Source organism: Ahaetulla prasina, chromosome 4, assembly GCF_028640845.1.
Source record: "Ahaetulla prasina isolate Xishuangbanna chromosome 4, ASM2864084v1, whole genome shotgun sequence".
NCBI lineage: Eukaryota > Metazoa > Chordata > Lepidosauria > Squamata > Colubridae > Ahaetulla > Ahaetulla prasina.
In genome coordinates this window covers 28,792,514-28,936,692 of record NC_080542.1, presented here as the reverse complement: position 1 = coordinate 28,936,692, position 144,179 = coordinate 28,792,514, and the positions used below count along the sequence as shown (strand labels likewise).

The 144,179-nt window shown below is 37.9% G+C and overlaps 5 protein-coding genes across 5 annotated transcripts; all 5 read left to right on the top strand.

The window, feature by feature from the left end:
• Window positions 1–41,000: 41,000 nt before the first annotated feature.
• Window positions 41,001–57,527, top strand: LOC131198103 (vomeronasal type-2 receptor 26-like). The gene is made up of 6 exons (XM_058182611.1): window positions 41,001–41,237; window positions 43,269–44,123; window positions 44,561–44,788; window positions 51,122–51,248; window positions 53,264–54,161; window positions 57,491–57,527. Exons 1-6 carry the CDS (start codon window positions 41,001–41,003, stop codon window positions 57,525–57,527), a joined length of 2,382 nt encoding a protein of 793 aa, XP_058038594.1.
• A 37-nt stretch (window positions 57,528–57,564) lies between these two features.
• Window positions 57,565–75,367, top strand: LOC131198102 (vomeronasal type-2 receptor 26-like). Its single transcript, XM_058182610.1, has 6 exons — window positions 57,565–57,662; window positions 66,973–67,264; window positions 68,221–69,056; window positions 69,839–70,097; window positions 71,909–72,035; window positions 74,466–75,367. Exons 1-6 carry the CDS (start codon window positions 57,565–57,567, stop codon window positions 75,365–75,367), a joined length of 2,514 nt encoding a protein of 837 aa, XP_058038593.1.
• A 4,870-nt stretch (window positions 75,368–80,237) lies between these two features.
• Window positions 80,238–112,195, top strand: LOC131198100 (vomeronasal type-2 receptor 26-like). The gene is made up of 7 exons (XM_058182609.1): window positions 80,238–80,407; window positions 82,713–83,004; window positions 93,992–94,180; window positions 96,948–97,808; window positions 98,254–98,481; window positions 110,286–110,412; window positions 111,294–112,195. Exons 1-7 carry the CDS (start codon window positions 80,238–80,240, stop codon window positions 112,193–112,195), a joined length of 2,769 nt encoding a protein of 922 aa, XP_058038592.1.
• Window positions 112,196–113,179: 984 nt separating this feature from the next.
• On the top strand, window positions 113,180–126,957 carry LOC131198099 (vomeronasal type-2 receptor 26-like). Its single transcript, XM_058182608.1, has 7 exons — window positions 113,180–113,198; window positions 116,812–117,133; window positions 118,353–118,644; window positions 120,695–121,555; window positions 121,974–122,201; window positions 123,499–123,625; window positions 126,059–126,957. The coding sequence occupies exons 1-7, from the start codon at window positions 113,180–113,182 to the stop codon at window positions 126,955–126,957; spliced, it is 2,748 nt and encodes a 915-aa protein (XP_058038591.1).
• A 3,541-nt stretch (window positions 126,958–130,498) lies between these two features.
• Window positions 130,499–142,956, top strand: LOC131198098 (vomeronasal type-2 receptor 26-like). The gene is made up of 8 exons (XM_058182607.1): window positions 130,499–130,516; window positions 132,488–132,606; window positions 132,886–133,035; window positions 134,033–134,324; window positions 136,955–137,815; window positions 139,023–139,250; window positions 139,726–139,852; window positions 142,055–142,956. Exons 1-8 carry the CDS (start codon window positions 130,499–130,501, stop codon window positions 142,954–142,956), a joined length of 2,697 nt encoding a protein of 898 aa, XP_058038590.1.
• Window positions 142,957–144,179: the final 1,223 nt, after the last annotated feature.

The window sequence follows — 144,179 nt, the reverse complement described above, 5'->3', positions numbered from 1 at the left end:
CTATCTAACAAAATGAAATTCAACAGTGAAAAAGTAAGGTTTTACATTTAGGCAAAAACCCCCAAAAAACACAGGTACCGTATATGTGGTACCTTGCTCAATAGTAGTAACTGTGAGATGGATCTTGGAGTCCTATTGGACAACCATTTAGATATGAGCCAGCAGTGTGCAGCAGCTGCTAAAAAAGCCAACACAGTTTTGGGCTGCATAAACAGAGGGATAGAATCAAGATCACGTGAAGTATTAATACCACTTTATAATGCCTTGGGGAGCCACACTTGGAATATTGCATTCAGTACTGGTCATCACGATGTAAAAAAGATGTTGAGACTCTAGAAAGAGTGCAGAGAAGAGCAACAAAGATGATTAGGGGACTGGAGGCTAAAACACATGAAGAACGGTTGCAGGAACTCGGTATGCCTAGTTTAATAAAAAGAAGGACTAGGGGAGACATGATAGCAGTGTTCCAATATCCCAGGGGTTGCCACCAAGAAAAGGGAGTCAAACTATTCTCCAAAGCACCTGAGGGTAGAACAAGAAGCAATGGGTGGAAACTAATCAAGGAGAGAAGCAACTTAGAACTAAGGAGAAATTTCCTGACACTTAGAACAATCAATAAGTGGAACAACTTGCCTCCAGAAGTTGTGAATGCTCCAACACTGGAAATTCTTAAGAAAATGTTGGATAACCATTTGTCTGAAATGGTGTAGGGTTTCCTTCCTGGGCAGGGGGTTGGACTAGAAGACCTCCAAGGTCCCTTCCAATTCTGTTGTTGTTGTTGTTGTTATTAATTCACACTGAGCTGCATATTTTCAGCTGTCTCTGTATTGTACATTGTGATTTTAGACAGTGGAAATTTTTCAGTCACTACTCAAAATCAATGTGAAGGATTGAATATGAGTATGGAATACTTTGGATTTAGCTTTTGTGTGTGTGTATGTGCACAATTTGTAACCATACCACTGATTTGATCGCATTTTTACATTACAAGCTATTCTGGGAATTTAATTAAGGAATAGCAAAAAAGTGAAATCTCTTTGAATAAATATTGACTCTTGATGTCTTCATAGAGACATCTGGGCAGGGATATTGTTTTAATTTAGTATGTGGATTACAAATATTGAACTGATTTGCCATTTTTGTTTTCTAAACTTGCCAAACTAAGCTATAGCCCTGGGATTTCCTGGTGTCCAACAAACATCCAGATTTTTCAAGATCAGTCAAAGTGGGCTGGGTAATGTATAAATCTTTAAACAGATAGGTTTGAGCCACTACAATCAAAATAAAACTGTTACAGAAGTTAGATATAGCAGAGATAAATTGTGACAACATGGTCATGAAAGGGGCTTTCCATGCACTTTTTACAAAAACTGAACCAATGACCAAGATCACAGAGATTTGTGCCTTTGCTTTTGTTAGTAAGATTCCGTATATTATTCTCTGTTCTCTCTGATAGAAACAATGTACTGTAGTTATCACTTACCCTTCTGAAGTGAGAGACACTCCACAAACTTGCTTTTAGTCCAGTGACAGGCTTTCAATAAGAACAACTTAACAACTGAGTTGGGAAATTATTGAGAACATATAGATCCTAATCAGCATTACTATGTGCTGGAAATAACTTGACTTAGTTCCCACTTAGCCCAGTTGCTTTGTTTCTTTAGCAATACATTTAAGCAAACATAGAATGTACATAAAGGTTAGCATTTTTCTTATGAAAAGAAACTAAGCAAAGAGGTGTGACTCATGCAGAAATGAACAGGCAGATTCCTAACACAGAGAATCCTATTTCTGTAACAATAGTGATTGAATGTTCCAATTCTAATGTGATGAGGAAAGAGGAAGAATTATCTTCCGTTCCTGCCCTATTGTTGCTTCATGCTTATGCTTATGTATGCTGTTATGACAAACAAACAAACAAACAAATAAATAAATAAAATAAATTTCTACACCAAACAGAGAGAATACATAAGAAAAGCCAGAGACAATAGTTGTGTAAGCTTATCAAGAAGCCTCATTCATTCCAAGCTCACAGGAAACTCGGGATAATTTAATATTCCATTTTGCATATTTTAGATATTTCCTCTGCCAGATGTGTCTCAGGGACAACTACCACATCACACCCCTCAAAAACAAAAAGCAAAAAACCCCACACACCTAAAGGCGCTTTGTTGTTTTTTTTCTTGAGAGCTGCATATGCTGAAAGAGAAGCAATGACACCACATATCCTTTTGACTAGGCAGCTGATGACCCAGAGATATGACAGTCTTGGAGAATGTGCACCTAGAAAAGTTAAACAACCTTTCTGAGAGATGCTTCAATCTGATTCCTGCATGGGGTAGGGAATTAAGCTAGATGATCTCTGGGATCCTTCCATCTCTAAGCCTATGCATTCTTGAATTACAAAAAGAATGACAATTTTTTTATCTCTGTTGAAACTATTATCTATCTATCTATCTATCTATCTATCTATCTATCTATCTATCTATCTATCTATCTATCATCTATCTATCTATCTATCTATCTATCTATCTATCTATCTATCTATCTATCTATCTATCGTCTATCTCCTGAACCACTAAAAACAGTCCATAATCAAAATGTTGTTAAAATAATTCTAGGGGATTTATTTGATTAGGGAGACATAATAGCAGTGTTCCAATATCTCAGGGGCTGCCACAAAGAAGGAGTCAAGCTATTCGCCAAAGCACCTGAAGGCACGACAAGAAGCAATAGGTGGAAACTAATCAAGGAGAGAAGCAACTTAGAACTAAGGAGAAATTTCCTGACACTTAGAACAATCAATAAGTGGAACAACTTGCCTTCAGAAGTTGTGAATGCTCCAACACTGGAAATTTTTAAGCAAATGTTGGATAGCCATTTGTCTGAAATGGTGTAGGGTTTCCTTCCTGGGCAGGGGGTTGGACTAGAAGACCTCCAAGGTCCCTTCCAACTCTTTTATTATGTTATGTTATGTTAATTCAAGAAATAAGATAGATGAATTAGGCTAAAGTGCATCAAAAAATTAGAAGTCCAAAGGAAAGTTTACCTATAAGTAAAGTGATACTGAGGTCAGTTCATTAAGAGGAAAAATGGAAAACTGGGGGTGGGAGCAAACAAATAATAGTTTGACACCACTAGGTCTTCCCTGGAGTACAAAGAAAATATACAGGACTGATATTTCAAGATTGAAACCATCTGGTTGGATTTTGGAAGGATGAGGTAATGTGGTTCTCAAAATACAGCTGGTTAATATTTGTAAATGATCTTCACAGAAACATTAGAACTGGACCTGGTGTTGAGAAAGGACACTGAAGCACAAGTGTCCTTTATGGAGAGGCTAGAAGTTATTTGAAAACTATCAAGACATATCTGTATAAGAAGGCACCTTAAGTGTGCAAAAACATTGAGCCATCTAGCATATGGGCTAGAGTTAGCTATTTTGGGTGTGAGACAGATATATTTCAACCATTCAAACAAAAAGATGGCATAGCCCTAAACTGTTTGCTTGAAAAGAATCTAATCTACTCATAAGGAATAGCCCTTTCCGTGTAGTTCTGCTGTGCTATGAGTACAACAGATTCCATAAGTTTTTATTTTCAGTCAGTCACTAAGGTTAAACAATCTTATGGAAGAATTCAATTTTCCTAGTTCTGTTCTCCAGTCTGACAAATTCTAAACATATTCAACTGGAGAGTTGATCTTACTAAATCAGCAAGATTTTGCAAGATCTCTTTACAATCAAGAATCAGTGGTAGAAAAGGTCTCAGATATTTAGATGAGAAGTCCCAACTCATTAAAAATATCTCAGTAAGAAAACATAAGCACAACTGATTAATCTGCATAATTTTATAACTCATGAGAGAATGATATCCCTTTCATGTTGTTTAAATGTTAGCAAAGACTTATTTAGCCAAGTTTGCCGATTCCTGTGATGATCAACCAGAAGACTTTGCAAAGTTGGGAATGCAAGTTGGGAAAACAATACAGTAGCTTTCTCCCTTGGCTATTCTCCAGTAATGCAATAGCCTTACTTTGGTGCTAACCTATTGCAACCGTTTGAATATAACTAAAATAAGAAATAGGCTTTTCCTATGTATGCACAAAAGTACTTTCAGATTTAATGGACACTTCTTTCCAAAAATGGCCTGTTAAAGGAAAAAAGGTCAGCTAGATCTGTTAAATAAAAGGAAAAAGATCAGCTTAATCAGTTCTAGTCACTGATAATTGATAATAAAGATTGTATTTGCTTTGAGCATGTTACTATTGTAAGAGGATATAATAAAGATCACAAGAAACTTCATGTAACTATTGAGTCAACAGGACAACATGTTGGATTTAATAAAAGTTAACAAGCATTCACAACTTAGCAGTAGGATTTGAGCCTTTTAAAATTTTGAATTAAAAGTTTTTTGAATTAAACTATTTGTAAGAATTTGCTAATAAATTGGCAGCTCCTTATGAATTCAAATGGGAAAAGAAGTCTTATTGCAGGAAGAGAAAATTTTATTCATTTCTGTCTAAAGAGAAGCCTGAGATAAAGTTGAGGGGTGGGGAGTAATTTTCTATTAAGGCCTTTAGGAGAGGGGAAGATGAACTGCATAAAAAAAGCTTTTTCAATTCTTTGATAAAGAATTTATCAAAGTTTGTACTAAAAAATGTATAAAAATGTATAAAAATTAATGTGTAATTTTTATTCAAATTGTAGCTGTTGTTAATTATTATTATTTAGTTTATTCATTAAAAATGAAACTCAGTCAACTGAACATTCAAAAAGGCATCACAAATACAATTGACTGGTGCTAATGGTTGATACGGGTTGCTGCCATTATCCTAGGTATCAACCAAGACCTTCTTAAGATGTACGATGTTCCAAGTAGCGCAGTTTTTTTCAGTTCTGCTGGTGTTATTGCAGGAAGCTGCAATTTGTTGATGTGTCTTATAAAATTTTTGGACATGGTACCAAGTGCCCCGATAAAAATGGGTATCTCTGTTACATGTTTCATCCATAGCTGTGTAGTTCCGATGGCCAGGTCATGATATTTCATGATATTTTCCAGTTCTTTTTCTTCGACTCTGGCATGTCCTGGTACCATGATGTCAATAAATTGTACGTTTCGGTTTTCCACAACTGTGATATCTGGCATGTTGTGTTCCAAGTGAAGATCCCTCTGTATTTTAAAGTCCCACAAGATCTTCACCTTCTCATTTTCTATAACTTTTTCCACTTTATGTTCCCATAACTTTTTGGATGCAGGCAAGTCATATTTTTTACATAACAACCAGTGGATTAATTTAGCAACTCGGTTGTATCTAGATTTGTAATCACTTGGTGCAATTTTGCTGCATTCACATATTAAATGTGAAACTTTTTCGACTTTGTTGTTGCAAAGTCTGCAGTTTGGATTGTTGGTGGATTTTTGTATCTTTGTTTTCATGGCATTAGTTTGTAGTGCTTGTTCTTGAGCAGCGAGTATTAAACCTTCTATTTCTTTCTTGATGGTTCCCATCTTAAGCCATGCCCATGTCACGTTGTCATCACATTTTCCTTCAATGTTTTTCAAGTGCTGTCCGTGCAAAGCTTTGGATTTCCATCTATTTAATCTGTCATCCAGCTGTTTTTCCTTATATTTTTCCTTTGTTTCTGTTGTTTTTAAAATGCTCTCTATTTTCACAGCCTGCAGCAATTGTTTTGTACTTTGATTCACATAATCATTCAAACTTCATTTTTCCTCTTCTACAGTTTGATGGATTTGCAATAGTCCTCTGCCCCCGATTTTTCTTGGCAGGTACAACCTGTCAATGTCACTTTGTGGATATAAAGTGTGGTACATACTCAAAAGTTTCCGCCTTTTTCAGTCCAAGTTTTCTAGTTCAGCCAAAGTCCAGTTGATAATTCCAGCTGAGTAGTGTATCACTGGAATTGCCCATGTATTAATGCCTTTAATTATGTTTCCAGCGTTCAGCTTTGATTTTAATATTTTGTGGACCCTCCTGATGTATTCCTTTTGCATTGACTCTTTGACTTTTCCATTCAAGATGTTATCTGCTTCCAATATGCCTAGGTATTTATAACCCTCATCCTTTGCTAATGCTTTTACTATGTTTCCATTTCCCAGTTCTATTCCTTCTATTTTTTCCATTTTTCTTTGCTGCATGGATAATATAGCACATTTTTCAAGTCCAAAATTCATTTTGATGTCGCTGCTGAACAGTTGAACTGTGTTGAGTATTGATTTAAATTCAGTGGGGCTTTTCACATACATTTTTAAGTCATCCATGTATAGTATATGATTTATCTTTTTATTATTATTATTATTATTATTATTATTATTATTATTATTATTATTATTATTATTATTATTATTATTTTGATTCGGAGTATCTCTTGAGTCATTCAAAGGTATCACACAGCATTAGCTTGCTGTAGATAACCCTCTTGAAAAATTATTATGTCACATTGTGTTGCGTTTTGTTTGTTTTTGTGCCTTCCAGTCTGTCTTGATTCCTGCCAACTGCCTGGACAAGTCCCTGCAGTTTTCTTGGCAAGATTTCAGAAGTGGTTTGCTATTGCCTAGCATTGGAAAATAGTGACTGACCCAAAATCACCTAACTGGCTTTGTGCCTAAATTGGGACTGGAATGCCCTCCTGATCTCCTGGTTTCTAGACTAATGATTTAACCACTACATCAAACTGGTTCTTGTTATGTTAGTGTCATGTTTTATAATTATTTACTTTCTTTCACTATGTGCTAGCTGGTATTGGCTTTGAGGATGACTAGCCACTCCATTTTTGTGGGTATTTTACTACTAACTATTCCAAGCCCTTTCCAGTGAGCTTGATCAGATAACATAGCTGAAATAAGTTAAGGCAAACTTTGTGATTTATGTCTGATTTAATACACTCCAGTTTCCATATAATAGAATATAATAAACCAATGTACAATGCAATAACCTGATTTTGTTGCAGTTTCCCTATGTTAAGGTTTGGATTTTAAATTATGTTTCATGAAAACCTTCTCTCCTTAAACTTACTTTTGCTTTCAGACAGAATTCATATCTAGCCCATGCAGCAAATAATGGATAGAATTATCATTGTGTAGAACTGCGGAAGGTCTTAAGGTTAAGTATCTCACACAAATGCATTGTAAAATCACAGGAATTTCTGATCTAAATTTGCAATTCCTTGGTTTAGCTTCATCCTCATGTATTATCAATAGACTGATGCTGACCAATCCCAGTTCTGAGCATATTCTTCTAAGGAGGTTACCATATGAAGTACTGCTTTGTTGGTGTCTCCAAAGTATTGAAAAAGATAATTAATTTTCTTTGGTTTTTGCAAAGAGATGCAAACATGCTGCTCACAGCAAAACAATATGCCCCCCTCCCAAAAGAAAACTAAAATAGCAAAACTATGCTTTGGGGAGTATAGGGGGCCAGGGGAAGTAAAACCTAATGAACACATGATAATTCATTCCAGAATAGACATATAAAGTATGTTATAATTAGAGTAATAAAATATACATTATGGGAAAAAAAGATATCTAGACCTTAATCACTCATCACTGCTATTAGAATTGCAGATTCATTACCACTCTATTCCTCACCACCACATTAGCACTTTTACTTTGGAACTAGTGACAATTTGTGCTCAAACTGATCGTTTTAATTTTTTTTAGTTTTAGTTGAATAGGAATGATTTGCTTGTTTAGTCCGATAATATTAACAATCAGGAAAAGAAAAAAAAAATGGTAGGCTTCCTTACCCATTAATGCCAACAGAAGTAGGAGCAAGTGAGTTTCACTAAAAGCCTCAAGGCCATGCTGTCTGGCTGCCAACCTTCCATGATGGGCTCTGCTTGTACCAGGAAATAATCAAGCAAGAAGAATCCAAACCCTCCAGAAAGATTGGGAAAGGCTGTCGTACCCAATAAAAGGGAATGGAAACCAACTGGTTTGTATAACTGACAAAAGAAACTGTGCCAGGTGGTGCTCTAGAATGTTAACCAACAAGTTCAAGTGATTTTAGTAACTTCACATTTCTTCTAGAATCTCTCCTGATGTAGCCAATTTTCTAGGTTGTCATGAAAATGCAATAAACAACTAAGATCTTATTTTTTCATGCTTAATTTTCTGTCTTCCTGATTTTTTTCACCATCTGTTTTACGTTCACTTTATGATTCTGTATTGCATTTGGGAGTGGTAATCAGAGCTGAACTCAGCTCCTGGAAATAAATTGACAAGGTAATATAGTGTACCAAATTTCAGTGTTTTCAATATTTAACAGCTTTATGATACCCCTGATAAAAATAGAAAAGGAAACTATTGTCTTTTGCCTTAAATCATGAATTCGTAATTTCAAATTAAGAGGAGACATCTATATAGATCTCCAAAAGAAAACAGTAAAGATAGCAAAGTGATAAAGCTATAGTTGTTACTATAGCAATTGCTTGTAAAGTCTCTGTTATGCTTAGTTTGATTCCGTATCTATGTAGTTCTCTTGATAATTCTATAGAAAGAGATGGACAAGTGCCTTTTTCTGGATTTTTTTTTTACTTCCTTAAATTTTAAGGAGTCTTAAATTTGCTAGTGATTTTGCACCCATTTAGATATAGAGATTGAGAGCCAGTTTGGTTAAGGTGTCAGGTTAGAAGCTGGGACTGCGTAAGTTCTGGTCCTGCCTAAGATACAAAGGCAACTGGATGACCTTAGAATAGTCACTTTCTCTCAGTTCTAGAAGGGAGCCATTTCTGGGAAAAAAACTTGCTATGGAAACTGCATGGACTTGTCCAGCCAGTCTGAGAGAATCAGATACAATTGAATAGAAGAAAAAAAGGGACAGAGATTAGCTAACTGTTGCCACCTGCCGTGACTTCCAAATGCATATAAAAGTTAGCCACTCTGCTCAAATTTTATGTTTCCATGTACATTTCTCTGGTGTTTTGTCTATACATTATGGAATACTTTACAACAGAAGTGTCAAACTCGATTTCATTGAAGGCCGCATCAGTGTTGTGTTTTACCTCAGGGAGAGCTGGGGAGGGTGTGGCTGTGGGAGGGAGTGATCAACTTGACATCACTTGCATCAGCGGCCCAAGCGCTCTGCCAGTGAAAACGGGCTCCTGAGCTCTGTTTTCACTGGCAGAAGCACCGTGGGCTGGTCCTTCACTATTTCCAGGGAGGCCCCACCGGCCAGATCTAACCAACCCATGGGCTGAATCCAGCCTTTGGGCCTTGAATTTGACACCCCTGCTCTACAATATGCTTCATATTATTCAGTCCAGAATACTGAGCTCTGTTAGTAAAAAGACATAATCCATTGCTGCAATGATAATGCATGTATGATCTGGAATCTCATCCTATTTTGTTTCTGCTATTGGAACAGTGGTTCTTGCTAGTAGATAAAGATACAAATTTATTAGCTATTACAAAATTCTAGCTGCAGATTGTTCTTTTTAGTCTTGTCTATATATGCTGATTATTAAGCTGTTTGCCACAAATTGCTCATTAAAGAATGTTTAATTATCTTAATTTTAACAATTAAACACACACCATATACATAGATATACAGGTAAAGGCACATGTTACCTTGAGTTCATATACTGAATTTAACATAGTTGCAAATAATATCAGAAAGTCTGTCAAGATATTCTATTCCAGATGCATTCAGCTTTATATGAACTGTCAAAATGGAAGGGAAAAAAGGATACAGTCTTGAAGCAGGTTTTTTTTAAAGCACTGCAATTTTATGCTTTGTAAGCATCTTAGACTGCCTTCCTAGAGCCCTGATGGACTTGGATTATCTGAGGATTTAAACTGTGGCCCTTTTTATTGATTGATTGAATTATGGTATTTATTGATTATGTACCATCAAGTTGGTTTTGATTCCTAGCAATCTTTTTCCTTATAAATCCTTCCCATTTTTCTATTGTTTAGGAAGATTTTGTTTTGTTTTTCTCTTTAATGGAGTTCTGTTCTGGTGCCAAAATTCACACACTAATTTTTTTTGTCTTAGTTGGCCTACTAAAGTTCTTGTCTAATATATTTCCTCATCCACACCTCCCCCAGAGCAAGCCAAATTAGCTATTATATCACTAGCATGGCAATTCCCCTTTCCAGCATATTTCTAGCTAAAAGAACAATCACTCCTTTGTCTTTTGAAACTATGTGGGAAAGAAATTTAGCATGCAAGAAAACATTCAGAGAAGCTAAATAGAAGTTTTGGGTTCAGTTCCTGGTATATCTCATCTCATCTCATCTCATCTCATCTCATCTCATCTCATCTCATCTCATCTCATCTCATCTCATCCCATCCCATCCCATCCCATCCCATCCCATCCCATCCCATCCCATCCCATCCCATCTCTCTTCTCTTCTCTTCTCTTCTCTTCTCTTCTCTTCTCTTCTCTTCTCTTCTCTTCTCTTCTCTTCTCTTCTCTTCTCTTCTCTTCTCTCTCCATCCCTCCTGCCCCAACTTTTAAAATAAAGAATTTGCAGATAACAATGAATACTTCTGCCAGAAATTTTAGACTATTATTTCCAGTTAAGATAGACAACACTAGATGGCAAATAAACTAATCTGGATTAATTCCTGTATGTAGACCATGAACACAAAGTATTCTTCTTTCAGAACAGGATTTTATTACAATCATCACCTTGTTTTCATCTATGAACATTGAAAAGTAACTTTTACCTTTTAATTTAAAAAATACTTAAATACTTAAAAAATGGAAATCAGTAATAGAAATTAGAAGCTGGAAAAAGGCTGAAAACCCAAGGACCTGGATAGGTACCTATCCTTCCATCCCCCCCCCCCCCCATTATCCAGGCACAACTGATGAAACTTCTTGGATGAGAAGCAAAACTACTTCTTCTTCTTCTTCTTCTTCTTCTTCTTCTCCTCCTCCTCCTCCTCCTCCTCCTCCTCCTCCTCCTCCTCCTCCTCTTCCTCCTCCTCCTCCTCCTCCTTCTTCTTCTCCAAAAAACAGTCCAGTTGCCTTTTGAAGAAAAAAAAATCACCTTTGAGATTACTGGATTACTGAGAATCTCCATAGACTGGGAATTCTACTCCTCCATAGACTGGGATTTCTAGTCCTGCCTTGAACATGAAAGCTGACTGGATGACCTTGAGCCTATTACTCTTTCTTATCCCAACACATCTCACAGAATTGTTATTGTGGGAAGAGGAAGTATTATGTATATTCTTGAGTTACTTACGAAGTAATAGAGATGGATAATAAAAATTAAAATTAAAAAAATATCTGTTTTGTTATTTTGAGAAAAAACTGCAACTGTTTGAATACAAAATGGGGAGAGCAATAAAAATGGAAGTATGGGAACAGATGTCATTTACATATATCTTCTGTTGATAGGGTTGCTTCCAGAAAAACTATAGATATATGCAAATTCTTTACTAACAAGTACCTATATGGAGCATACTTTGAAAACGACCAATTCAGAATATTGGTATGAAACATGAACCTATGTGAAATGTCTCTTCTCTAAAACATACTAGCTGATTCAGTCACTATAGATCCAATCCTCCCGTGTCTTTTGTTTTGTATATAAGTAATCCTTGATTTACAATGGTTCATTTCGTGAACTGTTACAACGGCACTGGAAAAAGTGACTTATGACCATTTTTTCACACTTACGATCATTGCAGCATCCCCGTGGTCATCTGATGAAAACTCAGATGCTTGGCAATTGATTCATATTTATGACAGTTGCAGTGACCTGGAATCATATGATCAGTTTTTGCAACCTTCTGACATGTAAAGCTAATGGGGAAGCCAGATTCACTTAATAGCTGTGTTACTAACTTAACAACTGCAATGATTCACTTAATAACTGTGGCAAGAAAGGTTGTAAAATGGAGCAAAATTCACATAACAAAAGTCTTGCTTAGCAACAAAATTCTGGGCTCAGTTGAAGTCAAAGACTACCTGCATGCTATATTATGGTATATCTACAGTATACTTTCAGATGCTTTAGAGATGTGAGCAAAAGTATCTATGAGTTTCACTTTCATTTCCTAAGATGTTATCTCCTGATTTCTTTATTTTAGCCTTCCTTTCTATGGGCATTGGGAGTCCAGCCGATGGACAGGCTGCTGAGCACATTTATGCATTTAACATAACATAACATAACATAACATCAGAGTTGGAAGGGACCTTGGAGGCCTTCTAGTCCAACCCCCTGCCCAGGCAGGAAACCCTATACCATCTCAGTCAGATGGTTATCCAACATTTTCTTAAAAATTTCCAGTGTTGGAGCATTCACAACTTCTGAAGGCAAGTCGTTCCACTTATTAATTGTTCTAACTGTCAGGAAATTTCTCCTTAGTTCTAAGTTGCTTCTTTCTTTGACCAGTTTCCACCCATTGCTTCTTGTTCTACCCTCAGGTGCTTTGGTGAACAGCCTGACTCCCTCTTCTTTGTGGCAGCCCCTAAGATATTGGAACACAGCTATCATTTGTTTATTTATTTGCTGAAATTTCAATGCTGTTCAGTTTTCATAAGCTTTTAGCAACTTATACCCCTCACCCCTAAAATTGGGTAAAAACCAGGGGTGAAATTGGGTAAAAACCAGGGGTGAAATCTAAAAATTCTCCCTACCAGCTGTGGGTGTGGTTTAATTGGTGGGCATAGCTTGTTGGTCAGGTGATTGGGTGGACATGGCCAATAACAATAAATAATAACAATAATAAACAAAGTACACAAAACAATAAGAGGTACCAAAAACCAACTTTCACACTTTACACACACAAAACACAACACAACTGATTCACACACACACACACATTTTATGTGTTTGTGTAGTTAGAGTGAAACACTACAAAAACACACCAAATCTCAGAAAGCTGCACAAATATTTTATTTTATTATTTTATTTTATTTTATTTATATTTTTAGATAAAAGCAGCTAAATTTAAAACTTTCTTAACTTTAAATTGCTATGTCTAAAAAAATTAAAACTCCTTAAAAAAACCTTAATTAACTATTTTTAAAAGCTCCCCCGCCCCCCAAAAAATACCCCAGTTACTTACCCAATTCAGGGACAAGGCAGGCAGATTGAGTTGTCAGCTGATGCAACTGATTGCAACAGCCGAAGCAAGGAGAGCCTGAAAGAAGCAGCAAGCTGCCAAGTAGGCAAGTGGGCGATTGAGTGGGCATGGGCAGGGGGTGGACAGGGATTTTTGCTACCAGTTCTCTAAACTACCCGCTCGCATTGCTACTGGATCACCCAATCTGGACTGAACTGGGAGCATTTCACCCCTGGTAAAAACAAACCAACAAAAACCAAATCATGTCCTAACTAAGATACCAAAAGTGGGCCACTCAAGAGGTTGCTGGGAAGGGCAAACCAATTGCTTTATTGTCCTACCTAGTCAGCCTGTTTTCCCATTGCTAAGAGCAAGAGGGAGAATAACCAACTTGAACTGAATCCCTGAAGAGGATGGCAAAATCATCTTGCCCCCACCTGCATCCTTAAGATAAGTTATGTAGATTTACACATCCTGTAACAAGAGTGATCTGAGGTCAGATTGCTGGGAAGAAGGTTGAAGGATTATGTAAGGAATGGGAAACAAACAAGAATGCCAGAAGCTAAAGCTGTGGAGATTGATGTCTGAAAATAGATTGGTAAAATATCCACTAGATATGCACCCTCCTCAAAAATATATCCTTTCCTGAAGCTCTTTCCTCTGTAGGTTTCTCTGAATTGTAGGAAAAATAAAGTTATAGGAGCCGCAATGGCACAGTGGTTAGAATCTAGTATTTAAAGCTAACTCTGCCCATAGCCAGTTAAATTCAGGTCATGTCGAAGGCGGCGGAGTTCTAAATTTTTTAAACCCAGGATTTCTATACATGCTATTTGTGTGTGTGTGTGTGTGTGTGTGTGTGTGTGTGTGTGTACGCTATATATAGATGCTATTTGCTCTATGATTTTAAGAAATACATTTAAAGACGTAATGTCGTAAGTTTATTTTTAAAAAGGATTTCAATCTTACTTGCTTAGGAGTTCCAAATTTGAATAATGCAGGGTTATGTTCAGTGTATGGGGGAAGAACAGAGATCAATAGGAAATATTATCCCAGTCATACAACTAGTTTTATTTTTCAGGTTCTGCATCCCAAACTTGTTCAAACAGGAAATCTGAAGTCTCTTGTAAAGACATGCCTTAATAATAATAATAGAGTTGGAAGGGACCTTGGAGGTGAAAATATTTGCAGATCCCTCGCATCCTGGACATAAACTGTTTCAACTCCTACCCTCAAAACGACGCTATAGAGCACTGCACATCAGAACAACTAGACACAAGAACAGTTTTTTCCCGAAGGCCATCACTCTGCTAAACAAATAATTCCCTCAACACTGTCAGACTATTTACTGAATCTGCACTACTATTAATCGTTTCATAGTTCCCATCACCAATCTCTTTCCACTTATGACTGTATGACTATAACTTGTTGCTGGCAATCCTTATGATTTATATTGCTATATTGATCATCAATTGTGTTGTAAATGTTGTACCTTGATGAACGTATCTTTTCTTTTATGTACACTGAGAGCATATGCACCAAGACAAATTCCTTGTGTGTCCAATCACACTTGGCCAATAAAATTCAATTCTATTCTATTCTATTCTATTCTATTCTATTCTATTCTATTCTATTCTATTCTATTCTATTCTATTCTATTCTAGTCCAACCCCCTTCCTAGGAAGAAAACCCTATACCTTTTCAGACAGATGGTTATCCAACATTTTCTTAAAAATTGCCAGTGTTGGAGCATTCACAACTTCTGCAGGCAAGTTGTTTCACTGATTAATTGTTCTAACTGTCAGGAAATTTCTCCTTAGTTCTAAGTTGCTTCTCTCCTTGATTAGTTTCCATCCATTGCTTCTTGTTCTACCCTCAGGTGCTTTGGAGAATAGTTTGACTCCCTCTTCTTGGTGGCAACCCCTGAGATATTGGAACACTGCTATCATGTCTCCCCTAGTCGTCCTTTTCATTAAACTAGGCATACCGAGTTCTGCAACCGTTCTTCATGTGTTTTAGCCTCCAGTCCCCTAATCATCTTTGTTGCTCTTCTCAGCACTCTTTCTAGAGTCTCAACATCTTTTTTACATCGTGACGAATGCAATATTCTGAATGCAATATTCCAAGTGTGGCCTTACCAAGGTATTATAAAGTGGTATTAACACTTCACGAGATCTTGATTCTATCCCTCTATTTATGCAGCCCAGAACTGTGTTGGCTTTTTTGGCAGCTGCTGCACACTGCTGGCTCATATCTAGATGGTTGTCCACTAGGACTCCAAGATCCCTCTCACAGTTACTACTATTGAGCAAGGTACCACATATACGATACCTGTGCATTTTGGTTTTTTGGCCTAAATGTAGAACCTTACTTTTTTCACTGTTAAATTTCATTTTGTTAGATAGCACCCAATGTTCAAGTCTGTCAAGATCTTTCTGTATCTTGAGCCTATCTTCTGGAGTGTTGGCTATTCCTACCAGCTTGTCATCTGCAAATTTGATGAGTTCCCCATCTATCCCCTCATCCAAGTCATTGAGGAAGATGTTGAAGAGTACTGGTCCTAAAACAGAGCCTTGGGGTACTCCACTGCATACTTCCCTCCATGTGGATGTAGTTCCATTAAGGACTACATCAGGGGTGAAATGCTCCCAGATCAGACCGGCTTGCGCAATCTGGTAGCGATGGCGGTTGCTGGTTCGAAGGACCGGTAGCAAAAATCCCTAGCCCCGCCCCCCGCCTCTGCTGAGCTGCACCATCTGCAGAGGTTTTTTTTTTTACTTTTAAAAGCCGGTTTTGCTTCAGCCGAAACATGCCTTTAAAAGTAAAAAAAAGCCTTTGAGGATCCCGCCCCTCAGCTGAGATCAGCAGAGACTTTAAACTTAAAAAAAATATTGAAGTTTCCTCTGACGATCTCACCTGAGTTCCTCATCAGCAGAACCTTACTTGTACTCTTACTTGTAGAAAACATGTTTTCTACAAGTAAGAGTAGAGATTCTAAGGCACTTACCTGATTACTGGTGAACGCATGGCTCCTTTTCCAGCCCGAAAGCAGTTTCACTTTCAGCCAGACAGAATCAATTGCTTAGCTAATCTATTTCCTTGGTGATCAACTGGCTGGCTTTGCTGGCTGAGGAATTTTGGGATTTGAAGTCCACAATAAAATAAAATAAAATAAAATAATAAAATAAAATATTTCTGCAGCTTTCTGAGATTTGGTGTGTTTCTGTAGTGTTTCTCAGAAAGCTGTATGTGGCATTGTGTGTGTGTGTGTGTGTGTGTGTGAGTTGTGTGTGTGTAAAGTGTGAAAGTTGGTTTTTGAGCTTTTTGTGGCTGTGTGAAGTGTGAAGTGCAGCTGATTTTACATTGTGTGTGAGTCAGTTGTGTTGTGTTGTGTTGTGTGTGTGTAAAGTGTGAAAGTTGATTTTTGGTACCTCTTATTGTTTTTTATACTTTGTTAATTATTTTTATTATTTATTGTTATTGGCCATGCCCACCCAGTTATCTGACCACCAAGCCATGCCCACAGAACCAGTAGGGAAAATTTTTAGATTTCACCCTTGGACTACATGTTGAGTGCGGTTGGTCAGCCTTCACTCTGTCTTTGTCCCTGTAGTCAATTTGAAAGAGAAGAGGTATTGTCTGTGGCATGATCAAAACAGTAATCTCAGGTTTTAAAACAAACAATTGTAATGGTATGTAGAAAAGATCTTGAGAGACAGATGAAGAGATGCTGCCTAAGGAATGATCAGATAAGAAACAACATAGCTGGCAGCTAGATAGTGGAAGGACAAGAGGCTCAGAAGTCACTCGCTCTAGTTTTTTGGGGAATATCAAGGAGATGGCCGGAGAAATTGATACTTGAAAATATTCATTTAGCTTCCCTGTATATTCCCTGTATATGCCTGAATCCTGTACTAAACATATCTTCATCCAAGACCTATCATGTTGAAGTTACAAAATTAAAAAGAATCACAAGGTTAATGTGTTATTATCGGTGAGGTTTCCTTGCTTATTCTTTTTTGTGGGGTCCATTGTTTTGATCACCAGATCATTCTTTTATAAATGTGTACTTAATGTTCTATTACTGAGGGCTATCAAATAATTCTATAACTGACATTCTGTCTCCAAACCCTTCTGATTCTAATGTAAAATAAAAATTATACAAAGTGTTTGAACCATTGATCCCTTAATTATTTCATATTTGATCTTGATCTCAGAGTGAAACAGATCAAAGAGAGAAAGCTACCATCTGCAATAAAATCTCACGATTGGATGACTTCAAATTACATTTTATCAGCTGTACATATTTTGTAGAAAAAGATATTGCTAGAAGGAAGACGATTGAAATCATCTTTCAACCATCAACATCAACCATCCACAATGGAAAGCAAAAACAAAAATTAAACTTTTTATTATTACATTAATAACACATAATTGCTTCATTTTAAATAATAGCAAAGGGCACTCTCCTTTAAACTCATTCCTTTTTTCTATTCATTAGTTGTTCCTTGCTGTTAAGGTTGGGCTTGAACACAATAATATAATATTTGGGGGAAAAGATGCAGCCGAGCAAAGCAGCACTAGAGGTTAAGATGGAGAAAATCTCCACAGCCACCATGTACTTTCCTTTAGTGCTCAAATAAGTTGGAACAAAGGATATCCAAATGCTGCAGAAGACCAACATGCTGAAAGTAATGAACCTGGCTTCTTTGAAAGTATCAGGTAACTTCCTAGCCAAGAAAGCAACAATAAAACTAGTAAAGGCCAAGAAGCCCATATAAATTAGGACACAATAGAACATAATCTCAGATCCATGATTACACTGCAGAATGTTTTCTTCAACCATTGAATGCATGTCTAAATCTGGGAATGGGGGATACATTGCAAGCCACAACACACAAATGATTGTTTCAATAAGAGAGCAGGAAATGACCATGGAGTTGGCAAGTCTCTTTCCCACAAACTTTCTCAACCTGGAACCTGGTTTGGTGGCCAAGAAAGCCAGAACCACTGTGACAGTTTTTGCCAACACTGAAGAAACAGCCATGGAGAAGGAGATGCCAAAAGCAACTTGTCAGAAAAGTCATACCACCTTCTTGGGCTGACCAATAAATAAGAATGTAGAAAAGAAGCAGAGCAGGAGGGAGATGAGGAGAATGTAGGTGAGGTCTCAGTTATTGGCTATAATAATGGGAGTGTTGTGGTTTTTCATAAAGATTACAAGCACCATCATTGACACCAAAGAAAAGAAAAATGCAAAGAAAGCTAAACTGATCCCCAAAGGTTCTCTATAAGACAAAAATATGATAAGTTTAGGATTGCAAGTATCCTGATTTCTGTTTGGATAGCTTCCATCTTTCCAAGCATGGCATTCATTGCTATCTGAAAAAAAAATGAAGAGGCAGACAATGAGGTCTTCATCTCAGGAACCTTTCCAGAACATACCGTATATTTCAGCAATACACAGCTAAATACTGTATGCAGGGCAGGAGGTGGGGCATCTGTTATGTTCGCAGTTCTTACTCTGGTCCACTACCTAGGGGGCGTTGCACTTGTTTCTGATTGGTTATTCTGTTTGACAGCCCTATAAAAAAAGAGTGGCTTGCTTGAACTCAGTTGTTTCCAAAAGCTGAGCAGGCACCTTGCTAGCTGCCTCTTCGGCAACCATTTGTTAGCCAATAAATCCTTGTTAGCGTTAGCTTCCATCTCGCCTCTATTCTTGCGCCCCCTCATTCTCTGCAACAGAACAATTGGCGATGAAGCTGGGATGTGAATGAGGCAATGGAATGAACGAAGTCACTCAACAAGAGCTGTCAAGTCACCATTAACCAAGGCTGAAGTCACTAATAGGCACAGTATGAGTCACTAGAGCTGAACAGATGACGAGAAGTCGTGCCCAGCAAACAAAAACTTTTCCTCAGATGCATCTCTAGTTACCACAGTCTGACAGAATGGCAGCCCTAACTCAGTTTGTGACTTTTCATCAGGCTATCGAAACTTGGGATTCTTATTTAGCCCGATTCATGCAGGGCAGGAGGTGGGACATCCATCACATATAGTGTATATTCTTTATGCATTTACTAGAGGCTGAGCTTGTCGATCAAAAGGTCGACAATTCAGTGGTTCAAATCCTTAATGCAGCATAATAGGGTGAGCTCATGTTACTTGTCCCAACTTCTGCCAACCTAGCAGTTCGAAAGCACATAAAAAATGCAAGTAGAAAAATAGGGACCTCCTTTGGTGGGAAGGTAACAGCGTTTGGCTTTGAAACAGAGATGAGCACCACTCCCTAGAATCGGGAATGACTAGCACATATGTGCGAGGGGAACCCTTTACCCATTAATTATTCATATTTGTATATATAAAGTAGTTATATAGATATAGTCTTAATAATAATAATAATAATAATAATAATAATAATAATAATAATAATAATAATAATAATAATAATAATAATGTAGCTCATCAGAGAGATTTAACTGAAGAGTCAGTCTAAATCTATTCTCAAAACCTCATTCAATATGGTGACAATATGTGATTCAAATTTCATGCCAGATTGAATGTTGCCTAGATTAACAAGAGTCACACTGGATAAGATGTTTTCTGAGCATTCACTGAATAATATATATATATAGGAAGAAGAAAAGAAAAACAATAGGACAGGAACGGTAGGCACGTTTGTGCGCTTATGCACACCCCTTATGGTCCTCTTAGGAATGGGGTGAGGTCAATAGTAGAAAGTTTTTGGTTAAAGCTTTTAGGATTATGAGAAGAGACCACAGAGTCAGGTAAAGTATTCCAAGCACTGATGATTCTGTTACAGAAGTCATATTTTCTGCAATCTAGATTAAAGCGGTTGACATTTAGTTTAAATCTATTAGTTGCTCTAGTATTATTGCAATTAAAGCTGAAGTAGTATTTGACAGGAAGGACATTACAATAAATGATTCTGTGAGTTAAACTTAGGTCTTGTTGGAGGCGACGGAGTTCCAAGCTTTCTAAGCCTAGGATTTCAAGTCTGGTGGGGTAAGGTATTTTGTTGTTTTCAGAGGAGTGGAGAACTCTTCTTGTAAAACATTTCTGGATATGTTCAATTGTATTGATGTCAGAGATGTGGTGAGGGTTCCAAACAGGCGAGCTGTATTCTAGAATTGGTCTAGCAAATGTTTTATATGCTCTGGTTAGTAGTGTGGTGTTTTTGGAAAAGAAGCTACGCAAGATTAGGTTTACAACTCTTAGAGCTTTTTTTGCTATGTAGTTGCAGTGGGCTTAGGCACTTAGATCATTTGACATGAAAACTCCAAGGTCTTTAACGGATCATGTGCTACAGGGCTCAGTTTCTTCTGTAAAACAACCAGGACATGGAGCTAACATGAAGCATGGAAGCTACTGGAAGACAATCAAAAGAATCCTTTCCATTTCTACCAATCAAAACCACTGAAGTGAAGATTTTAAAATGAAATTATTATTATTATTATTATTATTATTATTATTATTATTATTATTATTATTATTATTATTATTATTATTATTATTATTAATTCAATTTTTATACCGCCCTTCTCCCGAAGGACTCAGGGCGGTGTACAGCCAGGTAAAACAAACAATGTAATATACAATTAAAATACGAATTAAAAAACTTATTACATAATTGGCCTAAAACTTTGGAACATGAAAACTAAAACCCACTAAAAATTACTAGTAAAAAATTTAAGACCAATAAAATTTAAAACCAATAAAATTTAAGCCAGCCCCGCATGAATAAATAAGTGTGTTTTTAATTTGCGGTGGAAGGTCCGAAGGTCAGGTATTTGGCGTAAGCCCAGGGGAAGGAATGTATCAGCTTTGGAAAGAAAGATATTTGGATTTAGAATTAATGAACAGATACTGAGAATCTAAGGTGTGCAATTTTGAAATAAAGGTTCCATTGCTGAATTGAAGCAATTGAAAAACAAAATTCAGGTTTATTTAGAACTGTCCTTAAGATTAGATTGCCACCATTTTCCTCGCTGAATCTAAGCAGCACATTTCTTACCTTCCTTCTCTGAAATCTTCCCCTCAGGGCAAGGGACACAATCATAGCAGCAAAAAGATTCCCCTTCCTTCACCTTCTTGCTGGAACCACGACGACAACTGTCACTGCATGTTGAAAGAGGCGGAGTCTAATTTATAAATGAGAAAAAAAAAACAATGGCAATCTTGAGTGTTTGGCTTTGATATATCTTTTGAGATATTTTTTGTTAATGTTCTCAACTGCAAGCACTTTAATAGGTGCTAGTATTTTTATTTATTGAAAAATTATGAAGTGCATTTAGGAAGTGCAATGATCAATTAATTGATCAAGACTGATATACAGTAAATAGAATAAAAATAAAGTTTTACAACACAGTTTTAAAGTTATATGCTTGTATGTACAGGAAGTGAGGAAGAAACTTGAAGAGCTTTATTTTACTTGAACTATTATATTTATTTATTTATTTATTGGATTTATATACCAGCCTTCTCCCGAAGGACTCAGGGCAGTTTACAGCCAGAATAAAAACACAATAGCACAAAAATTAAAAAGATTTTAAAAATCTGATTCAATTAAATTATAATTACTATTTGTTCACAACAATGTGAATTCACAGTTACAATTCTTTAGGTGGTGTTGGCCTTAAAATGCTTGCTTTATGTCATCAACTTGAAGAATGTTTAGGCATTTGTAGTAATTTCCACTTATGATTTTTTTTGGCAACTCAGTCATGTCTAGCTTTGTAATCAGTATTACAACAACAACAACAACAACAACAACAACAACAACAACAACAACTATTATTATTATTATTATTATTATTATTATTATTATTATTATTATTATTATTATTATTATTATTATTATTATTATTATGGTTTGTTGCATAGTCAACCAGATGTTCAGATTGGATATAGCATTTTTGTCCATCTATCAAGTTCTTCCCAAGGATTAGGAAAGGAAGATGTGGATATTTCATGGTATTACAGATATTGTCACAGAATGTAAGCTATTCCAAGTAAAGTTATCTTTTACAACTGACTAATGTAATTTTGTTAATGCCGATGGTGTTGAAGAGATAGTCCAGGTGTTTTGAGAGTGCACCAAGATGTCTATCATGATTGGTACTATCATTGCTTTCTTTTGCTATGATCATGTGCAGGTCTCTTTATTTTATTGTTTTTTAGGGTTATTAGCATATTGTCAAAGTTCCAGAAAACCCTTCCTGCAGAAAAGACTCCAAAGCCAACATCTTTCAAAGTTCTTTTACTAGCATAGGTAAACTGGCACAGTTGGATGAAAACCGAAACTGGGGATTCTGGTTCATCCCTCAGTAATACAAACCCCTCTGCCGGTCACACACTCCAATCCTCAACCATCGCATGTCGAAGCATCACTCCATCCATTCCTTCTCCAGATGCGAACCCAGCCTGACCTTGACCGGCAGGAAAAATGTTGTTATGTCTAATTATTGAATTAAGGAGGTACATCGACACCAACCTAGCCAGAGGGTTCATCGAGCCAGCAAAATCACCACTGGCCGCACTCATGCTGTTTAAAGAGAAAAAAGATGGATCTCTAAGATTATGCATTGACTTTAGAAACCTTAACTGCCTTTGCGTACCCCATTACCACTAATAAAAGACTTATTAAACCACCTAGCAAAAGGCTACGGGAGAGCAACCTCTGCGAAGGAAGGGATGAATTGGCAGTAAAAGTTCGCAAATCCCAGGAAACATTGAAGCTGTTTATGCATGCGTGAGGGTTGCCTGTCCAATACTGCCTTTACTTTTCCTGGGTCCATTTCAATCCCCTGGTTTGACACCCAGTAGCCCAGGTAGTCCAAGGATTCCTTGTGGAATTCACATTTTGACAGCTTCACGTATAGTTTGGTGGCTAGGAATTTTTTCAGGACTTGTCTAACTAACTTGATATGGTCTTCCATATTCTCGCTGTATATAAGAATGTTGTCCAAGTAGACAAGAACCCCATTATATAAGTGTTTATGCAGAGTTTCATTGATCAGTGCATGAAGACTACTGGGGCCCCCTGGAGCCCAAAAGGCATGACCTGGAACTGGAAACTGCTCAGGGGGCAGTTGAAAGCAGTTTTCCATTCATCACCATCACAAATGTGGACCCGGTAATAGGCCTCTCTTAAATCCAATTTGGTGAAAACCTTGCCTTTTGCTAGGTGGTTTAATAAGTCTTTCATTAGTGGTAATGGTTAGGTGTTTTGTTCACAAAGGCAGTTAAGGTTTCTAAAGTCAATGCATAATCTTAGAGATCCATCTTTTTTCTCTTTAAACAGCATGAGTGCGGCCAGTGGTGATTTTGCTGGCTCGATGAACCCTCTGGCTAGGTTGGTGTCGATGTACCTCCTTAATTCAATAATTTCAGCGGGTGTCATTGAGTACATACTGGGTTTTGGTAGTTTCGCCCCAGGTTGTAACTCAGTGGCAGTCAGTGGGCCAACTGGAGGGGGGAGGTTACATTCCTTTTCATTGAAGGCCTCTGCCAAATCTGCATATGCTTTGGGAACCTGGAGGTGAATCTGATCCAGTGGCTGCTGGCTCCCCCTGGTGGTTTTCATGGATCAGTTGTTTCTCGGGAGGGGGGATAGGGGCTAAGGGACCGACATTCAATATGATTTTTCTGAACCCATCTTCCCACTTGATTGTGGGGGCCCATTTGTCCAGCCAGGCTAGGCCTAGTATAATGGATTCTGACATTTTTGAAATTACTATGAATCTTATAAGTTCATGATGTTTTCCAATTTCTAGGCCAATCAGCTCTGTAGTTTGGGTGGCTGGGACTCTACCAATGACTGTTCCATCGACTTGGTGGAATTTTATTGGGAGTTTTAAGGCTAGTGTTTTGATACCTAGCTGATTCACAACTGACTCCCCAAGGGCCGGTTTAGCTCAGGCTGGTAAGGCCTGTTATTAAGAACACAAAGCCTGCAATTACTGCAGGTTCGAGCCCGGCCCAAGGTTGACTCAGCCTTCCATCCTTTATAAGGTAGGTAAAATGAGGACCCAGATTGTTGGGGGGGCAATAAGTTGACTTTGTAAAAAAAATATACAAATAGAATGAGACTATTGCCTTATACACTGTAAGCCGCCCTGAGTCTTCGGAGAAGGGCGGGGTATAAATGTAAACAAACAAACAAACATTAGACATCTGGTACAGCTGGTATCTATAATGGCTTGCACCTCTTTCCTTCCCCCACTTAGTGGAATTATTAAGTTCACTTTGATAGTGAAGGGAGGAATGGGTGCACTCACCATTGGGTCATCTTCTCTGGCAGGGTTGTCAGGAAGTGATGGAGGTACTGATGGAGGTGCCTCAGTTTCTTCAGTGGGGAGGGGAACGTCCATGGCTTGTCTTGCAAATCGACTGGTGTCTGAGTTTCTTCTTGGAGGTTTGCTTCCTCAGGCAGCAGTTGCTGGATGCTGTAGTGGGATGAGTGTTGGAGCCAGGCAGGCCGAAGCACGGTCTCCTAATTTGCCGCAGCAGTAGCATTTTATAACTGTCAGTGATTGATGGGTTGAGAGTGTTTTTGAGAGGGGAGGTCTGGCCAATGGTCTTCGGGGAGGTTTTTTGGCCGAGGGATGTATGGCGGGGGTTGATTTCTCTGTCCAGAGCTATGGACATGTCGTACCAGTCCTGTATTTGTTCAGGCACGCCCCTATAGACTTTTCTGACTTCTTGATTGATTGTCTCTTTGAAATAGTGGAGGAGAGTGAGGTTTGGCCAATGGCTGAGATTTCCTGCTACTCGTCTAAAGTCCCATACAAAGTCTTTTAAGGTCTGTTATCTTGTTTCATTGTTTTTATGGTGGCTTCACTGTCTGCTATATGATCCTCGTCTTCAAATCTGGTTCTGAGCAGTGTAACAAACCCTGCAATGTCATTCAATTCTGGAAATAGGTTCATTGTGGAGTTGGGCAATCCATTCAGAGGCCTCTCCTTCTTTCATCCGATCAGAGATGGCTGTTATTAAGTCCCTTTCCTATTGGTATTGATTTCCAAATTGATCTATGTGAGTCTAGATTTTGCTGAGGAAATAAGTTAGTTTGTGTGGTGTACCATAAAAAGTTGCTCTGAAGCAAGGCGGGGTTGGGAGGGGGGAGGGGGGGTGGCTGGGCTGCCTGCAGTTGGGGAGGAATTTGAGGGACAGCCACTGCAGGTTGCTGGAAAGGCCCCTGTTGAGGGGAAATGGCTGTCGAGACCAGAGTTTCTTGGTGAGTTGCAGAGGGGGGTGGAATTCCAGCTGGCTGCTGGATCAAACTGCCTTGTGCTGCTTGGCTAGATGGGTCATAAAAGGGCCAGGTAGCTCTATGGAAGAATGGGACAGAAGGAGCTGGCTGCCACTGGCACTGGATCCATCCTTGTCTTGGGTAGAATGCCCTGCCTGGGGGTATGGAAGCACCAGGGGGGAGCACGGGGCCTGGCCGGGGGAAGGGTTCCTTAAGGGGGGGTTGCCCTCCCCAAGCCATTTGCTTTGGATGCATTCTTGTCATGTAAATTCTCTGCTGTGCCTGGGAGGTGATTGGATTGTCTCTGGGCTCGTCGGAATGGGTTTGAGCTCCCCCAATTTCCCCCTCCTTCCAAGGGGGAAAGGTGAATCGCGGTGTGCCGCGGTGTGGCTCAGGCTGTAAGAAGCCTGTTATTAAAACACAGCTGCCTGCAATTACTGCAGGTTCTAGTCCCACCAGGTCCAAGGTTGACTCAGCCTTCCATCCTTTATAAGGTAGGTAAAATGAGGACCCAGATTGTTGGGGGGGGGCAATAAGTTGACTTTGTAAATATACAAATAGAATGAGACTATTGCCTTACACACTGTAAGCCGCCCTGAGTCTTCGGAGAAGGGCGGGATATAAATGTAAACAACAACAAAAAAAAACCTAGGCTGGGCTAAGTTCCATTTCTCTTGAGGGAGGGGGGAGGGGGTACATAGGTCCCCACTTTCAAACGTTCAAACCTTTCTGGGAGCCCAGTAAGGGATTGCAATCTTAGGGGGGTCAGCAGACTCCATTCCCTTGAATCGGCAGATCTCCCGGGTTTTCCATCTCTCCACTCTGGCTGGAAGGCTGGAAAGGTAGACTTCACTCAGCCGGGATGCCACGCTCTGGAGATCTCACCTCTGGTCCCCTTTCAGGAGTCGGGTCAGACTGGCAACTTCTCCAGGAATCAGATCCCTTGGGCCGCTCTCCTAGCTCTTGAGCAGTTTCTGCAGCCTTGAGGCCCCGCACCACCTCTTCAGATGGGAGAATCTGGTATTGATAAATTCCTGGGACTCTGGGCTCACTGCCTCTTCCAGGATTTCTTCTTTTTTTTCCCATTTTCGCTCGGTCTTTGTACCACCAAAGGGTTTTGGTGGATGCTGGCACCCAGCATCCCTAACAGCCCAGAGGCGGTGCTGCTATGCTAAAAAGCAGTTTCAGTTTAATGTCAAAGTTCCAGAAAACCCCTCCTGCAGAAAAGCCAACATCTTTCAAAGTTCTTTTACTAGCATAGGTAAAGGTAAACTGGCATAGTTGGTTGAAAACTGAAATTGGGGATTCGAGTTCCTCCCTCAGTAATACAAACCCCAAGATATCCACCCTCATGACCCCTCTGCCAGTCACACATTCCAATCCTCAACCGTCCCATGTTGAAGCATCATTCCAGCCACTCCTTCTCATGATGCGAACCCAGACTGACCTTGACTGGCAGGAAAAATGTTATGTCTAATCATCCCTTGCACTACCACCCTCCTCCCCTCCTTTCCCACAGAGGTGTATGTGGCAGCGTGTGGAAGCCTTCGGCCTAGTATGGCTTCCAAAGCTGATATATATGATTAAAGATTTCATGTCTGGTGAAGAAACAGAAGCTTTCCAAAATTCTTTGACTTTGAATCTTACCTGGTTAAACCAGCTGTGCCATGTTATGGTATCATCATTAATAGTGAAACTTTGATTTATGGGAACTCCAGAATCTACCTTTCCAATTTTCACTTGATCAAAGGATTGGTTTGGAAAAACAATCCAGTTCATTACATCCAGACCAGCTAGTACTTCTCCATTAGAATCAAGAGAAATCATATCCTCAGCACTGTTATTAAATGAAAGACTTTTCAAGAAGTAATGCAACTAGAACAAAAATGGAAAGGCAGAGTTTTAAAAAGATATAGTTGTATGTTTGTGGAAAATGTCTAGTAGGCCAAGGAGGAATATGGAACCTATAACTCAACTGAAATAAAATTTTCTGTTGACAGGTACAGGAATGAAATATGGTTTACAACCACCTTTAGAATATGTTAGCTCTTGCTATTTACAAGAGCATTGTAAATTAACTGATTACCTGAGGATATTCTTGCCATTTACCTGCCAGCCAATTTGATTGGGAAGGTTCAAAGGGCCTCCATCTATTGTTTTTCTATGTCTAAATTTAGATGTCAACATGGCATGTAAAGCATAGGCCACTGCATACACAGAATTATAGATGCTGTAACTGTGACCAATCATGCTCGTTTTAAAAACAATTTTAGGAAGTTTTTCGATATTCTCCCTCCCATTGCAGAAATCTCCAACCACCTTGTCCAGTAGTGACCTTTGAAATATACAGTTGAAAGCCTGCTGCCAGAAGTCTATTATAAATCCATCTGCTTTTGGATTAAGAGGATTTCTGCTTTCAAGAAAAGGTTTGAATCCTGGGGGGGTGTTGGTTTGAATTGTGAAGGATAGAGCACCATGGATTATTTGTGTATCCCAATCCTTTTGATGTACAGTTGATGCAAGTTCTGCTTGAGAATTCAATATCCATACTTTTCCTTTTGTTGCATCTCTATCATGTTCTTTGTTTGAAAGATATGGTAACCATCTTAGGAAAACCAAGGCATTGGACTCACCATAGATAATCATAACATTGCTTTTAGTTGTCATAATTTTATCATGTAATTTTGCACCATGTTTAAATACAGAAATCAATCCATTAACTGAGTGTAGCTAAGCAATTCTTTCTATGAATGTAAAGCAAATACAATGCTTAGAAAATAATGGAATGATCCTATCTAGAACTCGTTCTCCATTATCATTATCCATCACAGTAATGCCAATCCATGTCCAGTTGAAATGGAGGAGCAAAGATAGAATCCCATCACACTGAAGTCTTTCCATAGGGCTCATTTGGAAGAAGGAAAGACCTGGAGTTTTATAATTCATGACTGGAGCAGAGCCATAGATGAGCTGAAGCAGATTTAAGGGGAAAAAAGACAGACAGAGAAAAAGACAGGAGGGAGAAAAAAAAATCTTGAAGATCCAGAGAAGTTAGAAATGATGTTGTGCTCTAATACTTATACATAGTCTGAAGCTGATATACTATACCTGTGGAATCTTGTAAATATCCAAGAGATTTGCAATGACAATAGAGGTTTTGGAGTCTAGTCCCCCAATCACCGCTTTCATATTATTCCGGATGACACAAATGTAATTAGGAACAAAACTCTTCAGGTTGTAAAGCAGTAACATTGTGGCAAGGTAAGTCTTCTGTGCGTTGAAGTGACTGTCATAAATGTGGAAACCCAAGGTGACATTTGGTAAGAGATAAGGGTTTTCATTGATCTCTTTCACTGTAAATACCAAGGCCAGGATGTGTTGGTAATTCTTCAGCATTAAACTACAATAGAAAATACTCTGTGAAAATATGTATAGCTTCCCTGAAAGGAACTCAAAAGCACCAAAACAAACACAGTTCTTCCTTTTCCTTATAATTACATTTTTATATTCCTCATTTCTCCTTTATGATTATTGGTTTACTTATTCAGAAAGTTATATCAGTATAAAAATCTGTATTAATTCTCTTTTCTTTTCAGAAATTATCAATTAGAAAAGTTGCAGATTCCAAAACATAGATTTTTAATATTAGATAAATGTGATCCATTTCTTATTTCTTGAGTGTTTTGATGTTTCAACACACTTTCTTATGCCCCGTTGTTTTAATTCTGCAAACACCTCTACAATTCTTAATTTGTATTTAGTTTCTAAATACAATAAATCAAAAGTAGACATCAATATAATAAAGGACTAGTCTTATTCATAATTTTTATTAAATAATATATTATATATAAAACATAGATTTTAGGAGATAAAATGGTATCTCTGAAGAAATAAATATAAGTTTAAAAGAAAAGAATCTCTAAAGAAGAGAAGCAAGTTTTGACCCATCTAAAAATCTAGAAACGGGAATGCATGCGAATATTGTGTCTGAATATACTGAAATCCTTCAATCATATGCTGAATTGGAAAAGTTGATTCATAGACTGTATAGACACAATAGATTTTTATTAATTTCACTGTTCTCTTTCTTGATGATTTATTTACCTGGTAAATTTGCAAGCTTTACAATAATATATTGTTGTGCAAGGGGTTACCTTTACATCACTTTGGTCTTTCACAAAACATCTTCTATAATAAATTTCAGTAAACTTCTAGAGTTTACTGAAGTAAGTTTTCTATTTTCTTAATTTTTTATTTTCCCAAAGTATTTTTTTATTTAGTATTTTAAGAAATCAGCAAGCAGTTTCTAAGAAACAAACATGAATGTAGAACAAAATTAATTCTCAAAACAAAGAATCAAAACATGGTTTGTCTTAGATTCAAAGTTAACATCTTTCTACTTTTTCTTATCAATATGTTAAAAAAAGTCTATAAGTAATAGGCGCTCCTACGCTTCCACCCTCATTGCGTCGGCAGATAACCACCCGGCCGCCCTGTTTTGGGTGGCCCGCTCCCTCCTACATCAGGAGGTGCGGGATGACTCGTTGCAGGGTTGTGCCGAGGAGTTTAGTGGTTATCTATACGACAAAATCGTTCAGCTCCGGGACGGCTTGGACCGAAATTGGGATGATCCAGGTGGGAGGGCGGAGTCGCGTCTTGTGGAGGTTATTTGGGATGAGTTTGATCCTGTGACTCTCGAGGACGTGGACAGGTTGCTGGGGAGGCTGCATACTACGACATGTTTACTGGACCCGTGCCCTTCCTGGTTGGTACTGGCCTCCCGGGAAGTGACACGAGGCTGGCTCCAGGGGATTACTAACGCTTCTTTGCTGGAGGGAGTTTTCCCTGCTGCCTTGAAGGAGGCAGTGGTGAGACCCCTCCTCAAGAAGCCTTCCCTGGACCCAGCTATTTTAGGTAATTACCGTCCGGTCTCCAACCTTCACTTCACTGCGAAGGTTGTACAGAGTGATGTGGCACGCCAGCTACCCCAGTACCTGGATGAAGCCGTCTATCTAGACCCGTGCCAGTCCCGGTTTCCGACCCGGATACAGCACGGAGACAGCTTTGGTCGCGTTGGTGGATGATCTCTGGAGGGCCAGAGACAGGGGTTATTCCTCTGCCCTGGTCCTATTAGACCTCTCAGCGGCTTTCGATACCATCGACCATGGTATCCTGCTGCGCCGGTTGGAGGGGTTGGGAGTGGGAGGCACCGTTTATCGGTGGTTCTCCTCCTATCTCTCCGACCGGTCGCAGACGGTGTTGACAGGGGGGCAGAGGTCGACCGCGAGACACCTCACTTGTGGGGTGCAGGAGGGGTCGATTCTCTCGCCCCTCCTGTTCAACATCTATATGAAGCCGTTGGGTGAGATCATCAGTGGCTTTGGGGTGAGATATCAACTGTACGCTGATGATACTCAGCTGTACTTTTCCACCCCGGGCCACCCCAATGAAGCTGTCGAAGTGTTGTCCCGGTGTTTGGAAGCCATACGGGTCTGGATGGGGAGGAACAGGCTCAAGCTCAATCCCTCCAAGACGGAGTGGCTGTGGATGCCGGCACCCCGATACAGTCAGCTGCAGCTGCAGCTGACTGTTGGGGGCGAGTTATTGGCCCCAAAGGAGGGAGTGTGCAACTTGGGTGTTCTCCTGGATGCACGGCTGTCGTTTGAAGATCATTTGGCGGCCGTCTCCAGGAGAGCCTTTCACCAGGTTCGCCTGGTTCGCCAGTTGCGCCCCTTCCTTGATCGGGATGCCCTATGCACAGTCACTCACGCCTGGATTATTGCAATGCTCTCTACATGGGGCTCCCCTTGAGATGCACTCGGAGGCTTCAGTTGGTCCAGAATGCAGCTGCGCGGGTGATGGAGGGAGTCACACGTAGCTCCCATGTGACACCTCTCCTGCGCAGACTCCACTGGCTTCCTGTTGCCTTTCGGGTGCATTTCAAGGTTCAGGTAACCACCTTTAAAACGCTCCATGGCTTGGGACCTGGATACTTACGGGACCGCCTTCTCTTACCTCATGCCTCCCACCGACCCGTACGCTCGCACAGAGAGGGCCTTCTCAGGGTGCCGTCCGCCAGACAATGTCGGCTGGCGGCCCCCAGAGGAAGATCCTTCTCTGTGGGGGCTCCCACTCTTTGGAATGAACTCCCCCCTGGTTTACGCCAAATACCTGACCTTCGGACTTTTCGCCGTGAACTGAAAACATATCTGTTTGTTCGTGCGGGGCTTTCTTAAATTGTAGTTTTAAATTCTAAATTTCTCTCTGGTTTTAATTGGGATTTTTTTAGATTCTTAATTATTTTAATTTCGCTTTTTAATTAAGCTTTTTAATTGTATTTTAACTGTATATTGTTTCTTTTTATTTTGGCTGTACACCGCCCTGAGTCCTTCGGGAGAAGGGCGGTTTATAAATCTAATAAAATAAATAAATAAATAAATAAATAGTACCTAAAAAACCTTAATTGTAAATAATCAGTTTAAGATTTAAAACTTTATTGTACAACAAATGCTTTAATGCATGTGTACTGAGTTTTTTATTTTTATTAACATTCACTAAAATTAATTTATTCTTTCCTTTAATGTTATATTTTCACTGAGTTTTAAATTTAAGAACCCTATTTATTGTTTTAAATGTAATTTAACAGTATGTGTGTAAGATGCCTCGAGTTACCTCTGTTGAGATGGATGACATGCAAGTTTAATAAATAAATATATAATAAAATAAATATTCATTCTATATGAAAAAAATAAAATACTTCTCTTAACTTTAATGTTCTAAAGTTCAATTAATACTTATATAGTACATTTTGTTAATTTTATTATCCACATTCAAATTTATCTAAATATGAATTAATAATTCTCAATCAATATTACAAATATTACTATATCAAAATAATATAATATACAGGCACTCCTCCACTTATGATCACAATTGAACCCAAAATTTCTGTTGTTAAGTGAAGCATTTGTTAAATGAGTTTTGCCCCATTTTATGACCTTTCTTGTCACACTTACCACAAATGTTAAGTGAATCACTGCAGTTGATAAGTTACTAACCTGATTGTTAAGTGAATCTGGTTACCCCATTGTCTTTGCTTGTCAAAAGTTTTCAAAAAATTATCACATAACTCTGAGATGCTGCAACCGTCATAAATATGAACCAGTTGCCAAGCATCTGAATTTTGATCACATGATAATGAGGATGCTACAAAGGTTGTAACTCTGAAAAATGGTCATAAGTCACTTTTTTTCAGTGTCATTGTAACTTTGTATGGTCATAAATTAACTGTTGTAAGTTGAGGACTACCTGTATTCAGATTTACAGCACACAATAAACACTTCAAGAAGGATTCAATACTTATGATTCCATGAGAATTTTCTATAATAAGCTAGTTAAACTTATTACATTGCTGGTTTAGGACTTCTAAATCTTCCCAGAAAATATATGAAAGTAAAAATTCTTACATAAGATCTTCAATCAATGGTGGTGGTGGCTCTTCCATGAAATTTAAACCATTGTTCAAGAAAGTTGCTAGAGTTGCTATGCCACCAATTATAACATCTCCTGATTCACAATATGTATGCTGTGGTTTATCAGGAGTATAAATTTTACATTTCATATTATAAGCATTGCATGGTTTAAAAGAGAATAGTGTTACCAACAAAAATATTACCAACTCCATTTTCAATGCAGGTCAAATCTTCCTTCTTCATGGAATTCTTATTCATTTGTCAGAAATTTAATTCACAGATTTTAATCATAATTAGACCACTTGTGATTTAAAGAAAATTCCTGCTCTTAGGAATGATCATTCAAAAAAAGAAAGACCTATTCCAGATCAAGCTAAAAAATCTAAATCTGTGTTTATTCTTTCTTCACTTCAAATAGATCCACGTATTTTCTCCTTCTTTTGTACTTGCAAACTGAAAATCCAAGGGAGACATTAATTACAAGTCTTGGGATAATTAAACAGTAAGCTATTGACCACTTCAATCCCCACAGTATGTGAGGGATTGTTGTTTTCAACTTTTAATGAACTCCAACTTTGAAAAAAAGAACTATATATTAGAAATATCCAACAGCAAAAGAAAATTAAAAAAAGATGATGGAAATAACTAGGCCATCTTTGCCCAGCATGGCATCTTCCGGGTATATAGACTCCAAGCTTGCAAAATTTCCAGTCATTTACAAATAATTGGAGAAAATTATGCTAAAATTACTTGTCTTGATGTGGTCAAATCCAATACTGCAATTTTTGGCTTCCATTAAAGATTGGGGGGAGGGTTTGTATCTTTATTTATTTATTATTTATTTATTTTTGTCACACAGTATATATAAGCATAAGCATGAAATAATTATACAATATATAAGCATATATATGAGTATGAGTATGTAATAACTATATTAATTGGATATAATGAAGGAAAACAATAGAACAGGAACGGTAGGCACGTTTGTGCTCTTATGCACGCCACTTACAGACCTCTTAGGAATGGGGTGAGGTCAATGGTAGATAGTTTTTAGTTGAAGCTTTTGGGATTTTGGGAAGAGACCACAGAGTCAGGCAGTATATTCCAAGCATTAACAACTCTGTTATTGAAGTTATATTTTCTGCAATCAAGATTGGAGCGGTTAACATTAAGCTTAAATCTACTGTGTGCTTGTGTATTGTTGCAATTGAAGCTGAAGTAGTCTTTGACAGGAAGGACATTATAATAGATGATTTTATGAGTTAAACTCAGGTCATGTTGAAGGCGGCGTAGTTCTAAATTTTCTAAACCCAGGATTTCAAGTCTGGTGGCATAAGGTATTTTGTTGTATTCGGAGGAGTGGAGTACTCTTCTTGTAAAATATTTCTGGACACGTTCAATTGTATTGATGTCAGAAATATGGTATGGGTTTCAAACAGTTGAGCGGTATTCAAGAATTGGTCTAGCAAATGTTTTATATGCTCTGGTTAGTAGTGTAGTGTTTTTGTAGAAGAAGCTACACAATTAGGTTTAAACTTGTAAGGCCTTTTTTGCGATATAGTTACAGAGGGCTTTGGCACTTAGATCTTTTGATATGAAAATTCCAAGATCTTTAACAGGGTGGGGATCATCAATAAGGTAATGTCCATTAAGCTTGTACTTAGTGTTTAGGTTCTTTTTTCCAATATGTAAAACTGAGCATTTGCTGGTTGAGATTTGGAGTTGCCAGGTTTTAGACCATTCAGATAAGAAGTCCAGATCTTTTTGGAGGATAGCTGTATTGTTGGTGGTGTTAAATAGGTTGACATCGTCAGCAAAGAGAACACAATTACTTGTAATATGGTCACAGAGACCATTAATGTATAATATGAAGAGTGTTGGTCCAAGAATGCTGCCTTGGGGAATGCCACTTTTAACAGGAACAGGGTTTGATAGCGCATTGCCAATTTTGACCACTTGTTGTCTGTTTGATAGAAAAGCTGTTATCCAGTTGTGGAGGGGTCCTGAGATGCTGTAGGATTTTAGTTTTAGGACAAGTTTATCATGTACTACTGAGTCGAAAGCTTTACAGAAGTCTGTGTAGATTGCATCTATTGCTTTGCCCTGATCAAGATTTGTAGTCCATATGTTTTCGCAGTGAAGAAGTTGTAAATTACATGATAATATTTTTCTGAAACCAAATTGTTTATTAGAGAGTAGGTTGTTTGTTTCTAGATGGAGGGTAATGGATTGGTTGATGATAGATTCCATTATTTTGCAGGTGACACAACAAAGAGAGATAGGTCTGTAATTTTCAACTAGGCTGGGGTCTCTTTTTTTGAAGATAGGGATGATCGTGGCAAGTGATCAAAGTTTGGGAAGGGAACAGGTCATGAAAGCTTTTTCAAAAATTATGCTTAGGGGTTCTGCTATATTAGTGGAAATCTTTTTTAAGAAGTATGCACATAGTCCACCTGGTCCAATAGATAGGGATGGTTTCAGTTTGCGAAGAGCTTTTTCAACATTATCTTCTGTGAAATCTATGTGTGTTAGGTCGTTGCACTCATTGTTGATACAATTGGGGAATGTCGGGTATAAGTCATTACTGTTAACAAAGACTGTGTCAAAGATCTTTCCACCATAAGCAGAATTTACCAATCCTCAAAGATATATAGAAAAGTTAACCTGTGATTATACCTGAGTGTGTTGGGCATTTCCTGTTTTCAGTCTTGTGCTTCAATTCTCTGATAAACAAGAATTTAAAAAGGGAGTTCAATCTATATGTCATCCATAAAGCCAAGAGGGAGGGGGAGGGGGGGAAAGGGGGAGGGAGCGGGAGGGAGAAGGAGAGGGAAAAAGAGAGAGATGTGGGGTCCTTGGTACTCTCTGGGCCTGCTTGTTTTTTTTTAGATGTTTCATTACCCTAATATCATCAGTGCTAGTAAGGAGTGCTGTTTGTTTATATTCTGGTGTCTTGTCAATCTGTGGGTTGTTTTTTTTTAGGATTTTAGAGATCTTTGTTTGGGCTGTTTACTGATGGCTTTTTGGCAGTTTTTTGCCTGGGGTATGTTTACTTGATTGTGTTAACTGATGTTAACCTTAGAGTTAACCTATCTGAGCTGTGTGCTGATTACTGGTGGAAAGGTGCTAGAGTCTTTTTCTCTATTTTGTAAATTGCATTGTAATTGTAAACCAAAATGGATGCGGTATTCCAGGTGTTGTCTTACTAAGGCTTTATAAAGCAACACTAATACTTCATGTGATTTTGATGCTATGCTCTGTTTATACAACATTTTTGGCTGCTGCCACATACTGCTGGGTCATGTTTAAGAGATCGCCCACTAGGACTCCAAGGTCCCTCTCACAGTTACTGTTTTTGAGTCAGGTTTTGCCTAATTTGTACTTGTACCTTTGGTTTTTCCTCCCTAAGTGTAAAAACTTACTTATCCACATTAAATTTCATTTTGTTGGATAAGGCCCATTGTTCAAGATTGTCAATATCTCTTTGGATCCTTAGCTTTTCTTCTGGGTGTTGGCTATTCCTGCCAGCTTAGTGTCATCTGCAAATTTGAAGTTCCCCTTCTATTCCCTCATTTAAATAAGTTATAAAGATATTGAAGAATATTGGGTCTAAGACAGAACCTTGTGGTACCACACTGCTTACTTCAGTTCATGTAGATGTAGTACCATTAAGTACTACTCATTGAGTATGGTTTTCCAGCCAGTTACAAATCCATCTGGTGATGATACTGTCTATCCCACATTTAACCTCTAGTGTTGGTTTGATGGAGTGCATCTTTCTTCCCAAATGTTATATAATTGTTTTAAGGCCAGACTTGAACAACAAGGAAAATTTAATGAAGAGAACAGAGGAATTATTGAGTCTATCATTTGCACCTCTATAACTGTCTGGTTCGGTTCTGCAACCCAACAAGAAAGACACAGACTTCAGAGGATAATTAGAACTGCAGAAAAAATAATTGCTACCAACCTGCCTTCCATTGAGGACCTATATACTGCACGAATCAAGAAGAGGGCCATGAAAATATTTACAGATCCTTCACATCCTGGACATAAACTGTTTCAACTCCTACCCTCAAAACAACGCTATAGAGCACTGCACACCAGAACAACTAGACACAAGAACAGTTTTTCCCCGAAGGCCATCACTCTGCTAAACAAATAATTCCCTCAACACTGTCAAACTATTTACTAAATCTGCACTATTAATCTTCTCATCGTTCCCATCACCAATCTCTTTCCACTTATGACTGTATGACTGTAACTTTGTTGCTGGTAATCCTTATGATTTATATTGATATATTGACCATCATTTGTGTTGTAAATGTTGGAATGTTGGTTGATGAAGGTATCTTTTCTTTTATGTACACTAAGAGCATATGCACCAAGACAAATTCCTTGTGTGTCCAATCACACTTGGCCAATAAAAAATTCTATTCTATTCTATTCTATTCTATTCTATTCTATTCTATTCTATTCTATTCTATTCTATTCTATTCTATTCTATTCTATCAAGTGTAGATTTATTACTCCGCTGAAGGTTATTCATTCTTATGAGCATCTAAAAGTTTAAAATTTTTGATTAATTCTTATTTCTGGTATTATAGTGTAGGAAGTTAGCACTCAATCCTCTCCTAGAAGAATGAAATATTTTGGAAGATATTGAATAGGGCAGAGTATTGTGTTTCCCTGGATGAGAAATGGGGAAACCTGTTTTAAAGACAAAGCAGCTTCCTGCCTCATCATATCTTTGTCAATGGGCCATTAAGGCCTCAGCCAGCTCACTCATTCCCCCCATCTTTGTCAATGGATCATCATCTGCAACACAATAGGACCCATCTAGCAACAGAAACTCACCACATGGCAAGGCTCAAGCAAGCTTGAGAGACAACCTACAAAGTTAGCTAAGACCCCTAGACCACCTAGGAGTTTGACAACCAATCAGGGTACATTTCTTATACAGGAACACCACGGTGGGGCCCCACAGAGAGTATAAACTCAGGTACTCAGCACATTGTCTTTCTCTTCTCCTTTTCTTCTCTTCTTTTCTTCTCCTTTCCTCTCTGGTTCTTCACCCAACACCTTGAAACATGTGATCATCTTTTCTACTCAGGAACGCAAGCCATTTGCTCCTGTTCAGGAATTCAAGCTATGTGATTCCTGTCTACCATTAAACCATCTTTCCAAGCAGTCTCCATGTTTCCAGTGTCTTTTTCCCACTTGGAACTGAACCCAGATGGACATTTCTTCCAACAATAGCTAAAGGGACATGTGCTGTCTTGACTAACAATGATCATCCTTAACTTATTTTAGCAATCATATATAGCAATTGAATAAGTTTAGACCATGACTTTCTCATACTATCTTTCGTGTCTTGCAGCAAAAAAGGGTAACCAATTTCCCTTGGACTGCAAGGTAATCAAACCAGTCAATCCTAGAGGAGATCAACCCTGACTGCTCTTTAGAAAGCCAAATCCGGAAGATGAAACTCAAATACTTTGGCCACCTAATGTGAAGGAAGGACTCACTGGAAAAGAGCCTAATGCTGGGAAAGATTGAGGGCAAAATAAGAACGGGATGACAGAGAACGAGGTGGCTGGATGGAATCACTGAAGCAGTAGGCATGAGCTTAAATGGACTTCAGGGGATGGTAGAGGATGGGAAGACCTGGAGGAATGTTGTCCATGAGGTCGCGATGGGTCAGACATGACTTTGCAATTAACAACAACAAATTATATGTTTGTGTAAAAGTGTATATCACAGCTCTCAGCAAAGCAGTTTTATAGCTGTCTGTGTTGATAAATTGGCTTGTTTTTGTTTTTTAATTAACTGATTATAATTATAAATAATTTATATGGTATTGTCATCAATCTACAATCCTGAAACAGTCAGTTCATGTGAGAGATAAAGAATAGTTGAAAGTAGAGCCTGATCTTTTAATCAAGATCTTTGTTCACCTCAAAGGACCCAATGATTCAAAAAAACATGCATTGTCCCCAGCAGTGAGTTTCAATTTTGTTCGCTACAGGTTCACTTGTGAGTGCGTGCGCACATTTTCAGAAACATTAGGTGGGTGGGTGGGTGGAGCCTCCCGCCACCACCGCTACCAGTTCACCCGACCCAGGGCAAACCAGTAGCAGCCACCATTGGACATCACTTCAAAATACTTTAATGCCCATTCCAATACTGACATGATGGTTTCTAAAAATGATCTTCTGAGGGGGTCATTGATAACTATCCAGAAGTTGCTTGCTTGTGCCTTTCAGATGCTGTAACTTTAATTTTAATATTAAATAGTCCTACCTTTTATAAATAATTTCATGTCTCACTTTTTTTAATAAAACCCATATGCTCCTTATTTTTATTACAGTATATGCAGAACTCAAAAGAAATTGACAGAAAAGACAGAAAAGAAATTGTTTGTATCAAACAAGTATCAAACAATGCTCTGTGTAATGACAAAGCTGGCCAGTATTGAAAGCAGCACAACATCTCATTCAAAGATGACCAGAACACTTGAATTTTGGGGAACAGGGACTTTGGGTCTGTATGAAAGCAGAGACCATCAGACCTATAGTTCATTCATATGATATATATGCTATGATACTGTCCTAAAATGAGAATCACATTCATGATCATGCAAGACAATAATGTTATAGTAACATCATCCTAGAACAACATGCTGTTCAACAGAACAACAAAATCCTGCATCCAACCTCTTTGGTGAGCACAAACTTGAGGGAGTATTGTCTTTGGAATTTTTTTTTTAAAAAAATCTCATTCATTTTTAGTGTTTTCTTTTCAAATGAGATAGAAACATTTTTTTTTATCAGTCAAAACATGTTTCCTTCAATTCTATTGGGATCCATAAAGTAATTGCATACATATCTAATTTTGAAAGAATGGTAATTAGTTTGTTTATGTTCAGATACAGAATTTCAGTGTCCAAAGACAAAACATGAATAATATTATAAATATTGCAACTTTTTTCATGTTAGGCAGAATAAAAACAACTACAATTATACAACATAGTTTGTGGAGGCTTCTTACTCTTTTCCAAGGTTTGCTTTATAATCACCTTTTGTTACTAGAATACTAATCTCACTGTATCATCAAAGAAGCAAGAAAAATTTAAATGTCAGGGAAAAATTTGACTTTCTCCAACAATGTTAGCTTTAATAATTGTCTCACTAGCATTATTTAATCTCCAACTTTCCAAGTCACATAATATCAAATGTAGAGTTCAAAGTCCTCATGATCCATATCATACGTACTATCAGTCAGGTGATGTCACTGTGGGTGGCATTGTCACTCTAGCTCTTTTTCTGCATGCTACTCTAGAGTTCAGCGAAGTCCCACCATCACCATTGCTTGAAGATCTTATGTAAGGATTTTATGCTTAGTACCACATGAACTATGTATGAACTGCTACTTGATCATAATTCAGTTAGTCTACTTTGTTTAAAATTGTATTGAACCATTGGAAATTTGTATAGTTTTCACTAGTTTCCCCAGTCAATTTTCCAATGTTTCATGATAAGTCTGGGCCAGAATATTAAGGGAAAAAATTCACTGAAATTTTTACTGTTCTATAAATGGCAAGGTTTAATAGTCTGCATCTTCTGTGAGAATTTTACACATTCTTCCTTGTGGTTTTCTGAATTTTCATTTATATATTATTGAGATAATTATAATAAAATGTGGCATTTGCTCATACTTTTAATGATATGAATAGCTGTTATTAATATATTTTACTAATATATTATATCATATCAAAGAAAAACATATTTCCAAAAATAAAGAAAAAATAAATGGATTAAATCATCCATATATTTTTTCTTTATTTTTGGAAATATGTTGTTCTTTGATATGATATAATATATTAATAAAATATATTAATAACAGCTATATTTCCACTAAAGTTGATGTTTTGCATAAATAAGTAGACATATATAAAATACTATTTTCTAAGTTTTAATATACAGTATTATATAGTATTAAGTAACTACTTTATGAAACTTTCACTGTATTAGTTTCATATACTTGCTAATAAAAATAAATACACTGAGATTTATAACATGAGATAAAATAGATACTTTTTTTCCTGTAAAATATATTTTAAAAATGTATATGACACTGAATTTATCTTATATTTCAGATTAGTTCCTAAATATTACCAAAATATTGTGGCTCTGGCATTTGCAATCCAGGAGATGAATAAAAACCCAGAGATCTTACCCAACATTACTCTTGGTTTCAACATCTATGACAGTTACTTCAATGCACAGAAAACATACCATGCCACAATGTTACTGATCTACAACATGAAGAACTTTTTTCCCAATTACATCTGTGGTATTCAGAATCATCTGACTTCAATAATTGGGGGACTAGATGCCAAAACTTCCATTGACATTGCAAATCTCTTGGATATCTATAAAATCCCTCAGGTGACATTTATAGCATACCTGACTTTTTAGAATTTCTAGATTTCATTTGGTAAATTAGAGGCAGAAAGTGGGATTCTTCTAAATAACAGCGTATCTTGTGTGCTTCTTCACTTTTAAAATCTTCTTACCCCATTTTTAAAAAGGACAATGACAAGCTAGAGAATCTTAACCTAAGAAACTTCTATAGCATGAATGAAAAATATGCACTCTGATTAAATGACATGGAAGTATTCCATGTTACAACCTTAAATACCAAAAAGTCTTCTAGCATAGTTTAGTCTCTCAAATATATTATCACATAAACTTTGGTTAAGTACATTAAATTATTTTAGAAATGAGCAACCAAATTAGATACAGAAGAAGTTGCAAAAAAGTGAAGCGCAGGAAGTACAGTATACATCAACTACAGCTCCTGCAGAAAATAAATATTTTAATGATAGCTTAAATGTATTTTTATGCAACCACAATCAAAACTACTGTTGGAGGTTTATGTAGAAAATGTACAATATAAACCATGCACAATATAAGTAGTAAAAACACAAGTAATGCACCATTGGAAAGAAGAAAGGTTAAAGGAAAACAAAAATATGAATTATTCAGACTGTCCAGAACAGTTCAAAGATTTCTGCAGGAACAAGGGCCACTTTAAGATTCACTTTCCCTATTACGAGTCCTTCATGGATGTGAATGTGCAAACCGAACTCACAGTAACAAAGAGGGAAGTGGTCTGTTCTGGACAACAATAATTCTTACCACTGCCCTTAGTTGCATACAAAACTCTCTCATATATTTCTGGCATATAAAAAATATAACAGTCAGAATATCACATTTCCTGAAATACTTCTCTTAAAGCCTAAATCTAATAGACATACAGTAGGTACCTATCATAAAATATAATTCATTCATTCATTCATTCAATTGAAAGCAGTACATTGCATTTAAAATTGTTCAAAATATGCTTATTTGTGAATGAAGCGATTAATTTGGGTGTTCATAGTCTGCTCAATCAGGTAAGCAGTATTTTCTCTGAATTTGACCACATTTTCTCTATTTTTTCTCTATTAAGGAGGATACTTGTTTGGATTCCTCCTATCTCTAGCAGGGGTCCTTGCTTTAGCCATCTTTTGTCTTTTCATTCTAATTTTGGCAATGCTAGTTTTTGTTCATCCACATAAGCTTTTTGCTATATGAATGTATTTTTATGCAACCACAATCAAAACTACTGTTGGAGGTTTATGTAGAAAATGTACAATATAAACCATGCACAATATAAGTAGTAAAAACACAAGTAATGCACCATTGGAAAGAAGAAAGGTTAAAGGAAAACAAAAATATGAATTATTCAGACTGTCCAGAACAGTTCAAAGATTTCTGCAGGAACAAGGGCCACTTTAAGATTCACTTTCCCTATTACGAGTCCTTCATGGATGTGAATGTGCAAACCGAACTCACAGTAACAAAGAGGGAAGTGGTCTGTTCTGGACAACAATAATTCTTACCACTGCCCTTAGTTGCATACAAAACTCTCTCATATATTTCTGGCATATAAAAAATATAACAGTCAGAATATCACATTTCCTGAAATACTTCTCTTAAAGCCTAAATCTAATAGACATACAGTAGGTACCTATCATAAAATATAATTCATTCATTCATTCATTCAATTGAAAGCAGTACATTGCATTTAAAATTGTTCAAAATATGCTTATTTGTGAATGAAGCGATTAATTTGGGTGTTCATAGTCTGCTCAATCAGGTAAGCAGTATTTTCTCTGAATTTGACCACATTTTCTCTATTTTTTCTCTATTAAGGAGGATACTTGTTTGGATTCCTCCTATCTCTCTAGCAGGGGTCCTTGCTTTAGCCATCTTTTTGTCTTTTCATTCTAATTTTGGCAATGCTAGTTTTTGTTCATCCACATAAGCTTTTTTTGCTATATGAATGTATTTTATGCTTTTAAAAAGCTTGAAAATAATAATTAAATGTGACTTTTTCTCCATCTCTTTCCTTTGCTCTTAATCCTTATGCAGCTCATCTATGGCTCTAGTCCCATCATGAATTATAAAACACCAGGTCTTTTTTTCTTCCAGATGAGCCCACTAGAAAGACTTCAGTATGAAGGGATTCTGTCTCTGCTTCTCCATTTCAGGTGGACATGGATTGGGATAGTTGTAATAGCCAATGATAATGGAGAAAGAGTTATAGAAAAGATTGTTCCATTATTGTCTCAACACAACATCTGTTTTTCATATATAGAGAGAATTGGTGAAGTAAAAACAATTCATCAAATCTTTGACTTGTTCAACCGTGGTGCAGAAATACATGATAAAGTTATGGATAGCAATGCTAATGTTCTCATATTTTATGGAGAATCTTATATTATGGTAAGGCTGAGATGGATAGCATATTTATCAAGAAAAAACATAATAGATATTGTCAAAGGTAAAGTGTGGATATTTACAGCACAAATGGAGCTCAACTCACATTTATATCAGAGAAATTGGGATACTGACATAATGAATGGTGCTCTGTCCTTCACAATTCATGCCAGTGACCCACCAGGATTCCAGTCATTTACTGAAAGTAGAAATCCTTCCATGACAGAAGATGGATTTATCAAGGATTATTGGCAGCAATCCTTTGTTTGTGCATTTATAACTTCAAGTGTAGGTGAGGTAGCTGGTGATATTTGCACAGGAGAAGAGAAATTGGAAGATCTTCCTGTAACTTTTTTTGAAAAGAGAATGACTGGTCACAGCTACAGTATTTATAATTCTGTCTATGCAGCTGCACATGCATTGCATGCTCTGATTTCATCCAGATCTGCCCAAAGGTCAGTGGCAAATAAAAGAAGATTGAAGCTTCAAAATCAAGATTCATGGCAGGTAATGGACTGAACATGATCTTGAAGAAAAGCATTATTTGTATTAAAAAAATGAGGCCCATACTTTCAGTTAAAGGAATTATTTTTATCTCCTTTCCTATCCCTGGAAGGGACATAAGGTTCTCTGGTTTGATTAACCACATCATATCCTGATTAACTAACTGTCACATCCTAGACATAAATTGTTTCAACTCCTCTCCTCAGGAAGCTGCTACAGGACATTGCACAATTCACACAATACTGTCTTATGTCTAAGTACATTTTCCTACGTAAATAAAACATTGCCATTCTATTCTGTTCTGTTCTGTTCTGTTCTGTTCCGTTCTATTCTATTCTATTCAATTCCATTCCATTACCTCCAGTACACCAATATTTTCTTAGACTCCCCACCCCCCAAAAAATAAAACTCTAATTTTTTATCTTTTCTTTTCCATCTAGCTGCATTCCCTTTTAAAAGGCCTCTCATTTAATAACAGTGCTGGGGACCTGGTTACTATTGACTACAATGGAGAATTACTAGCTGGATACGATATACTGAACTGGATTGTTTCTTCTAATGAATCCTTCATTAGAGTTAAAGTTGGAAGGGTAAATCCTGCAGTTTTATCAGACCAAATATTCACCATAAATGAAGATGTCATAACCTGGCACAGTTGGTTTAACCAGGTGGGATTCTACTTCTGTGGAATTTATACCAAACCTACTTTGAAGCTAGATGAATAAAATGAATAATTCAGACCTGATCAAACAAGAATGTGTACTGTAATGCAACCAATAATGTGTCCAAGTTGTTGCTTCAGCTGGATTTTTTAATGAATTCATTATTTACTATGATGAAAGAAAATATTTGAGGTGATATCTGTGGAACAACCTTTCCTCTATGAGATTAGCCTGCCCTGTTTGTGCTGGTGGAAGGGGCCTACTGCTAACCCAACAGCCAAGGAATTTCAGCTGGTGGGACTTGTTAGAAGAGGTTTTTCTGCCACAGCTCTCATCCTTTAGAACATCTTGGCACAGAAGAAAAGATCTCCCCTCTCTCTTTTAACCTTTAGGAAAAGCCTGAAAATCTGGTATGAGGTCTTAAGGAGAATTTATTGGCTGGAGGTGGTTGGTGCACTAATTTATTTAAAATAATTGCAGTTTTGCTTTTTAAATATTATATTCTATAACTGTGGGTCTCTCATACACTCTTCCCTTCAAATTTTAATGTATAAATTATAGAATGGATGAAGATAGTGATTTGGTTAATTTTATTTGAATCTGTTATTTGGTTATTTCAGTAGCACATATACAAAAAGTTCTTTCTGGATCAATATTTACAATTAAATTTCAACTGTACAAAATTTATGATGTTCTCACCCCAATTTCTGACCTAAATGTTTAGACAGAAATTGAGCAATGAGGTCTGCTTTAACTATTTTTGGATGGGTATTAATTCAAATGGGAATTTGATAGCTTATTTTTCATGCAATTCAAATGGCTGAAACAAGCAGCCCACCTTTGTTGGAAACTATCCAATCATGATCTAAGAAAAGTCTAAAAGGAAAATGTTGAACATCTCTAGTACTCTATCTGGAGACAAATCTGTCCAAACTTAAAAATTTAATGTATGAGATTTTTTAATGTGCATAAACTTGAATTTACTACATCAGTGCTTGGCCACATTGATTCTGGTTGATTCCTTTCTTGCACCCAGGAAATAAGATCTCAGCAAAATATGGTACAACATGGTCTTATACCCAAGAAGACTTTGAATATGGGATATGATCACATAAAACCATATCTTGAAATGGAGATTCATTTATATACTTAAGTAGGTAGATCAATGCAGAATTTCTGCAAGTGTCCTAGCTAGTTAAATGACATGGTATATGTTCCCCAAGCAGCCCAATATTTTAAATATCTCACTTTCTCAAAATTCTGGAAAATTTTCACTCTTCATTACTTTCATATGCTTCCATCAGCAATCCTTAAGTAGGTATGATATAGATATGAGATCACCCAGAGTTAAATCAAATCATAACAATAGCATTCTATCACTGGTGTTTACAAAAAGCCAAAACTACATAACCAATAACAAAACTATTACTCAAACTATTTAGAAAGAACCATGGTTAGAATCATTAAAGTCATGAAGCTAGGATATGTACCATGGTTAGACATGAGAAAACAAACCCTCAAAGAAGATTTCAGGAAAAATCAATTACCGCTCCAGGATAACTTGACAATAACCTTGAATATTGCCTCTATACATTGAAAGAATCAGAAAAATCTTTCAAAATTTTAAAACTGGTCTTTTTATTTTATTTATTTATTTATTTATTTGTCAAACACAACAGTATATATAAGTGTAAGCATGAAATAACCATATGAATTGGATACAATCAAAGGGAACATTAGGACAGGAACAGTAGGCACGCTGGTGCTCTGATACACGCCCCTTACTGACCTCTTACGAATGGGGTGAGGTCAATAGTAGATAGTTTTTGGTTAAAGCTTTAGGGTTTTGGGGAAGAGACCACAGAGTCAGGTAGTTTATTCCAGGCATTAACAACTCTTTTACTGAAGTCATATTTTCTAAAAATCAAGATTGGAGTGGTTCACATTAAGTTTAAATCTATTGTGTGCTCATATATTGTTGCGATTGAAGCTGAAGTAGCCTTCAACAGGAATGACATTGTAGCAGATGATTTTATGAGTCAGGTCATGCCGAAGGCAAGGGAGTTCTAAATTTTCTAAACCCAGGATTTCAAGTCTGGTGGCATAAGGTATTTTGTTGTGATCAGAGGAGTGGAGAACTCTTCTTGTGAAATATTTCTGGACACGTTCAATTGTATTGATGTCCGAAATGAGGTGTGGGTTCCTGACAGGAGAGCTGTATTCGAGAATTGGTCTAGCAAATGTTTTGTATGCTCTGGTTAGAAATGTAATCTTTCTGGAGAAGAAGCTATGCAAGATTAAGTTTACAATTCTTAAAGCCTTTTTGGTGATGTAGTTGCAGTGGGCTTTGGGACTTAAATCGTTTGATATGAAAATTTCAAGGTCTTTGACAGGGTGAGGGTCATCTACAAGGTAATGTCCATCAAGCTTGTATTTAGTGTTCTGATTCTTTTTTCCAATGTGTAAGACAGAGAATTTGCTGGTTGAGATTTGGAGTTGCCAAATTTTTGACCATTCTGACACAAAGTCAAGGTCTTTTTGAAGGGTAACCGCTTTGTTGGTAGTATTAAATAGTTTAACATCATCGGCGAATTACTTATAATATGGTCACAGAAGTTACTTATAATATGGTCACAGCTATTTATAATATGGTCACAGAGGTTGTTAATGTATAATATAAAGAGTGTTGGTCCTAGAACACTGCTTTGAGGGACACCGTATTGACAGGAGCGGGATTTGATAGGGCACTTCCTATTTTGACTACTTGTTGTCTGTTTGATAGGAATGCTGTTATCCAATTATGGAGGGGTTCGGAGATGTCATAGTATTTTAGTTTTAGAAGACTAAAGTTCTAGTAACAATGTATCAAGATATGATATAAGAACTCTTCAACGAAATGCTGTATCCATCATTAAACATTAAAGAATGACAAGCTGCCATTTATAGATCCCTCTACCACTGTAAAAGAAAAAATGCATTCGAGAGAAAAAGTGGATATTAAGTATACTGAGAAAAAAAACTAGCAAAAAATAAGAAGTTGGTAAAGTTGACATGAAGCGCAAAAAAAAGGAGTCCCTACCAATTTAATTCTGCTGGTCATTGTGGCTATGAGGGCAGTGCTCATCCCTATTTCAAGGTCATTGAACCAGCACTATCTAAAGACATTTCCAGGGTCATGTGGCCACCATACATCATTTTTTGTTCCCACAAAAGTAGTACCTATTTATCTACTTACATTTGCTAGGTTGGCTGGAGTTAGGGCGAGAATGAGATCTCACCCTGTCAGATCTAAAACCTGGGTTGCCAGGTTTCCATCTGACAAGCCCAGGGTCTTAACTGCTGAGCCACTGCATTCCCTTGAAGAGCAGTAAAAGCATTAAAATCACAGCCTATGAAGCCCAGTAACTGCCAAATAAATCTCTGAGAATACAAAATAACAGAGTTGGAAGGGTGTTGGAGATCTTCTAGTCCAACCTCATATCTTGATTCATTGTTACTAGACCAGTTTTAAAATTTTGAGTGGGAGATCCTGTACCAGTTCAGAAAAATGGCTGTCCAATCTCTTCTTAAAAACCTCCCATGGTGGAGAACCCACAACATTTGGGGGAAACCATTCCACTGTTTAATTGTTCTTTGTTCTCAATGTAAGGAAAGTTCTCTTTAATTCTAGGTTTGATCTCTCTTTTATAATCTCTCATCTGTTATTTCTTGTCCTTCCTCAGATGCTTTGAAGAATATCAAAGTTTAACAGAACAGATGGAACAATTTTAGAGAGGTCAAAAAAGAAACGAATTTTTTTATACTCATTTAATAATGCCAATTGTTTATTGTGAAATTACTGAACATTTGTACATCGTATGTAATCATTGTATAGATTAGCAAATCATTTTCAATATCATGGTCAGTGTGGCAGCTTCATGAATACCTTATTCTAGTTTGCCTTTAAAAACAGTCAAAAAGTAGAACTTAGTAGTTCCTATTCCTATAAGAACATTCCTATAAGAATGTTATGCATATGAGTTAAATAAGATTTTTGTTGTTGTTTTAAACATTCAGTCATGTCCAATTCTTAACTTTATAAGCAAGTGTTCACCCAGCTACCCTTTCAAGCATAGCTTCTTTCAGTTGTTGGATGTTCATCTTTGTATCAGTTTTGATGTTATAAGCCAACATGTTCTTTGCTTGCCTCTTCCTTTTGTTCCACTTACCATTCCTAGTGTAAATGACTTCTCCAGGGACTTTTTATGCATGATATGTCAAGGTAAATTAGATGGATTCTTGTGATTTTGACATCTAATGATGTATCTGGTTTTATATGATTCAGCATCTCTCTGTCGGTTGCTTTGGCTGGGTGGTTGGTTGCTCTGGTAATTTATGTCAGCACTAAAGCTCAAAGGTGTCCATTCTTCTTTGATTAGCCATTCTTAGTGTCTAACTCTCACACTATACATCGCTTTAGGAAAGACTATTGCTCCAACTAGCTGCTTTTTGTATTTGTATCAATATCTCTGCTTTTTCAGATCTTACTTGTATTAATTTATTCATATTTAAGATTGTGTCCTAAGATTATCCTATTTCAAGAGTAGAACTGCCATTGTGAACAAATTTTGATCCAAGGAAGATAAATTCTTGAACTAATTCAATTTCATCTTTGTTGATTTTGAACATCTCATATCCATCTGCAGCTATTGTCATTATCTTTGTTTTTCTGATGTTAAGATTCAGTCCTACTTTTTCACTTTTGTCCTTGATTTTCCATATCATTTTCAAGGGTCTTCCTTATTTCCAGCCAATAGTGTTGTCTCATTTGAGCACCTCAAATAATTTGTGGCTCTTCTGCCAATCTTCACTCCAACATCAGACACTTCCAGATCTAATTTCCACATAATCACTTCAGCATAGAGATTGAACAAAAATAGCGATAGAATATATCCCTGTCTAATTCTCTTGCTGAGCCAATCTCTGTCACCATAGTATTCTTACTGTTGCCTCATGATCGGTGTACAGTGATCTGATGAGTCTGATTAAGTGGATTGGGACACCAAGATCATGCAAAGCTGCCCTTAGTTGATACATAATCAAAAGCTTTTCTGTAATTGATAAAACACATATAATGGTATGTTTTATATTCACATGTCTTTTGTATGATCCATCTATCATTGGCAGTGTGATTTTGATTGCTATGCCCATTTCTTAAAGCCAGCTTGTACATCAAGTAATTCTTGATTGATGACATTCAGCAGCCTATTTTAATTACCTTTAGAAGAATTTGCTTGAATGTGAAAGCAATACAATCGTGGAATAGTTGGAACAGTTTCTGGCCACACCTTTCTTTATTAGTGAGATAAAAACAGATCTTTTGCAGTCCTGATGCCATAAACACATAGACCATATCTCTTGATACGGGGCAGTCCCATCAATACCTGAACCTATCCAGTTCAGCAATTTCTCCATGTGCTATTCTACTACTTCTTTCATGATGTTAGGTTCATTATTAATTGAGCTGTCATTGTTGTGATCTTGATAGTAAAGTTGAACTGCTACAGAGGTCTTCCATATATCTTTTCTACCTGTTCTTGGTCTTCTGCTGATCACTTAGTACATTCCTGTTGCAGGCTTTAACAGTTCTTTGGTTTAGTGTAAAGCTGGAACACATCATTTTCACTAAAGTAAACATACCCTTAGAATGCCCCTTCCTCTTAGCTTCAATCAATTGTTAGGTTTTCTGAAGTCTTTCACCCAACAACATTATAAAATCCCTAATACCAAAAGGTAGCCCTTGCTCTTTTCTATAGCTTTCAAGTTGCCATCCAGCCTGGAGGGTCTGCTGTTGGTATCCATATCTGAGTCATATTGTCATAAAGAGTTATATTGAGATTTTTTACAGGTAGTTTATCATTATTTTGCCTAGCCTTCTCCATTTATCTGGGCTTTTGACTGACATATATTTGATGAATCAATTAGATGGCTGGATTAAACATTTTTTATGCAACCGAAAATGGTCAATGAAGCTGCAGTTCCCCTTTAAAAAATTGTTGCCAAGTGGAATACCATAGATGGTCATAGTAACAGTTACCTATATTTGGAAAGGCTAGAAATCTGATGCATCTTTCTATGGATAATATTGTGGATAGTAGGCCTGTATCTACATAAGTAAAAGGCAGCATTTAAACAACTTTATAAATTAAATGCATATTAACTTCATTGTAATCCTTTGTTTGATGGCTATGAGCCATTGAGTTAGGCAGCAAAGAAATTTTTAAAAATATTGTTAATTATATCCTAACTCAGACTAATATGATACCTCAGAATGTTCTTTGTTTGTTGTTTTTGCTTCAGTCCCAGCCTGTTTCTATATGCACTGGGAGTTGCCATCCCGGTACTAGCAAGAAAATGAAGGAAGGGCAGCCCTTTTGTTGCTATGACTGCATTCCATGCCCAGATGGGAAGTTTTCAGAAAAGGAGGGTAAGAAATGTTACGTTGGGATTTATCTCACACAGTGAGGTAGCAGTTTCTAAATGCAACATTGCACACCTGAATCTCTTTTTGCCCACTATTATGTCCAATATTTTGAATGGGATTGACATCCTGTAGTATTAGGACTTGTTGAAGACAAATCAGGTGACCATTATTATCCTACCTAATTCAAATACATGGATTATATGAAGAATTATATAATTATATAAAGAATTAAAATTCTAAAGATCATTTACATATTAAAGTTTTGAAATTAAAATACAATATCCCCACCATTAAACAGATTGTTTAAAGAGTTAGAGCATTCTTGAAAGCTACTTAAATATTACTGTTTAATGAACAGGATATAATAATAATAATAATAATAATAATAATAATAATAATAATAATAATAATAATAATAATAATAATAATAATAATAATAATAATATTTTAATTTTTATACCGCCCTTCTTTCGAAGGATTCAGGGCGTTTAACAGCCAGGTAAAATACAGTACAATATAATACAATAAAATCACTATTTAAAAACTTATTCAATATGGCCTATAAGTTAAATTAAAAAATACATAAAATAATATAAAACCCCATGTAAAATCCAATTTAAAAACCCATTTTATGCCAGTCCTGCTCAGAAAAATAAATACGTCTTCAGCTCGCGGCGAAAAGTCCGGAGGTCAGGAAGTTGTTGAAGTATTGGGGGAAGCTTATTCCAGAGGGTAGGTGCCCCCACAGAGAAGGGTCTCCCCCTGGGGGCCGCCAGCCGACACTGTTTGGCTGACGGCACCCTGAGAAGACCCTCTCTATGGAAGCGCACCGGTCAGTGGGAGGCATGTGGTAACAGAAGGCGGTCCCGAAGATATCCCGGTCCTAAGCCATGGATCACTTTAAAGGTGGTGACCAGCACCTTGAAGTGCACCCGGAAGACCACAGGCAGCCAGTGCAGCCTGCACAGGATAGGTGTTATATGAGAGCCACGAGTGGCTCCCTCTATCACCCGCACAGCTGCATTCTGGACCAACTGGAGCCTCCGGGTGCTCCTCAAGGGGAGCCCCATGTAGAGAGCATTGCAGTAGTCCAGGCGAGAAGTAACGAGGGCATGAATGACCGTGCATAGGGAATCCTGGTCTAGAAAGGGGCACAACTGGCGAACCAGGCGTACCTGGTAAAAAGCTCTCCTGGAGACGGTCGCCAAATGAACTTCAAAAGATAACCGTCCATCCAGGAGAACGCCCAGATTGCGCACCCTCTCCATTGGGGCCAATGATTCGCCCCCAACAGTCAGCCGCGGTTGCAGCTGACTGTACCGGGATGCCGGCATCCACAGCCACTCAGTCTTGGAGAGGTTGAGCTTGAGCCTGTTTCTCCCCATCCAGACCCGCACGGCCTCCAAATACCGAGACAACACTTCGACAGCTTCATTGGGATGGTCAGGGGTGGAAATGTATAGCTGGGTGTCATCCACGTACAGTTGATAACTCACCCCAAAACCACTGATGACCTCACCCAGTGGCTTCATGTAGATGTTGAACAGGAGAGGCGAGAGGACCGACCCCTGTGGCACCCACATAGGAGGCACCTTGCGGTCGATCTCTGCCCCCCTGCCAACACCATCTGCGATCGGTCGGAGAGATAGGACGAGAACCACCAAAAAATGGTGCCTCCCACTCCTAAACTCCCCAACCGTCGCAGCAGGATACTAATGGTATCAAAAGCCACTGAGAGATCTAGGAGGAGCAGGTCAGAGGAATAACCCCTGTCCCAGGCCCTCCAGAGGTCATCCACCAACGCGACCAAAGCTGTCTCTGTGCTGTACCCGGGTCGGAAACCGGACTGGAACGGGTCTAGATAGACAGATTCATCCAGGTACTGGGGTAACTGATATGCCATATTCTAACTGATAGTTAGAATAAAAATGTTCTAACTATTCTTATAATATGTAAAGGATATTATTAAGATACATTTTATATTCTACAGATGATCTCCAAGTCATTTTATTTTTCAGATACAAATGATTGTTACTTGTGTCCAGAAGGAAGCTATCCAAACAAGAATCAGGATTCCTGTATTCCTAAAATTTTGTCATTCTTGTCTTATGAAGAACCTTTGGGAATCAGTTTAGTCTTCTTTGTTCTTTTGTTTTCTTTGCTCTCAGTGACGGTGCTTGGAATATTTTTGAAGAACCACAATACTCCCATTGTTATAGCCAATAGCCGAAATCTCACCTACATTCTCCTCATCTCCCTCCTGCTCTGCTTCCTTTCTTCATTCCTATTCATTGGTCATCCTGAGAAGATGGTATGTCTCCTGCAACAAACAACTTTTGGAGTTGTCTTTGCAGTGGCTGTTTCTTCTGTGTTGGCAAAAACCGTCACAGTGGTTCTAGCTTTCCTGGCCACTAAGCCAGGATCCAAGATGAGAATGTTTGTGGGAAAGAGACTGTCCAACTCCATTGTCGTTTCCTGTTCTCTTATCCAAATAGGTATTTGCATGACATGGCTAACAACTTCTCCCCCATTCCCAGACAGAGATATGGATTCAGTAGTTGAAGAAATTATTCTGCAGTGCAATCAAGGCTCTGTGACTATGTTCTACAGTGTCCTAAGCTATTTGGGCTTCTTGGCTGTTGTTAGTTTTGTAGTTGCCTTCATGGCCAGGAAATTACCGGATACTTTCAATGAAGCCAAATTCATCACTTTCAGCATGTTGGTCTTCTGTAGTGTTTGGATATCCTTTGTTCCAACCTATTTGAGCACGAAGGGGAAGTATATGGTGGCGGTGGAGATATTTTCCATCTTGGCCTCTAGTGCTGGTTTGCTGAGCTGCATCTTTCTTCCCAAATGTTATATAATTGTTTTAAGTCCTGACTTGAATAACAGAGAAAACCTAATGAGGAGGAAAAAATGATGATTTTATTGAGTGATGCCCTTTCCCACACTTTACAAGATAGCATTTTTTTATAGAGCTGTTTAAAAGAAATTGTTTAAAACACTTAAAATGTGCAGACAAAGCTCCTCTTTAGAAATTGTAAAAGCAGCCTCTTTTTTCATCAACTTACGTATGCAGAATACCCCCGACCTACTCATTTTACACATCTATGTATACGCCTAGTCTTAAATTTGTGATAAAGAATGTGGTGCAATGTGTAATTCCACAAAGATAAATAAGCTGACAGTTTCTGAAATTACCTTATTCATCCTGAAAAATATAAAGATATTTCACAATAGCAATAGCACTTAGATTTATATAGTGCTTCACAGCACTCTCTAAGTAGTTTACAATGTCAGCATATTTCCCCCAACAATGTAGGTTCCCATTTTACTTATTTTGGAATGATGGAAGGCTGAATCAATCCTGAGCCGGTCGGGATCGAATCCTGGCTATGGTCAGAGTTAACCTGCAATACTGCATTCTAACCACTGAACCACCATGGGTCCTCAGTGACAACTAAGATCATTTGGAAAAAAGGAATTGTTTCTTGTCCCCAAAGTTTTACTTGCAATTTTTAATTTGAGAATATCTGACAATACTATGTTTCAATAGGCAACAATATATGTAGTTCAAGGTTAAACTGTGAAATTCTTGGGGCTCTCTGAACTTGGTTGTTTGTCCGATATTGTTACCTTGTTGGTTAATAAAATGTCTGCAACCAATCTCAAAGAGCATCAAGGACTGGACCATATTCTATTTTCATGGTTCTAATTGTGACAGTTTTTTTTATATACAGTTCTATAGAGAATCTTCATCTTTTGATATCAGGAAAAACATTAAAACTCTATCCTGAGAAAATGGGGTTTCCAATTTTGGCAAAAATGCAGTCATTTTTAATAATAACTTTCAATTTAGGCCCCAAAATAAGATGAATTTTGCAATTCCATTATCAGGCTAAAGTGTTACTTAAAATAAATATTGAATGCTAAGTCAGAAAAAATGGAAAATTAAAATGTCATTTTCTTAACTGCCATTTAAACATTATTCCATTAGTTATTGCTGACTATATGGGGCTGTGCTCATCTCCATTTTGAGGCTGTGAGCCAGTGCTGTTTGAAGACATTTCCACAGTCACATGGCCAGCATGATGTCATGAAGCACTATTTCATCCACACCGAAATGGTACCCTATTTAGCTACTTGCATTTGCATGCTTTCAAACTGCTAGGTAGGCAGGAGCTAGGTGAAGACAGTGCTCATCCCCATTGCACAATGCTCGAGTCACAAACCTAGGCTGTTGGCCTTCCAGGTGACAGAAAGACAGATCTCAACCATTAAGCCATCACGCCACCCTATGACTATAACTAAATTATAGTTGTAACTAACTGTAGTTTATATAAACTACAACTACTATAACTAAATTACATAAATATTGTTAAGAAGCCACAATTCTAAAGCAACTAAAGCCTATCAGGGATCAAGAGTATCTTTACCAATCCTTCTGTCACCTCACCAAAGTCAGCATTGCAAGCCAGAAAAAAAATACATCATCCAATAAGAAGACATTATAGTATTAGTCATTCCAAACCCAGCATGTTACCCTCACGAAGACTCAGTGGTGGGATTCAGCCAGTTCGCACCACTTCTGGAGAATTGGATGTTAACTTTCTGAGCAGTTTGGCAAACTGGTTGTTGGAAGAAATCATTAGGGCAGAGAACGGATTTTTAAAATACTTGAATCCCACCATTGTGAAGACTCTTCTGAGGAAGGTCAGTTTCATATCCTCTTTAACCACCTCCCAGTTGGTGAAGAACTCTTCTGAGTTTTCAGTGTCTGGCCTTTTTAACATTGTAAATAGCTACACTTTTTCTCAATGATTTCATGTCTCCTTTTCTCTGTTTGTATGTTCCTGTGTTTTATGCTAATGAGAATTTCGAACTTTTAATCCCAGAAAACGGAATAAAAGAATGACTTGCTTGTTTGTTTGTTTGTTTTTATGTAGGCTATAGCATTTTCTGTTCTTTCAGCAAAACCTAGGTCCATCATTCCCTATTTTTGCTCTGCTTCCCATAATAAGGGATATGATTTCATAAATGCCTTTTGGTAAAGATCTCAAAAAAGGGACACGGTGGCTCAGGGGCTAGGACGTTGAGCTTGTTGATTGAAAGGTCAGCAGCTCAGCGGTTCGAATCCCTAGTGCTGCCGTGTAATGGGGTGAGCTCCCGTTACTTGTCCCAGCTTCTGCCAACCTAGCAGTTTCGAAAGCATGTAAAAATGCAAGTAGAAAAAATAGGGACCACCTTTGGTGGGAAGGTAACAGCATTCCTTGTGCCTTTGGCGTTGAGTCATGCCAGCCACATGACCACGGAGATGTCTTCGGACAGCACTGGCTCTTCGGCTTTGAAACGGAGATGAGCACCGCCCCCTAGAGTCGGTAATGACTAGCACATATGTGCGAGGGGAACCTTTACCTTTACCTTTTAAAGATCTCAAAGATGTTTAATTGAAATTAGGCTAATACACCAGTTGTTTGCAAACTATGCTTATGAATGCCGGTGTCACTACATTGTTTCCAATGTGCATTCCCCATTGTATCTGTCAGTGTTCTGTTTCCCTCCCCCAATACTCCCAATAAAGAGTCAGTCAAAGGCCTTCTTTTCTAGTTTATTTACATCAATAAATGTTCTGGCCACGTCTACCCATGCACCTGCCAAGTCTCTGGAGATAACTAGGAAATTATAGATAAGGCCAGAGTTACTCACGAATATATTCTTCCCTCCATAGATACAGTTTGCCCGCGCAAATTCATTGTTTTGTCCAAGACAAAAAGCCAGGAAATTCCGCCTCTGTGGATGTCACTGTGGATGTCACTCCGTGACTCATCATTCTTTGATTTTGTCCCAACGCCTCCTCTGCTGCGTGCGCCGGTCACGTCTGCGCAGTCTTGCATCAAGCCAAAATTGTTCTTGGGGCATTGCCAAATCAGAAGAAGGCCCAGGGGAATCAGGCCTTGCCGGCCCCTCCTCCTCCCCTTGGGTGGGTGCCAGGGAGGGAGAGGGCCCAGGAGAAGCAGGCCTTGCCAGGTCTTCTTCCTCACTTTCTGAATCATCCGAATCCAGGAGTCCGAGTCCAGGAACCTGGGTCACAACAGTCAGGTCCCAAGCTAAGCAAAAATGAAGGACACAAACAAACCAGGTTTGCTGCTGCCTTTATTTCTGGCACTCACTGGCAATCCTAGAAGGAATTATTGTTAGGGCTACCAGCCCGTGTTTCCCACCACCTTTTATTAATCACCTATTACCTCCAACCAATCACACACATTGTATTCATCCATGTGACCTGGAAGGGTTCCTCCATGCCATAGCTAACATTCTCATGGTACCCCACATCCTACACCACCATGCTTCTGTCATGTCCACTATGGAAGGGGACTCCCCTCCTATGCTGATTGGTCACCCAATCCAAGAAGAAAGGTAAGCACAGAAGAGCTGCCCTGGAAGACTGGCCAAGAAGCAGGGAAGGCAGCAGCTTTTCTCTCCAGCAACACCAATCCTTGCAGTGATATCATCAGTGTGTGGCTATCTCCCAGCTGTTCAGTGGCCACACCTCAAGCCTGCGGATCATAACGGTGTGTAGGATGGTGCATAGCAGTTCCATGGGAAAGACAGGCAACAGGGAAGGTAGAGCGGGCCGTCAATCCCCTCAGTATGTCTGGATGCTGGGTGGGCACCCCCCTCCCGAATGGCAGCTCTGGGCCGGATGGCATGCCAGAGCTGACAGTATCCCTATATATTTTATTTTCATTCATTCCTCTCCAATAAATTAAGTACAAACATTAATTCCATTCTTGTTATTTATCCAGTACTGGTGTAAGCATTCCGAAGGTCAGGGGAATAGTTGACCAGCATACAAAGATTGGGGTGTTTTGTTTTATTTTTATTTTCTTCTCCCCTCTGATACATAGTGGAAGGATATAAAATCAATATATTGGAATATATTTATATTATACATCAGTATCCTGTGAGGATGCTATTGTCTTCTCCTCTCCTCTCTTTTCCTCTCCTCATCTCATTATATTAATTCAGTAGTCAAGTAAAATTTCCACTTTCAGTCACAGGCTCAAATACAGTCACCCCAGTATGAATATTATATTACTCTGATTTATATTCATATGTACAGACATAGAAATATGGCATTTACAGTATAATTATATTTCCAACCTGTTGTCCTCTACAGAAGTCTGTACTTCAACTTCCAAAACTCCAGGCTATCAATATCATTGTGGTTTCAACATATAATGTTGAATGTATATAAAGAAGTAGGCTAATAAATACACTTAAATTAACACTTGGCCTGTAGTGTTAAATAAAAGTTTACTCTGCCATCATGCAAACTTGCTTAGTTTGCAAGCTAAAGGCTGCTTAGTTGATAATATAGTCTTGCATTATGATGGTCAAGTATAAATGTTCAAAGTAAATAATAAATATGAAAGACAGGGCAGCTGGTTCATCAAGCTGAATGATTAACATCTACTTTTTTCTACTGATACCTTTACAATAAAATTAATGAATTAGGGGGGCGTGGCCATGACCGTGGCGGGGTAAGGACCTTTCCTTCACTTCACAGGGCTTATTAATGAAGTTTTATGAGAATTTATGCTGTTTGGAATGCACTGTTATGGATGAAAGTTAATAAATCATGAAGTGAAAGTGTTAATAGCCCAGCAGATTGAATTTAAAACTGGTAGGTCATCTGAAACGGCTTGAATTAAGGAGTTTTTACAGCGTGGGATGACCAAGCCAGCCGGCAGACATGATAAGTTTGGAATAAATTGCTGTGTTTTGTTTTTCCAATTATAACTATCGTGTTCTGTGTTAAAAAAAAAATTTTTATTGCTGAGGCTAAGGAGTGAATATTAGACTGAATCTGTTAATGAGAAGAATTTAATTGAAGAGAAACTGACTTTTTGTGTTGGACTGTTTGGCAGCAAGAGGATTTTACTGGGCAGATAATTTTTTCTTTATTTTTTTTTTCTTGAGAGCAAATTAATAGCTTGTCTATATCACAGAAAACAAAAAAAGGACTTTATTTCGAAGCATAAGTTGGTTTCTTTTTCCTTCTGCTTTGCTGACGTGGAGAAAAAATGGCACTGATTAATGTTTGCTGTGAGGTTCTGTGTTTCTTTGTGGAGTGATTATGAGTCATAAATTACTGAGAGATTATCCTTGAAAACTTGAGAGATAACAAGTGCAAATAAGCCGCTTCGCTTCAATTAAAAGACTGTCGTCCTTTGATCTTCACTAAGACCCTCTGTAAAATTGGTTTGGAATCCTAGTTTGGAAATTTTTTTGGTTTTTTTCAAAATGACTCAACAACTTTCAGAAACGCAGCAACTTGCTGCAGCTTTAAATAAAATTGGGGAAAAAATAGCAGGACTATCAGAGCGTATGGATAATATGACATTGGAATTGACATCCGAAATGAAAAAGTTGAAGCAAGAGATGAATGAAAACTTTGCGAAGCAAAGAGAGGAAATGATAATGATTAAAGATGAAATGGAGCAGATACATGTACATGAAGTAAAAGTAGATCGGCAAATTGGCGAAATATTTTATAAAAATGAGTAGCAAGATAAGAGAATTTGTCTTTTGGAAGAAGAGATGAGGAAATATAATTTGGTTATCAGAGGAATCTCGGAAGAAAAGGAGGATAAATTGAAACAGTGGGTTTTGAAATGGATTAATGATTTGGATACGCAACTTACGTTTACAATAGCAGACCTGGCAAGTGTTTTTAGAATTGGATATAGAAGGCAAAATGGCTCTAACAGGAATGTGCTTGTCAGGTTCGCAAATCTTGGTGATAAGCTGGAAGTTATGGCCAAGGTGAGAGAGATGGGAGATGCTTTGAAGTTTGAAGGGAAGACTATTCAAGTCTTCCCGGATATATCAAGAGAAGAAAGGGCATGGAGATTTTTTTTAAAACCAATTACAAAAGTTTTGAGAGATAATGGAATTAAATATAATTGGAGGCCACCACAACAATTGAAATTTTTTTATAAAGGAAGGATGCGTACAATTACCCCAGATATAGATGCATTATTATATTTACGGGAGCTTGGACTGATTGAGATGGAGGATTTAATGGAGATAAAAGATCAAATGCTTAAGATGGGTGGAACCTACGTGGAAACATCAATCCCAGAAGAAGAAAAAGGGGCTATTGGAGGGCAAGACTCTAAAGGGTTAAAGAGGAAAGAAATATCACCTGTGTTGGTTGAACAGAAGAAAAGTCGTGAGGATACAGCAGGAGAAGAAGCAGATAAGAGTCTTGGAAAATACGAAGCCGAATGCGGGAGAGAATCATCACTATCTTTTTTTTTGAGTGATGAATTTAAATAGACAGCCCGAAAGAAGTGGCCCGGGCATTGGCACGTCCCCTCTCCCCCATTCTCTTTATAGAGGCGAAACCGATGAGGATGTGGGGGAAGAAGATTGTTTGTATTTTATTGTTTGTCTTGTTGTTGTTGTTGTTTTTCTTATCGTTGTTTATATGTTAAATGTAGGTTATATGGTAGTTTAATGTTGGGTTGTGGGCACAGAAAGGAAGATGCGGGGATAGGATTAAAAAATTTATATTTTAAATGGGAGTTATAAAAATAATGTCATGGAATGTGAAGGGTACAGGGAATCAGATTAAAAGAAGAAGATTGAAATTTAAGATTAAAAGAGATTTACCAGACATTTTATTTTTACAAGAAACCCATCAGAAATCTGAAGATTCAAATAGAATGTATATAAAAGGTATGCAAATATATGAAAAAGCATTTGGAACTTCAAAAGCTAGAGGAGTTGCAACACTGATATCAGATAGGGTGTACTTTGAAAAACATCAGGTAATTTTGGATGAAGATGGAAGATATGTAATAATTGTTGGAAATCTTAATGAGGAAAAAGTGACACTTGTTAATTTATATTTACCGAATGAAAAACAAAGAGAATTTCTTGAAAAATAACAAAATTTTGGAGAATGAAAGTGTAGGAAAGTAATTGTGGCTGGGGATTTTAATTTAATCAGAGATAAAATAGACAGTACTAATCCCACCCGCTGTGGAGGAGCAAATAAAATGGGGATTTTAAATATGTGGATGCTTCGAAACGGCGTGGTCGATGTGTGGAGAGAGGTCAAAGGAATTGAGAGAGTATACACTTTTTTCTCTAAGATATATAATACATATTCTAGAATTGATTATATTTTTCTTTCTAAAGATTTGTTGAATAATGTGGATAAGGTAGATGTGGGAATTTTTAAAGATTCTGATCATGCAGAAGTTATGGTGGATTTAGATTTTAATTTTGAGAAAAAAAGAAGCTATTGGAGATATGAGGAGAAACTGTATAAAATGAAAAGGATAAAAATGGATACTTAAAAATTGGAGGAAAGTTGGAGATTAAATGATAACGGGAGGTTAAATTTGAAATTGTTTGGGATGCGATGAAAGCGGTGTTTAGAGGAGAGTATTAAATTATCAAGTAGGAAATATAAAAATTATAAAATTAAAATGGAAAGAGATAAAATCAGATTAAAGAATTGGAAAATCAATTTTGCTTACTAAAGAAAAAAAATTCTTCAGGAGCTTAATATGTTAAGAAATAAAATGATAGAAGAAGATACAGAGTTAGTAAAAGAAATTTGAGATTTTAAATAGGAATTTTTGAATTTAGTAATAGAAATTCTAAATTATTGGCAAAGATGGCGAAAGATAAAAGAGAGAAGAGAGAAATTGGAGTTTTGATAGATGATAGAGGTATAAGATGTTATAAAATTAGAGAAATGTGAAGTGGTTAGAAATTTTTTCAGAATCTATATTCAAAGAAACCAATTAATCGGGAAAATTGCAAAGCTATTTAGAAAAGTATGTGGTGAAAATTGATCAAACATATAAGGAATTGATGGAAGAAGATATAACACAAGATGAGATTAATGGAATAATACAAAAATTAAAATTAGGGAAAGCTCCAGGTGAGGATGGATTACCTGTTGAGTTTTATAAAGAATTTAAAGAATTAATAATACCAAGATTGCAAAAATTATTCAATGGAATATTACATGGTGGGAAGTACCTTCGTCATGGAATAGAACGGTGATATCCCTAATTCCTAAACCAGATAAAGATTTAGAAAGGATTGAGTCCTATCGGCCCATTTCTTTAATTAATCAGGATGCAAAGATATTTACTGCTATTATAAGTAATAGATTAAATAGATTTATAGATAGATATATAAGTTATAATCAAGTAGGTTTTGTGAAGGGTAGATACATGAGTGATATTGTTAGAAGAGTATTAAATATTATAGATGTAGCTGAATATAATGGTGATAAAATTGGTATAGTATCATTGGATATTTTTAAAGCTTTTGATTCTGTACAATGGGAAACTATTAAAGTAATTGTGGAGGCTTTAGGCTTTGGTAATAACTTTATACATGTTATTTCAAAATTGTACCAAAGAGCAGTGCAAGAGTGAAGGTGAATGGAATATTAACTGAAGAGATAAAATTAGAAGCAGGTACGAGACAAGGATGTCCCTGTCCCCAACATTATTTTTATTGGCTATGGAAATATTGACAAAATGATAGAAAAAGATGAAGAATTAGAAGGATATAAGGGGTATAAGATAAATTTGTATGCGGATGATACTTTAATTATTTTGAAAAATGTAGAGAAAGACCTGAAAAAGATATATAAGCATTTGATAGAATTTGAGGAAATGACAGGATTGAAAGTAAATTGGTCAAAGTCAGAATTATTGATGGATAGTAATGGTAATGAGTCTGAGAATATGCAAGAGCAATTTGGGATAAGGATTAAAAATACATTGAAATATTTGGGTATAGTGCTTTCACTCAAGGTTAAAGAATTGAAAAAACTTAATTATGATGTGGTGATTAATGAAATTGAGAAGAAGATAGATAAATATAAAATTTTAAAGTTGTCTTGGTTTGGTAGAATTGCAATGTGTAAGATGATGTTGCTGCCCAAGTTCAACTTTTTATTCGAGATGCTACCACTAAATTTGACAGAGAAAGATATTGAAGGAGATCAGAAAAATTGGATAAATTTTGTAATGGTGGCAAAAGACCTAGATTAGTGAAGAAAATGTGGTATCAAAATCAAAAGGAAGGTGGATTAGGAATCCCCAAATTATTTAATTATTACTGTGCGTATGGATAGTGGTAAAAATATTTAAAGGTGAAGATAACTATTGGAGAGACTTAGAGTTAAGGGATATAGAGAAATTTGGATCAAGGTGGTTTTTAGATAAAGCAAATTCAAAATGTGTAATTAGAAGTTATTGGTTAAAGAGATTAAGTAAAATGTGGAATAAATTTGTTAAAATTTTAATTCCGGATATAATCTTTTTGGGGGAGACAATTGGAATTTGGCCGATTAAAAATAATATAAAACGTAATGAAGTGATTAAAGAGGAAAATATAGAAATTATTAGAGATTGGATAAAAGTTATGGAAAATGAAAGGAGGAATAAAGAAATTATTGAAAAATTAGGGTTAAGTTGGTTTGAAAAAATACAGATAGAAAATGGACAAAAAATTAAGGAAAATTATTCGATAAATAGATGTGAAACTGAATTTGAATATTTAGTATCTCGGATTATGAAAGATGAAATTGGGCTAAAGGGACTCGTTAGTAGGGTTTATAAGATTATAAATTCTGATGAAAAATTACAAAGAGTGATGAGGACAAATTGGGAAAAAGATCTTAATATTGAAATACCAGAGTCAGATTGGAATGTGAATTGGAAGAGTAGAATTATGAGAACTTTATCTATAAGGATTAAAGAGCACAATTATAAAGTTGTTTGGAAATGGTATTTGACTCCAGTAAGATTGTCACAAATGGATAAAAAATTAGTAAAAATGTTGGAGATGTGAGATGGAATTGGGGACTTATGAACATATGTGGTATAATTGTGATAAGGTTAAAAAGTTTTGGCAACAATTGGAGAAAATGATATTTGAAATGATGGGGAAAGTAATAACATTGAGAGTGGAAACTATATTATTGTTGGTAATTAAGGAAATAGAATTAACAAAATATGAAAAAGAATTGATTAGAATTATGATTATAATAGGTAGAATTATAATAGCTAGATATTGGAAACTAGATGTGACTTTTAGAATAGAAGAGTGGAATTCTGAAATGTGGAAATTAGCTTTAAATGATAAAATGACATGTGATATTAAAATTAGAAGTGGTGTGTATAAAGAAGATATTTTCTGGAAGACTTGGAAACCTTTTGTGGACCTTGCGCTTGGAACATTGGACGCTTCAGAATGTGGATTTTGGCGATCGTGAGGATATATCCGAAGACCCAAATCTTCCTTTTTTTTATGTATAGCACAAGGGTGTAATAATGTATTTTCTTTTTTTTGTTTGTTTGTTGCAAAAAAGTAATAAAAAAAAATTAAAAAAAAATTAATGAATTAAACTATATTCATATGTCAGCTTCTATTTTATATGCTACAGCTAAGTTCTCCCAAAAACTCACAAAAAGTAAATTTGCATAAAGCAAGATACCGAAGCAGCTGGAAGGTTTCAAACTGGACAAAAGAGGTGCAGATAATGGCCTTGGTCCTTTCTCCATGCATGGTGCTAAAGGTTCTAAGGTTAGCTGAATTCATAATACTCAAAGAAGCAGTGCAGTACAGTGTACATAAAAGAAAAGATACGTTCATCAAGAATCATAAGGTATAACACTTAATGATAGTCATAGGGTACAAATAAGCATTCTATATTATCATCTTTTCTGAGATAAAACCATTTCTTTTTTCTTTCCAGACATGAATGACTGTCAGAAACATATAAATGGAAATTATCCAGATGAGACAGTATTTTTCTATTCCCACATTAATAAATTGGAGGGGGGGAATCTTTCAACTGTAACTCTGAACTTGTGTACTATTAACATACCCCTCTTTGCTAACCTATAGGGAATGCTGTTTCATCAGCAAATCCTTCGGGAATGGACATATGACTTAATAATAGCCTTTCTGTTTTGAATCTAAAGATTTGCATTTTATTCTGCTCCTTCACCATGGACTTCACTGCTCTCTAACAAAACTCACAACCAAGAATGTTGGTTTCTTCTTTTTCTCTCTTGAGATATATATGCATAAACACTGATGCCATTTAGAGCCCACAGAGAAGGGACAAGATTATGGACAGGTAAGAATCCACAATTCCAATGGTAGGCAGTCCAAGGTTCAGACTTTACCAAGAGATTGAGCCACCATTCAAGTCAGGCAGTATTAACCACAGATACGGTAATGGCTGGGCCTTAGAAGAAGAGAGAATCTTATCATTTGCCTTTGTACAGAGGATGGCATTTTTATTAGTTTTCCTGCTAGTACTACTGCCTCACATGGTGTGCAAGAGTGACAGGTGCAGCATATATAATCCACACACACCATATCACAAGTACCATTATCTGGGAGATCTGATGGTTGGTGGCATTGTTTCACAGGCTGCAATTGTCTTCAAACAAATCAGCTTAACTAAACCTCCCCCATCAGCAGTGGCTGGAGATTTTATGTAAGGAACTGTACTTTGAATTATCTTTCAGAGATATCAGTCACTGAAATAGTAATATCTAGCCCTGATATCTTACAACATAAGCTGATTATATCTGCTAACACTAAGGTGATACTAAGAAATATTCACACATTTAAATAATTCCCAAATCTTAGGTTCCTTCTATTTGTGACTCTCCTTACCAGTTTTCTGAAAATAGTTGGGAATTGAAGCAAGGGATAGAAGAAAGTATCTACTTAGATAGTGGAAGTCTAATTTAAACCTCTTCTTTTTCTTCCTGTAATATAATAATAATAAAAAAAGATGATTAGGGGACTGGAGGCTAAAACATATGAAGTTGCAGGAACTCAGTATGTCTCATTTAATGAAAAGAAGGACTAGGGGAGACATGATAGCAGTGTTCCCATATCTCAGGGGTTGCCATAAAGAAGAGGGAGTCAAACTATTCTCCAAAGCACCTGAGGGTAGAACAAGAAGCAATGGGTGGAAACTAATCAAGGAGCGAAGCAACTTAGAACTAAGGAGAAATTTCCTGACAATTAGAACAATCAATAAGTGGAACAACTTGCCTGCAGAAGTTGTGAATGCTCCAACACTGGAAATTTTTAAGAAAATGTTAGATAGCCATTTGTCTGAAATGGTGTAGGGTTTCCTGCCTGGGCAGGGGGTTGGACTAGAAGACCTCCAAGGTCCCTTCCAACTCTGTTATTATATTATATTATATTATGTTATGTTATATTATGTTATGTTATATTATATTATATTATATTATATTATATTATATTATATTATATTATATTATATTATATTATATTATATTATATTATATTATATTATATTATATTATATTATATTATATTATATTATATTATATTATATTAATATTATATTAATATTATATTATATTTCCTTATTTTAAATATAATTGAGTTCATTTATATAATCAGTACAAATTATTATAAAAGCATTCATATATATGAATGCTTTTATCCCATCCTTCTGTCTGTTACCTAATAAAGTTTCATGGATGATGTCCATATATATGTATTTATATATATGAGTATGTATCTGGGAAAAAGTTATGCATTGCTGTCAATTTGTGCAGAGAATGAAGTGTACTGAAGCAAAACATTGATATTATTTACCCCTATTCATATTCTCTCATTGTAGCCCCGTTGCTAAGAATTACCAACACATCCTGGCTATGGCATTTGCTGTAAAGGAAATAAATGAAAACCCTCAAATCTTATCCAATCTCACCTTGGGCTTCCGTATTTATGACAGCTATGATAATGCTCAAAGGACTTATCAGGCTACAATGCTTTTTCTCTCATCAGCGGAGAGACTGATACCCAACTACAGCTGCAACATCCATAATAATTTAATATCTGTTGTTGGAGGATTGGATGCTGAAATCTCTCTTCACATCTCCACCATCTTGGATATCTATAAAATTCCACAGGTATATTTTTTCTTCTTCTTCTTGTACCATATCCATTATTGGATGTCGGCAATGATGTTGGTGATCCTATTTTTTATTATGTGCATGAAATTTAATATAAATAAATCCTGTAACCTTCCATTTAGGTAGCTTTAATTGGTACAGAACAAAATATTGTTGAACAATTTCTTAACATCCCTTTCAATGGCAGTGGTTATAAATAAAGAAGAGACCAATGACTTGCAAAAAGGGCTCTCCTCAAACTAGGAATCAACAGGACCAGATCTGTAAATACTCAGAAAAGAAAGTTTGAAAAGAACATTCTACAAGTCAGACAAACCGACTAAGATTTAAAATGAAATAGCAACCAAAATATTGATGGTTTTAATTTGGGTAAAAGCCAGAACAGAACATCACACAAAAAATTGCACGTCAGATAAAAAATGAAAGTAGAATGCATCTTTCTTTACCTGTCAATGAATATGTCCAAATTCTAACAAAGTAAGGAAGAAGGATCCATGAATCTCTCTAAATCATTTTTAATTCCAGTAAAACATTTCAGAATTGCCTAATGCAATTTAACATTATTATGATAAGTTTGAAAGGATGTTCCAATGCGTTCTAAATTTAAGGCACTACCATAGGAATTATGATAAAACAAGGCATATACTAAATACAGCAGGAACTGAAATAGGACTTCAACTAAACATATTGAAGGGGGCGTGCATAAGTGCACCAGCATGCCTACCGTCCCTGTCATACTGTTCCCATTTATTCGTACTCATTTCTTATGTTTATACTTATATCTGTTTCTACTTATATGTTATATTTAAATTTATTTTGTCATACATACTTGACAAATAAAATAAATAAATGTTGAAGATTACTTTATGTAACTTCTGGTAGGATTCTTAATATATTTTATCTACATTATAAGGGTCCTATGCATGCTGTTGTTATTTTTCCCCACTCTCTAGCTTATTTATGGTTCGGCTCCGTTGATGAATGAAAAATCTCCAGAACTCACTTTTTATCAGATGGTTCCTCCAGATCTGCTTCAGTATGCAGGGATTGTCTCACTGCTCCTACATTTTAGGTGGACGTGGATTGGGATCCTTACCATGGATGATGATCAAAGTGAAAAATTTGTACAAACTGTGATTCCAGTTTTTTCCAAAAGAGGGATTTGCTACTCTTTCATTGAAAAAATTGACAAATTTACTGATATAGATGGACTTTATAATATGATTCAGAAAGGAGTAAAAATCTATGATCAAGTCATGAGTGGTAAAGCCAATGCATTTGTGATCTATGGGGAGTCCTTCACCATGATATTTTTGAGATGGTTGCAATATATACCAAGTATAGAAAAGACAAGTGCTAAACCAAAAGGTATTGTGTGGATAATGACAGCCCAGATAGAGCTGACTTCCTCAGCATTTCAACGTTCCTGGAGTACAGAAATAATCCATGGTGCCCTTTCCTTCTCAATGCCCTCTGCTTATCTACCAGAGTTTCGGTCATTTGCTGCAAAGCAAAACCCCATCTTCAGTAGAAAGGAAAATGGATTTATCAGTCAGTTTTGGCAAGATGCCTTCAACTGTGTTTTCTCAGATGAGGTTGTGAGTGATGTGCCCGAAGACATCTGTACTGGGAAAGAGAATCTGAAGAGCCTTCCTGCATCTATTTTTGAAATAGACATGACTGGCCATAGTTACAGTATCTACAATGGTATTTATGCAATAGCTCATGCTTTCCATGCCATATCCACATCTAGATATAAACATAGACCAATGGGGGTCAGAGGAGGAGAAAAATATCATAAACAAGATATCCTACAGATATTACAGGTAATTGATATCCTCATTTGCCAAAGCACCATGCATCTAGGTATGTTGGTAATCCTGCATCTGCATTTCATCTGCTTTCTCATCTCCTGGATATGAAATAACAGCTCATAGCTTTGTCACAATATTTCCTTTTCATTGTGACTATCTGAATGTTTTACTTTGAATTCTATTGAGTCCCTCTGTATGATGTTTAGGATATTAAAAATTATATTTGTCAGCATAACATTAGAAAACCCACTCTCTTTCCTTCTGAATCTCTCATGGAAGAATATTTGTCTTTCTCTCTGACTATGTGTGTGTTTGAGAGAGAAAGAAAGAGATGATAGCAGTGCTACAATATTTGAGGGGCTGCTACAAAGATGAGGAGGTCAAACTATTTTCCAAAATATCAATAGGCAAAATGAAAAACAATGGATGGAAACTAACCAAGGAGAGAAGCAACCTAGAACTGAGGAGAAATCAAGGAAAGCAATCAACCAATGGAACAACTTGCTTCAAAAGTTGTAGATGCTCCATCACTGGATCCTTTTAAAAAGAGCCAGGAAATTCATTTATCTGGAATGGTCACCTAGAAGAACTGCAAGGTCCTTTCCAACTCAATTGTTCTATATGTGTATGATTTAATTACAATAAATGTAAAAGATATGAACAAGAGTGCAGTTGTATATCTTTTTTTTTCTGTTATGAACACTACCATCATGGGAATGAGTAATTTTACCTTCCAAAAACTCTTCCATTTTTATTTATTTGGTTTATTTATTTATTTATTTGCTCAGCTTCATTACTTTCTAAGAGGAGTCTCTTTTAACAATAGTGCTGGGGACCAGATCTCCTTTGATCAAAATGGCATAGTAAGAGCTGGATTTGATATTATCAACTGGATTGCTTTCCCAAACAAATCATTTCTTCGTGTAAAAATTGGGAAGGTGGATCACCGAGCTCCTCCAGATCAAGGTTTAACTATCAGTGATGACCCCATTACATGGCACATTCTGTTCAACCAGGTAAGGTCCAGGTATCCCACATGTTTCTGGATTAATTCTGACTTTTACTTATTTTCTAGACAATGCTAGATGTGTATGAAATATTCAGTTTAGTAAGTTTTATGCCAATTCATGCGATGAGATCCTACTCATGTCAGCTTAGATGGCTAACTCCATGTATTATGTCTGGAACAAAAGTATATTATTTAATATTACAACTATTGCTGCAAATTGGTGTGAAATGCAGTTGGATTGTTCTACACTTGTACATATTGGTTTAATCTTTCTTAATATTGGGACCTTTGCTCTTTTAAATTTGAAATCTGTTACTTCATCTATATTGACATTTACAGTTAATCCTTGACTTTGTTTAGCAATTGTTCAAAGATACAATACCAATCGTTCCTCACACTAACAACTATTGCTGCATTCCCATGATCACATGAGCAAAATTTGGGCACTTGACACTTGGTATTTATTTGTTTGTTTATGTATTTCATTTATTTATTCATTTGATTTTTTAGTATATATGATGGTTACAGGATCTTGAAGTTATGTGATCATGATTTGCTACCTTCCCAGACAGTTTCCAACCAGCAAAGTCGAATGGGAAAGCTAGATTAATGAAACAACCACAATTTAGTTAACAACTGAAGTTTTTCACTTAACAACTGTAGCAAAAAAACTGACATTATTCAATCTTAACAATTGCTTTACTCAGAAATAGGAATTTTGTTCTCAGTATGGATATAAGCCAAGGACTAATAGCATGCAGCATTGGTCAAACATGAGTTTTTGCTTGATACAAGCAGAGTTAGTCATGACATGCTGATAAATTGATGGTGAATTTGTGAAATTTATATAGTGAAATTTATATATCTAAATTCTTTGCATGATATGGATTCTAAATGAGAGCTCACATATATCAAGTGACTGTCTAAATAAGAAATAATTGAGTCACTCTTGTTGCCTTTACTGATCATATAAATCTAGGAATTGTAATACCTCTTTCATATTCCTAACCTAGATCAAATTGGGCAAGGAAGTTGGGTGTGGATTAGAACCCCAATGAAGTAATAGCAGCAAGTAGTCACTCTTAGTCATAGTCCAATTTTAAATGAAATTACTAGATTAAAAAGATTGAAGAGGTTAGGACATAATAAACAATACTAGATGCATGTGGCTTGAATTAGATGAGCTTGCTATAAGAAGCACCGTCTTTTACTATATTTATTACACAAACCCTAAATACTCTAGTGAGGTATAACAAATACCATATTTCAGTGTTGATACCCAGATCTTCATAGTAGCACAGTTTACTTCAGACGTGATCATTGGGGGAATATTAAAATAAGAAGACATCCATTAGTATCACTTATAACATTTAAGATGTCAGGCATTATATGATAAAATGTTAGGATACTCCTAGCAAAATTGAGACAGGTAGTTCTCTGATTTATTTTGTCCAAAATAAAGTAAGCACCTGCAAGATAGTAGTCTCTTCTATTTTTTCTACAATAGCAATGTTTTGTTTCCACTTTTTGGAATACAATATTTTATTGCCTCCTAAAGGTTCTGCCAGTTGTTGTTTGAGAAATGGAAGTTAGCTCTTTTCTTGCAAGACAATAATTTTGTCAGAGAGCTATTTTACTATATTTGTTTATTGCCTGTTCTGCTTTAAACAAATTAATGGGGAGAGGGGTTTCTTCAAAGTATATTAATGGATGAACATAAGCAAAAGTGTTAAGGACCAGAAAGAGATTAATGGGTGCATTAAATGTTGACAAAACGGATGTCTTCTTCAGACTATTTTTATCTTCCTTCATTCCTAGGTGCAGCCTATTTCTATCTGTACTGAGAGCTGTTACCCAGGTTTCAGCAAGAAAGTCAAGGAAGGGCAGCCATTTTGCTGCTATGATTGCATCCCCTGCCCAGATGGTAGCATTTCAACTGAGAATGGTAAAAACATTTGATCTGGATTGCATGAAATAAATTTGCATAAAATAGAAGGACATGTAGTCTTCAATTTATGATCACAACTTAAAAATCCCCAACTTACGAGCCCAAAATTTCCATTCCTAAGCAAGACAATTGTTAAATGAGTTTTGTGCCAATTGTTTCTTGCCACAATTATTAAATGAATCACTGCAGTTAAGTTAATAACAAGGTTGTTAAGTAAATCTGACTTCTACATTGACTTTGCTTGTCGGAAGCTTACAAAAGCTGATCACATGATCTCAGGACACTGCAACTGTCATGAATGCATGCCAGTTGCCAAGCATTTGAATTTTGAATTTTGATCATGAGACCACAGGGATACTGCAATGTTTGTGACTGTGAAAAATGGTCATAAGTTAGTTTTTTCAATTCTGTTGCAACATTGAATGGTCACCAGACAAGTGTTTGTAAGTCGAGGACTACCTGTATATTATGTTTTGAGTTACTCCAGGTAATAAGAAGATGGGATATGTTGATACATCATTTTTAAAACCAATGGATATATTCCGCTCAATGGAAGTTCAAACATAGTTTGTTCATGAATCATCAGCAACTATTTCCTGCTTTAAAGAATCAGTCTTTTTTAAAAAAATTAACATCCATCATTGAGGAATTTATGAAATAAACTTGCATATATGTTCCTCTCTGTAAACACTATTTAGATTTTTTTTTCTTGTTTGCAGTCAAAAGGTATTTCTTGAAAATGTTCCTTTGAAGGTGTAGTTGATACTTTCATGTGTTTTTTCAAGTTGTTCCTTTTTTATCACGCTAGAGGTATTATCTACATACTGGACCCATATTTTGAGTTGCTTACATGGGAATTTCTAGACATTGCATTATGATCTCTGCTATGACTCTTGAGAGTGGTGATTTCAGTGCGTTCCTCCAATTGGTTGCATATATTTCCATCAAATTGAAAGTAGGTGATGAGGCAAAGGTTGATGAAATCCATGATTCTGGATATTTACATCTTAGTGTATTTGGTATATTTGGACACATGAAACTATCAACATCTTCAAAGGAATAAATTTTACAAGGGAAGAAGGAAGCAGTAATACACTCAACTTCCAGGATATTGTCATCAGCAGAGGGAGTGTCAGCAAATTAGAAACACAAGTCTATCATAAAACCCGCTACACTAATCAAATGCTCCACTACTAAAATCACAACCCAAAACTACCACAAGACAAGCTGTGTAAGAACACTATTTAGATGAGCACAAACACACTGTAGCAACCCTGAACATCAGAAAGAAGAAACAGCATTTCTACATCCTTCAACAAGATGTAGACCCATGCAATACAATATGTGAAAAAGGTTACACTGCCATACATGAAAACATTTCAGAAACAACCAATAGACTATTTCAACCACATGGCATCATGGTAGTACAAAAAAAACAACAACTGAAGGCCTCCATAACATCTTGAGTAAACCAAAAGATCCAATAGACTAAAAAAAGAAAACAGGAGATATCTACAATATAGTGTATTACAATATAGTATTTAAGACAGAAGACTAGCAGAGCATATCCATGAAGACCAACTAGAAATCAGAAGACATAATGAAAATTCCTTAATTGCATAACACATGGACAGACTTCACTGTAGTTTTAACTAGGAAACCATGAACATCATAGAGTAAGCTAAGTCCAAAATTATAGAGAAGTGCTGGAAGCCTGACATTCAGACAAATCAGCCATTAACAGGCACATAGAGAAACACAGGATCTACGTATCATTTCAAAAGAAATAATCAAAGAGCTAAAAGACCACACCATCTCCATGCTATCAATCAACACCCAGAAGAGATTAACACTGACATTAAGCGGTAAACAATACCCCAAACAAGGAACTACCAACTCTGACAATCAAACACTAATTAACAGCCCTGTAGTATTGCTGCTGTTATCTAGTTTGATAATAAAATGTCTGCAAGAAAACAACCAAGTTCAGAGAGCACCAAGAACCCTGCAGTTCAACCCTGAGCTACAAATTTTCTCTTCTGTCAGTATCATTATTTTTCTGGACTCCCTATCCAGAGCTTCTAGTTCAAATCTAATTTAGATAACAAGTCCAGCTGTGTCTCTAATATCTGGAGTTGCCTTGATGATTTCTCTTTCACTGAATTTGATCACTGTTTCACTCTTATGATATTGTTGTAAGATATCTATGCTTCTATTCTTCATGTAGACAGATTCTTAATTTTGAATAAAATTCAAAAGATAAAAAGATAATTAAGTTGTTCAAAATTTATCAAAAATCAGTGAGCTTGGACACATTTTATAAACCTATTTTTTCTTTTAAAAGTTGGCTTATTACTATGATAGGACACCATTTATTTTAATGACATGCTTGCAAAATAAATATAAAATCTTTTCTTCTTTTTTTAGACAAAAATGAATGCTTTAGATGCAAAGATGAGTATTATCCCAGCATAAGAAAAGACTTCTGTGTTCCAAAAAATGTCAGTTTCTTGACTTACAAAGAACCTTTAGGGTTGAGTTTAGCCTGTCTTGCACACTCTTTTTCCCTAGCCACAGTTCTGGTGCTAGGAATATTTGTGAAGAACCATAACACTCCCATCGTCATAGCCAACAATCGGGATCTGACCTACATTCTCCTCATCTCTCTCCTGCTCTGCTTCCTTTCTGCACTTCTATTCATTGGCCAGCCTGGAAAAGTGACCTGTCTTTTGCAAAAAACTACCTTTGGAATGGTCTTCTCAGTGGCTGTTTCTTCTATCTTGGCAAAAACTATCACAGTGGTTCTAGCATTTATGGCTACCAAACCAGGTTCCAGAATGAGAAAGTGGGTGGGGAAGAAATTAACCAATTCCATTGTTGTTTCCTGCTCCCTTGTCCAAGCAAGCATCTGTACTTTATGGCTGTTAATGGCTCCCCCTTTCCCAGATGTTGATATGGTCTCAGTGCCTGAAGAAATTGTACTACAATGTAATGAAGGCTCTGTGATCATGTTTTATTGTGTTCTTGGCTATATGGGTTTCCTGGCTCTTATCAGCTTCACTACAGCTTTCCTTGCTAGGAAGTTACCGGACAGTTTCAATGAAGCCAAGTTCATCACCTTCAGCATGTTGGTCTTTTGCAGTGTTTGGTTGTCCTTTGTCCCAGCATATTTGAGCTCCAAGGGAAAATATATGGTGGCTGTGGAGATCTTTTCCATCTTAGCCTCTGGTGCTGGGCTTTTATTTTGCATCTTTTCCCCAAAATGCTTTGTCATTGTGTTGCAACCAGAACTGAATAATAGGGAACAATTAATTAGAAGAAAAGAATGATAAAATCATTTGTTATATTCTTGGTTCTGGGACAGAAGATTCTGTATTCTATATTCATAGTAGAAGATTTTGGAAAATACTTTTAGCTACTTGTCTATATACATTTTGCCAAATCTATCCCTATTTGTTCATTAAAACTTTGATTTCTATGTCTATGTTATTAAACTTAAGCTGTGGACCAGCTCTCTAAAACGATCTAGGAAAGGACCAAGATTAGAAAGAAAAGACTGATAATGTCTAATATCTATTAAATTGTACTGCATTTCCGGTCCCTATTGTAGTATTCTTGGGTATTAACATGATCATAAAGTCTCCTCCTTTTCTATCTTAGCTCATGTATGGTTCTGAAAATCCCCAATTAATATCTAATAAACTAAGATAGTAAAGAACAAAGTATTAGTCTTAAACATATTTTGTAGTTCTAACACTGTCTAACAAAGAAAGAAAAACAAAAGAGGCAGTCACTGCTTTTTTTTAAAATTTGCATTTATATCCCACCCTTCTCTGAAGACTCAGGGTGGCTTACACTATATTAAGCTTGTTGGTATTGGGACGGTAAGCTCACTATCTACTGCATTGGAAACACCAGAAATGATACTGCAAAGTCCAAAAGAAAAGAGAGTTACTGGAAGGAAGTAATGGCAAGCAACATGTGCAACAGAATTACAACTGATTTAGCCAGATCACTCAAATGTCCTTTTCCTTGTGCATGAAAAAACTATTGTCTGTTTGGCCAACGAAATATACCAGTAAAGTATCCCCACAGATCCTAAGCTGTACTTAAACTTATTAACTTTAAGATCACTGCACTTCTCTTCTACTTTTCTGGTGTACTGCAGTTCCTCAGTACACCAAGAGGATATAATGGCTAATGATAGGTTAGAAAAGGCCCTTCAGGAGCCAACAGTTCAGCTCCGGGATGGTCTGGACCGAAATTGGGATGATCCAAGTGAGGGAGAGGAGGCACGTCTTGTCGAGTCTGTTTGGGATGAGTTTGACCCTGTGGCTCCCGAGGACGTGGACAGGTTGTTGGGGAGGCTTCACGCCACTACATGTTTACTGGACCCGTGTCCTTCCTGGCTGGTACTGGCCACTCAGGAGGTGACACGAGGCTGGCTCCAGGGGATTATCAACGCTTCTTTGTTGGAAGGGGTTTTCCCTGCCGCCTTGAAAGAAGCCCTCCCTGGACCCAGCTATTTTGGGTAATTATCGTCCAGTCTCCAACCTTTGCTTCGTTGCGAAGGTTGTAGAGAGTGCTGTGGCGCGACAGCTACCCCAATACCTGGATGAAGCCATTTATCTAGACCCGTTCCAGTCCGGCTTCCAACCCGGATACAGCACGGAAACAGCTTTGGTCACATTGGTGGATGATCTCTGGAGGGCCAGGGACAGGGGTTATTCCTCTGCCCTGGTCCTATTAGACCTCTCAGCTGCTTTTGATACCATCGACCATGGTATCTTGCTGCGCCGGTTGGGGGGATTGGGAGTGGGAGGCACCGTGTGTCGGTGGTTCTCCTCCTATCTCTCTGACCGGTCGCAGACAGTGTTGACAGGGGGGCAGAGGTCGACCGCGAGGTGCCTCACTTGTGGGGTGCCGCAGGGGTCGATCCTCTCACCTCTTCTGTTCAACATTTATATGAAGCCATTGGGTGAGATCATCAGTGGCTTTGGGGTGAGATACTAGCTGTACGCTGATGACACCCAGCTGTACTTTTCCACCCCGGGCCACCCCAATGAAGCTGTTGAAGTGCTGTCCCGGTGTGTGGAAGCCGTATGGGTCTGGATGGGGAGAAACAGGCTCAAGCTTAATCCCTCCAAGACGGAGTGGCTGTGGATGCCGGCACCCCGATTCAGTCAGCTGCAGCCGCGGCTGACTGTTGCAGGCGAGTTACTGGCCCCAAAGGATAGGGTGCACAACTTAGGTGTCCTCCTGTATGAGAGGCTGTCGTTTGAAGATCATTTGACAGCCGTCTCCAGGAGGGCCTTCCACCAGGTTCGCCTGGTTCGGTAGTTGCTCCCCTTCCTTGATCGGGATGCCTTGTGCACAGTCACTCATGCGCTCGTTACCTCTCGCTTGGATTATTGTAATGCTCTCTACATGGGGCTCCCCTTGAGGTGCGCTCGGAGGCTTCAGTTAGTCCAGAATGCAGCTGCGCGGGTGATAGAGGAGCTTCGCGTAGCTCCCATGTAACACCGCTCCTGCGCAGACTGCACTGGCTACCTGTGGCCTTTCGAGTGCACTTTAAGGTTTTGGTCACTACCTTTAAAGCCCTCCATGGCTTAGGGCCTGGGTACTTACAGGACCGCCTGCTGTTACCGCATGCCTCCCACCGACCTGTTCGCTCTCACAGAGAGGGACTTCTCAGGGTGCCGTCCGCCAAGCAATGTCAGCTGGCGGCCCCCAGGGGAAGGTCCTTCTCTGTGGGGGCTCCCACACTCTGGAACGAGCTTCCCCCGGGTTTACGCCAAATACCTGACCTTCGGACCTTCCGCCGCGAACTGAAGACACATCTTTTCATTCGTGCGGGGCTGGCTTAAATTTTATTGATTTTAAATTTTCTATTATTAATTTTAAGGGGTTTTAGTTTTATATATTTTAAAGTTTTTTTAGGCCAATTATAAAATAAGTTTTTTAATTTGTATTTTAATTGTATATTGTATTGTCTGTTTTTAGTTCTGGTTGTACACCGCCCTGAGTTAAGGACAACAGCATACTGCAATCTTCAATTAAAAGATGCAGTACCCAGTGGTGGGTTGCTACCAGTTTGCTACCAGATCGGGCAAACCAATAGCGGTGGCAAGAGGCTCTGCCCACCTGTCTGGATGCTTCTATGCATGCATGCATGAGCAAACGGGTAGTGATATGATTTGGACTGCCCCAGTACCTTAGTATAATTATTTATTTATTTATTTATTTATTTTATTTATTTTGTCACAACAATATATGTAAGTATCATACAGAAAGGTTATATCGTATATAAACATATAAACATAATCCCTACCAAATTCTGGATTTCCAAAAAATCCAATAAATGGCACATAAAAATGACTGTCATCAATATTCTAGCAGAAACTAACCAAGTGGAAATCCAAGTAGGATTTCTGTATTGCCAAGGTGATAAGGTTTTGTTTTCACGAGGAATTTTTAGTGAACGGTTTGACTTTCTTTTCTTGTTTCTATTGTTTGATCACTGCTTTAGTTCTGGGTACAACACAACACTCTTAACATTTTACTTAATAAACAGAACCTTGCATGAATTCTTGTTTTTCTTCCTCCTCTGTTTCTCCTGAAAATTATGTCTTCTGAAATATTTCCTTTGCATCATCTCCCTTTCCTGTTTCTTTTGTGGCAAAAATTATCATGGTGATCCTAGCATTCATGGCCATCAAACCAGGATCTATAATGAGGCAGTAGACATGGGGAAAATTGCCAATTTATACTGTACTTTCCTGTTTCCTCAAGTAATTCTACTGCATGTTTGGCAATTTTTCTTTCAATCCCAAATATCAGTGCACTGCTCTACCTTTCTGTATCAGAAAACTACCTGACATTTTCAATGAAGGCAATATTTGGATATTTTGCAAAGCTTAGTTATGCTTTTTTCTAACCTAGTGGAAGAGCAAGTAGAAAATACATGATTGCTAGAGATATTTTGTCCATCTCAACTTAAAGCTCAGGGATAATAGGCTGCTCTTCTACCTAAATTATGCATTATGATATGACATGAATAAAGAAGAATAGATTCATGTAAAAATATTTATCCTTTATCAAAAATGTTCATATAAGAAAGTCTGTATAGTAGCAGCACTTTCTCAAATTTGCTTATGTATTTTAATTATTCATGTTCAAATATTTTTAATTTTTAAATGAGGAAGATAACAGGCTGATAGCACACTGGGATTTTAAAGAAATACCGATAGTTGCAGAAGAGAATGACAACCCACTCTCCTAAGATTGGACTAGCTGACCTCCAAGGTCCCTTCCAACTGTTATTCTATACTTTACATTCCTATTTTGGCCAAGAATAATATATTTCAGTTTTATTTGTTTGCTTTTTATATTTAAATGACTGTCCTCTTGCTATACATATCTTCACAATTCAGAAAGCAAGACAAAGCCAACCATAAGAAAAGAAAACAATTTTAAAATAACCCAAAACAAGATCTGCCAGGACTTTGATGTAAACATCCCTAAACTCCTTCTCCAAATGAAGGGAAACACATTAACACAAACCCCCAGTCCCAACCATCTGTCTACCAACTTTCTTGATGTGGCTCTCAACCTTCTCACAGATGCTTATTTGTGGTACTTCAACTGGCAAAAAAAAAAATATGCCCATTTTGAATTAGGCCAAAATAGCCTTTCCTATCTGATTAGAAAAGAAAATACTTGCTGAACTGTAAGAAACACAGCTTCTCTAGCAATTCCATAGGGAATCAAGTTGTGTCTTAATAATTATCTTCCTATTCGGGAGTCTAAATAATTGCATTTAATTCTCCTCTTTTTCCAAATCCCTGTGGATTTCACTGCCCAATTACAAAACTTCTAATTGTGAGATAATTGTTTCTTCAACTTTGAAATATATGGAGATATATATATAGATAGATAGATATTTGTATATATACAAATAATATACAAATAGAGGGGGGAGAGGGTGGGAGTATGGTCAGATAAGATCAACTGTATCTATACAGATAGTCTAAGGTTCAGATTTTTCTAGCAGATCAAAGTCTTTCAAGTGCAGCAGCGTAAATCACAGGAATGTTAATATCTATGCCTTAGGAGAAAACAACCCACAGGATTTTTAACTAATGCCTTGTCCTGAGAATGGCAATTTTATTGGTCCTACTACTAGCATTGCTTCCTCATATGGTATGCAAGACTGACAGATGCAACATCAGTAATCCACACTCGCCATATCACAAGTACCATCAGCTAGGAGATCTTATGATTGGTGGCATTGTTTTTCAAGCTAGCATCTTCAGCGAACAAATCACCTTCACTAAATTCCCCCCACCAGCATTTCCTGGCAGCTTTGTGTAAGGACTGCTTGCTAATACTTCCTGGCTTTTGAACTCTGGAATAATCAAAAGTAGCACTGCCAATCCCTGACTAGCTTGAGCATCATTAAAGAGATGTTTAGGAGAGTTATCTTTCTGAATACAAAGGAAAAAAGAAAGACAATAAGATAATACTGTATATATTCCAATATTGAAATCAGTATTCCCCAAATTAAGGGCCATCCGAAGTATCATTTCCAGAATTCTCAACAAAGCCCATTCTGATTGGGGAATGCTAGGAAATGCAATTTATGCAGCTTGAAAATTCCCAGATTGAGGAGGACTAGTTTAAAGCTCTTTTACTGTTCTATGCTCCTCTTTTCAATGCTTTCTCCTGCCAATTCTCTCATTATGGCAGTTTCTCTCCTCTTCCTGCTTTGGACTTTGTCTACTCACCTATGTCTTCTAGTTACAATTGCCCATATAATTTTCCTCATTTCTAATTTTAAAAAATAATGAAATTAAAATTTCACTTATACCTTGAAGGATAAAAAAAATCCATTTCTCATATCCTGTATAACCCTTAATAAAAGATTGTACATTTTATTACTTTAACGTAACACTGCCTTTAAACATGCCATGGTGTGTAAAGTTGACACAAATGTTCCTAAGATCCAGCCAGATAGGAACATTGTTTTATCACTCCTCAGAGGACACCCCTGCTTAGCTCATTGGAAGTTTTTTTCTATAACGACATGGGTATTTCCAGGAACTGAATTTTTAGTAGCCCTTTTCTAATGAAATGCACTCTTTTGTGTACCAAAACTTCTACCGTTTCCTTCCTGCAACACTCTGCTATTTGGTGAGTTGAAACCCAGAGCTGAAATTCATCACTTTAGTACCTGTCTGGGGAAGGTTGAGCTAGAGTTTTTATTACTAATTAGAATTATTTTCCAAATATTCTGCTATTGTATCACTGCTTTCCTTTTGGAAAATATTATGTGATAATTTAGAGATTTAATCCTTTTTCATAATAAAATCACACACATGAGGGATATTTGTAGAGATATAAAATAGCAGTTTGAATATCTATCCCTCATGCAAATGTCACTATTGTTGAATTTTGAGCTCTTTTCAGACTTCTCTCTCTCTCTCTCTCTCTGTCTCATAATTTTTTCCTTCAGAAACTTCTTACAGTACTCTCAATTTTGTCTAATTTCTTCTTCTAATTTAAAATATTTTGAAAGAATACTTTCTATATGACCACATTCATTGCTTACATTTTTGATATTTAAAAAGATAAATTGATGTTTTTCAATATTTCAATATTGAAATATAAATTACCTGGTAATCAGGTTTCATGAAGGTTCTCAGTGTTACATGCTTGAATGCATAATTATGTGTGTCCATGTTAAATACATATGTTGAACTTTGCTGGATCAAAGTGTTAATTTTGAGTTGCCATATTTCAAAAAGACGTATTACCAGAAATGGGGATTCCTGTATCATGAATTTGAACAATTATTTTGTTTAGCGATGCTCAACTTTTTTAAGTAAGTAAATTTATTAGGCATTACTCCATATTTATCGATGTATTAGTGATATGTTGGATTTCAAAAAAGAATCTATATAGTAGTTGCGAAGTCATGTCCAACCTATCGTGACCCCATGGACAACTTTCCTCCTCCTTCCTGTCCTCTACTGTCCCCGGAGACCATTTAAGCTCAAATCTATATACTATAGACATTTAAATAATGGATATGTGTATAATTGGAATGTGAACATCAATGCAAAAGTGAATTACAAATTCTTTACAAAATTATGCACACTGGCCAAAATTGTAAATAAAATTGCAAAATGACAAATTTTGACAAATACATTTTAAATGTTCATTTTTTACAAACATTCAGAGAATGAATACATGGTTTTTTTAAAAAAAAAAACCAACTTCTTAGTAATATGATAATGGGTGACCAAAGCTTGCACATGAAAATCTCAGCGAATCCCAAATTAATATTTGTCAGTTACTAATTAATAAGTCGGCAACAACTAGCACGCATGTGCGAGGGGAACCTTTACCTTTACTAATTTAGATGGGAGAGGCTCTGTCATTTCATACTGTACATATTTGGACTTCAAAGTCAAAATGCTGCAAAGTTTACACTGATACGAAAGTCACTTCACTGCATCTTAACAGTATATGCCTGTGGCTACTAGTTTATAATATCAGACAAATAGTGCAACTAGGCTGCTCAATTTTTCTACCTCAATAATTCCTGTCTAGAAACCAGAAGTAGTTGAATATGGAATAGCACTCTCATATGCAACATAAATCTCATTGTAGCTTAATTCCTAAGAATTACCAGCACATCCTGGCTTTGGAATTTGCTGTGAAGGAAATCAATGAAAACCCACAGATCTTACCCAATCTCACCTTGGGTTTCCGCATCTATGACAGCTATGATAATGGTAAGAGCACCTATCACGCCACCATGCTACTTCTATCATCCATGAAGGGGTTGATCCCCAACTACATATGTAACATCCAGAACAGTGCAATAGCTGTTGTTGGGGGACTGGATGCCCATATCTCCTTTTATGTGGCCACTATGTTGGATATTTATAAGATTCCACAGGTAAGAGACTTTTATCTATATGCCAATTTAATGTTTTCAATTCCCTGATTATTCTGAATGCTGTATTGCACTCCAAACTATAAAAAGAATATTTCTGTATTTCCAACAGTCATAGAATCATAAGTAGTCCATTTGAATTGAATCTTTCATATATTTACTTGTAGTTATGCCCACTGAGTACATGGCATATAACATAACATAACAACAGAGTTGGAAGGGATCTTGGAGGCCTTCTAGTCCAACCCCCTGCCCAGGCAGGAAACCCTACACCATCTCAGTCAGATGGTTATCCAACATTTTCTTAAAAATTTCCAGTGTTGGAGCATTCACAACTTCTGAAGGCAAGTTGTTCCACTTATTAATTATTCTAACTGTCAGGAAATTTCTCCTTAGTTCTAAGTTGCTTCTTTCTTTGATCAGTTTCCACCCATTGCTTCTTGTTCTACCCTCAGGTGCTTTGGAGAACAGCCCAACTCCCTCTTCTTTGTGGCAACCCCTGAGATATTGGAACACAGCTATCATGTCTCCCCTAGTCCTTCTTTTTATTAAACTAGACATACCCAGTTCCTGCAACCGTTCTTCATATGTTTTAGCCTCCAGTCCCCTAATCATCTTTGTTGCTCTTCTCTGCACTCTTTCTAGAGTCTCAACATCTTTTTTACATCATGGTGACCAAAACTGGATGCAATATTCCAAGTGTGGCCTTACCAAGGCATTATAAAGTGGTACTAACACTTCACGTGATCTTGATTCTATCCCTCTGTTTATGCAGCCCAGAACTGTGTTGGCTTTTTTAACAGCTGCTGCACACTGCTGGCTCATATCTAAATGGTTATCCACTAGGACTCCAAGATCCCTCTCACAGGTACTACTATTGAGCAAGGTACCACATATACGGTACTGGTGCATTTTGTTTTTTTGGCCTAAATGTAGAACCTTACTTTTTTCACTGTTGAATTTCATTTTGTTAGATAGCGCCCAATGTTCAAGTCTGTCAAGATCTTTCTGTAACTTGAGCCTATCTTCTGGAGTGTTGGCTATTCCTGCCAGCTTGGTGTCATCTGCAAATTTGATGAGTTCCCCATCTATCCCCTTGTCCAAGTCATTGATGAAGATATTGAAGAGTACTGGGCCTAAAACAGAGCCTTGGGGTACTCCACTGCATACTTCCCTCCATGTGGATGTAGTTCCATTGAGGACTACACGTTGAGTGCGGTTGGTCAGCCAGTTACGAATCCATCTGGTGGTGGTGCTGTCTAACCCACATTTTTCTACTTTATCTAGTAGTAGGTTATGGTCTACTTTATCAAATGCTTTACTGAAGTCCAAGTAAATTATATCAACAGCATTCCTCTGGTCTACTAATTTTGTCATTTTGTCAAATAATGCGATAAGATAAGTCTGGCATGATCTGTTTTTGACAAACCCATGTTGGCTTTTGGTTATTACTTGGTTTGCTTCTAGGTGTTCGGTGATTTGTTGCTTGATTATCTTTTCCAGAATCTTCCCCGGTATTGAGGTCAGGCTGATAGGTCTGTAGTTTCCTGGATCTGTTTTTTTTTTCCTTTTTTGAAGATGGGAACTACATCAGCTCTTTTCCAGTCCTCTGGCAGCTCCCCTGTGCTCCAGGATCTTTGAAAGATATAGTTCAGTGGTTCTGAGATCACGTCTGCCAGTTCCTTCAGAATCTTGGGGTGTAATCCATCCGGTCCTGGTGATTTGAACTCGTCTAGGGTAGACAGGTGTTCACTTACCATTTTCTTCCCTATTTTAACTTGTGTTTCTAATCTGTTTTTTGTAGTGCTGTTTTTCATAGGTTGGATTGTTTTTTCCTTTTGTGTAAAGACAGATGCAAAATATGAGTTAAGTAGATCTACTTTCTCCCTGTTGCTTGTCATCTTCTTGCCACTTTCTCCCAGCAATGGGCCAATTGTTTCCTTGACTTTTTTCTTGTTTTTAACATGTTGGAAGAAGCTTTTTTTGTTATTTTTTACTTTTCTCGCTAGCCTTTGTTCATTGTGAGCCTTAGCTTTCCTCACTTCATCTTTACAGGCTCGGGCTATTTGCTGATATTCTGCCTTAGTTATTTGCCCCTCTTTCCACTTTTTATATTTGTCCTTTTTGTCTTTCAATTTGTCAGATAGTTCTTTATGCATCCATGCTGGTTTCTTTTGAAATCTATTATTTTTGTTCTTCATTGTTGGTGGATGACCTCTGGAGGGCCAGGGATAGGGGTTGTTCCTCTGCCCTGGTCCTGTTGGATCTCTCATCGGCTTTTGATACCATCGACCATGGTATCCTGCTGCGCCGGTTGGAGGGGTTGGGAGTGGGAGGCACCGTTTATCGGTGGTTCTCCTCCTACCTCTCCGACCAGTCTCAGACGGTGTTGACAGGGGGGCAGAGATCGGCCGCAAGGCGCCTCACTTGTGGGGTGCTGCAGGGGTCGATTCTCTCGCCTCTCCTGTTCAACATCTACATGAAGCCGTTGGGCGAGGTCATCAGTGGCTTTGGGGTGAGTTATCATCTGTACGCTGATGATACCCAGCTGTACTTTTCCACCCCAGGCCACCCCAGCGAAGCTGTCGAAGTGCTGTCCCGTTGTTTGGAGGCCGTACGGGTCTGGATGGGGAGAAACAGACTCAGACTCAATCCATCCAAGACGGAGTGGCTGTGGATGCCGGCATCCCGGTACAGTCAGCTGCAACCGCGGCTGACTGTTGGGGGCGAGTCACTGGCCCCAACGGAAGGGGTGCGCAACTTGGGCGTTCTCCTGGATGAACGGCTGTCGTTTATTTATTTATTATTTATTATTATTTATTATTTATTATTTATTATTCATATTTGTATACCGCCCTATCTCCCAAAGGACTCAGGGCGGTTCACAGGCACATAAAACATTTATATACAAATTAAAATAATCATTAAAAAACTTATTCTAATGCCCAATTATTAAAAATAGAAATATAAATATTAAAACCAATTTAAAACCCCTATAAATTTAAAATCTAAGCCAGTCCTGCACAGATGAATAAATGTGTCTTGAGCTCGCGACGGAAGGTTCAAGTTTGAAGATCACTTGACGGCCGTCTCCAGGAGAGCTTTTTACCAGGTCCGCCTGGTCCGCCAGTTGCGCCCCTTTCTTGACCGGGATGCCTTATGCACGGTCACTCACGCTCTCGTCACTTCTCGACTGGATTATTGCAATGCTCTCTACATGGGGCTACCCCTGAAGTGTACCCGGAGACTGCAGTTAGTCCAGAATGCAGCTACGCGGGTGATTGAGGGAGCACCGCGTTGCTCCCGGGTAACACCACTCCTGCGCAATCTGCACTGGCTACCTGTGGTCTTCCGGGTGCGCTTCAAGGTTTTGGTTACCACCTTCAAAGCGCTCCATGGCTTAGGGCCCGGGTACTTATGGGACCGCCTGCTGTTTCCACATGCCTCCCACCGACCCGTACGCTCTCACAGAGAGGGTCTTCTCAGGGTGCCGTCCGCCAAGCAGTGTCGGCTGGCGGCCCCCAGGGGAAGGTCCTTCTCTGTGGGAGCACCTACTCTCTGGAACGAACTTCCCCCCGGTTTACGCCAATTGCCTGACCTTCGGACCTTCCGCCGGGAACTGAAAACTTATTTATTTATACAAGCGGGACTGGCCTGATTTTTAAATTTTAAATTTAAATTTTAAACTTTTAATGGTAATTTTATTGGGTATTTTTATGGTCAATCGACGGTTTTAATTTGGCCTTTTATTGAATAAGTTTTTTAATTGTTATTTTAATATGTATATTAATTGTTTTAAATGGAGGCTGTACACCGCCCTGAGTCCTTCGGGAGAAGGGCGGTATAGAAGTTTGATAAATAAATAAATAAATTGGTATTGTGTTAGACTGTGCTTTTATAATCTCACTTTTCAAAATTTCCCAAGCTTCTTGAGTCGTTTTCCCCCTGAGGATTCTCATCCATTGAATCCTTCTCAAGCTCTCTCTAAGTTTATTGAAATTAGCTCTCTTAAAGTCCAAGACTCTAGTTTGACTTTGTTCTACTACTTGTATTTGCTTAATGTCGAATTCCAATATTGCGTGGTCACTTGCCCCCAAGGTTCCTGTAGCTTCAACACCTTCTATCATTTCATCTCTGTTAGTGAGAATTAATTCCAATATGGCTGATCCCCTTGTCGCCTTCTCTATTTTTTGGGAAACAAAGTTGTCTGCTAGGTTTGTTAGGAACCTGTTGGATCTTCCACTTGGTGCAGAGTTTGTTTGATGTCAGGGTAGTTAAAATCCCCCATTACTACTGTGATGTGCTTCCTACATACCTTAGTTAGCTGACTAGCAAAAAGTTCATCTACTTCCTCTGTTTGGTTGGGTGGCCTATAATATAGACCTATGGCAATATCGTTTTATATTGACCCAAATACATTCAAGATGATTTTTATCATTGTTGTGCTCTATTTCTGTAGAGATGTAGTTATTTCTTATATATAGTGCAACTCCACCTCCTCTTTTATTTGGTCTATTTCTTTTAAATAATTTATATCCCTCTAGCTGTATGTTCCATTTGTCAGTTTCATCCCACCAAGTTTCCGTAATGGCAACAATATCATATCTACCCTCATTTACTTGAATTTCTAATTCACCCTGTTTATTCCTCATACTCTGTGCATTGGTGTATAGACATTTTAGTCCATTTGGATTGACCTTGTATTTACTGTCTATATAACCTGTGTTGACTGCCCCTACTTTCTTGCCACCTGTTGGTTTAGTGCACATGGTACAGCACTCACTGTTAAATGCTTGGTTTTGCTTGATAGCAGGGTTGATAGTCTTACCCATACAGACATGCACCGATAACCCTTTTAGTTTTCGATTGCTGGGGACAGAAATTTTCTATATCAGTTAATTCTCTGTCCCCACTGTTCAGTTTAAATGTTTATCCAGAAAATCTGTGAATGTATTGCTAAGTAACTCAGTCCCTTTCTTTGATGGATGCAATCCATCTCTTTTGTACAATTTTTCATTGGACCAGTTGCAGACATCATGACTAATAAAACCAAAGCCTTCCCTTTTACACCACTCCTTTAGCCACACATTAAACTCCACTACACGCTGGCCTTTACCTTTTTGTTCCTTATGTACTGGTAAAACCTCTGAAAAGTTAAGCCTACAACCTATGCTATTAAGTTCATACCCCAAGCTCTGGAAATCATTCTGCACAGAAAGCACATCCTTTTGGGACAGATCATTTGTGCCAAGATGTATAATAGCATCAACATCAGAATCCTTACTGGCATTCTTGACTATCTTAAGAATACGCCTCTTGTCTCTGCTGGCAGTAGCACCAGGTAGACACCTGACGTCTTTCAAAACCTCCATATCCTTTCCTAAATTTACATCCCTTACAATTGAATCACCAATCAGAAGGTGGCTTCTCTTTTTGGATACCATGCTCTTCTTGTGTGACCGATCTGTAATACTTGATACACACTTTTCCAAAGTAGGTTCACACTTTTCCAAAGTAAGTTCTTCATCTCGAACCATAATCCCTTGATTGTTTGAGTTATCAGTATCACAACTACCTTGATCTGTCACTTTAGTGTTCCTATTTATTTATTTATTTATTTATTTATTATTTAAATTTATATACCGCCCTATCTCCCAAAGGACTCAGGGCGGTTCACAGGCATATAAAACATCGATACACAAAATTAAAATAATCTTTAAAAAACTTATTCCAATGCCCTATCATTAAAAATAGAAATATAAATATTAAAATCAATTTAAAACCCCTATAAAATTTAAAATCTAAGCCAGTCCTGCACAGATGAATAAATGTGTCTTGAGCTCGCGACGGAAGGTACGAAGGTCCGGAAGTTGACGGAGTCCTGGGGGGAGCTCGTTCCAGAGGGCGGGAGCCCCCACAGAGAAGGCCCTTCCCCTGGGCGTCGCCAGACGACACTGCCTAGCTGACGGCACCCTGAGGAGTCCCTCCCTGTGAGAGCGCACGGGTCGGTGAGAGGTATCTGGTCGCAGTAGGCGGTCCCGTAGATAACCCGGCCCTATGCCATGGAGCGCTTTAAAGGTGGTCACCAAAACCTTGAAGCGCACCCGGAAGGCCACAGGTAGCCAGTGCAGCCTGCGCAGGATGGGTGTTATGCGGGAGCCACGAGGGGCTCCATCTATCACCCGCGCAGCCGCATTCTGGACTAACTGTAGCCTCCGGATGCCCTTCAAGGGGAGCCCCATGTAGAGAGCGTTGCAGTAATCCAGGCGAGACATCAGCAAGGGCACTATATCTGTTATACTGGGACACTGTAAAAGCTTTGTGTTTATGGTTCACAGCTCTCACCCTGCCAGATCCCACGGTTGTCCATATTGCCCTTTTCCTGCAGGATCTTTGTGGTAGAGGGGGCTGATGGCGCAGCAGCTGGAATGGCTGAATTGGGTACCTAATTTCTGCTTGGAGAGCATAGATTAGAGATTCTAGATATGTAATCTGTCCACGTAGACTGCTAATTTGTTTACAAAGAGGACAGTACCCAAATTTGAAAAGAGTACTGCGAAAGACAGCTGCAAAACAAGTATTGCACTGAACTAAGCCAGTCATTTTGAATAGAATAAAATCACAATCTCAAGTGGACCAACCCTGAATATATTATTGCTATTTTTGATTTATAGTGATTAGATTAGATTCACACGCCTAACGGCGCGTGGGTTGTGAAAATGAGAAAGAAATGAAGGCAGTTTCCCAGCTCCAATTCCTCCTTAAAGCAGCAACTCTACTCACGTGCTTCTCTGAAGCAAATCAGGAAGAAATGCAGGCAGTTTTCCACCCCCAATTCTCCTTAAAGCAGCAACTCTACTCATGTGCTGCTCTGAAGCAAATCAAATATGTACCTGTAAAGATTTTAAGAGAAGTTGAATTAGAGTTTTAATTACTGCATGACATTAACTGTTGTTGTTTCTTTGTTGCATTTAATTTCCATACAATAAGCCTGCTTTATTTATTGTAAATCAATGAACAGAACTATTCAATAAGAATTATTCTGATTCTTAGTGTTATGAATTGTAGGCTCAGTAAATATATTTTATGCACTGGATACAAATAAGGTAGCTATTTTCACATAACCTAAACTAACTAGCTAGCTTAAACTAAAACCAGATGGGTAGTTTATGGTTCAATGTGTAATGGGAAAGCTAAACATTAGCTTAGCTTACTGTGTGAGCCAAACTATTACATTAAATAATAATATGGTTTATTTGGTTGGTTAAAGCATATTTTGTGAACATAGCAATTTTACCCACATTAACTGTTGCTTAATTGTGTTAACTCAATCCTTTAGTTTCAATGAGATCCATAAGAAATTGATGCAAGAGTAAAAAGCACTTCCAAATAAACCTACACATACTATTATTTTTATGCATAACTACAAGTGCTTCAGAAGGTTTAAATATATTTCAGTTCAAATTAGGATTTGACAATAGCATGGAGACACTGAAAGTAATCTCTGAAAGAAGCAGAAGATGGGCAACTTGTCCTAGCTCAGGCTTGTGGATATCTCAATGGTGATTAGTACTACCAACTGGAGTTTCTTTTTTGAAATGCCTTTGAAAATGCAAGATAGAATGTATGGTTCTCTCATGATATTGTTCCTATCTCAAGGATGGGTTTCAGAAAGTACTATTGGGAGAGTCTAGTTCTATTCTATATGATTAGATATAGAGGGCTGCAAGAATCAATCTTGCTCTTTATGCTATTTATGAAGCCACTGAGTATGATCATCAGGTACTATGGGGGAAGTGTCTTAATGTAGGTTCCAAGATAATAGAGTTGGAAGGGACCTTGCAGGGCTTGTAGGCCAACCCTCTGCTCAAGTAGGAATCTCTATACCATTTCAGACAAATGGTTTGTCCAATCTCTTCTTAACAGCCTCCACTGTTGGAGCACCCACAATTGCTGGAGGCAAGTCACTCCAAGCATTAATTGTTCTGTCAGGAGATTTAGTTCTAAATTGGTTCTCTCCTTGATTAGTTTCCATTAGTTTCCATCCATTGTACTTTGGAGAATAGGTTGACCCGCTCTTTGTGTCAGCCCCTTAGATTTTGGAATACTGCTATTATATCACCCCTGGTTCTTTTCATAATAACCAGATCATCAGAAATGTTAAATTCTGTGTTATGGTCCTATTTGGATTGGATTGTGGTCTGGATGTGGTAGAATAAATTGAAAATTAATCTAGACAAGCTTAATAGTATGCAGATTACAAGGTTATTCTCAATCAATAAAATCATCTGTCCCAAATGAAAATATTTTTCCTCCATGAATCAAGTCTATAATTTAAGAAAAATCCTTAAAATGCTATATAAAATATACTATATGCATACTCTGTGTAAAAAAATAATATATGTATACAGTATATATCTTATATAATGTTGGTATCACAATAGGTTGTTTTATATATTTTTTCATTATACATTATATGCTTAAATTAATAAGCAAAGATGCAAATCTGCTAAGATTTGAGGTGAGATTCAGTTCAATAAAAGATTTGGTGTAGACACGGCTACATTTGTTTTATTTTCCAGAAAAATGTGGAAAAATGACAAAGATAATAGATTTTTTAGAAAACAATAAACCTGCAATTTTTAATCAAGCATCCTCAATGATTACATGGCAAAATATTTTTTGAGCTATTTATCCTTTTAAGACAGAAATAGGACAGATTAGGAAAGGACAGTACAGCAGAAAATTTTCTCAAACTGAGAAAGTAAATAAATAAGACTCTTTGAAAAAGTAAATTCGTACTGAAGATTAAATAATCTGCCATCATCCAATCACTTCCTGACATCAGTATAGAAAGGCTGTTCTGAAATAATTCTTTATTTGCTGCTTGTGCATCAAATAAAAAAAAAGTTTGGAAGTTCACCCCAATCACTGTTGTACATAGGCATCTGCTGAAGGTATAAAGTTGGCAAATAATGAAATATGATACAGATACAGATTAACAGAGTTGGACCTTATAGGTCATCTAGTATAACCCCCTGCCCAAGAAGGAGATCCCACAGCATTTTTGACAAATGGCAGTCCAATCTCTTCTTGAAAGTCTCAAGTGATGAAGCTCCCACAACTTCTGGAGGCAAGCTGTTCCATTGGTTGATTGTTCCCAATGTCAGAAAATTTCTCCTTATTTCCAGGTTGAATCTCTCCTTGTTCAGTTTCCATCCATTATTCCTTGTCTAGCCTATAGGTGCCTTGAAAAATAGCTTGATCCCTTCCTCTCTGTGGCAGCCCGTCAAATATTAGACATGGTATCATGTCTCCCCTCATCCTTCTCTTCACTAGACTAGCCATGCCCAATTCTTGTAACTGTTCTTCATATGTTTTAGTCTCCAGACCCCTAATCATCCTGGTTGTTCTTCTCTGCACTTTTTCTAGAGTTTCAACATCTTTTTAATAGTGTGGTGACCAAAACTGGATGCAGTACTCTATGTGTGGTCTTACTAAGGTTTTAGAGAGTGATATTAGTACCTCACTTGATCTTGATTGTATCCCTCTGTTAATTGGCTTTTTTGGCTGCCCTTGCACACTGCTGGCTCATATTTAGCTGGTTGTCCACTAAGACTCCAAGATTCTTCTCATGGTTACTGCTATTAAGCCTGGTTTCACCCAGTCTATATGTGTACTTTTGGTTTTTCTTGCCTAAGTGTAGGACTTTACTTTTCTCTACGTTGAATTTTATTTTGTTAAAAAAGGCCTAGTTTTCAAGTTTGTCAAGATCCATCTGGATCGTGAGCCTATCTTCTAGGGTGTTAGCTATTTCTTGCAGTTTAGTATAATCTGCAAATTTGATAAATTCCACTTCTATTCCCCCATCTAAGTCATTTATGAAGATATTGAAGGGTACTGGGCCTAAGACGGAACCTTGTAGCACCCTACTGCTTACTTCCCTCCATGTAGACCCATTAAGGACTTCTCGTTGAATACAGTTTGTCAGCCAGTTGTGAATCCATCTGGTGGTGCTGCTGTCTATCCCACTTTTTTCTAGCTTACCAGGAGTACGTTGTGGTCTACTTTGTTGAATACCTTGCTGAAGTCTAAGTATATTATGTCCACAATATCTTGCTGGTCTACTAATTTAGTCACTATGTTGAAGAATGAAATAAGATTGGTTTGGCATGATCTATTTTTAACAAACTCGTGCTGACTGCTAGTTATTACTTTACTTGTTTCTAGATGTTGGAAGATCTGTTTTTTTAGTATCTTTTCCAGTATCTTCTCGAGTATTGAAGTTAGGCTGATTGGTCTGTAGTTTCCTGGATCTGTTTTCCCTTTTTTGAAGATGGGAACAACATCAGTTGTTTTCCAGTCCTCTGGTAGTTCCCTGGTGCTCTAGGGTTATCCCCACACAAATTCCATCCTTCACACACATATATGTATGCTATATTTTGATACAATTAAAAAATGGAAGATCTTCTCCTGTAATGTCCTGAAACAGTTTTTTTTTTATTCTAATGTTACCATATTTGAGAATGGTATGCCCCATTGTTTGTGTAAAGAAGCAGCCTGTGTTATATGCAATTATAGCAAGGCCATAAGTTCAAATCTAAAGAATGATGAAAGCTCATTTGGCCCGTAATAAGACAAGACAGAAACAGACAAATAACAGAAAGAAAACATTTATTTTCTTTGAGAGGGGACCATGGAAATTAAAATTGGGATGTAATGAGTTTACATATTGGACAGAATCAACAGGACAAGCTAAAGACCAAACAATAGATTGAGAAATAAAGAAAGATAAGAAATAAAAGGGTGTAGATTTAAAGATGAGCAGACCATCCATGCAAAATTATCATATTTATTTATTTGTTTGCTTGTTTCTTTGTTTGTTTGTTTGCCTGCTTTGACAGGATATATACTACCATGTTTCCCCGAAAATAAGACAGGGTCTTATTTTCTTTTGAACCCTGAAATAAGGGCTTGTCCTTATTATCAGGGAGGTGGGGTGTCTTATTATTTTGGGGATGGAGGCAGCACTACCACGAGCTTCATCATACTGGCACAGTGGGCATCCTGCCACTCGTGGCTGTGCCAGTATGTCGAACTTCACAGCACTGCTGCTGTTCATGCATATAAGGACACAAGTCTTGCAGAGTCCTGCTCCAGCAGTGGCAGCAGCGGCATGGTGAGTCTCACAAAGACTCATTTCTGACAGGTGGGGCGGAGGAGAAACAAGATGCATGGAGCAAGATGTGGCTTCTGTTGTCGTCTCTTCTTCTCCCGCCCCCTCGCCAGGCGTGGCAGGGCTCCTGCCCCTTGCTTAGCCACCCACCCCCTTTAGGGATACAATTTGGGAGTGGTAAGTGGGGAAAGTGAGAAGTGGGACTTGCGTCTTACCTTTCAAGTTCCATGGCTTTCCTTGCCATTGTGTCCAGGGAAACACATTGTAAAAAAAAAACCTTGCAAGTTCAATCAAACTTCTCGAACTTGTGAGAAATTTTTTTACAGCATGTTTCTCTGGACACATGGCAAGGAACACCATGGAGCTGGAAAGGTAAGATGCACATCTCGTGACCCAACACATCCCATCCCATGACAATGGCAACAGCAGCCTGGCTGCTTCCTTTCCCCTCTTTATTAAGAGGGGTGGCAAGTGGGGTGGGGGAGAAGTGAGATGCGTGGAGCGAGACCTGGCTCCCCTTGCTGTGTCTTCTCCCTCCTCTCGCTGGGCATGGCAGGGTTCCTGTCCCTTGTTTATCCATCATCCCCCTTTAGGGATGCAATTTGGGGATGGCAGATCTTACCTTTCAAGCCATTGTATCCAGGGAAACACATTGTAAAAAAAAAACCCTTCTCGTGAGTTCAATAAAGTTTTTTTTTTTTTTTACAACATTTTTCCCTGGACACAATGGTGAGGAACATGATGGAGCTTGAAAGGTAAGATGCCCGTCCCCCAAATTGCATCCCTAAAGGGGGCAGGTGGCTAAGTAAGGGGCAGGAGCCTTGCTATGCCTGGCAAGGGGTGGGGAGAAGAGACAGCAAAGGGAGCCAGATCTCGCTCCACGCGTCTCCCTTCTCCCCCACCCCACCTGTCAAAAATGAGTCTTTAATGAGACTCATTGCACCAAAGCTGCTGCCTTGTAGAGCAGGACTCTGCAAGGCTTGTGCCCTTGCATGCACGAACAGCAGCACTGCCGCAAGGTTTGACATAGCAGTGCAGCCGTGAGTGGCAGAACACCAGCTGTGCCGGTATGATGAAGCTCACAGCAGTGCTGCAGTTCGTGCATGAAACAGCACAAGAAGCCTTAAAGAGTCCTGCTCCCTGAGGCAGCAGTGGCAGGATATGTCAGGTCAGTGGCAACCAGCCACTCGGCCGGCACAAAGAACAAGGAGAGTAGGGCATGTCCCCCCCCCTTTTCCCTCCCACCTCACCTCCTCACCTCGTGTTGTTTGCATGGCAAACAACCAGAGGAAATGGTGGGACTGGCTGCACATGCATATAAGTAGTTGGTGGGGGTGGCTTATTGGGGGGGAGTCTTATTTTAACTCATGCGCTGAAAAGCCTGATTGAGCTTATTATCCAGAGAGGTCTTAGTTTCAGTAAAATACATTATTTGGGGGGGGGAGAATGTTGCAGGATAAATTTCTGTATTTCTTTCCCTTCAACGGATTTTTCTTAAACAAATTGTGTCAAAATAATTGGCACCAAAAAAGTATTTCCCATGCATTCTAATACACTGTATGGAAAGACATTGGAAATAATGCTTGAGCCATTAGGAAATTGGAACCGCCCTGAAATTTCGTATCATAATCATCACATGGCACTTGATTCAATACATCATCTTGAATTACCCAAACATTCAGATAACAGAATAACAGAGTTGGAACGGACCTTATCTAGCCCAATCCTCTGGTCAAGCAGGAGACCCTATACAATTTCTGACAATTCGCTGTCCAGTTTCTTCTTGAAAGCTTCCAGTGATGAAGTACCTATAACTTCTGAAGCAAGATGTTTCATTAATTGATTTTTCTTGTTGTCAGAAAATGTCTCCTTATTTCTAGATTGAATCTCTCCTTGATCAGTTTCCATCAGTTGTTCCTTATCAGGTGTTTTGGGAAATAGATTGTTCCCTTTCTCTCTATGACAGACCCTCAAATTTTGGAATACTCCTATCAAGTCACCCCTGGTCCTTTTCTTCACTAGGCTAGCTATGCCCAGTTTTGACTGAATGCTCAGTATTTAATTTTAAACAATTATTAAATCTAAAGCAATTCCCCTGATTTCACATAGAAATAGTAATATGAGAAATGTAGAGTATATGTGTTAGCAACGTTGAAGATTGCCTTGTATGACTGATGTAACTGTTGCTATTATTATCATCTACATTAGTGGTAGTCAACCTGGTCCCTAGCGCCCACTAGTGGGCGTTCCAGCTTTCATGGTGGGCGGTAGCGGTTTTGTCCGATACTGAAGCCCTTTCCTTTTTTTTAATTTAATTGACTTTTTTAAAAAAATTCATAGCATTATTTAAAAACATTTTCATTAGATTTTCATAAAATTGCCTGTGACAATTTAAATTTCTGAAAATACACTATTTGTATCTCCCGCGCATAAGTTTAGTTCACATTACGCAAGTGAAACTAAATGGCGCTATAGTGCGACCACAAACAAAAGAGCCTCGTCCCAGAATAGCTTGTGCATCTCCCCCGCACAGTACCCAGCTGAAACAGACAAGCAGAGCTGGTAGCCGGCGCCTCCTCCAAACCTACTTTATAAATCACCATTACTGTGGAACCAGTGGGCAGTTAGAAAATTTTACTACTAACAGAGATTCGAAAGTGGGCGATAGGTATAAAAAGATTGACCACCCCTGATCTACATTATGTAGCTTGCTAGGACAATCTGAAAATGCTACTGTTTGACTACTGTTTTTTCTTCCATGTCTCATCAGCTCATTTATGGCTCCACTCCATTGATGAATGATAAAACTCCAGGCCTTTTTTTTTATCAGTTGGTTCCACCAGAAGCCCTTCAACATGCAGGGATGGTCTCACTGCTCCAGCATTTTAACTGGACCTGGGTTGGTCTCCTTGCAGTGGATAGTGAACATGGAGAAGAAATTATTCGAAATGTGGTTCCACTTTTTTCCAAAAAAGGAATATGTTATGCTTTTATTGAAAAACTCCCAAAATATAGTGATGTAACGGGATTGAAAGGTATGGTTGATCAGGGAGCAAAAGTATATGAGCTTATCATGGACAATAAAACTAATGTGATCATTGTCTTTGGAGAATCTACCACCATGGGGACTTTGAGATGGTTCACATATCTACCAGAGTTTGCAACAGTGTCAAGTAAACCTAAAGGAATTGTATGGATACTGAATGCTCAGATTGAATTTGCTTCATCAGCATTTCAACGCACTTGGGATACAGAAATAATCCATGGTGCTTTTTCTTTCACAATGCAGTCTGTTGATCTACCAGAGTTTAAATCATTTCTTAAGAAGAAAAATCCCTTCACAACCAAGGAAGACGGATTTATCAATCTGTTCTGGCAAAATGTTTTTGACTGCGTTTTGCCTGATGCAGTTCCAAGTGATGAGCCTGAGAACATTTGTAATGGAGAAGAGAATCTAGAGACCCTTATTGCATCTTTATTTGAAATGAAAATGACTGGTCATAGCTACAGCATTTATAATGCTATTCATTCTTTAGCTCATGCTTTACATGCCATGTCCTCCTCAAAACATAAAAGAAGAGGTCTGACAGACAGAAAAAGAGGGAAGATCCATAAAAAAGACTTCTGGCAGGTAATGGGCCCAATGTTCTTATTTGGTTGAGGAGCAACAGTGTTTGTATAATGGCAAGGCTGATCTCCATTTGCTTAATTCCTGTCCTTCACACATATCACATGGATCTGTATTTGTATGTGTATGTTTGACTCTGAACAGCATGCAGATTTTAATGCATTGGATCTTGTTGATTTTATATTAAGTAGCATTCAAATTATAAAAGAGTGGTTAGCAAAACAAAGAGGTTAGTGAAATCCATTATCTTCCATCTCTCTTATCATACATTTTTCTAATTTTCTTCCAATAATCCTTATAAATTATACTCTCAACTCTTCTTCTTTTAATTCTAGTAAAAAGAGAAATAATATACATAGAATGCAATTATATATCCAACTGTCTCTTCTGAAAATTACCATCACAGAGTGGAATAATTTAACCCTCTTGCATTTTTCTTTTGATTTAGCTCCATAACTTTCTGAGAACTGTATCTTTTAACAACAGTGCCGGAAAACTTGTTTCATTTGATCAGAATCGGGTAGTAAGAGGTGGATTTGATGTTATTAACTGGATTATTTTCCCAAACCAATCATTTATTCGAGTGAAAATTGGATATATAGATCACTTAAATCCTTCAGATGAAATGTTAACTATCAATAATGAAAACATTACATGGCACAAATGGTTTAATCAGGTAAAACTGAATTTTATTTATTGGTTGAGTGATTTATTGATTTCATTGACATCAACTAAAAATATTGTCAATATTTATTTATTTGAATTCACAGTATGAGTTATATTTCTCTCTGTTCAAAAATTTGATTTAGTAAATATTAGGAAACTTAAAGCAACCTGAGTATGTGAACTTTTCTTACAACTTGCAGTTGACTGCCTTTTAATTAATAATTCCATATTAAAGTCATACCTAGGTCAGATCTTGTAACAACATAAATCTCAATCAATAGAAAAATCAGACAAGGTTTTATGTCACTAGGCCTTAATTTGCATATAATTCTATAAGTTCCATACCTATAGAATATAGCCATCAGATTTCTTTCAGGTAATAGCACAACAAAAGAGTTAACAATCAATAAACAAAAGAAATTAAAGGCATAACGTAAGAGAAAACAGAATTCTGAATATCTAAATATAGAATAGAATAGAATAGAATAGAATAGAATAGAATAGAATTGAATTGAATTGAATTGAATTGAATTGAATTGAATTGAATTGAATTTTTATTGGCCAAGTGTGATTGGACACACAAGGAATTTGTCTTGGTGCATATCCTCTATGTATACATAAAAGAAAAGATACCTTCATCAAGGTACAACATTTACAACACAAATGATGGTCATAGGATACAATTTAACACTTAATGATACAACACTTAATGATAAGCATAGGGTACAAATAAGCAATCAGGAACAATCAATATCAATATAAATCATAAGGATTACCAGCAACAAAGTTACAGTCATACAGTCATAAGTGGGAAGAGATGGGTGATAGGAATGATGAGAAGATTAATAGTGGTGCAGATTTAGTAAGTAGTTCGAGAGTGTTGAGGGAATTATTTGTTTAGCAGAGTGATGGCCTTTGGGAAAAAACTGTTCTTGTGTCTAGTTGTTCTAGTGCGTAGTGCTCTATAGAGTCATTTTGAGGGTAGGAGTTGAAACAGTTTATGTCCAGGATGTGAGGGAACGGCCCATTGGGCGCGTGTTCGGCCTGGCGGCGTGACGGCCTGGCGGTTCAGCCTTGCGGTTGCTAACAGGCCCGGTGGACGCCCTCTTTGTCAACTTGAAGGATGACCACGGGCCATGTGGGCGCCTTCTTATCATCCTGGAGGACGCCCATGGGCTGGCTGCAGGGGGACCCTTTGAAAATCTTTGGTCCCCAGTTGGGGGAATTGAGGATGGTCCTGGACAATCCTAGCTAGACTATTGTAGGACTCTATCCTTTCCCCCCCCCCCACCTTGTCCACAGACCACCCCTCGGGATCGGATACGAGGGGTTGGTGTTCTGACTGAATCATGGCGGTTTTGTTTATCCACCGCCTAAGAACTATTTTTTGTCTGTCTTTCACCCGGAAATACTGGTATGTCAGTTATCATCTTGACAGGTCCAGGATGGGTCTGCTTGCGGACTCTTATCATGCGGACATTTACAGCGGCTGACCTTCTTGCCCTGCGAGATTCCCCTCTCTCGTGGGTTTGGCCCCCCACATTATCGAGGGCCCATCTTGAGGATGGGTTTTGGAACCCCGAGAGGTGGCATGCTAAAAATAGGAGACTCAGGGGATTTTTAACTAATTGTTTTAATCGGCTTTTTAAGGGGAGTTTTAATGGGAATTTTAAGGGGAGGGTGGGAACTGACGGGTTTGGGTGGGGAGGGGAGGGGTTTTAAAGGGGGGAGGGTAAGGGTGGGTGTTGGGGGAAACCCGTCGGGGAGGGTATGTCCAGTCCCAGTGCGCGCTCACGACATTATTTCAGTTGGTCCGAAGACAGGGGGGAGGGGATTGTACAGAGCAGAGAGTGTTTTTCCATCTGTACGGTAAGTGGGAGAGGCAGATATGGTGGAGGCAGGGGGCCGTATCGTTCTTCGGGAGCACGTGTTCGATGTTTAAAAGCGATCACGTGCTCCGGCCCCCAGTCCTTACTCGTTCCCTGGATGGTCAAGACCCTCAGAGTTTGGGTCCTCGGCTGATGCTTTGCAATGTCCGGTCCGTGGTCAATAAGGCTCCCCTGATTTGTGACCTTATTCAGAGGGAGTCCGCGGACTTTATGGGCATTACGGAGACCTGGTTGGGCACAAAAGGGGGCGTACCCCTGGTTGAACTGTGCCCTCCGGGTTTCCGGGCATTTCATCAGCCGAGGGCCCAAGGTAGGGGTGGGGGGGTGGCAGTTGTGATTAAAGAAAGTCTGGAGCCAAGGGAGTCCACTGTTCTTCAGATAGCTGGTTGTGAATCCCTCCTTGTGAAGTGGGGCCACCGGAATCAGATGGGGCTGTTGATCACGTACCTGGCTCCTTGCTGCTTGACTATAGCCCTACCTGAGCTACTAGAGGTGCTTGCTGGCGTGGCGGTTGAGATTCCCAGACTTCTGGTCTTGGGGGATTTCAACTTGCCATCGGCCGGCTTGTCATCAACGGTGGTTCAGGAGTTCCAGGCCTCCATGACGGCCTTGGACCTGATTCAAGTAACTGATGGCCCTACACACATCGGGGGAGGCGCGCTAGACTTGATTTTTATCTCTGGTCAGTGGGTTAATGATCTGGTTTTAGGAGATATAGTGAAGGAACCGGTGTCATGGTTAGATCATTTTCTTCTTCGCCTAGACTTTCAGACCACCACCCACCACCGCAGGGAGACGGAACCAATGCGTTGGTTCTGTCCCAGGTGCCTGATGGACCCGGAGAGGTTCCTGATGGAGCTTGGGCCGTTTCCTGAGGATCTTACCCACGGCACGACTGAAGAACTGGTTGCGGCCTGGGAACGGGCCGCGGCTGGGGCTTTGGACTGTGTCATGCCTTTGCGGCCTCTGACCCGGCGTAGATCTCAATTGGCTCTCTGGTTTTCCGAGGAGCTGAGAGAGATGAAACACCGGAGAAGACGCCTAGAGAGCACCTGGAGGTCCAGCCGTTCCGAGACTGATCGGACACTAGTGAGGTCTTTTACTAAGACCTACCTAGTGGTAATGAAGGAGGCGAAATTTTCTTACGTTTCTACCCTCATTGCATCGGCAGATAACTGCCCGGCCGCCTTGTTTCGGGTGACCCGTTCCCTCCTTCATCAAGAGGGATGGTATGACCCCTTACAGGGACGAGCTGAGGAGTTTAACAGTTATCTATACGATAAAATTGTTCAGCTTCGTGATGGCTTGGACCATGATTGCGATGATTCAGCCGAGGTGGCAGAGACACGTCTTGTTGAGGTTATTTGGGATGAGTTCGATTCTGTGGCTCTCGAGGACGTGGACAGGTTGCTGGGGAGGTTGCATGCAACTACATGTTTACTGGACCCGTGTCCTTCCTGGTTAGTGCTGGCTGCTCAGGAAGTGACACGAGGCTGGCTCCAGGGGATTATAAATGCTTCTTTGGTGGAAGGGGTTTTCCCCGCCGCATTGAAAGAGGCGGTGGTGAGACCCCTCCTCAAGACGCCTTCCCTGGACCCAGCTATTTTGGCGAAATTATCGTCCAGTCTCCAACCTTCGCTTTGTGGTGAAGGTTGTAGAGAGTGTGGTTGCATGGCAGCTCCCCCGGCACCTGGAGGAAACTGTCTATCTAGACCCGTTCCAGTCTGGCTTCCAACCCGGTTATAGCACGGAGACGGCTTTGGTCGCGTTGGTGGATGACCTCTGGAGCGCCAGGGCCAGGGGTTGCTCCTCTGCCTTGGTCCTATTAGATCTCTCAGCGACTTTTGATACCATCGACCATGGTATCCTGCTGCACCGGTTGGAGGGATTGGGAGTGGGGGGCACCGTTTATCGGTGGTTCTCCTCCTACCTCTCTGACCGGTCGCAGACGGTGTTGATGGGGGGGCAGAGGTCATCCTCGAGGCGCTTCACTTGTGGGGTGCCTCAGGGGTCGATTCTCTCGCCTACCCTGTTCAACATCTATATGAAGCCGCTGGGTGAGGTCATCAGTGGTTTCGGGGTGAATTATCATCTGTACACTGATGATACTCAGCTGTACTTTTCCACCCCGGACCACCCCAACGAAGCGGTCGAAGTGCTGTCCCAGTGCCTGGAAGCTGTACGGGTCTGGATGGGGAGAAACAGACTCAAGCTCAATCCCTCCAAGACGGAGTGGCTGTGGATGCTGGCATCCGCGGCTGACTGTTGGGGGCGAGTTAGTGGCCCCAAAGGAGGTGGTTCGCAACTTGGGCGTCCTCCTGGATGGACGGCTGTCCTTTGATGAACATCTGGGGGCCGTCTCCAGGAGGGCCTTTTACCAAGTTCGCTTGGTCCGCCAGTTGCGTCCCTTCCTTGACCGGGATGCCTTATGCACGATCACTCACGCTCTGGTTACATCTAGGTTGGATTACTACAATGCTCTCTACATGGGGCTGCCCTTGAGGTGCACCCGGAGGCTACAGTTAGTCCAGAATGCAGCTGCGTGAGTGGTAACGGAGCCGCTTGTGGCTCCCACGTAACACCACTACTGGCTGCACTGGCTTCCTGTGGTTTTTCGGGTGCGCTTCAAGATTTTGGTTACCACCTTCAAAGCGCTCCATGGCTTAGGACCCGGGTACTTACGAGACCGCCTGCTGTTACCCTATGCCTCCCACCGACCCGTACGCTCTCACAGAGAGGGTCTCCTCAGGGTGCCGTCCACCAAACAGTGTCGGCTGGCGGCCCCCAGGAGTAGGGCCTTCTCTGTGGGGGCATTGACGCTCTGGAATGAACTTCACCCTGGTTTACGTCAAGTGCCTGATCTTCGGACCTTCCGTCGTGAGCTAAAAACACACCTATTTATTCAAGCGGGACTGGCATAATAGTGTTAAATTTTAATTCGGGGTTTTATTAATATTTCTAAAATTTTTAAAGTAAATTTTTAATTATCAGCCTTTTTGTAATTTGCTATGTTTTAAATGTTTTAATTGTATATATTTCGTGTTTTATCTTTGGCTGTACACCGCCCTGAGTCCTTCGGGAGAAGGGCGGTATAAAAATTTAATAAATAATAATAATAATAATAACTGTAAATATTTTCACGGCCCACTTCTTGATTTGTTCAGTATACAGGTCCTCAATGGAAGGCAAGTTCGTAGCAATTGTTTTTTCTGCAGTACTAATTATCCTCTGAAGTCTGTGTCTTTCTTGTTGGGTTGCAGAACCAAACCAGACAATTACAGAGGTTCAAATGATAGACTCAATAATTCCTTTGTAGAACTGGATCAGCAGTTCCTTGTGCAGTTTGAGCTTACTGAGTTGGCGCAGAAAGAACATTCTTTGTTGTCCTTTTTTGATGATGTTTTTGATGTTAGCTGTCCATTTTAGATCTTGCGATATGATAGAACCTAGAAATTTGAAGGTTTCTGTAATGTATTACTGTAAGTTTTGGCGGGAGTTTTAGGCGGGAAGTATCTCGCTTCTGATTGGATACAGCCTCTGGCTGAAGTGTATATAAGGAGAGGTTTTTCTCCAGAGTTTTGCTGGGTCACACTATATTAAAGAGCTGTTGTCACTAACCTGGTCTCCTGCCTCGTCAATACCCAAACTTAACATTGGCGACGAAGGTGGGATATTGAGGCAGAGCACCAGAACAGAGCTGAACTCACTACGAGAATCAAACCCAGCAAGGTGACGGCGAATGCAGCGATGACCGGCTACACGCCACCCACTCCGTTTGACCCTGCCCAGGAGACATGGGGAATATATATGACCCGTTTCGAAAGTTTCCTGGAGGCAAACGAGCTACAGGGAGTCTCCGACAACCGTAAACGGGCTTACTTCATAAGCCACTGTGGGTCCGCAGTCATCGCCGTCGCAGAAGCCCTAGCGGAGCCAACACCGCTACACTCCGTGTCGTGGCAGACCCTTCAGACCCTCCTGAAGAATCACTACGCACCAGCCCCGTCCAAATACGTTCGGCAGTGCGAGTTTGGGGAGCGCAGGCAACAAGAAGGCGAGTCTATCAGCGACTACATGGCAGCCCTGAGACAAGCCTCCAAGCATTGCAGTACCGCGATCTGGACGAAGAGCTGCTGGAACAACTTATACGGGGGGTCAGAGACATCCGTTTGAGGAGACGGTTGCTAGCCAAGAGCAACCTGACATTGGCAAACGCTCTGGACGAAGCCAGAGCCCATGAGATGTCCAACCATGCAGCAGACACCTTACAAAGCGACTCACGCCGATGGCGGGCGCAAAGCGAGCACAGTCCACCACGAAGAAACCTATCGTGAGTCAACCAGCGAAGAGGAGGAAGAAGTCCACTACACCGGAAAATCGACAAGGAAGACCCGGAGGAATGCGGAAGTTGCGGGGCGACATCAGCGCCAAAGATGTAAGTTCAGGGCGCCATTTGCGGCGGTGTGAAAGGAAGGGCACCTGGCTCAAGTCTGCCGAGCACCCCAACCTTCCGCGAAAATTCAAATCGGCCAATCAGAGCGGCTCTGAGTCAGAGATGCAAACCCACATTCCGCGAAATTTCAAACCAGCCAATCAGAGCGAGATCGGCGAGGCGACCGCGATTAGCCAGGAAAGAAAGAGCGAAGTCAAACCGAATGACTGTTACCATAGACCACGCAGCTACCGCATCGAAGAAAAGATCTTCACAAACCCGACAATTGAAGGCGTACCGTGCCGACTGGAAGTAGACACAGGATCAGCTATCACAATCATGTCCTGGGACACTTTTGTGAAAGCCTTGCCGCACATCGCAGCGCAAGCTACAGAAACAACGGCTCCGGGTGCAGGATTACCAGGCAACCGCATCCCTGTTCGAGGGACAACGACCGTCGAGGTCAAGTACGGGACATACGAAAAGACCCTGCCCATCACGTTAGTCGAGGAACCTTGCCAAGCTTGCTGGGGCTAGACTGGTTCCGGCGTTGGGAATGGGGTGACTGGCGTCCACCGGACGGATGCAACCTGCAAAACGCCCTAATGGAGGAATTCGCAGACGTATTCGAGGACCGTTTAGGCAAGTACAAGGGACCCCTATCTCCTTCAATTTAGACCCCAAATAGCTCCCATTAGGTTAAAGGCAAGGAGGGTTCCTTTGCACTCAAACCTAAGATCGACAAAGAGTTAGATAAATTAGTCAGCCAGGGATACTAGTGCCAGTTGACCATGCCAAATGGGAGACGCCAATCGTCACCCTATAAAACCAGACGGGTCCATAAGAATTTGCGCTGATTACAAGGCTACCTTGAACAAAGCATTGCAAAAGCGCCTACCCAGTTCCAGTAGTGCAACACTTATTGCACTCACTAGGCACGGACAAGTTTTCGCCAAATTAGACTTGGCACAAGCGTACCAACAGCTACCCGTAGATGCTAGCACAGCTGAAGCCCAGACCATTGTAACGCACGGGGTGCCTTTAAGTGCACCCGGTTACAGTTCGGGTGAGTGTGGCCCCGGCTATTCAAAATTTGATGGGCGGCTCCTACAAGGGTTACCGAGTCGTACCCTATTTCGATGATGTGTTGGTATCAGGGAAGATTTAAGAGAACTGGGGAAGCGATTAAGGAAAGTTTTGGCCATTTTAGGTCGGCAGGATTAAAAGTCAAAGCAAGCAAGTGTCAGATAGGGTCGAATCTGTTGAATTTTGGGCTATAGAATAGACAAAAAAGGGATTCACCCCACTGAGAGCAAAGTCAAGGCGATAAAGAGAGCCCCAGCACCCAAAAACAAGACAGAACTCCAGGCTTTCCTGGGTCTGGTAAACTTTTACGCCGTGTTTTTAAAAGACAAGGCAACCGTTGCTGAACCGCTGCATAAATTGCTTGGAAAAAACACTGCTTGGTCGTGGGGGAAGTCAGAGAATAGGGCATTTGAGGCAGTAAAAAGTTTGCTATCAAGCGATAGCCTGTTAATACAATACAACAACAGACTGCCATTAGTATTGGTTTGTGATGCGTCCCCCTATGGAGTAGGAGCGGTACTTAGCCACAGACTCCCAAACGGCACTGAAGCCCCTATAGCGTTCTATTCACGAACAATGTCCCCGGCTGAGAGGAATTACAGCCAGCTAGATAGGGAAGCTCTCGCAATAGTGTCAGGGGTGAAAAAATTTCACGAATACGTTTTTGGGAGAGACTTTGAAATTATCACTGACCACAGACCGCTATTGGGATTACTGGCTGGCGACCGCCCAACGCCAGTGGCACTATCGCCCCGGCTGACCAGATGGACTATTTTTCTGGCCGCCTACTCTTACAAACTGCAGCATCGACCTGGAAAAGAGCTGGGGCATGCGGACGCATTGAGCAGATGCCCTTTGCCCGGGGAAATCGAGGACCCTACTCCGGGCGCCCCCGTTCTACTAATTGACTCTTGGGACTCTGGCCCAGTCACATCGCAGGAAGTGGCTCGGGCCTCCTACCGGGACGTTGTTTTAAGAACTGTAATCGGTTGGGTTCAAAGGGGATGGCCCGCTGTGCCGGGCGACTGTTTAGAGAGTTTGTAAAGAAAGAGGGAATTGTCTGTGCAAGGGGTGCCTGCTCTGGGGGATAGGGTGGTAGTTCCAGAGAAGCTGAGAAAAAGTCCTGGAACTACTGCATGAGGGTCACCCAGGAATTGTAAGGATGAAGGGCAAGCCAGGAGCTATGTTTGGTGGCCCCTAATGGACAGGGAAATCGGTGACAGGGTTGGCCGATGCCAGGTATGCCAGGAATCCAGACCACTACCACCTACGGCCCCAGTGTTGGAGTGGGAGAAACCCCAAGGCCCTTGGTCCCGCATACACATTGATTTTGCGGCCCTTCCACGGCCAAACATTTCTAATTGTGGTGGATGCATTCTCCAAATGGCTGGAGATCATCTAATGAAATCCACAACCGCGGGAGCTGTCATTGCAGCACTAAAACACCTTTTCGCCACGACGGGCTACCGGACACCCTCGTGTCCGATACCGGCCCACAGTCCACCGCAGCATTATTTGAAGGGTACCTGGCTGAAGAGGGCACCCGACATGCCCTCTCCGCGCCGTTCCACCCTGCGTCGAACGGCCTTGCTGAACGTTTTGTTCGAGTGCGAAGAAGCGCTATCACGAAGCGGCCCGGCGATTGGCAGGCACAGATCGACGATTCCTAACCGTCCAACACAGGACCCCTGTGTGGCCACCGCCGCAGCCCAGCCGAGCTATTAATGGGGCGGAAGCTACGGTGCCCGCTAGACCGGCTACACCGAACTACGTGCAGGACGGGTTCAAAACAAAACCAGATAGAATCCGAGAATTAAACATAGGAGACTCAGTGTGGGCACATAATTACAGCGGCCCAAGCTGGAAGAGGGAATAGTCATAGACAAACGGGCCCCAAATCTTATCTAGTGGAAATAGACGATGGCAGAGTTTGGAGGCGCCACATAGATCAATTAAGAAACAGATTGAGCGATAAGGCAGAATTAGGCGAGACCAGCCCTGACTATGATTTAATTAACCCCACAGCTGACTGGAGCAGAGAACAAACAGAAAGCGTAGAACCAAACAGAGACTTATCTGAGTCAGGCGAGGTCCAGCGACACCATCAGGTCCCTCTAGAGGACAGCAGGTCCGAGCCGGCGAATAATCCAGGGCCGGATGGCCGGGAGGAGGAGCTCAGAGGAACGAAAAGCCCCTCCGGCAAGCTCGACTCAACTCCAGAAAGTGAACTGCGCAGGTCCGGGAGAGTCAGGAGACGCCCCACGTACCTGCGGGACTACGTAGAGAAGTAATATGCAAATATTGGCAAAGTGCCTTCTGGGAGGGGAGGAGTGTAATGTATTACTGTAAGTTTTGGCGGGAGTTTTAGGCGGGAAGTATCTCGCTTCTGATTGGATACAGCCTCTGGCTGAAGTGTATATAAGGAGAGGTTTTTCTCCAGAGTTTTGCTGGGTCACACTATATTAAAGAGCTGTTGTCACTAACCTGGTCTCCTGCCTCGTCAATACCCAAACTTAACAGTTTCTACTGTTGATACTGTGTTGTCTAGTATTGTGAGAGGTGGAAGTATGGAAGGGTTTCTCCTAAAGTTCACCACCATTTCTATGGTCTTGAGTGTGTTCAGTTCCAGATTATTTCGGTCGCACCACGAGGCTAGTCGTTCGACCTCTCGTCTATATGCGGATTCATCATTGTCCAGAAGGAGACCGATCACTGTTGTGTCATCTGCGAACTTCAATAGTTTAACAGATGGATCATTGGAGATGCAGTCATTAGTATACAGAGAGAAGATAAATGGGGAGAGCACACAGCCTTGGCGGGGCCCTGTGCTAATTGTACAGGTATCTGATGTGATCCTGCTTAGCTTCACCTGCTGCTTCCTGTTTGTTAGGAAGCTTGTAATCCACTTACAAATCTGTTCAGATACCCGTAGCTGGTTTATCTTAGTTAGAAGAGTGTCTGGAATGATGGTATTGAATGCTGAACTGAAGTCTACAAAGAGGACCCTTGCATAGATCTTTGGAGATTCAAGATGTTGTAGGATGTAGCGCAGAACTATATTAACAGCATCATCTGTTGATCTATTTGCTCGGTATGCAAATTGCAAGGGGTCTAACAGCGGATCTCTGATGGTTTTCAAGTAGGAAAGCACTAGCCTTTCAAAGGTTTTCATGACTACAGATGTTAAAGCAACTGGTCTGTAGTCATTCAGTTCCTTGATGGTGGGCTTCTTCAGCACTGGGATGATGGTAGAGTGTTTGAAGCAAGAAGGAACATAGCACATCTCTAGTGATTTATTGAAGATATCGGTGAAGATGCGGGCCAATTGGTCAGCACAGACTTTTAAGCAAGAAGGAGTTATCTTGTCTGGGCCTGGAACTTTTCCTGGCTTTTGTCTGTGAAATAGGTCCTGCCTATTGTCTGTATAGGGTGAATATAGTATTCACCTATACCATTCACTTTATTTTTCTATTTCTTTCTTTTTGCTTTTTCTAATTGCTTCTACCACATACATAGACCATTTCATATACTGCTTTTTCTTCTTCAAATTTCTTATCGCCCTATTTCTCAGCATCTCATCAATTCTATCCAATATAGGTTTTCCATTATCCAGATATTTTTCATTAATTCATAATTCATTTAAATGTTTGAAATGGAATCATCTACCTATAGATCAATAATGGACAATGCATTCTCTTAGAAATTTGTGTACAATTGGATAATTTTCCATCTAGAAGTAAATGCTGATTGCATAAGTAACTACATTACTATGGTCTTTCCTTTGTTTTAATGGAATAGGCAAAGGTAAATAAGTTCCTAAGAATGGGACATGGATTGACAAATAGAAATCTCTTAACTAAATTTTCCCCCCCTTTTGAGAACTGAAATCTATGTTTTAAAACCAGCAGTTACAATCCCCAAATATAAGATATCATTTTCACTGGCCTACTTTGAGAAATTGCATAAAGGATTTAAAAGGGAAAAAAATACATGTCAAATTGAGCATTATTACCCACATGACGCAGAAAATTCTGTAACGAAACTCATTGAAATTTGTTGCTATTTCAATTATCTCAACTAAATCCATTACATGAAATGCAATAATATTCTCTACAGTCTTTTAAGTACTGAAAGAGGGCACAATGAGTTTGTGACAAAACACACGTTGTAATAATATGGCTGAGAAATAAACTAATTTGACTATCTGTAAGCTTTTAACATGTCAAGTAAGCTATCCTGGTCTGCCTTTACTACTTTATCATCAGATGTTTAATTGACTACATAACTTTAAACATTCTATACTTGCTCTGAAAATGCCTACTGTTCTTAAAAATTTTAATGGGCCCATTGGACAAGCATTTTCAAAATCCCTACTCCAGAACATTTTTTTCCTTTTTTTATTTTTAGGTACAACCTATTTCTGCATGCAGTAAGAATTGTTTTTCTGGTTTTAGCAAAAAAGTGAAGGAAGGGAAGCCATTTTGCTGCTATGACTGTATTCCTTGTCCAGAAGGGAGAGTTTCAACTGAAATTGGTAATCTAAATTCTTCCTTATTATAACCTAAAGTTATATAAATCTACTTTCATCTGAGCCATGGTTCAAATGAGCCGTGGTGGCTCAGTGGTTAGAATGCAGTACTTCAGGCTACTAACTCTGTTCACATTGTCAGGAGTTCAATTCCTTTGATCCTGACTTGCTTAAGATTGACTCAGCCTTCCATCCTTCCAAGATTGGTAAAATGAGGATCTAGATTATTGGGGGCAATATATTGACTCTGTAAATTGCTTAGAGAGTGCAGTAAAACACTGTGAAGCTGCATATAAGTCTAAGGGCTTTTGCTAGTGTTATCTAAATATGATATATAAAAAGTACAAATGTTATGAGGTAAACTAATAGATTTAATTCACCATATACCTTAAACTAACCCATTCCACAATTACATGCATCCAGATGAAGAGGAATAAAGGTGATTCATACTGGGAACATCAAAAAATAAGACAGCATTGTTTATTGAGACAACCTAAAAGGAAAAATAAGAAATATCATTTTTAATAGTCAGAATATATATAGGCTAATAATTGTTTTAGAACAAAATAATTTAACTTTAATAAAGCAAAGGGACATAATAGGAATTACAATATTATTATAATCTAGATTTCGCATGACTTTGGTTTCATATTTTCTATCTCTTATTTATTTTACTTAAATAAAATCTACTATTTATTAATTCTTAATAAAATCTAAAAAAGGATAGATATTTTGATATCAGCTAAATGTAGGTGGCTCATGTAATTTCTGTGGCTTTCCATATCAAAAGCTTAAAAATCTTAAGTTTCCAATAAAATTATAATAATAGCATATTGATGAATTTATGATTTGCATGTTAAATTAACATTCATCTCTTTTACTTTCAGACAGAATTGAATGTTCCAAATGCAAAGAGAAAACCTATCCCAACAAGAAAAGGGATTTCTGTATACCCAAAATCATTAGTTTCTTGTCTTATGAAGAACCTTTAGGAATCAGTTTAGCTTCTTTTGCACTTTCCTTTTCTTTGACTACAGTTCTTGTGCTAAGTGTATTTATGAGGAATCACAATACTCCCATAGTCAAAGCTAACAACCGGGACTTGACCTACACTCTCCTCATCTCCCTTCTGCTCTGCTTCCTTTCAGTGCTACTATTCATTGGCCAGCCTGGAAAAATGACCTGTCTTCTCCGACAAACAACTTTTGGAATGGTTTTCTCAGTGGCTATTTCTTCTATTTTAGCCAAAACCATCACAGTGGTTCTTGCTTTCATAGCCACCAAGCCAGGATCTAGCATGAGAAAATGGGTGGGGAAAAAGTTAACTAATTCCATTGTTATTTCCTGCTCCCTCATCCAAGCAAGCATCTGTATTTTGTGGCTGGCAATGGCTCCCCCCTTCCCAGATGTTGATATGGTCTCAGTGATTGAAGAAATTGTACTGCAATGTAATGAAGGCTCTGTGACCATGTTTTATTGTGTCCTTGGCTATATGAGTTTCCTGGCTCTTATCAGCTGCACCACAGCTTTCCTTGCCAGGAAGTTACCTGACAGTTTCAATGAAGCCAAGTTCATCACCTTCAGCATGTTGGTCTTTTGCAGTGTTTGGTTGTCCTTTATCCCAGCATACCTGAGTTCCAAAGGGAAATACATAGTGGCTGTGGAGATTTTCTCCATTTTAGCATCTGGTGCTGGGCTTCTAGGTTGCATATTTTCCCCAAAATGTTATATCATTGTGTTCAGGGCTGAACTGAATAACAGGGAACAACTAATAAGAAGAAAAGACTGATAAAAATAAGTATCTATCTACTTTCACAACATTTTAAATCTAGATTTCTTTGAAGGCACTGTAAATTATTTACAAAAATGTCTCTTTTAGTTTTTGATTTATATAAATATCCTCTATTCTCAAAAACCTCTCATTTTTTATTTAAAAAACTGAATCAAATTTTAAGTAACAGATAAACCAACATATTTGGTTCATAGGAGAGTTGGATTATTTTAGCTAGGGACTTTAATTTGGTTATAGAAATTAAATTAAAATTTATAATAAAATATCTTTTAAAAATTCCTAGACTTGGAGTATTCTTCATTCAAATATGCAGGAATTTATTTTAGTGGACATATTATGATAGTTAAATAAGTAGGAAGAATGGTTTTTTTTAATTAACTGCCTTATCATAATGATAGTAACTCCATTGGATCTGACTATTGTTTTACTATCTGTAGAACACCATATGTCTTGTATAATCATTATCTTGAAAATAAAAAAAAGTTGTGTTATTCCTCAATATTCTTAATAAATTTTGATGTTAAGATTTGAAAAGCTACTCTATCATGAACATAGCATGTCTTATTGCCATAAAACTAGAGCAATCTGGTTTCATGAAAGGATGTCAAGCCTTCAATAATTACATCAGTAGATATAACAGTATGATATCTAAAAATGAAATAGTCATTGTGATTTCATCATATGAAGAAAAAGCCTTTGATATGGTATAAGAAACACAGTGGCACAGTGGTTAGAGTTCAGTACTCCAGGCTACTTCTGCTGGCCGCTGGCAGCCTGCATTTTGGCAGTTCAGATTTGACCAGGCTTAAAGCTGACTCAACCTTCCATCCTTCTGAGTTCAGTAAAATGAGGACCCAGATTGTTGGGGGCAATATGCTGACTCTGTACCACTTAGAGAGGGCTGTGAAGCACTTTAAGCAGTATGTAAGTCTAAGTGCTATTGCTATAAATTAAGTTTTTACAATTGTGCATGCAAGCACGATGCGAACTGGTAGCAAAGGTAAGTAGAACCACCCCTGGTATATATGTTGACAATGTTAGTTCTGCTTCACTATTTTAAGCAAATTGATAAGATAATTGAAAATTGTATTGGTCTCCATTAGGATTCTCTTTTATAGAATCTGGTTTTCCTTTGTTAATGGTAGTTTTAATTTACCTAGTTTTAAAGTATATTTCTGGATATATATTTTTGCTGGTTTTTTTAGAAAAAGTATTAGGATGAAAATGCAATTGGACATGTAATTTTAATAGTTCAATTGGGGAATTATTATTTCTCACATCCTATGCCAAGCACATTGGGCTACAAGCATACTCCACAGTTCTTGGCCAATATCTACAGTGTCCTCTTTCTTCCATTTAAAGCTGATGTTTTTCAGATCTTCCTGAAATGTTTGGCCCCAGGTTTTCTTTGTTCTTTTTCTCTGACTATCTGCTGCTATCCAAACGATTCTAGTTTTTCCTCAACATTGCTTATCTTACGCATGAATAACATCTGTCCAGCAAAGCTCATTTTTATTTAGCAACCTGGAGATCCTAGGAAAAGCTTAATTATAATGTTAGTAGGTATTATATGATTTTTCTGACAGGTGAGGCAGTTCAATTTGTTTGGGCAGTATTGGGTAAGAAATTAACATATATCTGAGTTTTTATAAGACATTGGTGATTTGAAAAAAAAATGGTAATTATAAAAAAATGTAGCCTACTTTTCATTAAGAAAGCAGTGCCAATGTAGTGGAAATAATTAATTTCTAATGGAGAATAAAAATGAATGCTCAGCACAAAATGAGTTTTTGGAATGTGGGTGCATCCATGTGTAAGTGCATTTTTAACCAAACTCTAAGCCAGGGGTGTCAAAGTCATGTCATCACAGTGGCATCACATGACGTATTGTGACTTTTTCCCTCTTCGCTAAACCCAGGGTAGAGGTGGCCAGTGTGTGACGCATCTGGCCTGCGGGCCTCAAGTTTGACACCCCTGCTCTAAGCAGTGATTCTAACTGAATTGTGTGTGACTTCATTCCCTTAATTCTTACCTTGAATTTTTTTAGATCAAACTAGTTCATAGAGAAATGTTTCTATAGTATATAATATAATATATAATAATATAATATAACAACAGAGTTGGAAGGGACCTTGGAGGCCTTCTAGTCCAAGCCCCTGCCCAGGCAGGAAACCCTACACCATCTCAGTCAGATGGTTAAATGAGCAATGATATTGAAATTTAAAAAAAATATTAAAGCACATAGAGAATGGTATCCTAAATAAAGTAGCTTCAAATCATTTGACCAAATTATTCATAAATCCCCAACTTTTTCTACTGGTCAATCCACATGTTAACAAACAACATACATCAGAAATCTACCACTCTAAAACAGGAATCGGTTTATTCTTCAATTATATAAATAAACCAGACCAACCATGCCCTGTTGGATGATCTTTTCAGAGGTATTTCTTTATCTAAACAGAATAACCACAGGTGGGCATAAAACCAGCGGGCTTTGGACTACCTGCCAGCTTTCCTCCTTGTGGAAGCTGTCAGAGAGTATCACAAATCTTCCTTCCTCCCTATCGCTTTTCCTTCCTTCCTTCCTTCCTTCCTTCCTTCCTTCCTTCCTTCCTTCCTTCCTTCCTTCCTTCGTTTGTCCCTCCCTCCCTCCCTTCCTTTTTCTTTCCTTTTTTCTTTCCTTCATTCTCTCCTTACTTTCTTTCACACTCCTTTCTTTCACACCAGTTGTTCCTTCCTTACTTACTTAATTACTTCACCCTTCTTTTCCCGTAGACAGATAAATGCCTGTTGCTGAGTGGAGGAGGGAGTGAAGGATTGCAAAACTGGCTGAGAAATTGGCATGGAACATTGAAAATAAAAATCGTGTAACTGTAACAACAACTCAGCAGCAACCAGTAGCAATGTATTAACCACAACATCCCCAAATTTCATTCCCTTGGGAGTCATGGGCACAGAATTTGGACACATTCTGTAAGTAAGCCATTTGAGATATCTTGGTTCAAAAATCGTTGCACTATGATACCCCATTTCACCCAGTTAATGCCATGTCAGTGAGAGTTTTAGCTTTCATTCATGTTATGATCATGTCTGACCCCACTAAATGTTTTGAAAATGGCTACTCCAGAAGTGAAATCTAAAAATTTTCCCTACCAGTTCTGTGGGCATGGCTTAATTGTTGGGTGTGGCTTGATGGTCAGATGACTGGGTGGGCGAGGCCAATAACAATAAAGAATAAAATAATAAACAAAGTATACAAAACAATAAGTGGTACCAAAAACTACCTTTCACACTTTACACACACACAACACAGCACAACTGACACACACACAATGTAAAAGCAGCTACACTTCACCCAAAATGGTCCCTGCAACAAGCAGGTACCTCACACAGCCACAAAAAGCTCAAAAACCAACTTTCACATTTTACACACACACAACACAACTGACTCTCTCTCTCTCACACACACACACATACAAAATGTCACATTACAGCTTTGTGAGATTTTGTGTGTTTCTGTAGTTAGAGTGAAACTACAGAAACTCACCAAATCTCAGAAAGCTGCACAAATATTTTATTTTATTATTTTATTTTATTTATATTTTTTAGATCAGGGGTCTCCAACCTTAGTAACTTTAAGGTTTGTGGACTTCAGTTCCCAGAGTTCCTCAGCCAGCAAAGCAGGCAATTAGTTGCTCACTGAGGAAATAGATTAGCTAATAACTGATTCTGCCTGCATGCTGAAACTGCTCCTTTCGGGCTGGGAAAGCCATGTGTTAGATCAGTAATTAGATAAGTGCCTTAGAATCTCTTAAAAGGAGGTTTTCTACAAGCTCTTCGGCCGAAGAGCTTGTAGAAATTAAGGTTCTGCTGATGAGGAACTCAGCTGCAACTGCCAGAGGAGCCTTTTAAAAATAAAATTTATAACCTCTTCAACCGAAAAGATTGTAAAAAAATTTTTTTAAAAGGGTCCCCTGGCGATTGCAGCTGAAGAGGTTGTTTAAAAAAAGAGTTTAAAGGCTCTGACAATCTCAGCTGAGCCGCGGGATCCTCAAAGGCTTTTTTTTTTTTTTTACTTTTAAAGGCATATTTTCGGCTGAAAAAAAACTGCTTTTAAAAGTAAAAAAAAACCTCTGCTGATGGTGCAGCTCAGCAGAGGTGGGAGGGGTGGGGCCAGGGATTTTTGTCACCGGTTCTCCAAACCACCAGCCGCCATCACTACCAGATCGGGCGAGTCGGTGCAAACCGGGAGCATTTCACCCCTGGGCTACTCCATGCAAATCACAATCATCATTTGCATGATCAGTTCCTTATTGTCACCATCAAGCTACTCCCAAATTATGAACGTGGCCCTCATTCACCAAAAATTTCATCATTACGAATCTAAGCCCACTTAGAACATCATTTTCTATCGGAGAAAAAATCTTTTCAACTCAGGAAAACAATACTTCTCCAGCAGTTCCCTAAGGAATCAAACTTTAATTAAATTCCTGTTTTTCTATCTTAATGACTGTTTTTATTTCTGCTGATTTTCCAGATCCCTGTGGATTTCAGTGAACCTTAAAATGAAGACTGACGAAGAGTATTATTTTCCCATACCATTTCTAAAGACCAAGATTCAGGCTTTAGCAACCACCATTCAAGACTAGATACTATTAATCGCAGAAATGCTAATAGATGTGCCAAAGAAGTAAAAGAGTTCTTTGATATCTGGAGCATGGATATTATTTTACTGATCTTGTTGCTAGTGCTGCTTCCTCACATAGTCTGCAAGTCTCGTAGGTGCAGCATCACCCACTCATACTCTTCATATCATAAATACCAACAACTAGGAGATATCATTGTTGGTGGCATTGCTTCTCAGACAGGCATCCTACCAAAAGAAGTCATCTTCACTGAAACCCCTTCACCAGTATTACCAGGAGAGTTTGTGTAAGAAACTGGATAATTGTTTCATTTTTTAATCATTTTAGTCACTTGTCTAAGCAAAATGAGTAATATCATCTCAATAAAATACTTTGCTTAGGTGATAGTAAGATACTGAGGAAAATCATCTGATGAAGAATACATTATATTCAGATATTCAGAATTTTAAAGCAGCATTCCTCAAATTCAGGAAACTCCCCACCTCACCCTCATTCCAAAGTGTAGCCTTTGACTGTCATAATTCTTTGAAATATCTAACCAGCTGAGAAACCCTGGGAATTGAACCCATTCATGCAGAAAACCCAGACTGGAGAAACCTGGTTTCAAGACTAATTTCTTTCTATTTTGCTTTCACTATCTTCCTTTCAGTCTTTTTTACCTGCCAAATCTCTTCATTAAACCAGTTTCATCCTTGACAACCTTCCTTACTCTTTATCATGTTTGGTCTGTTATGCTTTTATTTTGCAGATTTTGTGATAATTCCTTTATTACAATGAAACATTGAAACATTGTAACATCCCTGTTCTTTCAAAGAATGATCAATAAATGTATCTGCTTCATCTTTTAAATGTTAGAGATAGCCACTGTTTTATCTGTATAGCTTTTGTCTACGTCACAATTTTTAAAATTGCTTTCAGTTCTAGAATATTACAAATCTATTATTTTATAAAATGAGTAAATTCACCATATATAAGCTCATCTCTATCATTTTGTAAATCAAGAATAATCAAGACATTTTTTATTAGGGATATCTGTATTTGTCTGAACATTAAGGTAAACATGAATGTGAGGTTACATGTTCTTTTCAAAATTATGTACGTTGGCAAATTTGCAAATATTTGCAAGTAAAAATTATTTGGACAAATGTATATGAAAATACTATACAGAATTCTAAGGTTATTTTCAATGTAAAACCTCAATATAGTTTGGAATTAAATATCATGATTCTAAAAAAAACCCTCCTGAAGTAACTAACACTTACATATTTCTTCCCTAATGCGCATGGTGAAAAAATTGACATAAACATATTTAAAAATCCACATATTGTATGCAAGCTTATTGCAAAAATGCAAATCATCTCCATGCATGTTAACAGTATGTGCAGGTGGATATGAGTTTACAATGTCAGAGAAATGATACAATCAGCCTGCTGAATTCCTTTTAAAACACAAAAGCTGTTCAGTGCGGAATGGCCTTCTGATACGGAATGCAACTCTCATTGTAGCTTAATTCCTAAGAATTACCAGCACATCCTGGCTATGGCATTTGCTGTGAAGGAGATCAATGAAAACCCACAGATCTTAACCAATCTCACCTTAGGTGTCTGCATCTATGATAGTTATGATAATGCCCAAAAAACTTACCAGGCCACCTTGCGACTTTTATCTTCAGTGGAGGAATTGGTCCCCAACTATGTTTGTAACATCCAGAATAATGTAGTAGCTGTTATTGGAGGACTGGATGCACAAATTTCTCTTCATGTGGCAACTATTTTAGATACTTATAAGAAACCACAGGTAAGATATATTTATCTATCTGATATGTTTTATTGTTGTTGCTAGTTGTGAAGTCGTGGCTGACCCATCACAACCCCATGGACAATGTTCCTCCAGGCCTTCCTCTCCTCTAACATCCTCTGGAGTCCATTTAAACTTACACCGATTGCTTCAGTTTTTCCAACTAGTCACCTCATTTTCTGTCGTCCCCTTCTTCTTTTGCCCTCAATCTTTCCCAGCACTAGGCTCTTCTCCAGTAAGTCCTTCTTTCTCATTCAGTAGCCACAGTATTTGAGTTTCATCTTCAGGATCTGGCCTTCTAAAGAGCAGTCAGTGTTGATCTCTAGGACTGACCGGTTTGATTGCCTTGCAGTCCAAGGGACTCGCAGGAGTGTTCTCCAGTCTGATATGCTAAGTTAATACAACTTTTATATTTTTAAAATTATTTTGAATATTGTATCTCAGTCCTATCCTGCACTACAAAGTCCTGGGATGGAAAAGGGGATTTATCCCAGCAATTCCAGGAGTCACATTCTTGTAAATATCACTATTTAGTTTCAATTGTCCATCCATTTACAGTGCATTGTGTAAGTGGAATTTATACCTTTGAAGACATCCAAGGAATGGTGTTATGTACTTTCAGGTACTGGATAACTTTTTTTACTATGTGTTATAGTAAAACTATTCCATTTTACTTCTAATTAATTAAAGAAGAAAACTGAATTGTTGCATCAAAGATAATGTATTGCATTTGACAATTGTATTCTGTGTTTAAGTCTGATCATAATTACCATCTTATCAGGGCAAATCTATTGATTGGGAGTCTGATAAATAAAAAATATATAGCCCTATTGAATTCAGGACAGATTCAGCCCCATGTTTTGTGGGTCTGCTTTAATTAAGGTGTCAAGTTTCTGAATAAATAAAGAGCTCATATTAATTAGTACTACAGATTCAATTCAAAGTTCAAGATTTACTAATTACTAGTTTAAATTTAAATTTGCAACATGAATAAGAGATATGTTGCATCTCTTATACTATTCAGAAATACATATAGTTATGAACTGAGTCTGGGAAAGAATTGGGTTTCTGAATATTATTTATAGTCCCTCCTAGCCACCCATCATCCACCACCATCACCTGCTAAAAATAGTCCTGGAAAGGAATTAGAGAAATGGACATTTAGGGAAAGTTTAAATTATTTGTTTAATTTCAGCTTTTTATTCAAACCTGAGACTTGTTCATGAAATTGAAAAACTGTCCTATAAGAATATTTTTAAAACCATTCCAATATCTTTATGGAACAGACATTTGTAAGGGTGGTCTCTCTCTCTCTCTCTCTCTCTCTCTCTCTCTTTTTTTTTTTTTGTCTAATTTCTTTGCAGTTTCCCTGTCCCGTGATTTGAACTGTACTGTATTTTTAATGTTATATGTGTGTATATTATAATTAAGAAGAGAGTTAAGATTTTAACTTTTTTTATGAAGTATTATTTTATTTTCACTTGTGACATTTGTTATCTTCCAAAAAGTGAGAAAAGGGCTGATTCTCTACATGGAGTTCCTCTGCAGGGAATGGACAGGAGATTACATCACTGGACTTACTTTTTTACCTTTTGTGCTTTGATTTTGAATGTATTCCCTGGAAGATAGATACTTTTACAAAAAAGTAAATTACATATAGTAGAGAATTTCTTATTCAAGTGTTCTAATCTATAAAATGTTTAAGAGAGAGAGAGAGACCATATTTGGAATCTCTTTAAATCACTCCAAGGAAACATAACTGGATTTTATACATTAAATCACTTCAGTAATTCAACTCAGTTTAAAGGAATGGTTCAAGTGACCTATACATTTATGTAGAAATGGGAGTATATAAAAATTTAGTAATTTCAAGTAGCAATGTTGAAAGCTGTTATACATGAATGAACACCAACATAACCCCAACTGGAAAGTGATCATATATTCAATAAACAAACAGTATGAGGTTTGTTAACTTAATCTATGCAGATTGTGAGAATAATTGAAAGTATTATATACATTTGTCCATTATTTTTTACCCACTTCTCTGTAGCTGATTTATGGATTCTCTCCCCTCATGAATGATAAAACTCCAGGCCTTTCTTTCTACCAGATGGTTCCCCCAGAACCCCTTCAATATGCAGGAATTGCCTCACTGCTCCTGCATTTCAGATGGACCTGGATAGGGTTTCTTGTCATGGACAATGACCATGGAGAAAATATGGCACAAACTATGATTCCACTTCTTTCAGAAAAAGGAATTTGTTTTTCTTTTATTGAAAGATTCCCAAAATTTAGTGATATCACTAAACTTGAAGGTATGATTCAGCAGGGGGTAAAAGTATATGAAAATATCATGAGTAGTAAAGCTAATGCAGTTGTAATTTATGGAGAATCTTTCTCCATGATGTTCTTGAGATGGTTGCAGTATATGCCAAACCTGGAATCAGTGAGAAGTAAACCAAAAGGTGTTGTGTGGATAATGACAGCCCAGATGGAATTCACTTCATCAGCTTTTCAACTCCATTGGGATACAGATATAATCCACGGTGCCCTCTCCTTGTCAATGCACTCTGCCAATCTACCGGAATTCAAATCATTTATTCAGAAAAAAAATCCCTTCAGTGAAAAAGAAGATGGGTTTATCACTCTATTCTGGCAAGAAGCTTTCAACTGTGTCTTTCCTAATATGGCAATGAGCGATGTGCCTGACCAAATTTGCAATGGAACAGAGGATCTGAAGAGCCTTCCTGGATCTCTTTTTGAAATGAAAATGACTGGTCACAGTTATAGCAGTTACAATGCTCTTTATGCTGTAGCTAATGCTTTACATGCTCTGTCTTCTTTTAAACATAAACACAAAGCTACCATAGAGGGAGAAGGAGGGAGGATACATAATCAAGGCTTCTGGCAGGTAATGTCATCAACATCCTCATCTGATGGAGCATCATGTACATAAGTGTGATGGCAAAACTAGGTCTGAATTTGTGCTAGGCACTTTTCCATGTTTAGGATACATGATTTTCCATGTTTAATGACACTCTATTAATTTGATTGTAATAAATGTATGTTTGACTCTAGAAGTTAGATTATTTTTGGTGTAATAGAAATCAGATTATTTTTTTATTAGCCACCATTCAAATTTTGTGGTAAGCATAGGGAACTAGTGTAATTCTTTTGTTTCTTCCCTAATGCACACCGGTCTGGCTTCTCCCACTGAGTCTTATAAATGATTTCCACTCAAGAGAGAAAGAGAAGCCTAGAATGGTTATCTGCTACCATCATGATGAGGGAAATGTTCTCAAAATTGGCATTTAATTTTTTTGCTCTAGCTCCATTATTTTCTGAGAGGTGTTTCTTTTAACAACAGTGCTGGAGATCTGGTTTCTTTTGATCAGAATGGAATACTAGCAGCTGGATTTGATATCATCAACTGGATTGCTTTCCCAAACAAATCATTTTTTCGTGTGAAAGTTGGGAAGGTGAATCACTTAGCTTCTCCAGATGAACTTTTAACCATTAATGAAGAAGTCATTACATGGCATAGTTGGTTTAATCAGGTAGGATCTAATTATCAGCCTAATAATCAGATCTAATTATCATGATTTTGAATTATGTGTTTCTGTTATGATATGAAAATTCCTCATGTTCAACAATCTTTTGAAAAAATAGGTGAATTAATTTCAGAATATAAATTTATATAATAACTACCCGTCTAAGTTACAAATATCTACCCTAATTGTCAGGGCAGACATTTTGCAATTGATAATATTATCCATTAGGCCAAAGTATAGAGATACAGTATTGACAGTTTTCTTATAAATCAAATATTCCTGTAAACTACTTTTCTTTAAATCTACTAAAAAGTGTAAGTGTAACTTTTTGCTAAAACTTTTATGCTAAAATTTTAAGTAAGAAGTTGATGAATGGGACATTTCTAGAAAAAATTTTGAGGCTAATGTTTAAAGTGTAATCCATACTGCAAATATTATTAATGCAAGAGCACTGGTTAGAAAACTATGCTATAAAACTTAGAAAGCAATGTGCTGCATTGCTTAATCTAAAAAGCCTATTTGATTTAATTTCTAGTGAGAAGTTTTGGCATAAATGTATTTGTTCCATCCAGTGGCCATTGTCTTCTTTTATTAATACACATAATGAATTAAAATCCCAATTTAAAATGAAATGTAGAATATCAAATTATACAAGGGTACATATTTATGCAGCTGAATACAGTTTCCCTAGTTTCCATGAACAGATGCATACAATTTAACAGGGTTCTTTGAAATCCAGGGGGGAAAAACAAAATGGTATTTTGAATTAGTATATGCAAATTGATAAGGTCAGAAATAGACTTAAGTGTTCAGAGAGACATTTTGAACGGGTCAAGTAAACATTTTGCCACTGATTATTAAAACATGAGTTTTTGTTGAGGGCTTATGTTGCCTCTTTCAATTCTATGATTCTATAATCTTCCCCAAATGGATATATATAAAAGCTGAGAAGCTTCCCTATTTGTTATGGACTGCAGTTATTCAAACTTGCATTTCCAAAGGAACAAAAATCTATATATTTTTAAAGAAAGACATACTTAATTGTAGGTGAAAATACATTTAGAAGTGAAAATTTGGGAAAAACAAGTTACAATTTCAAGGCAACTTTTCACCTTAGTGTATAGAGTGTTGATATGCAAAAGTGATATGGCTACTGAAATATAGCAATTTATCCATCTGTAGCAACAATTTCTAGCATATCAAATAAGTCATCTTGAGCAGGCTCTTTGAACTTAAGTATGCATAAAATTAAAGCCTTTCTTTTATCATTCTGTAATGTAACACATTCCTCTTTAATTTCCAGGTGATACCCATCTCTGTTTGCAGTAATAGTTGCTATCCTGGTTTCAGCAAAAAAGTGAAGGAAGGAGAGCCATTTTGCTGCTATGACTGCATCCCCTGCCCAGAAGGGACAATTTCAACTGAGAATGGTAACCATCTCCTTGTTTGTTCAAAATAAAATTCAGGCAATAAAAAGAATAATGTAATGTAACAAGTAGATTTTTTTTTTTAAAAAAAAGCATTTTTAAAGGTGATGATTAAAAACATCTATTTACCAGAATGTTGAACTGTCTCAATGCATTAACAACAAAGATTGCCTAATTTTTTATTTATGTATGTATATACTGTAGATTGATAGGTAGAAGTTGCAAACTTTTTTTTATAGATCTAACAATAGCACTTAGACTTACATACCACTTCATAGTGCTTTACGGCCCTCTCTAAGCGGTTTACAGAGTCAGCAACAATCTGGGTCCTCATTTTACTGACCTTGGAAGGATGGAAGGCTGACTGAACCTTGAGCCTGATGAGATTCTATCTGCCAAACTGCTGACAGCCGGTGATCAGCAGAAGTAGCTTGCAGTACTGCACTCTAACCATTGCACCATCAAAACATCTATGAAATATTATTGCTAACTTATCTCTAAACTCTTTTTTGATCAGTTTTCTCCAAATTATTCTCATTTGGAGTCTTTAACTTTTGAAGGGTACAAGAGATCTCTCAGATCAAAGGGCATCTGGGAAACAGATTACAAACAGATTACAAAATGACAAGATCAGAACATAATTACTGATTTTAGTTGGCTTTTAATTCACATTTCACCCTTTAAAAAATTCCTGAAAAAGTTATTTCATATTTTATCACATTTTGTCACATTTTATTTAATAAAAGAACTTCCTAATAAATAGTCAAATGAAGTCATAATTTATATATGAATCTATGCATTGGGAACTACTATAACATTCTTTCATATAGGTTCATTTTGCATTATAATTCACTTTTTCTATATTAAATCTGAATCTCAAAATTATAAAGTGGCAAAACATAAGTAAATAAAAGTTTTTAGAAATGTAAAATATAATAATAAAAAAAAGAAATGTAAAATATGATGAGACATCTTTGAATATGATAAGAAATATTTTATTAATTCATTTATTAAACAGATTTATATGGTACCAGATGTACTGGTGGGGCCTGCAACATATCTTGCCTTCCAATCTTGGTGGGCAGATAGATATGTTATAGATAGAAAATGTTGGATAACCATCTGTCTGAGATGGTGGTGTAGGGTTTCCTGTCTGGGCAGGGGGTTGGACTAGAAGGCCTCCAAGGTCCCTTCCAACTCTGTTGTTGTTGTTGTTGTTGTTGTTGTTGTTGTTGTTGTTGTTGTTGTTGTTGTTATATATACTGTATAATATATTTAGTCCTTGAATTATGACCAAAATGGAGCTTGCTCATTATATAGGTAATTGAGATGTCCATTAAGATGCTGTTTTAGGATCTCTTTTCAGAGCACGATACCATAGTCTTTTGAGACTGTAGGATGCATTGCCAATGTAATTGAACAGCCCCAATTAACAACCCCTATCCCTGCTGTCCCCAATACAATTGTTAAACACATGTATGGATAATTGAGTGGAACATGACCGGGAGTTTCAAGAGTGGGGAGCCTAATACAGGCAAAGTTAACACAGGGATGATAATGTTAGCATTAACAAGCGAAAGCAAATACAAAATGGTTTGCTTTTTCTTGCTAATGCTGGCGAAGCTAATACTAGTGTTAGTAAGGAAAACAAACTGCTTCATTGATTGGGTCCCATAAGCAGCTGTCATTTTCCAAGCTTCTGCAGTCATGCTACACAATCACAAACTGCTTCATTGCCATGTTGCAATGGGTTGCTGGGTTGAAGCAATTTGTGGCTGTACTCAGAAAAAAAGATGGTCACATGTGAGATCGTTCTGTGTGGTCCAACAACAAAACAGCCTGTCCTCTTTCCATACCCTTGGCTCTTGCACACGGGAAATCTTCAAAAGGTAACTGAGTGACTGATTACCAAGGTGGACAGAAGTGTGAGGAAGCTAGTGGTGTGACGAAGCAAGCCAGCATCTGTGGGGATCTAGCAGGGCAGGATGGAGAGTGAAACTGTCAGGGAGACACACTGCAGCATGTCTGCAGTCGGTCATAAGGATGAATAATTGCAGGGGTGCTTTAGCAGATGCAACTTTGAAATGGAGTCATAAGTAGTCCCTTTTGGGGGATGCTGGTGTAACTTCAAAAATCCAAATACAGTTAATAGTTTTAAAGTGACAAAATGATTAAATTTACTAAAGCATTTAACTTTATCACATCTTTTGTATCTCATATACCAAGCTTCTAATCTTAATATTAAATATAATCCGCAAAGGTTAGAAGATTATATTGAGTATCAAACAAAGCATGTTTACTTGACATCTGCAGGCCTTTCTATATATCCACTAATCAAAGTAGCTGCCTAATAGTATAGGAAATAATATGATAACACACTGGCCAGATTTATGATATGCATGAAATACTAATGTTATACAACTTCTTCTATTTCAGACAAAAATGAATGTTTCAGATGCCAAGACAAATACTATCCAAACAAGAAAAAGGATTTCTGTATTCCCAAGGTTATAAGTTTCTTGTCTTATGAAGAACCTTTAGGGATCAGTTTAGCATCTCTTGCACTTACCTTTTCTTTAACTACAATCCTTATATTAGTAACATTTATGAGGAATCACAACACTCCCATTGTTAGAGCCAACAACCAGAGCCTGACCTACACACTCCTCATCTCCCTCCTGCTCTGCTTCATTTCAACATTGCTATTCATTGGTAAACCAGGAAAAGTGGCCTGTCTTCTCCGACAGACAACTTTTGGCATCATCTTCTCAGTGGCTGTTTCTTCTGTCTTGGCAAAAACAATCATGGTTGTTCTGGCTTTTATGGCCACCAAACCAGGATCCAGAATGAGGAAGTGGGTGGGAAAAAAATTAGCCAATTGTGTTGTTGCTTCTTGTTCTCTGATCCAAGCAAGTATATGTATTTTGTGGTTGGCAATGACTCCTCCATTCCCGGATGTTGATACATTCTCAGTGACTGAAGAAATTATCTTTCAATGTAATGAAGGCTCTGTGACCATGTTTTATTGTGTCCTTGGCTATATGAGTTTCCTGGCTCTTATCAGCTTCATAACAGCTTTTCTTGCCAGGAAATTACCTGACAGTTTCAATGAAGCCAAGTTCATCACCTTCAGCATGTTGGTCTTCTGCAGTGTTTGGTTGTCCTTTGTCCCAGCATATTTGAGCTCCAAAGGGAAATACATGGTGGCTGTGGAGATCTTTTCCATCTTAGCCTCCGGTGCTGGGCTTTTATTTTGCATCTTTTCCCCAAAATGCTATGTCATTGTATTTAGGCCTGACCTAAACATCAGAGAACAATTAATAAGACAAAAATAAGCCTTTCCCTCTTTTCTCAATGTTTTTAATTTATACTTCTTTTTCTGTATGCAATGTAGAATATTTATGGAAAGTTATCAGATTTTGACAAAATGAAATGAACCTTCATGCATCTCATCTCTTCTGATCATTTCTTGAAACTAGTCTTTTTTTTCCCCTTCAGAATCTTTTTCCAAAGCACATTTATTTTTTAAACTGCTTCACTTCCTATTATGTAGAAGGAAACAAATGACACTGAAATTTAAAAGTCATGGTTAGGGTAGTAGGACACTTGTTTAGAATTAATCATAATTGAGTATAATCATGGCAATTAGAAAGCTATTGGTATGAAAGGATAGACCTAAAAACAAAACCAATAGAAATATTCTGTAGTGTAACTAAACTGGAACTTTGTTTTTATTCTCCATTCTGGGGCCAACATGCTACTAAGTGAGCTAGATCTCACTTAATGACCATTCAAATTTATTATGGACTTCAAAAAAGCTACCTATAACCTCTTCTTGAAGTTCCTACAGTTATGTGATTTCATTTTAGGTATTTGGCAACCAGTTTACATGGTTGAAGCATCCCATTGTCACATGGATATGTACGCATGTCAAACGTACTATAAGACTGGCTGTCAATTCAAAGAAATATGGGCATATCTAGTATAGTTAGCCTGCTGAATTTACTTGCTTGTATTATTCCAGATAGTAGAGCAGTTAAATGTGGAATATTGTTTAGTACAGAACATCAATTTTATTTTTATTTGCATTTATATCCCACCCTTCTCCGAAGACTCAGGGCGGCTTACACTATGTTAGCAATTGTCTTCATCCTATTTGTATATTTATATACAAAGTCAACTTATTGCCCCCAACAATCTGGGTCCTCATTTTACCTACCTTATAAAGAACGGAAGGCTGAGTCAACCTTGGGCCTGGTGGGACTAGAACCTGCAGTAATTGCAAGCAGCTGCTGTTAATAACAGACTGCATTAGCAGCCTGAGCCACAGAGGCCCCAAAATGGCAATTTTCTTGTCATCTAGTATCTAAGAAATATAAGAGCATTCTTCCTTTGGCAGTAAAGGAGATAAATGAAAACCCAAAAACCTTACCCAATCTTACCTTAGATTTCCACATCTGTCACAGTTTTGACAATGCCCAGAGAACTTATCAAGCCACCATGTTACTTTTATCATCAATGGAGAAATTGATTTCCAACTACTGATGAAATATGCACAATTACATAGTAGCTGTTGTTGGTGGACTAGATTCTAAAATCTCTTTTCATGTAGCAACTATTTTGGACAGTTATAAAAGTCTGCAGATAGGATTATCCTTCAGTTATCTATCAACACCCAGGCAAAATACTACTTTCAATTTCTTCTTTCCTTGATTTTGTACTGCATTCTAACTGTGCCCAAATATAACCTTGGATCTGCATAAGGAATATATCTCTATAGTTGTAGAATTTATTCAAAGTATCATTTTGAAATTGTAATCCTATATCCTTTTACTAGAGCTTAATGGAATTTATATCTTTAAAGAAACATAAAATTCATTTATTTAGCAAATTAAATGATGTGTATGTATGTATGTATGTATGTATATGTAGGTCTTGGCATATTCGGATCTTTTCCCATCTTAAATTGAGAGTATCTTGGTGACGTTTCGACAAGGTCTCATTCATCATCTTCAGGCTGGTGCTTTCGGCTTCGTGCTTGTGCGAGTAAAACGTGGTCGGAGCTGCGGCCTCTCTATAAATACTGGGTGGGGTGGGGAGTGTTGCTGTAAGCAGGTTGGTTGGCTGTGTGGTTGCATCTTGATTAGTAGATGGAGTGGGTGTTTGCAGATTAGTCGGCTGTTTCATAGCATTCTGTGTGGGATGCTACCGGTTCACAAATGTGAACAACCACCTCCGTGCGCGCCACTTCCATGCATATGCAGGGCCTTCTGTGCATACGCAGAGCATTGAAAAAGGACATGACGACATCATACACATACACGCACACACACACACACACACACACACACACACACACACATATATATATATATATACACATACATACATACACACACACACACACACACACACACACACACATATATATATATATATATATATATATATATATATATATATGTAGGTCTTTGGTTATTCGGGTTTTCTGCCGCGTAAAATTGGAAGTGTCTTGGCGATGTTTCGACGAAGTCTCATTCGTCATCTTCAGGCTTCAACCGTGCTTCTGGGAGCAGGCTGAAGCCTGAAGATGACGAATGAGACTTTGTTGAACGTCGCCAAGACACTTCCAATTTTACACGGAGAAAACCCGAATAACCAAAGACCTATATACAAACACCATGAAACCCTCAGAAAATATATATATATATATATATATATATATATATATATATATATATATATATATATATATATATATATATATATATATATATATATATATATATATAGGTCTTTGGTTATTCGGGTTTTCTCCCGTGTAAAATTGGAAGTGTCTTGGCGACGTTTCACGAAGTCTCATTCGTCATCTTCAGGCTTCAGCTTCATGCTTCTGGGAGCAATGTGTGATCGCAGCTGTTTCTTCCTTTTAACTGCTAGTGGGGGTTTGAACTGATTGGGTGGGAGCTTGGCTGTGCTCTGATTGCATGGGGGTTTTTCTGTGCTCTGATTGGCTGGGGGTGTGTCCTGTGTTGGTGGGGGCTTGGTTGTGCTCAGTCTAGTCTGTGCTGCAGGGGGATTTGAGCTGGTGAGCTGCATAGCTGTTGTTTGGCTTTGTGGTGGTGCTACATCTTCATAGTGGGTGTCAGTCTGCTGCATGAATGGATTGGAGGGGTTTGAAATGGCTAATGTTGCAGCTGCGGTCTGGCTTCTGGTCCTTGGTCGTGCTTCATGATCAGTGTGGGTTTGGGTCTGCTTTCTGGGTGGATGTGCGGTGGTGACATTCAGCACCGCAGTGCGGTGGTGACATTCAGCTTCAGCACGAAGCTGAAGCCTGAAGATGACGAATGAGACTTCGTCGAAACGTCGCCAAGACACTTCCAATTTTACACGGGAGAAAACCCGAACAACCAAAGACCTATATACAAACACCCGTGAAAACCTCAGAAAACATATATACACACACACACACACACACACACACATATACACATATATATACACACACATAATTTTTATAATACCAGTTAATGGAAGAGATCAGTTATATTTGTTTTTTTTTAAATAAAATTGCTAGTTCTATTACAAACAACTCTCTATTTTTATGAATTGGATTAAAATACATGACTTAATCTGCACAGCCTGCTATACTAAAATAATGAAGACTTATCTAGGCTAAAACAAAACATTAAGAGACAATAACACAACCAAATTAGGATTTTACTAGTAATAAGAAAACAGAAAAGAAAAGGGCAATGAAAAAAACTGTGAACAAAGATATGTGATTTAAAAAAAGATGAGATTGATATGAGAATGTCAAAAGTGAAATTATCAGATAAGAAAGAGAAATAGACAGCTTGAAATAAACCTGCCAAAATGGACTCCAGCAGACAAGTAAGCTATATGCAAAAGAGCCACGTTTCTCTGTGGTGATGCATGCAGGAAAATTTCAAACACATTTCATTCTCTTCAAAAGTATAAATTTCACTGAATTTGCAATTCTTTCAAACCTCCAAGATATTTTAAAAAGGATCCAACTCCATCCCACTTCTGACTTCTCAGATTAAATTCAAAGATTCTGTTCAAAGCAGCATTATCTCATGTGTTTTATGTAGTAATAAAAGTCATGGAAAATGTATTAATATCTCAAGCATAATTTTAATTACCTTTGTCTGTAAAGGAAAAAAAAAGTTCTTACAAATTTTGTTTAAGGTTAAAGAATTTAGGGCATAACAGAACTCCTGACCAATGCTTATCTTAGTCTGCTTTTTTGTTTCTGCTTACTGTATGCATTACAGGATTCATATAAGACTTATTAATGCTATGTATGCACATTCCTATGAATACTTGAAAACACTGTAGAGATTCAGTTTTTACTATCTTTCTTAAGCTTAAAAATAATAAAAAAAAAGATTATTTATTTAATTATAGCAGCCAAAATAATAATTGTGAAATACTGGGAAACTTTAGATAATACAAAGCCTCCTCAATTGCCACATTAGGAAAAAAAATTACAGAGAAAGTTAAAAAAATGAAAATTTCAGAAACAGGAACCACATTTTTATCCAACATGGTTGGATTTGATGATTTATTTTAATAGCAATTAATTATAATCTGGTATACTTCTTATATATGAAAAATTTTCACATGTAAAGTACCTGACTTTTTATTTAAATACTAATAGATATCTTTGAGTATGTTTTTTAATATATTTTTTTCTATACAAATAGTCCTTGACTTATAACTTCAGGGTGCCCAAAATTTATTTTGCCAAGCAAGACAGTTGTTAAATGAATTTTTCTCCATTTTAGGACCTTTCTTGCCATAGTTGTAAAGTGAATTATTGCAGTTGTTGGGTTAGTAACACGGTTGTTAAGTGAATCTGGCTTCCCCCTTGATTTTGCTTGTCATAAGCTTATGAAAAGTGATCATATGATTCCTGGACACTGCAACCATCATAAATGTGAGTATATTGCCAAGAATTTTGATCACATGGCCACAGGGATGCTGCAACGGTTGTGAAAAACAGTCATGTCACATGTTTCAGTACCTTTGTAACTTTGAATGGTCATTAAATGAACTATTATACTATATTTTTTGGAGTATAAGACGCACCGGAATATAAGACGCAGCTTAGTTTTTGGGGAGGAAAATAGGAGGGGCGGGAATCTGCTTACCAGGTATTCATCTGGCTAGCGTCCTTAGTCTGGTCAGCTTCAGCACATTAGTTTGCTAGTTTTTATCCCCTGCTTGGGGATAAAAAAACAACTGATCTTTGGAGAGAGCAACAATGAGAAAAGCAGGCAAACCAGGCCCTACCTTAGGGCTGAAAAAAACTTCACAGCTGAGAGTCGGAGGGAGCAGGCAAAGTGCTTCACTCCTAGCATCTCATTAGGGCTGAAAAAAAGCTTCCAGCTGAGAGTCGGAGAGAACAGGCAAAGCAGGGAACTGGAGATCGCTTCACTTACTAGCGCCTCGTTAGGGCTGAAAAAAAGCTTCGAAAAGCTACATTCTGAGTATAAGATGCACCCATATTTTCAGCCTCTTTTAGGAGGGAAAAAAGTGTGTCTTATACTCCGAAAAATATGGTATTTGGAGACTAGCTGTATATATATTGCATTTATGTTAATGCAGATACCTGATATTTTAAAAGAAACAATAGATGAACTATTTCTCATTTAAAAAGAAAAGAAACATTGAAGTAGGTGGGGGTTTATTTTTGTTTTTTAAAAAATGTAATGGCTTAAAGCTGAGTTATAAAATAACTCAAATATTCCTCATCACTTACCCTTGCCAAATGCCCTAGTTCCTTTAAGAATTCAAATGAAAACAATAGTTGAACACTAAAAAGTATGATTTCTTCAGGTCTTCCCTAAGGAACTGAACACTGACTTAAAAATTACCTTCTTGTTTGTGCATCTAAATTACTATGTATCAAAATCCCATGGAAATTTGGTGCCCAACAACAACAAAAAAAGACTGATGTAAGATGTTGCTTCTCTTTCTTTCTCTTAAAATAACAATACTATTTAGAGATCAAGAGAAAGTCGGAGGGCTTCTGGATGACTAAGGATCCCCAGGTTTGATCCTAGATAGATCAAGATTCAAACTCAAAGAGTCAAGATGTGTAAATTGCAGAAATGTTAATGGCTTTGTTCTAGGAATAAGAGGGGTTCTTTAAGCTTTGTCCTTGTAATGGGGATGGAAATTGTATTGATCTTAATGCTAGTGTTGAGTGCCCATGTTGTGTGCCTGACTTATAGGTGCAGCATCTTTCATCCATATAATCCATATCACAAGTACCATCATCCAGGAGACCTTATGGTAGGTGGAATTTCATCTCAACTTGGTCCAGTCTCTGAAGACATTACCTTTGAAGTTTATCCCTCACCAGTATTGCCTGGACAATTTATGTAAGGAATATTATTGTTACTTGTTTCTATTTTACTGTATTTGTATTTGCTGAAATAATAGATTATAGCATTGGCATCACAAAATAATAATTAACTGACTTGGTTGAAGTTAAGGAGAGCCTCAGAACAGTATTCTTTTCTCAACTAGGCAAAATAGAGTATGGAATATAAACAGATGTTTAAAGCAAACTTCCAAAATGGAATACCTCCAAATAGGTGATCTTATAGGTGATCCACACCTATAATCCTTAACCATTGCTATACCTTCAGGGCAATATTGTAGGACAAACGACTTGAGAGAGTCTGATTTAAAGCTCTTTTGCATTTTTCCATATATTCCTCTTAAAAATATATACATCAGTTAGTCTTGTACCTAACTAGGGGCCGGGATAGCTCAGGCAGTAGAGAAGCCTGTTATTAGAACACAGAGCCTGCAATTACTGCAGGTTCGAGCCCGGCCCAAGGTTGACTCAGCCTTCCACCCTTTATAAGGTAGGTAAAATGAGGACCCAGATTGTTGGGGGGGGCAATAAGTTGACTTTGTAAAAAAATATACAAATAGAATGAGACTATTGCCCTATACATTGTAAGCCGCCCTGAGTCTTCGGAGAAGGGCGGGATATAAATGTAAACAACAACAAAAATAACTCCTTTAAACGCACTACGATATCTTCAACTAACAATACAAATTGTCTGCAAGAAGATTGCATATTTTTTTTTAACAAAATGACATTATATATGTGGATTCCAGGCATTCCCTGTGTTTATGTCTGAAATCATTTGCATAATTGTCCTGCAGAAATATCTGAGTTCCAACAATAAATATTGGCTTCTTTATCAATGTACACTTGTATGTATATTAATTCTTTATCCTAATGGCTGTTAATTTATTATATCAGAAAGACAGAATTACTTAATTTGGCTGCTAGAGAATAAGTACTGATGAGAATATAAGAATAGAATATCCTTCTGATGTGCAATACTACTCTAATTGTAGTGGAGTTCCTAAGAATTACCAACACATCCTGGCTTTGGCTTATGCAATAAAGGAGATCAATGAAAACCCACAAATCTTACCCAATTTCACCCTGGGCTTTCATATTTATGATAGCTATGACAACGCTCAAAGGACCTATCAGGCCACCATGCTACTTCTATCAGCAACTGAGAGACTGGTTCCCAACTACCTATATAACATCCATAATAAAGTCATAGCTGTTATTGGAGGACTGGATGCTGAAATCTCCCTTCATGTGGCAACTCTCTTGGATATCTATAAGATTCCACAGGTAGGTTGGACAACCTTGCATGCAAATGTCATGGTACTTATAGTGATCTACTTTCACAATATAATTTTGTTTTGCAGCATTAGGTATATTCAAGTAAATGGTTCAGGAGTTGGAAAATTTGACTTAAAAACTTATTTGTTATTGTTTTGGGATTGGTCTTATATTGCCCAATTATTTCATTTATTGCTAATTATTGAAAAAAATTGGCTTTTCTGTATCTAAATAATCTCATGGATTAGACTACAATGATAGGCAGATTTTTGTGATTCAATATCTGCCATTTTCTTACCAAAGTGCATGAACCATACCATAAACAGTTGGTTCATTTATTTCAATGCCCCATATTTCATAAACAGTATAACTATCTTTTTAGCCTGGTCTTAGTGTTAAGGCTTTAAGTTTCAATAAGATTCAATCAAAATCTATCTCAGAAATTAATCTTTAATAAATTAAGATCTATTGTTACCAAAGGGACCAACATTCAGTGATTAATATAACCTGCAATGTTTTCAGTGATAACTTAAAAAGAAATTTCCTTCAAACAAGATGAATCAAGCTCTGCATAAAGAGCTTGATAAGAGCAATTTTTGTTATGTTCATTAATATTTTTGTGATTAATATGGTTAAAGACAAATGTTTTGGAAAACTATCGATGTTTTCATTATCTGTAAAATTTAATTGCACATTCATAAATAGTTATTGTCTCCAGTAAAGTACAAAATATCCAGAATAAGGTCAAAGTTTTTCTTGGTAGACATGATTCCCAATCCCAAATATCCATTAGGTGACAGCTAAAGGAAAATGACAGATCTGCCGTGATTCAATTCAGATTTTTTTCTATTTTCTCAACTGACGATTGCATTGTTTAATCTACAAGCTATTATATTTAGCTAAGATGTTACAGTGTGAAAGCATTTTCTAAACTATTATTCTTATTCCTAAATTTGAAAAATCCTATGACTTGCACTCATCCTTTCAAATGTGGTTCCTGGACCAAAGAGTTTTTGGTCCAGGAATCACATTTTTAAAAACATTTCTGAAGAAGCATTTTCCTTTAATTTCCAGCTGATACCTGTTTCTACGTGCAGCAAGAGCCATCATCCTCATTTCAGTAATTTAAGCATGCAAACACATGAACTTACAGAGACAACAATCAGTGTATTGATATGAATGTAGAGTTAGTGGATATTTATATATAGCAGTTTGACCTATCAATTTTTGGAATTGCTTGTCCTTGGTCATCTGTGTTGCTTATCTGGATGTTAGTTAACAGGAACAAGAGAAGAGAAGATATTCTTAAAGCTGATTTTCTGTCTTTAACTTTCCATTGTTGTTTTTGAATGGTATATAAGTAGAACTTATTTCTTTGTGTCTATTTATCACTAATTTCTTCTAGAAGCTTTCTTGCTTTCTCATACTTGGCTTAATATAAAATGTATACTACTTCCAGGTGAAACTATCTCTGTTGTGAAATTTAAAGAATTCCATGTCTTTTGACTACCAGCTGACAATCATGAGTATATTCTATAAAGTTTTTACTTTGTCATACATGATCGAGTCAAATCAATCAGATCAAATCTTTATTACATACATTCATAGGGTAGTCCTTACATTATATGTTGTGAAAATATGCTTTGCCTTCTTAGCTAAAGAATCTTTGGGAATGCATAGGAGATTTTGAAAATATATTGTTATCTTGTGCGCTACAGAGATCCAAGGAGGTTTTAGTAAACTTTTGATTGTTTCTTAAATGTTTTAGATATATGACAGAACATTTTTTCTCCCCAACATTTCCTTATGAAATTAACATTTTTATTATTTTTAAATATATTTTTATTAAACATTTTCCTTTATTATACATCACATGTCCAGCTTTGCAATGACAGTGTACTGGTTGTATCAAGTCCTTTTTAAATATATATAGTATTAAACTCCCTGAATATAACCATTATTCTTGTAGTCATACAATATAGTATCTTTTAAATACATAATGTGGTACATCATAGTTATAACATTATTTTCATAGTTGTACCATAACACTCTATACATTTATCACTCTATATGTTTTAATCTATAATCATGTACAATCTGATTTTTATTCTTATATAGCAAAAGATATTGCGGGGAAAAACAACTTCTCTAACTTGAACTGTTTTGATTCACCATCAACTATAGAAATTTACACTTTTAAAAATTTATATCAGTATAAAAATCCCTTGTCCATCTGCAAGTAGACTAAACTACCAGATATACCTGTGCATGTCTGCCAACAAGGATTGTAACAGTATATCCTCTTTCGATACTTTGAAAATGTGAAGCAGCAATTACCCATCACCTACAAATCTACTGCTTGGTTTTAGATACATTCATATCAGTAATTCCTCCAGTTCTGGAGCATCACTGAATGGCAATCAACAGACTTCCAACATCGTCCATGCAGTTATGCCTTCCACACCTACAAATTCCAGAAACAGAATTTCAGGGAATTTTCAGCTCAAGGAGGCAGGCAAGGCTTTTTAAAAGGGTTGGTATAAGGATTATTAATTCAATATACTGTGTGTTGATTGTTTTGAACACTTGAAAATGTTTTCTAGATGCTGCTCTTATCTCCTTTGCCTGTTTCTCTCTAGCTCATTTATGGCTCTGCTCCAATAATGAATGATAAAACTCCAGGCCTTTCCTTTTATCAGATGGTTCCCCCAGAAGAACTTCAGCACAAAGGGATTCTCTCGCTGCTCCTGCATTTTAATTGGACATGGATTGGGATTCTTATCATGGATAATGACCAGGGAGAAAAATTTGTAGAAACAATTATTCCTCTTTTTTCCAAAAATGGGATTTGTGTTCCTTTCACTCACAGATTCCCCAAAGTAACTGATTTCAGTAAAGTTGAACAAGTGATTAATCAGGCAGGAAAAATCTATAATGTTATCATGGATAATAAGGCGAATGCAGTGGTGTATAATGGAGAATCTTTTGCAATGGGAAATTTGTTATGGCTTCAGCATATTCCAAACATATTAGAGGTGAAAAATAAAACCAAAGGTATTGTTTGGATTTTGACAACACAGATGGAATTCAGTTTAATCCCTGTTCAACGTGCTTGGGATCTCAGAATAATTGATGGTGCCCTTTCCTTCACAGTGCATTCTACTGCTCTACCAGAATTTAGATCCTTTGCTAAGAAACAAAACCCCTTCAGTGCAAATAAAGATACGTTTATCATACAGTTCTGGCAAGAAGCCTTTGACTGTGTATTCCCAGATACAACTATGAGTGATGTAAAGGAGAATATTTGCAACGGTAAAGAGAATTTGGAGAGCCTTCCTGGGACTCTTTTTGAAATGGACATGACTGGCCACAGCTACAGCATCTACAATGCTGTTCATGCCATAGCTCATGCTTTACATGCTCCGTCCTCCTCTAGAAATACTGGCAGAATAATGATGAGTAGAGGAGGAAGGAAGATTCATAGTCAAGACTTCTGGAAGGTAATATTCTTATTAGGAAAAATATATGATTGGTGGGGATCCTGAAGCTCTATTTTGACTTATGTCCCATGTTTTACAATAAAAAAAATAAAATTATGCTTCTTTCATTATACTGAACTTTATTTATTCTCTCTATTTTAAGACTATTTTCTACTTTATTATTATTTTATTATTATTATTTATTAGATTTTTATACCGCCCTTCTCCCGAAGGACTCAGGGCGGTTTACAGCCAGAATAAAAACAATAGCAGTGTACAATTAAAACAAAAATTAAAAAACTTATTATATAATTGGCTGAGATTTAAAACATTTAAAACCTAAAAACCCTTAAAATTCATCTAAAAATTTAAAATTTAAGCCAGCCCCGCGCGAGTAAATAAATACGTCTTCAGCTTGCGGCGAAAGGTCCGAAGGTCAGGCAATTGGCGCAAGCCAGGGGGAAGTTCGTTCCAGAGGGTAGGAGCCCCCACAGAGAAGGATCTTCCCCTGGGGCCGCCAGGCGACATTGCTTGGTGGACGGCACCCTGAGAAGTATACTGAAAAATACTGAATTATTTTGGGACTGTTCTTCTGTTATTTATCTCATAATTACATGAGACTTTAGAAAGCTTATTTTCTAACTCCCATGATTCTTGAAAATATATTTTTTTTCTTTGTGTCTTTATGATTCTCTGATCTAGAAGTCAGAATTACTCCAGTGTGGTAAACATTTTTTCTGTTAAGCAAAATATTAGGGAAAAGTCAGGGGAGCATTAATCATAACCCTTAGATCTGTCTCATTTTTTAATAAAAATAATTTGGGCTCTCCTATTGATTCTTTTAATTCATATGCTTGATTCTATTTTTTCTTCAGTTTCAATGTAATGAGGTGGGGAAAAGGACCTACAATACAATCTACTGTGAAAATTATCAACATGGAGACTGGTAATATTAGTCTGTCCAAATAGCAATAGCACTTAAACTTATATACCGCTTCATAGTGCTTTTACAGCCCTCTCTAAGCAGTTTACAGAGTCAGCATGTTGTCCCCAGCAATCTGGGTTCTCATTTTACCCACCTCAGAAGGATAGAAGGCTGAGTCAAATTTGAGCTGGTGAGATTTGAACTGCCAGATTGCAGCTAGCAGTCAGCTGAAGTAGCCTACAGTGCTGCACTCTAACCACTGCATCACCTCGGCTCTTATTTGTATTTTTCCTTTCAATTTAGTTCCACTATTTTTTAAGAAATGTCAATTTTAACAATGGTGATGGGGAACCAGTATCCTTTGATCAGAATGGGATTGTGGCAACTGGATTTGATATTCTAAACCTGGTAGCTTTCCCAAACAATTCATTTCTTCACATGAAAGTTGGAAATGTGGATCCTTCAGCATCTCCAGATAAAATATTAACCATCAATGATGACATGATTACATGGCACAGCTGGTTTAAACAGGTAGGATTTATTGTACTTGATTCTGAATAAACATGTTTTTTTAAATTTAATATGTAAACTCATATTATTGGACAAAAGAAAAGTCTTATATAAAGTTTTCATATAAGCAACTTCTAGGTCTAATTATCATATGTGAATATCGGTGAAATAAATATTTAACAGTTTTAGGTGTTAGCTTGTGGAACATCATATTTCATGATGTAATAATAAGAAAATAATATTTCATTCCCAGCCCACTGGTGCCCCTACCACACCTAGGAATCCAGGGTTTTTTGTCTTTCCCCAAATTATTACTGTACTTGTTTAATCTAAAAACAAGTATATTCCACTGAGTTTGTACAATGTAAAAATGTTTTCCAAATGATTACTCCTATCCCTAATCTGGAATGATGCCCATGACATGCTTTCATCATTTTAAATGAGGACAATAAACTAAAAAGCTTCTAGATGTATAAATTTCCTCTTTAATTTCCAGGTGATACCTATCTCTGTCTGCAGTGAGAGCTGTTATCCTGGTTCCAGCAAAAAGGTGAGGGAAGGAGAGGATTTTTGCTGTTATGACTGCCAGCTATGTCCAGAAGGGAGAGTTTCAACTGAGAATGGTAAGAGATATTGTTGTGTCTGCGCCCCCCAAGCCGGGCCTCCGGGCAGAAAATGACTTGGAAAGTGAGGGGGAAGGGCTGTCAGGACTTGCCTCGGGAGCACCAGCTTCCCTGGCTCAGCTCCAGGAGCCAGAGGCAGGCCAGGTGTAGCAGATAACGAGGCCTCCGTCCCCTAACTCTTTCCCCCCCAGGCCACGCCTCCAGACCCAGGTGATGGCAATCAGGCCTGGCTGGATCCTAGGTTTCATAGGCAGGAGAGGTGGGAACAACAGAAGCAGGGCTGGTGCAGGCCTAGGAAGTGCTGAGTCATGGAGCCACACCCCACAGGATATAAAGGCAGCAAGAGCTGCTGTGCCTCTTCGTAGCAGGCAAATTAACTGCTTAACTAAAGTAGTTTGTTCCTGGGTGACTCATCGGCATCGAGGGAGATAACAGAGACACTTGGCAGCGCTCACTATTTTGCCAGAGCTGATAGTGCCAGCTAATTAAGCCATCGCTCAGACGGAGGTGAGGGGGGACAGAACAGATATTCATCACCTCCTCACTATTTTTTCTAAAGAAAGAAAGGAGTAAATTTTGATAAAATTGAACATGGCATGGGCCGCTATAATATGCACAAGATACTTACTAAAACTGTGGGTTCATCATTTCAGTTCTTGGGAAGATTCGATTAAAAATGATCATTAATTTTCAGTGAGGATGATGGTTACCAGCTTTTCATTTATACATGGGCTGTCATCCAGGCTTTTATGAAACATTACCGCAATTGTGTATTAATCTCTGAACTCATTTTAGATCATTTTTCTACATCTTCTAAAGTCCCGATCTGCTGGACTATAATTATAGTCATACACAATTAATATTGTGAAAATAACTGAAGTCCAGTAGCTCTGGAATGTAATTTGAAATTTAAAGTTATTTATTTATGACCAGCAACATTAAATAATAAAATGAGCAATAAAAAAAGTAAATGCAATCAGGATCAAGAAAGAAAAGTGGGTGAAGTTATATATTAGCAATTATAAAATAAATCAAATATGGTACACTCTAAGCAATTTACTACTATAATATCCTGATTATTAGTATAATACTAATAAAACTAATACAATACTACAATTCATTAAAATATATGTTCTCTAGAAATTATTAGAAAATAACTAAGCAAAGTATTAATAAGAATAAGGATCTTCAGTTCTTTAATTGCTTTTTCCTTATTATTGTAGCGGCACAAAAATTTGCTACTGCAAGACTACTGGCTGGATTTGAATACTAAATAGAAACATCTATTTATTTTCACCAGTGATTCACTTTAATCATACACTGTTGTTCTTACATTTAGCAAGCAAACATTTAGCAAGTTCAAATTTTTATAAGTATTCCATTATTCAATCTTTTTATTATATATTTCTTTTCAATCAACAAACATATGATAAATCCTCTTTTTCACATACTGTCAAACCCTTAGAAGCCAAGAGAATCAGAAGACTAAAACCACTTGAACTTCTAGGTTGATGTTTATCTCTAATAGATTAAAGGAATAAAATCTTGAAAGCCTACTATCATGATTCTCCATATCAATTTATGCCTACTGTAATTAGATATAAACTGGAATCTCTTCTGTAACGGACTGTCTCCCCTCTTCCCCTTGCACTCGGGGTCTTTTAGACATTCTACCACACAACTTCTCTCATTAGACTCACTCTCCATTTCCACTATGAATTTTATGATCCCTACCTCACCCACAGCACAGGGGAGAAGTACATGTATGTCCTCAAGAACAGCAGAAAGTCTGAAAGAGAAGAGACTGTTCTATCTGAGTCAGAAACTTATAAGATGGGGATATGGCAGCAATAACCTCCCTCATAATCAAAATCTGCCAAGGCAAGGGGCAATTAAAAAAAATTCAAATGGGAATCATTTTCTCCAGCATATAAGAGACACAGGATACTGCAGGCTTTCAAGAAAGTGGTAAAGTGGCTTATCCCCAGACATTGAACCAGAATGATTAGAGTCCCTATTTTATGAGAATACAACAAAACTAGTATGACAATTACATTTAAAGAATATTTTGATAATCTTAATATTACATAGATTACTAAAAATAAAGATTATATAATTATAAATTAACTTTATTATTATGCAATCTTGGATAGATATACAGAATATGTATGAAAAAAAATGACATCATTTCTTCTTTATCAGACAAAAATGAATGTTCCAGATGCGAAGACAAATTCTATCCGAACAAGAAACGGAATTTTTGTATTCCCAAAAGTATTAGTTTCTTGACCTACAAAGAACCATTGGGAATCAGTTTAGCCTGCCTTGCACATTCTTTTTCTTTGACTACTGTTCTTGTGCTTGGAGCATTTATAAGACACCATGATACTCCCATTGTGGTAGCCAACAACCGGGACCTGACTTATACTCTCCTCATTGCCCTCCTGCTCTGCTTCCTTTCAGCACTGCTGTTCATTGGCCAACCAGGAAAATTTACCTGTCTCCTAAGACAAACAGCTTTTGGTGTGGTCTTCTCAGTGGCTGTTTCTTCTGTTTTGGCAAAAACAATCACAGTGGTTTTGGCTTTTATGGCCACCAAACCAGGATCCAGAATGAGGAAATGGGTGGGGAAAAAATTAACTAATTCTATTATTGTTTCCTGCTCTCTGATTCAAGCAGGCATTTGTACTTTCTGGCTGATATTCGCTCCTCCATTCCCAGATGTTGATATGTTCTCAGTTACTGAAGAAATTATCCTGCAATGTAATGAAGGCTCTGTGACCATGTTTTATTGTGTCCTTGGCTACATGGGTTTCTTGGCTCTCATCAGCTTCACTACAGCTTTTCTTGCCAGGAAATTGCCTGACAGTTTCAATGAAGCCAAATTCATCACCTTTAGCATGTTGGTCTTTTGCAGTGTTTGGTTGTCCTTTGTCCCAGCATACCTGAGCTCCAAAGGGAAATACATGGTAGCTGTGGAAATCTTTTCCATCTTGACCTCTAGTGCTGGGCTTTTGGGTTGCATCTTTTTCCCCAAATGCTATATCATTGTGTTTCGACCTGACCTGAACAACAGGGAACAACTAATGAGAAAAAAGGACTGATTAATATAATCACTCTTGTATTCTCTTTTGAATTTTAATATAAATGTTTCATTCTTATACAATACAGAATATTCATAAACTGTGCCTTTCTGATAGTATTTATATATATATTTTCTGCATTTTCTAAATATTCTAATATTTAATTAAAGGAGAATGATGCATCCCATGTTTTTTATCTGTTTTTGATGCTTTATTTTGTTTTCAGTATCTTTTCTGAAGAACAATAACTTTTTGTTCCATTATTATTTATTTACTGATGAGAAGGAATTTCAGTGACTGTATTGTTAGTATAGAATAATGTATCACCTTCCTGGAATTTGTTAGAAACCAATTACTGAAATGGATACATGATTTAATAAACCTTGAATGAGACTAGTGGTTAAATGGTCTAATATATTCAAGGGTCAGTTAGTGACTGGAAGATCATACCTCAGTTTGGTGGGGCTATTTGAACAGGAGAACTGTGAAGAAGTATCTGTCAATAATAGATGCCATGATGTTTATTTGAAAATGCAAAGGAGTTGCAAATGGTTTAAATTCTGGATCTAAAGTCTAATGTATCATTTTTACTAAGTCTGTAACTAACAACTATGAAGTACAGCTAGCATGCCTATTGCCTAGAGTATAATCAGTACAAGATTCTTGCTGTATCAGTAACAGCCTGACAGCTGGATAATTTCTTAGCAACAACATTGTCTTCCCTCTGTATGTAGTAGCTGGAAGGACTTGACATCTTGCTTTCCTATTCAAAGAATAGAATAGAATAGAATAGAATTTTTTTATTGGCCAAGTGTGATTGGACACACAAGGAATTTGTCTTGGTGCATATGCTCTCAGTGTACATAAAAGAATAGATACGTTCATCAAGGTACAACATTTACAACACAATTGATGATCAATATATCAATATAAATCATAAGGATTGCCAGCAACAAGTTATAGTCATACAGTCATAAGTGGAAAGAGATTGGTGATGGGAACTATGAAACGATTAATAAGAGGGTGCCAAACATTATTAATTACTTAGTTACAGCTTTATTGGAATGTGGAAAGACGGATGTGGCAAAAACATGCTGCCTGGGGAATAGTCAGATAAAAGATAGCTACACAGCTACACAGTGGGCTAGGAAAGGACCCTCCTTAAATGATGGTAGAAGAATTGTATTTTCATACCTGAAAAGTCTTAATAATGTTATTGTTAGTTGCGAAGTCATGTCCAACCC

What these genes read in the sequence shown, in the direction of transcription:
- LOC131198103 (XM_058182611.1), top strand. Translation starts at nt 41,001, where the DNA reads ATGAATAAAAACCCAGAGATCTTACCCAACATTACTCTTGGTTTCAAC. An exon ending in GAAGTTTTCAGAAAAGGAGG is followed by an intron (nt 51,249 to 53,263) that starts GTAAGAAATGTT and finishes TTTATTTTTCAG; the next exon opens with ATACAAATGATTGTTACTTG. An exon ending in AACCTAATGAGGAGGAAAAA is followed by an intron (nt 54,162 to 57,490) that starts ATGATGATTTTA and finishes ATCACCTATTAC; the next exon opens with CTCCAACCAATCACACACAT.
- LOC131198102 (XM_058182610.1), top strand. Translation starts at nt 57,565, where the DNA reads ATGGTACCCCACATCCTACACCACCATGCTTCTGTCATGTCCACTATG. An exon ending in CACCCAATCCAAGAAGAAAG is followed by an intron (nt 57,663 to 66,972) that starts GTAAGCACAGAA and finishes CTCTCATTGTAG; the next exon opens with CCCCGTTGCTAAGAATTACC. An exon ending in ATGGGGGTCAGAGGAGGAGA is followed by an intron (nt 69,057 to 69,838) that starts AAAATATCATAA and finishes CCATTTTTATTT; the next exon opens with ATTTGGTTTATTTATTTATT.
- LOC131198100 (XM_058182609.1), top strand. Translation starts at nt 80,238, where the DNA reads ATGGTATGCAAGACTGACAGATGCAACATCAGTAATCCACACTCGCCA. An exon ending in GCATTTCCTGGCAGCTTTGT is followed by an intron (nt 80,408 to 82,712) that starts GTAAGGACTGCT and finishes ATCTCATTGTAG; the next exon opens with CTTAATTCCTAAGAATTACC. An exon ending in ATAAAAAAGACTTCTGGCAG is followed by an intron (nt 97,809 to 98,253) that starts GTAATGGGCCCA and finishes CTTTTGATTTAG; the next exon opens with CTCCATAACTTTCTGAGAAC.
- LOC131198099 (XM_058182608.1), top strand. An exon ending in ATAATCAAGGCTTCTGGCAG is followed by an intron (nt 121,556 to 121,973) that starts GTAATGTCATCA and finishes TTTTTGCTCTAG; the next exon opens with CTCCATTATTTTCTGAGAGG. An exon ending in GACAATTTCAACTGAGAATG is followed by an intron (nt 123,626 to 126,058) that starts GTAACCATCTCC and finishes CTTCTATTTCAG; the next exon opens with ACAAAAATGAATGTTTCAGA.
- LOC131198098 (XM_058182607.1), top strand. An exon ending in GTATTGCCTGGACAATTTAT is followed by an intron (nt 133,036 to 134,032) that starts GTAAGGAATATT and finishes CTCTAATTGTAG; the next exon opens with TGGAGTTCCTAAGAATTACC. An exon ending in GGCACAGCTGGTTTAAACAG is followed by an intron (nt 139,251 to 139,725) that starts GTAGGATTTATT and finishes TTTAATTTCCAG; the next exon opens with GTGATACCTATCTCTGTCTG.